This window comes from Ursus maritimus, unplaced genomic scaffold (assembly GCF_017311325.1).
Source record: "Ursus maritimus isolate PB19 unplaced genomic scaffold, ASM1731132v1 scaffold_4, whole genome shotgun sequence".
NCBI classification, from domain to species: Eukaryota; Metazoa; Chordata; class Mammalia; order Carnivora; family Ursidae; genus Ursus; species Ursus maritimus.
In genome coordinates, this window is record NW_024426552.1 from 55,745,004 (window position 1) to 55,884,195 (window position 139,192).

Genomic DNA, 139,192 nt, shown 5'->3' on the forward strand with positions numbered 1-139,192 from the left:
TTAAACCCTTCAACTCTGTGCTGTTAACAGAGTAAATATTTAAAGTGCAGCGTTTGGACTCACTGTTTAATTTTTGACTTCTGCTTAGTCACGTGTGCTCTGGCTTGCTTTCTGGATTGCCGTCTTTGCACATTGTGGGAATTCTTCTAAGTCAGCTCTGTTTCCCATTTTGTATACATTATCTTAAAACCAAAGTCTCCCCACTGACTGACTTTAATTCTCTTCTCGTCTATTCTAGTATCTCATGGATTTCCTTTTGCAGTCTTGTCTAAAATATCCTAAACGGTTGGAAGATTGCTTTCCAATTTAAACCACTCTTAGGGTAGGCAAATGGCTTGGACCCTTGAGGATACCTCTTACATGGTGGTAGAGATGGGAAAGGGTTTCGATCACTATGAGAGAGAAGTGGCTATTAAATACAGTTCATCCCAGAAGAGTTACATGCTAGACTTCTTTCAGAAAGGACCGTTATATAGAAAATAGCCATTTCTTTTTCCCTACACAATTTTTGTTATTAATTCCATCAGAGACAGGACATTTGCTGCATGTGCCAGTAGTCTAACGTCTGTTGGGCTTGGGATTTTGTTTATACCCTTAAAATCACAGAATTTTAGGTATAGAAGTGGCCTTATGCTACCATTAGGTAGTAGTCATCATATTCCCTTTCCTTCAGTGGGACTTAACTGTATTGTCATTTCTTTTCCACCATGATTTCCACAGTCTCCCACTCTCACTGGGTTAGTCCCCTCCATGCCCCTTTACCAGTGTGTCAGTGAGTTCTCTGTTAAGGCACGTGTCACACTGTATGGGAATCATTTGTTCATATGAGTGTCTTTCCCTTTGGATTGTAAGCTGCGTAAAGGCAGGAAGTGGTATATGACCACATACTTCCCAGTGCCCAGCTGAAAGCCTAGTTTATAGTTGAGAACTTAAGGAAGATTAACACCTTCTCAGCAGCAAACAACTCCCAAATCTCCGTGGCTTAAGACAGTCTTGGGTTGGCAAGCGTCCTGTTTCACGGTGTCCTCGTTGAGGGGTATAGACTAATAAAGTCTGCATAAACTTAGGTGCTTTCTAGTCATCTTGGCAGGGGGGCGGAAAGAGTGAATCATGCCCCAGCTCTTCATGTTTCAGCTTGGAAATGACATGTCACTTTCTCTCAAAATTCCTTGATCAAAGCCAGAGACATAGCCATACCCAATGTCACAGGGGTGTCGAAGAGCAACACCTCTTTGTTTCTGAGAGGAGGAGGACAGGAATGTTAGCGAGTGCCACTAATACATGAATCAGTATCTGATACACGGTGGGCAGCTAAGAACCATTTAATGGATAAAATACTTAGAACTTTCTGGCGGGACTTTAAATTTTTCCATACAATAAGAAGAACCACTTCAAATATGTATCCTGCTAACTACTTTTTTTAGAAGATGAAGATGCTAATAATATTGTACAATCTGTGTTCAGCAGGCTTCTGGGAATTTTTTTGTAACAGTTTTGTTCACTTTATTCTTTTTTTTTTTTTTTTAAGATTTTATTTATTTATTCGACAGAGATAGAGACAGCCAGCGAGAGAGGGAACACAAGCAGGGGGAGTGGGAGAGGAAGAAGCAGGCTCATAGCAGAGGAGCCTGATGTGGGGCTTGATCCCAGAACGCCGGGATCACGCCCTGAGCCGAAGGCAGACGCTTAACCGCTGTGCCACCCAAGCGCCCCTGTTCACTTTATTCTTATTAGGGAAGGCGTTGTGTTTGATTTTGTAGTTTTTCAGATGCTTAGGGTACGGCATGGGTGCATTTGTGCGATTAACATTTTGCCTGAGTCTTTAAGAAGAATTGGGAAAAATGTTGAAGTCATCAAATATTTACATATGAAGTTAGTCTGACCAAGAACCTTTTTTAGAAGAGTTAATATCTGGCTCAACAGTTGGACAAGTCCTTAGGAAAAATGAGAACCTAATTGACTTAAACATGAAGTATTTCTGAGAACACTTAAGTTCTACTTTCTTAGCAAATTTCAATTATATAATAGTGGTTTCAACTACAGTGTAGTTGCCAGGTTTTACATTAGATCCTCAGAAATCCATCTTGTACCTGAAAGTCTGTACCCTCTTACCAACTCATTTACAACTTGAGTGTTGTGTCTTTCTCTGTCTCTCTCTCTCTCTCTCTCTCTCACACACAGACACACACACACACACACACACACACGTGTTTCTGAGGTGGTATTTGTGTTAACTAACCAGATGGTGAGAATCCATTCACAACATGTATGTACATCAAATCACCACTGTGTCCATTGTAAATATCTTATGATTTTATCTGTCGATCATACCTCAATAAAGCTGAAATAAAATAAAATAAAATAAATGCAAATTTTTAAAAAGAGAAGTATGCTAGAGATTATACTCTAGTATTTTACACTGTTTTTCCCCCCTTAACTGTCAAAGCAACTCAGAGTGCATAAAATGTGGAAAGTACAAACTAGTATGAGAGGTGAATTAAAAATCACCAGTAATACCTCCACCCAGATAAAACCACGACTGACTTTTTTGGCATGATTTCTTCCACTCCGTTGTTTTTATTCTTGGTACAGAATAGGCATATAGACAAAGCAGGAGAAGATATTGGCTCATAATGGGGGGAGGGGCAGTGGAAATGGCAAGCAATGATCAGAACAAGACTATGTTTTAGGGACAATATTGGTAAGATTTATTGATGGATAAAATGAGCAAGGAGATGATAGACGAGGGATGGGATTGATAGAGGAGACATTGGTTGGAGATATCAGTGATGACTTCCAGGATTTTGGCCTGAGTGTCTGTGTGTAATCCATGTGTTTGGTGGGTGTACATATAAGAAAACTACACTCATTTATATATGGCTTTTGAAATTTACTGAACATTATATGAATGCACTTTTTATGCTATAAATTATACCTCAAAATAATTATTTTAAATGAGTGTGTAATATTCACCCATATGAAATATTGTAGCTTATTTAACTTTTTCCCTATTGTTAGGCACTTGGGTTATTTACCCCCCATAATAAATAACATTGTAATGTCCTCAGAGCCCATTTATTTCCTTGTTTCTTCACTTCGAAAATATTTAGCTTGAGGGAATTGGCCAAGGTTTGCTGGAATTTCAGCATGGCCGACCAAGCGGAGATGAAGGTAGTTGAGAACAGAGGGGAACATGACTGGAGGTCATCTTGGTTTCAGTCCTCCAAGGGGGCAGAGGGAGGTATGTCTCAAACCAGGCTCCTGTTGCTTTCAAGGTCATAGCTGGTGGTCATAGATAGTTGCTGAAAGGGGCATTTGGCTTGGGGCAGAGATGGCACTGTCCCTGAAGACTGAAGAGCTGACAAAAGCCAGACGGCAGGACCAGATTCCAGCTGGGAGGCAGTTCTAAAGGAGAATCTCTCTCTCTCTCTCTCTCTCTTTTTTTTTTTTTTAGGTCTACTCCAAAAGATAATCATGCTTTTAATCCACCAGAGCAGGGATTTGGGTTGGAGGATAGGGGACCCAAGGCAGAGCTTACTGGGGGAAGCTGAGCTTTACAAGATGATGGGTACTTAGCCCATCACTAGGGTTTAGGCACCCAGACTATTTCTTGGCCCCAGCCTGGATAGGAAGCAGTTCCCTGCTATACTGTCTGAATCTGCCCAGAAGTCTGCAAAGCTGAGCAACAAGACGAAGTTCCCGATCCCTGGCTAGGACACAGTGGGGGAAGGCTGTAACAGAAATTAAGAGCCAGCGTTCTCTGAGTGTCTCACCAGTGGGTCTGTGGGAGTCAGGAGAGGCTGGAGATGAGATGGAAATACTACATCTACCCCCTTTTCCTTGAACTTGTGGCCTAGTTATGGAAACAAGCACGTTATAAAATTGGTTACTCACTGTGAGCGACTCTGTTGATACAGAGACCAGGGATGTAATATCTAGTGTCTGAGGAGCCTGAGGTGTCGGACGGTCTCAGCAGTGCATCAGTCCAATGAGAATGTTTAGACTGTGTCTTTGCTTTGAGGATAATCTGCAAAGTATACATTTTTATCAGTTACAAATACAAGCCTTCTCATTTGCAGTGATAATTTGTATTTAAAGTATGTTTTCATAACCTAAAACTTTAGTTTCTCAAGTTAATGTAATTCAGACTAGAGTCCAAAAATACTCTTCTGGGTGCATACATTTTTTAATAAATGGTAAGCATGGAAGATAGAGTCTGCATCTGAGCCAGGAAGGATGGGTGGGTTCAAATGGATACAAAGAAGGGAGAAGAGTGTTTCCACAAAAGGAGATCGTGTGAGATCAAGATGAGCATGAGTCTTTTAGGGTACCTGGAACTTGGAAGATACTCCAGTTTCAGGTTTTAAATACTGCCTCCTAACCCTGATATGGCAGTAGTTCGGGAGCTCTCTTTTCTCTGTTTCCTCTATTACCTGCTGTTTTCAGATGGGTGCAGGAGCTTTATGACATCTCTCTTGAGAGGGTAACTCTCATAGCCCTTTTTAAAGAGTCATCTTCTGACCCTAATGTTACTGATCAGTGTCTAATGTGAAGCTTTCTTTGTGTGCCAGAAGGTGAATTTTGTCTCTTCAGGACATCACTTCTGAGCCGCTAACGATTCTAGCAGAGACATCCAAAGGAGGGTGCATTGCATCACCACGTTGGGTGTTTGCCTGGTACTTGGGAAGCGGGTGGTCTACCAACCACCGGAACACTGACGGGAAATGGTCTTTTTATGGACCAGTCTCACCTGTATTTTGTTAGGGATTTGTTCTTCTCAAATATCACCCATGGTCTCTTGAGTTACTTTTCTTTTGTACAAAAAGCATCCCAGATCAGTGTTCTTTTTTCTTTTAAGATTTTATTTATTTATTTATTTGAGAGAGAGAGAGAGAGAGAGAACAAGCAGGAGGAGCAGCAGAGGGAGAGAGAGAGAAGCAGGCTCCCCACTGAGCAAGGAGCCCGACGCAGGGCTCGATCCAGGACCCTGGGATCCTGACCTGAGCTGAAGGCAGAGGCTTAACCGACTGAGCCACCTAGGCCCCCCCCCCCAGATAAACGTTCTTTATGGTTCTTCATTTTGCAGTAGTTTTGTGAGGTTTGTTACTAAAACAGAGTTTGTGTTTGTTAATTACATCCGGTTGGACTGCAAGACTCTTTGTTCAGATGTAGGCTGACGCGTACTTGGTCTTTTTCGATCTTCTTTGCTAAGTAAAACTTTATTTTTTGTATTTTTTTATTTTTGTCCTTTACAGATTCCAAGAAGATCATGGCGGAGCATAGCCACATGCAAAAGCAGCTCGATTTACAAAATGGTAGCTTAGAGGCGGGCTTTGTGGCAAATTCCCTCGAGGACAATTCCCCAAACGTGATGGAGAGCCTGAGCCCGAAGAAATATTCTTCCAGCCTGAGATTTAAAGCCAATGGAGACTATTCTGGCTCTTATTTAACCCTCTCACAACCTGTGGCTGCTAAGAGAAGCCCTTCCCCTCTGGGATCCACTGTCAGGAGCAGTCCCTCCCTGGCCAAAATCCAGGGAAGCAAGCAGTTCTCGTGCGATGGAACTGACAAGACTATTTCCATGAAACCGCCCACGCCTCTACTCAGCACCTCCCCCTCCCTCAGTGGGTACCCACTTGGGAGAGCAGACTTTGATCATTATACTGGCCGGGACAGTGAAAGGTCCTTGAGGCTCGCAGAGAAGCCTCCCTATTCCAAATATAGCTCAAGGAATAAATCCCACGACAATGTCTACTTTCTCGGGGGGCTGGAAGGCCGAAAGGCCTCCGGCTCGCTCCTGGCCATGTGGAATGGAAGTCCCCTGAGCGACAGGGGCCCCTCTCCCATCAGCAGATCGGGGGCGGCGAGCATGCCTTCAAGCCCAAAGCAAGCCAGGAAAATGAGCATCCAGGACAACCTGACCCTTCAGCCCAAGTTGAGCCGACACAAGGAGCCGGCGTCTGAAAACCTCGCTTTACGAACTAGGAAGTATTCGGGCAGCAGCCTGAGTCACATGGGCGCCTACAGCCGCTCTCTCCCCAGGCTGCACAGGGCCACCGACAACCAGCTGACGCCCCTCAGTTTGCCTCCCAGACACTCTCTGGGCAATGCCAAACGAACGAAACTGGGGGAAAAGGATCTACCTCATAGCATCATTGACAACGACAATTACCTGAATTTTTCTTCTTTGAGCTCAGGGGCCTTACCCTACAAACCCTCTGCGTCCGAGGGCCATTCTTACGTCAGTTCCGCCCTCAGCGTCCCGGCCAGTCCTCGAGTGGCTCGGAAGATGCTTCTGGCCTCCACCTCCTCCTGTACCTCGGATGACCTTGACAGGGTCCCCTACGCCGGGCCCGGCCCAGGTCACTCGTTTCCTCCCGGAGAGCCGGACAGAGTGTTCGCCGCCAGGAGGAACTTCTCCTGTGGGTCTGTCGAGTTCGATGATGCAGAACTGGACAGCCTCCGACAGGCCTCAGGAACTCCCCAGCCCGTCCTGCGGGAGAGGAAAAGCAGCATCAGCTCCATTTCGGGCCGCGACGACCTGATGGATTATCACCGGCGGCAGCGGGAGGAGAGACTCAGGGAGCAGGAGATGGAGCGACTGGTAATCTTCTTCATCTGACTTGACCTCACTCTTCCCTTGAGCGGCTTCTTGGAGACACACTCCAAGGATATGCATGGGCTGTAGGATCTCCAGGTGCCCAGCCACTGCTGTGCCTTTCCAGAATTCTGTCGTCCTTCCCTTTCTCAGTCCCTGTCATTGGTCACGTGTGGGTATTTGAAGTCCTGCCTGTACCTAGTGTTATATTAAGTTGCTTTGCAGAGTCAAGTGTAGATGCTTGATAAACCTGACCAAGTACTTGTGAACTTCACTGAATTTCTTATAAGTCTTAACAAACTTTGCTTTAAGACGGTGAGTAAACACTGATTTATAGTACAAATGCCATCAGATTGGCATGTGCATGGTCTGATAGGAATAATCGGTGAAATCGTGACTCATTAGGACGTCGGCAGTAAACTTTTCTGTAGAGCAAGTGGTCTGGAAGGTTGAAAGGTCAGCTAAATGTTGCTCAACCTTTTTCCTGTGCTAGACACATACACACCCCCCACACACACATACTCCCTTCAGCAATGTCTCCTACTACATAGTGACACCCAACTACACATTCAGAAAAGTTTTTTGAGTTGTCTTGTTCTATTGAAGAAGGACTTAACGCTTATTGTGGGAAATACTGAAAATAGTAAGAAGGAAGGAAACATCCCTTGAGAGTCCCATTAATGAATGAGGACAGACTACCGCATTCTTACTCTTTTTTCTTTTAAGCATAGACTCTTTTGTCTGTTTGGTTTTTTAGGACGAACAGGGTCAGAGATGATTTTAATTCATTAATGGTGAGTTGTTCCTTAATGAGGGATGCAGCAAGGTGATAAAGCTGATTTGCAGAAGTATAAGAGTAGCAAAAGTATTTTCATTGCTAAAAGAAGGTGTGCTGGAGTACGATTTCCGAATCACACAAGCTCACCGTGCCCTACAGGGTAATAACATTGTAACCTTTGGATTTGAATGGACAGGAACCGTTTGCGTCTGTCCAGGACAAAATTTGTTTGGAATTTTAGGAAAAGAATCATTTGCATCACTCGTAGTGTTTGATAAGTTAATATCTATCCTTACAGATAGCCAAATCAGTGATAGTGAATGAAAACGAATGTGCATACCCTTAGAGAATTCTGTATTCCTTGGGTGGGTCTGTTAGATGGTGCTCCAATATGACCGTTTCCCCTGTTATCGTAAATCATCTCCAGAGATTTTTCATGGTCACAAAAAGGCATTGTATTTGGGCTTGATTCAATGACATAAGTTCAGGAGAAGTTTTAATTAGCATATGAAAAAGCCTTCTTGTAAGTGGGACAGCAAATCTGGCTCTATAGTGTGCTGAGCAGCTCTTTTTTTTTTTTATTGTAGTATAACGGATGCACAGTGTTACATGAGGTATGTTAGTTTCAGGTGTACAGCATAGTGATTCTGCAAACCTATCCCTTAGGCTATGCTCACTGCAAGTGTGGCTGCCATCTGTCACCATACAACTAACGCTATGCCACTGACTGTATCCCCTATGCTATACCGTTCGTCCCTGAACAACTATTATTAATAAAGCCAGAAAGTTAACTTCCATTGGATAATTTATTAAGGAATCTCGGAGAGCATTTCAATGGCTTCCCTCACTTCCGCGATCTTCCTGAGATGCTACTATTTCCTCTTCTGCTCCAAGGGCAGGAAACCAACCTCGAAAATCACCTCCAGGTTTCATCTTTAGCACTTTTAAGTGTTGGTGAATTTCTCGTTCCTCCAGTTTCCCCAAATCTGCTAAAGTTCCTGGCAATCCAGGAATGACCTTCCTTACTGCCTGTGAAGTCAGTGCCTCGTAAATCACAAAACAGGTCTCCGCTCAACTTCTTGGGAGAACTTTATGGGTATTGGCTCCGAATATGAAGTTAGAACCCTTTTTTGCTTCATAATGGGCTTTATGATATTCGATGAAATGAGGCTTATTTTTAAATATGACGCTCTGGTTTGGGCCTCTGTTGCTTAATCCATTTGTCTAATGACGCCGCAGTAAAAGGGAAGATAGATTCTTATTGGGCCTATGCAAGTAATGTTATTGCTTTTAAAAAATAGTGACTTAGAAAAAATATTTGTTTCTGAATTCTGAGGGACCAAGGAGAACAAACTACCCTTGCAGTAATGTTTCCTGTAGTTCCCAAAATCAGAGTCGACTAAATTGAGGGTTAGAGATAGATGGAGATGAATGCTAAAGGTGTTCCCCGTTTAGACAGTAGAACATTGCACATGATGCCAATGATTTTGCATGATACATACGGAAATTAGATTTCCAGTATCAGTTCGATGAGTTCTATATGATTCTTATTCCTTTGCATTTTGGGTCATTAATTTGATTTCATGAAGTCATCTATTTGTGGACTAAAAGAAGTCCTGAGAATGTGACTTAGCCAACCTCCTACTGTCTTGTGCTTGCCTATGTCATGTCAGCTCAGAAGCCTCTACTCACAAGTCTGTTCTCTGAAATCTCAAGATTGAAGAAGAAAGAGTATCTGGTAAAGTTCTGCCCACCAGGCTCCGAGACTCTTTCTTTGTTTAAGGCACATTCTAGTCTATAACTGACAGCAGAGTGTGTAAGCAAACATGAGAGGAAAGGAGAGACCACTTGGTGAGGATAAGAGTAAGTGGCTTGGTTAATCTGTGGTTAAGTTCACAAACAGTAATCAGCCAGAAGGAGAGTTAAAATCCTCTATCAGGGCCTAGGACATTGGTCTTATTTAATCAGTGTTTCCCCGGAAGGTAAGAACGTATCACGGAGAGTGAGGATATTGACATACACCCAGGACCTTTCTGTAAAGTACGCCATCTCCGGACTTTAGTTATATTATAATATTTTACCCATACAAAATTAGCCTAGGGAAGGCTGAGCTTCTCATTTGATTGGACAGATCTTCCTATGCAATTTTTGGTGGTGTTGAGCTACTCATAAATAAGGGGCAGAGCAAACCTAATTATTTCTGACATTCTTCTTTTCATAAGGGTAAGGAACAAATCTTGTGCTTGCCCAGGGGTCCTCTGGGAAAACTTAAGGATAGTTCAGGTATAAAAGATATCTTGAAAACTTTTTTTTTTTTTCTGAATTTAAGGTCTGATTTTGGGAAGGCAAAATCAAATATTAATTAGAGGAGATTTCATTACATGATTAATATAGGATTGTGGATGCATGAGAACAATGAATATTTGCAGTTTGCCTACTGAATAAAGCAACAATAGATTATTTTATAATAAACAAGAAATCTTAAATCATTAGGAAATGAGGAACTTTTTTGTCATTTTGAATATTCAGGGATATGTCTGAGTTAGCTCAAAGCACAAAAAAGTTACCCTTGTGAGATACTGAATCTCTCTGCTCTCTGGGCAGATTATGTAGAAAAATAACCTTTTATTACCCTTCATAAGCATAGGCTGATTTCTCCAAGATCAATCTATTATTTCAATATAGGTAACCGCATTTTAGTTTTATGTTAATAGGGTATTTGTCATGCATTACATTTTTTAAAATTACTTTATGAATAAACCCATCAAAGTTGTGCAAACTTTGCCATAATTTTAACATTTTATTACATTTTTATAGACTTACTATTGTGAGTATTATAAACCAAGTCAAATAAAGCTTCCTTTGTGCAGACCTTTAAATTTTCACCAACTTTTGTTCTTCAGGGTCTTCTGTCAATTCTGGAACGACTGGATACTTTAAGACAAAAAGTATGTAACTTAAAGGTATTGGAAGTTATGCTTAAACTGACACATCACAGAACATAATTACTATTGATATAAAAAGGTGTGTCACAATTATAATTCAGTTTAGTTAAGCACAACTTTTAGATTTTTCTTAAATTAAAACATTATACGGAAGTGATCTTAGCTTACATTTTTAGCAAACTAATATTATGACATTTAAAAAATTCAGATAAACTAATCCCTTTGTGATAAAATAAATCCAAACATTTTTTAAGTATGAAATTACAGGAGCACCTGGGTGGCTCAGTCGGTTGAGCATCTGACTCTTGGTTTCAGCTCAGGTCATGATCTCACGGTCCTGGGATTGAGTCACGCATTGGGCTCTGCACTCAGCATGGAATATGCTTGGGATTCTCTCTCTCTTCCTCTTCCCCTCCCCCACTCATGCTCTCTCTTTCTCTTAAATGAATAACTCTCTAAAAAAATAGGAAATTGCACATGTATTATACTGTACACTGATAAAACAAGGAAAAAACATATAGTTGTTTTTTAAACCAGGTTGTCATATCAGTCTAACTTGTGTGAGAGTTTGCTTTGATCACATAAACTTGTTTTCTAAGGAAAAACAATACTTCTGAAATCAGCATTTTTTGATGAGAAAGTTCTTTTTCTTAAAATGTGAACGTATTTTAATTATTAGATTTTCATTTTATTTTCTTAATTTTGGAAATGTTAGATTTATCTAAATGCCTATTAGTCTCTAAAGCAATCAGAACAGAGGTTCTTTATTTTAATATATTACTATCCTTGGGAAGTAGGAAAACACTTCACGCATACACAGCGGTTTTTTCCCCTCAGGTACAGAGACTCAGACAAAGAACTTAAAGCTTAGTTCTGTAGCTTCAGCTACAGATCAGAAGCAGACACGGGAACATAAAATTTCCCTGTCCCCTATCTCAAGAGAATGCTCACTTTTCCCCGGGCACAAAATATTGTCCTGAGTTGAACTCACAGATAGAAAAATTACCAACAATTTAAAACAACAGCAAACACAAATGTTCAGTCATCTCTCACCTGAGCAAGGTTAAATTTCAGTTCCACCTGAGATCACACGTGGCCAGACCATAAAACCAGATCCCCCCTCATTGCTGCCACCAGTGGAGATAACTGTTGGTTTGTGTGCAAACCAAAACCCTGGTCAAACTTGGCCAAGAATCAAACAGAAACAAAGCATAGCCAGGAAAGCAAAAATTTCAGAAAACAGCAAGTCAGGGAAGGTAAAGTTCCCCTGCCATTTGGGATTTACTCCAGCAGGCAAGAGAAGCTGCACCTGGGTTTCCAGCCCATGAGATCTATTTTGTGAAAAATGCCATTTAATTGACTCCACAAGACGAGTGTACTTGGACTTTTCACAGGCACCTCCAAAATGTCAAAGCATAATTTTCAAAAAAGAAACAGAACTCTTACACGAGTATAAAATGAATAGATGCCAAAGAGTTATTTAACTCATTAGTGAGGAAGCCAAGCAGAGTAAGGCTGGTTCACTAAACATAATTTCTGTAGCACTTTTTAGCCAAGCTGTGATTATACCAGTGTTTCATCTGGATTTTTTTTTTTTTTTTACTTGTTAAATCTTTATTTGAAAACTCAAGGTAATTATATTGAGTCTTAAAGGTTGAACCCTAATTATGAACCTCCAAGGACCTATTTATGAGGCATAATAATCCACTTTGAGTCTACATTAAATGGCCTCCAACTGCTGTGCTATTCGAGATGTTTGGTTTTTTTTTTATCATTTTTATTCCCTCTTTCTTGCCCTCAGCCGCCAATTCTTGCCTTTGTCATTATGCCAGCCGTTTCTTTCATTTTTATGATGTTAGAAACCAGATATCAAGCCTTGTTTAAAATATTCCAAACCAAGAGTTACTGGGTCCAAGTGAGGTCTTGAGGGGGCTCTGTGTGCCTGAAATGTGTGCACTGCTCTTCGTAGACCTCGTGACCTCCTTCTGGGCTGGTCTGTGGTTGTGTAAAGTCTTCACTTCCGAGCTGCTTTCCAAGTAGAGGACATGAATGGATAAGCTATCTCCAGAAGGCTAGAGTGCTGATTCATTGACAAACTAGATGTTCTAGAGGCTAGGGAAATAATTGTACTGCAGACAGGCTATGCTGTTATTGCTCTCATTTGCCTCCCTCCCAGTAAGATAGAGGTGGGGATGGCATCTAGTGCCTCTTAAGGTCCAGGGGAAAGACATTTTAAAAAGACTGGAAGCGGGACGGGGCGGGGGGCGGGGGGGAGGAGGGGGAGATAAAAAACTCTAGCAGACCCGGCTGCTGTTAAGAGTATTCATTTGGTTACAATGCCAAAAGCATCTGTGTGCTATTGTGAGGAACCAGTGGATCCCCACAAATTGCACTGTAGCAATCCAATATTTTCTTTCGGGCTGATGGCAGTCTTCTGCGGTGCCTTGATAAACAGCGTTGTCGCCGTATGGAACTACGTAGAGCCGCACTTGCCATTCATTTCTCAAACGTGTCGTAATGTGACGCCAGTCTCACAAGGCACCACAGAAGAGGTTTCTAATTTTCTACATGCTCTACCATCCTGAAGATAAGGTTGGCTTTCTTTCAAGGAAGATGTTAATATTCCCGCGGTATTATTATTGGAATCGATGAAATGTCTGGGTCAGCAATTCGGTACTGTTTGGAAGATACTTTGTTCCAATAACTTCTCTGAAAGCTCTTGACCACTGAAGAGTTTTAGATTGCACGAGGCTGGGATTGTGTCAATCTTGTTCACTGCTGTATAACCACCTCCTAGCGGATGATAAGAGTATGGGAGGCATTGTATACCTGTTTTTGAAAAGAGTCAATGAATGTTTTTGATACCCATGCATGACATTCATTCTGGCTTTCCTTATTCTATGGCTGGAGGTTCTGCCCTCCTTCTCAGACATCCGAAACTTAAGTTGATGCACTTGGTTCCAGGTAACCACGAAGCCCTTTGAAAAAGAATGCAAATATCTCAGCACAAATGCATTCTTTATGCTTCCAGAAATGGGGCAATTCCCTTTCAATATGCACTTAAAAATGAAAAGATGAAAATTAGTTGCTTTCCTTTATTTTGAAAATTTCATAGCATTCTTTGTAAGAACTGGTGCTCTCCAGGGTCCTATGAGAGCCAAGGCGGCAAGACCCAGAGTCTTGCTTGTGTACCATTGAGCAGCCCAGAGACCTATACTTGTAAAAGTAAATATCAGCATAATGGAGCATATTTAAGGAATTACAGCATTTTATAAAATAAATGTATATGATCACTAATCTTCAGATGGTAAGGTGCAGATACCATTTTAGAAATGAGAGGGTAACCAGGTTGGTGCTCTTCAATTTTGTAATTAGGAAAAAGCATCTGGGAACCCAGGAAGTGCGAGCCTTGTCAGGTGAAGGTCACTCTAACCACAGGTGTGCATTGCTTTCTCTCCCTGATTCTTGCTGCCTGCACTCCCTTGTGATTCCTGACCCCAAAGACAGTTCGGGCCTTGGACTTCCTTTGCATATTCTGAGTTTGACAGCCATTTCTTGGTTGGAGGCAGAATGGACAATGTTAAGAGAATGCCTAATGCAACCTAGCCATAGTATTAATCTTTTTCTTTTTTTTCTTCAGAAGAATGTGTTTGAAATGTGAGGGTAAACTTAAGTATTGAAAACTATTTTGTTCTCCAGTCTCACGGACTTGGAAGGCATCTCTTCCTGGTGTGGCCCTTCCTCTTGCTACATCCTGAGTAGAGTTTTAGTTTTTAAAAAATGGTTGCACCAGTGGGAAGCGAGCCAGTTAAACTGCAAATGGGTAAGAGGTTGGTTTACTGACCAAATTAACTTGGTGGCTCAGACTTTTTAAAGGGATATTTGCAAATTAGGACTCACTCTCTAGATGCTGACTCAGAATATCTATTGTTACCTTAATGTATTCAATCTTCAGAGTTAGCATAAGCCTTTAACTGACTTGTTTCTGTGAAGCCTTGCTTTTCATAGCCCTAATGTTTCAAACAGTCTGTCAGTTCTCTGCCATTCTGTACCTTCTTCCCCTTTGATGCCTTTACCTGGATGGTCAATGGGGTCTACCTCAGAAATATAATGGGAGCTGTAAGTGTGAGCCATATATGCGATTTAAAATTTCCTTATGTTCAGAAAACTTTTTGAGGGGCGCCTGGGTGGCTCAGTCAGCTAAGCATCTGCCTTCAGCTCAGGTCATGATCCTGGAGTCCTGGGATCCAGCCCTGCATCGGGCTCCCTGCTCAGTGGAGAGCCTGATTCTCCCTCTGCCCCTCCCCCACACTCATGCATGTGCTCTCTCTTGCTCTTTCTCCATCTCTAATAAATAAATAAAATCTTTAAAAAAAAAAAAGAAAACTTCTTAAAATGGTGAAATTAATTATGCTGTATTAGCACAAGCTTAGAATGGTGATGCTATCTGCTGCCTAAAAAACTGTCCATTCTGTACGCAGACTTCTTTCATTTCTAATAAAATAAGAGTAAATCTGTAAGTAGTGAGTACTATGAAGAAGACTACTGTCTATGGTTAGATCCCTTTGGGTCATCAGAAAATAAACTACAGACGTTCTCCTTGTGTATTTTAAGTGGCAGATTGTTGACATATATGTAGTTGTCCAGTAAATAGGGAAGGAATTAATCATTAGCAGATTAAGAGTGCCCACCGTCCTCAGTTAACTCAGAATAAAACTATTATCACATCTTTTTCTTCTCCTTCAACTGGGTCACTAGGCTCGTGAGAGAGTAATGGGAAGGGAAAAAATAGCATTAGCAATAAGCTAGTGACTCCACATTGGAGGAACACTGAGCCAAAGTCTCCGTATTATTCTTTGTGACAACAGTCTGTGACTGTCGCTATTAAAAGCAGGTTTGTCTACACTGGAGAGCCACCCCCAGGTTCCTGTTACAGTGGCAGTACAAGCAAGTGCCTCTTGATGGTGCCACACATTTAAAGATTCCTGCTCAGAATTGACGGATGTGTCCTGTGAATCTTCACACAGTGTAGCGTTCTGGGCTAAACCCCAAAATACAGGAAGCACCTTAGACTAAGAGGGGGCTGCCATGTCCGCTATGGAGAGAGTCTCATTCTTTGCTTAAGGTGATAAATCCATGTGGGAAGGCTCATGACGAAATAAGAAATAAAGCTCAGAAGTGCAATTCACAGAAAAATGTACAAACAAGATGAAAATTGAAAATATAGCATTTCAATACAGACAGGGTAATGTGGGATGAGTAGCGATTCTTCATAGAAAAATGATCCCCATATTGGTTGTTAAATTATCTAAATTAAAAGCCATTTATTTATCGACCTTTAAAAAAATTTTCATCCACTAATGATGGTCTAGTGACTGTGCTGGCTCATTGTAATGCAAATTTTTCTTGCCTGGTTCTAAAAAAGCTTATGGGAATATCTGCTCTGGGGAATACTTCGAAAGTTTATGATTAGTTTTTCAAAAAAAAAAAATATAGAACACGTATTACAATAGAAACACATCACTTTTTCATTGGAAGGATTTTGTTAGCCATTTCAATGTGCAGATTAAGATCTACTAGAAGTCACTTGAAGGAAAGTTAATCTCTTCATTTTGAGGTAATTGTAAATTTACATGCAATTATAAGAAATAATCCAGAGAGATCCTTTGTACCCATTACCAATTTCCTCCAGTGCTAACATCTTGTAAAACGATAGTTGTAATATCACAACCAGTATATTGACATTGATACAGTCAAGATACAGAGTAGGGAGATCACCCCAGGGGTCCCTCCTGCAGGCCTTTGATAGCGCCTCCCACTTTCCTCCTCCTCCCAGCAAATCCTTAACCCCTGGCATCCGCTCTTCTGTTCTCCAGAACTATAATTTTATTATTATAGGAATGTTACATACATGTGATCATTTAGTTTGAGTTTGGCTCCTCTCCCCATAATTCTTTGGAGATTGAGCCAGGTAGTTGCATGTTGTTGCCTTTTCTCCAGCTCCAAATCTGGGATATATGAGGTACGGGAAATCTCAGGAACTCATTTCTGGGTCCCTACGTGCCCAGTTGATCTGCTGTCTTTTCCCCATCTTTTGGTCTTCTTATGTTTGTTTTATATATAATGTGTCCAGGGTTCTTAGTTATACTCAGTGGGGGGAATAGAGAAAAATACCTCTACTCCACCTTCCCAGAAGCAGAAGTCAGGGAGATTAGTTTTTTAAAGTTCAGAACAGCCAAGAACTTTGCTCTGGTGAAGTCTAATTGACCTCAAGGGGGAAATCTGTATGTGGGGGCATGTTCTGTTGAAGAATTTTGGTTTGGAAAAATTGATGTTTTTCATTCAAAATTGCTAAGACCATATCCCAGTTCTGGGATTGTAATTTGGATTTTGAGAAAAGGCAATTTTAATAAAATGCTAAAGTAGAAAAAAGGAATAAGTTTCTCAGACATGTATTATTCTTTCATTTTGATTATAGAATAAGAGAGCCAGAATATTGAAAGTCTGTCTTTCCCATTAGATCATGAAGACCAAGGCCTAAATCATGGTAGGCAAAGATTACAATTTTAAAAGTTGTTCTGGGAGAAAGGAAAATGTAGTTACTTTCTTGACATCTCAAATAGGGAAAGAAGACTTGTCACTGTTTATTTTGCATTTTTTAAAAAGATTTTATTTATTCGAGAGAGAACAAGAGAATACAAGCCAGGAAGAGAGGCAGAGGGAGAAGTGAGAAGCAGGCTCCCTGCTTAGCAAGGAGCCCGATGCAGGGCTCGATCCCAGGACCCTGGGATCATGACCTGAGCTGAAGGCAGATGCTTAACCGACTGAGCCACCCAGGAGCCCCATTATTTTGCATTTCTCTATATAAAACTGTAGCATGCTTTTTAAAATTTTAGCACTCAGGATTTTCCATGTGATATGTCTCTCATAAATAGTTGCAGTTACAGAACTTGCAGTTGATGTGTGATAGTCCACCCGTTTTGGGTTTTGGGGGTTTTTTTTACATGTTAGACTTTCCTACTTTTTTGCTCTACCAACTTTTTTGCGCATAAAGAGAGTTCTTTATTTTTTTTAGGATAGATTTTTCCAATGTGGAGATTTAGTTGTGGATTGAACAAAATAAAATATTATATAAAATTCTAAAAGTATTTCAGTGGATTGCATTTTACAAACCATGATATACTTCAGGAGAAAGAAACAAAGAGATCCCCTGGAACTTGGCTAAGCCAAGGTGCAAATGCAAATGAACGAGAGTATATTGGACTTTTGTTGTGTTCTCTTTAATGGTGTGGAGCAATAGCACTAATTTTTTTAACAGAAGGGGCCTAGGCACCTTGTAGATTTTCTTCTGACAACACTGTCCACGTAAAAGGAAAAATAATTGGCATACTTCTTCAGACACTATATGGAAATTATGATTACACTGATTACATAAATTTCTTTATAGCCAGTGCTTTTCAGTCTGTAGGGAGAAGTGCATGACCTTCCCCCTTCAGTTATCTGAGCCGAGGCAACAATGCTATGGGGTCATTCATAATCAGCATTTTCTTTGAAGCGATACCTATTAATATTTTAAGAATAGTTCGCCTCAACCTTAATATATTATGAAAGTAAAGCTTTTCATCACTCGTGTGTCTTGCCAGTTGGTTTTAAATGGCAAAATGATGTAAAAAGGCATCAGGAAAAGGACTAAAATACAGCAGATCTGAGTTAGATAGTCATTGCAGTGAGAGATTGACTCAGTCTGCCTTACAAAGGCAAGAAATAAGTGGAGGTGAGAAAAGCGAGTTGAAGAAAACATTCCTGGTCTAAAAAGTAATAAAAATAAACGTTACCTCAGTATATGTATGTATTATATATAATTTATATAATTATATTACGTATTTCATATTACTGAATTATGAGATATGTTCATAATCAAATCTATTTGGTAAACGTATTTATAACTTAAAATAGTATATACTAATTTTCTACATATATTGATTTCTTAATGACAAGCTCCTAAAATAGGAACACAAATAGCAATAGGGGCAAGTAGCTTTAAGGGAGATGTTGACACACTAGTGAGTAATAGTAATTTAAAAAAAATAATAATCTGGAGTGTGAGGGGTTGGTTTATGAAATGAAATTAAAAGAACTGAGTTTCTTTGTCTCAGTCTGAGCAAAGACAGGATATGATGAGTTCCTCAGGTATTTGAATGATGCGTGTACTCATAGGGCAGGAACACTGATGATCTCGGGAGTGTAAGGTGGAGCCAGCCACAGGCATTGTGAAACAGAAATCTGGGTTTTATGTCAAGGATGAAGTGTGTGCATTGGAGAGGAGCATGGATTTTTTGGAGGGTAGTTCTTTCTAGAAGTTACTCCACTGGACTTAATGTGCTATGGGGAATGTATGTTGCTCTGTAATCGCAGAGCTAGAGGGACCAAAGGGCAGTGAGAGACTGATAAGAGTTCCTTCTCCCTGGGTTACTATGGCAACTGGGCAGTGCTGTGTTGCCAGAAGCTCAGGCATGTGATTCACCCCGGGGAGGGAATTTTGGGCAGTGGAGGCCTTTTCTCTCTTTCCAGACGGGCCAAAGAACCCCATAGTTCTGTGAAGTTTTCAGGGAGACATTTGGCTGCATACCGTATTTGTCCTATATTGCCTTTCCCTGAGAACAATTGGGTTTGGCTCTTAGGTTTGCTTGTTAACTAGTACAGTAGTCCCCCCTTATCTGCACTTTGCTTTCCCTGGTTTCAGTTACTCACCATCAACCTCGGTCTAGAAGCAGGTGATCCTTCTTCTGACCTACCATGAGGAGGTCAAGAGTGGCCTAACGCTAGGTCACAGTGCCTCTGTCATTCACCTCACTTCCATCTCATCATGTAAGCATTTTATCGTCTCACTTCCTCATAAGTAAGGTGGGTACAGTACAATAAGGTACTTTGAGAGAGAGAGAGAGACCACATCCATTCTCTGATCGCAGTATATTGTTATACTGTTCTATTTTTTGGTTATTGTTGTTAACCTCTTACTGTGCCTACTTTATGCATTAAACTTTATCATAGGTATGTACGCAGAGAAAAAAACCCATAGTGTATATAGGATTTAGTACTCTCTATAGTCTCAGGTACGCGCCGAGGGTCTTGGAACATATCCCCCTCGTGTAAGCGGGGACTCCTGTAGTAATGATGGCTCTCCAGGCCCCACAAGACAGCTATCAATTTCACTTCCAGCTTTTTATGGAAACCATGTCTCATCATTGGTAACAAACACTGAGCACCTGCCTTGTGACCGCCACCAACTTAGACCTTATAGTAAAACGTTCTCACACACACTCCTTTATTGATTCCTCCCAAGAACCCTAGGGCAGGCACCGATCTTATCGTCTCTTTTACAGACCAGGTCATAGAAACTCAAAAGGCTGAACCTGATAAGAACTTCTATGTTATAGGTCTGGTACGTGCCAGAACTTCAAATCCAAATCTTTGTTCTTTCCACTTAATCAAACTTAGACACAGATTCTGCTCTGAAAGCCCAGTGGTTCTGTGGGAGAGAGAAGTCAATTTACCCACACATCCTTACAATACGCGGTTACAGAGAGAAGCGCCGAGCTTTCTTTACAGAGTCCTGATATCTTTATATCAAGGGCTTCTCCCTTCTGCTCACTTCACTTGTAATTTTCCTGGAGAAGTGGGAGGTGGCCCTTCTCTTACAAAGTGTCTAGTCTGCACAAAGGTAGGATACCCTGTTCTAGATTGCAAAGGGCTGGGAATGATGGGAAGTGAAATGTTGAGCTTTGGCGACTTCTTTGAGATTGGGAATGTGTGGAGGTGTGAAGGGAAGGAAGGAAGGAAGTGGAACAGTAAATCTACTGAGTCATCTGATGAGGCTCATTTATTGTTTGGGGCGGGGGAGAAGGAGGGGACTCGAGTACATTTGCAGACAGAAGCGAAGGATTCAAGAGAGGGAGTAAGTGTGTAGGGGAGGGAAAATCGGTGAAACAAAACCATAAGGACAATGGGAGGGAATATGGATGCAGTGAGGCAGGCAGAGGGCTTCAGCTCGGGAAGACCGAGGGACTCTCCTTAGACACCTGTGCTAACACGTATATTGTTTCCTGTGTCCGAGAAGCGTGTGTGTGTGTGTGTGTGTGTGTGTGTGTGTGTTTGCATTTTAAATCCTCACGACACCCTATGAGATAGATGTTCTAGTAATTCTTTGCTTTATGCATGAGGACCTAAGACTCACAGAAGCTAATTGACTTGCCCAGGGCCTCACAAGTGGCTCCGGAAACAGCATTCAGACTGAAGCAGTCAGGCTCCAGAGTTCCTGCTCTTATAGCCACTATCGTACCCTGAAGAAAGGAGGACCAGATATATAAAAAGAGGTAGAGGAGGGAAGTTTAGGGCATTGAGCATCATGGCCTTGATCTCCCTAGGCAGTGTGCTTGTGTATTAGGGTGTATTGACTGTATTTGAGAAACGGGTACTGAAGAATCACTGAGCGGTGAGCAGTGTCCTAGGTGTCTGCATATGCCTCGCGCTCCCTTGGCATCGGGTTATCCGTGATCATGGAGCCCGAAAAGCTGTAGATGATACAAAATCCTAATAGTAATCTGCACATAGTCAATGCTTGTTGATCAGTTCGTAGCTGTCTCATTGTTCAGTCACTCCTCAGATGACGTGTGCTTGCCTCCAGGACAGATACATCACACAAAGCCATTGCTCTTTCATTTGTCAAATGGGCCTCTTTCCGGAGCAATCCTCTGATGGGGCACACGTGCACATGCTTTTTAAACAACGGCAGAATAAAGCACTTCCCTGACCACAAGTCTGAAGGTAAACTTCCCAGGTAGACTATGAGATAAAATGTTCTTAGCTAGACATTAAACTGACATTTATGAAAATAATTTGTGAAACCAAAAAAAATACAAAGTCCTTCCTTGTATATACAGTTTCTTAGATCAGTTGTCTTAAACTGATGAAAATAATCCTAGGGCAATGTTTGGATAAACGTGAAGGCCAGTTACAAGGTTAAAGGGCACGGTCTCCACATAAGACCATCATCTCTTCTGCCATCAAGCACAAGTTCAGAGAATTCCCGGGAACCACCCACAGGTTCACGAATTCACTAGAAAGATTTACAGAACCCACTGAAAGCCGTTATAGTCAGGATCATTGTTTATTACAGGAAAGGCTAACATCAAGCTCAGCCAAGAGAAGAGAAGCAGAGGGCAGAGTCCGGAGGTCCCACATGCGAAGCCCCCACTGTCCTCTCCCTGTGGGGCCAGGGTGCGATATGCTACCTCCGTTGGTGTGTGACAGTACCCATGGAGTGCTGGCAGCCAGGGAACACCTCCTGAGCGTCAGTGTCCAGGGTTTTCACCGGGACGTCATCATGTAGGTATGATGGATTGTCCGCTTGGTTGATCTCATCTCCAGGTTGACTGACATCACATGACTCCCAGGCCGCCACACAAAAATCACATGGTTGTATTTCTGGAGTGGCCAGCCCTCACCCTGAGATTGATTATCAGGAGTGTCCCACTTTGTCCTAAACAAAGACAATCCTACCAGATATGACAGAGATTACCTTCCAGAAGCCAACAGTCCCACAGTGAAGGCCAGACCTCCCTTTGGACAAAGCCGAATTCTTTATTACACAGTAAATAAAAGAGCTGCCTTTAGTAGGATCTTTGAGGCTCTTGTCTTCAACTTTTGGGCCTATTACCTGCTTGAAATTAAGCAAGGCTTATCAATCATATTGGGCTTCTGTGGAGAAAACAAAAGAAAAAAATTATCTCAGGCTTAAAACAGCATCGGTGTCTTTCTCCTTCACTCTCCATGGCCAGCATGGGTTGAATAAGGCCTCTGCTCCATATTTCCTTGCTCAGGGTCAAGACTCAGGGAGCCAGCACCATCTGGAGTGTCAGTCTGCAATGGCAAAGCAAGACACGCGATGGATCATGTGTCAGCCGTCCAGGCAGAAGGGACATACATTTCTTCTCACACTTCATTGGCCAGTGCAAGTTTGACAGTCATATCTAGTTTAGGGGTAGGAAATTGAAAAACTGGTTTACCCTGTCTCCAGAAAGACATGAACTGATCATCATAGCCCTAGTTACTACCCCAAGGGATTTATCTCTAAAAGCAAATAGACTCACATGAAAGACTTTTAACCATTGCTTCTGTTTGTCCTCCTCATTGTCTTACCTCAATGAGACACCGGGATTTGCTCATGGAATCCTGGAAATTCTGCTTAACGTGCTGTCAACTGCATCTCATTCTGCCATCCACTTTTACACCAGCGTCTCTGACTCTTGCTGATTTTTTATTTAGGGTTATTGGGATCTCTGAAGTCCTGGTATACAGAGAGAGAAAGTTGACCCGCTCCTCTGCATGTACCTCGCCCCTCTTCCTCCAAAGAACCCCATCTTCCTAGCCACACAGCAGTTGCTGATACCCCAAGCATACTCTATGCCTTTGCTTACATAGTTCCTTTATAGACATGCGCAGCCCACCCCACTGGCCAACAGGCCACACAGACTCCTCTTTATCCCAGGATCTCAACTCGAATGTGTCTATCTGTAATTTTGTCAACTACTTCCTTATATGTGAACCCATTGATTTTCTGGAAATCTGTCAGCACCCTTTTCTTTGATTGATTGACTCTTTGTGCCTTCCGCTAAAGATGTGAGGGTAGAAATGCTGTCTTTTTCCGTTTCTGTGTCTCCAGCACAGTAATGGCCTGAGAGTAACGTAACCGATCTTTGATGAACTGGCGATTATGGAGATATTGAATCTCTAGGGTTGGCAGGAGAGAGAAGTAAGGTCATACTTAGCAGTTACAGCAGGTCCTCTTGCGAAAATATATCTTCTCTCAACTACATTATTTCTAGCATTAAAAGTTGGCCCTTTCTTTTATATAATGAGTGACCCCACAGAGTTAATTATAAGCCAAGGAGTTTAACAAAGATTTCAATTGCGCTTGGGTATTGGCAACTGGTTTTCTATGTAATTCCTTTCTGCGCTACTTCCAGTCCTGTGGCCTAGATTGGCTGCTGTTGGTCACCAGGGGATGGATGGGGCTGGGAGATGGCTGAGGTCCCTGACCGAGAGCTGCAGAGAGGCACTGCCAGACACATTCCTCGGAAGAAGAAGGAAAGCTCTGAGGTCAAAACACACTCAGTCTGCAGTTTTTTGTTTTTTTGTTTTTTTTAGTTGCTGAGGGAAAGAACTGCACACCATTTTCTTCAGGTATATATTTTCAGATCCTGTGTCCCCTTCAAAGCTTTCTTTGATATATGTGGTATATGGAGAGGAGGAAAGGGAAAATAGATAGGGAGATTTTAAAAAGTATTTAAAATAGTTTAATTCAAATGACCTACTTTTCAAGCCCATAGCATCAATGTTTCATGCCATTTAGATGCATAGGCCGTGCACTGGTGGCCTTTTCAAAAGAATGCACTGCGGAACACAGGGAGAGGTGGGCAGGAATTGGAGATCTTCAGGAGGGTGGCCCGCCCAACTTGGCAGGTCACCAGGTGACGTGCCAGATGAAATTGGGTTTTCGGTGGGGGGCCGTTCATCTCAGTTTGCCAGTCCCAGTTGGTGCTTGACGTGCCAGCATAATTATTCATAGTGCCCTGTTGGGTTCTCAAAGGTGTGGAATGGGCCCCAGAGTGGAGAATACTGGAGTGATGGATGGGAAGGGACAAGACTCCACAGTGAAGAGGCTCAGGGAAGAATTATTTTATGAGAGTACGTTCTGTACAGGGTTTTCCTTAAAAGGCTGCATATAGTACTTTCTGAAATGCCTTGCAGACTTTCCTCTGACGCACTTCTCGACATCAGTTTATTTTTCTTTGGTGCAGCTTTTATGGGGCCAGCGTGTCTCAGCACAGCCTGGATTTCTTTGAGACTCACGGGCGGCAGTGCTGCATGCGTGTGTGTGTGTGTGTGAGATTCAAGCCTGGACAGATTGGCTGTGAATGGGGTGATAAGAATAGAGAGCAGCACATACCAGTAGACCACACTTCCTGTGCACAAGCCTTTGAATACTGCGTTTCACTGTCTGAAATAGCATTCATCTTCAGGCTGGGATCATTTATTCCCCGTGGAATTAAGCAAGAGCCTGGCAGCAGAAGAAACTATTTTGGGAAAGAGATGTGGGAGGAATTTTGCTATGTATTACAGGCAAGGCAGAAGTGCCTTCCGTGGTTCTGAGGACCACACAGTTCCCTGAAGCCCTGGTAAGTGGGAATTGACAACTTTCAGATAATCCCACATGTAATTCATGTCCAGGCTAATGTATACATACTGCAATCTGTAACGGTCAGTAAAGACCGAGTTTAGATGCTTCAACGTAAGTCCCCTAAATGGCAGAAAGAGAACTTCCCTTGGAGGTTAGCATTAGCTCTCGTGCAGATGCTGTCGAGAAGGGTAAAATATAGTGTCTTGTTCCTGTCCCCCTCCTTAAATATGCCCTTGCAGGTGGTTTTTGCATATTCCCATGTAAACTTTCCTCCATCATTGGAGAAGCTTAAAATAAAGCAGTGAATGCTGTGCCCCCCCCCACTCCCTCCCCGTAAAGCCGAGGTGGGTCGGGCTTGGCAGCTGGCCGCAGCGGCAGAAATAAATAAGCCCCGGGGCTCCTGGATGGACAGGGTGCAGAGCGCGTGGGATGAGGTTGTGCAGCTCTGAGTGCCTGCCGTGGGACGGGGCCATGAGGACGGAGCTGCAGCTGGAGGCCAGACGTTCAGGCAGTGAACGGGAGGTGGGGGCTTGCAGGAGCCAGCCTGATAGAGCTTCTGATCAAGCGATTGCATTTGCAGGGGCGAAGGGGGCCTTCTTTAGAGGACAGAGAAGAGTCAGATACAACTTCAATGGCTTCTATCTGGTTATTTAATTAGTGTATTTAATGGAAACTAGGGCATTATGTTGGTCTGTTTCTATTTAACTTTGCTGTTGGATAGTCAGTCCTTCAACTAGTAAAGAGCTGACTGCCTTCAGAGTTTTGTCTTTACAAATTAGCCGCAATTAGAAATTGAAAACAGCAGCCCAGTGCTACTTAAAAATGTTCTACTTTGTGACTGATAACCAGTTTGGACAATGTTTTTCTATGGAAGACTTTTGAATTTTTTTTCATTGTGGTAGATGTAATCACAACAGATTTTTTTTGTTGTTAATTTATTATTTTTCTTTTCACTTTGGCCTTGGAATTAATGTGAGAGGCAGAGATGTTAAGGTTCCTCACCCCAAACAGTGCTGTCGAGGCTTATGATAAACATTTCAGAAATTATATACTATTGTTCACAAATATATAGTGAATTTACTTAAAGTCAAAACCATAAATATACACTTGTTTTGTATGGGGAGCTTGGCGAAGTGTCAGTGAGTAATACCATTATAGACCTCAATGGCCTATATATTGTTTTTTTTTTTTTTAAGCAAATGAACTATCATTTTTGTTTTCCAGTTAAATGAGTCAAAATGATCTCAGAATCTGAAATACATTGCTGTCTTTCTATCTGGACATGACATGAAAAGTTTTTCATTTTTATGCTACATTTCTACTTCTTTATAACTTTAATTACTCATGAGAGATTGATGGAAAAGACCTTTATCCTGTGACAAGACATAAGAAAATATTGAAAATTTTGAGGCATGTCAAAAAATATTGAAAAAATTCAAGAAAAAGTTTCTTTTACATTAGAAGATTCTTTACATAGTATTTTTCTCTTTTGTGCATCTATTTCTCTAGGATGCTAGAGAATCAACTTTAAGCGCAAGTGTTAAGTCAATAGTGATGAAAGAGCTAGATGTGTTGGAGGCAGAGAGGTAGAGAAGGAAGGGGGAGTAAAGATTTTTTAAAAAGAAGATTGGGGAAAAAAACTTTGAAGTGTTCAGAGAACTAATAAATCAAGACAAGGCTTACATGGCAGGATCAGCACTGGGACATCCAAGGAGAGGGTACAGCCTGGAATTGAGTTTGGGAAGAAAATCAGGCACTTTTCACGTGGGTTTCCTCTGGATCCTTAAATGCATCCATCCAGAATGATGGAAACTCATCATCAGTCCACTGTCTGCGGGTTTACCTGTGGGATGAAATTGCAAGCGGTCCCAGCCTCTTCAGTCTTTTTCTTTGTGATTGTCTGCATTCTCACAAACTCTCTGACCTTCCCCTCTTCTGTGCTGTAGGAGAGACAGCGCCTGGAGACCATCCTCAGTCTCTGTGCCGAGTACACAAAGCCCGACAGCCGCTTGTCCACGGGCACCACCGTGGCCGACGTGCAGAAGATCAATAAGGAGCTCGAGAAGCTGCAGCTGTCCGACGAGGAGTCTGTGTTTGAAGAAGCCGTGGTGAGCCCTGACTCCAGGTACAGGTGCCACCCGAAAGGCTCTCTCCAGGATGTGGACTCGGCGGGCTTCGGGAGCGGCGGGCAGAGCAGTGCCGGCTTCCTTTCCCCCAGGAGCATCAGGAACGACGACCTGCTCAGGGACCTCACGTCTGCCTTTCTGAAAACTCCCAGCGAGTCTGCTTATCTTAGTATCCTTCCCAAGGTAAAGGCGACAGAGCAAAAAGACCAGGATTTAGGGCCTGGGGCTCTGCATCTGCATTGCCCAGAGACTAGAGGTCTTATCGTACTTGTGTTCCAGAATGTGTTCGATGAAGCTTCAGAGGTAATTAGCTAAACGAGGTGCAGCAAATTAGGGAGTTTCCTATAAAGTAACAAATTTGCACCATAAAAAATGTAGCAGTATAGAAAACCTCCAAAGAAGGAAGTTTCTCTTTTCTTTGCCCCCTCCCAGTGATACCCCTGAGAAATAAACACGAAGTGTCTTACTTGCCTTCTTCACACACCTGTGCATATATGGCCACGTGTTATAGGCATAGACGCGCAGATGCAAGCATACGGTGTTCTGCTCTTTTTCTTTTCCTCACTGAATGTCTTGCACATCTTTCCACTTAGTATGTACAGCACTGCTTCATTCTTTTTAACAGCTGACTAGTATTCTATTGTTCGGTAATGCTATTTAAATTGTTTCTAGTTTTTTTACTAATGAAATCTATATGCAGCGAATATTGCGCAAATGTATCTGCAAGATCCCTTACTAAAGTGGGAATTGCTGGATCAAAGAGTTCGTATATTATTCATTTTAACCAATATTTCCAAATTATACTCTCGAAAGACTGCGTATTTCCAGGTGACCCTTCCACCAACAGTTGATGAGCATGCCTTGTTCTCCATACACTTGCCAAGGCTGTGCATTTTCAAAATTTTTCAATATGCTAAGTTAATTGGTGTCTAATTCGCTTGTCTTTAATTGTGCATAAAGTTGGACATCTTTTCATATTTTTAGTTGTGAATTTGTGTTTTGACCCCTTTGTTCATGTTCCTTACCCATTTTTAAAAAATTTTCTTATCTTGTTTTTACTAAATAGTAAGAACTATTTGTAAGGAAATTAGTCTTTTACGTGGCTGTATATTGATTTCAAAATGGCTTCCAAATTTTAGGATTTCTTAAAGGGAATTAGAGGAAAATCTTTTGGTGTTAGTTTTTTTCACACAGGTTAAGAATCTTTCTCTTTTTTTGAGAGAGAGAGAGAGAGCGCGCATGTGCAAACTCGCAAGTGTTTATGACGAGAGAGCAGAGGGAGAGAGAGCAAGAGAATCTTAAGCAGGCTCCATGCCCAGCACAAAGCCCAACCCAGGGCTCTATCCCACGACGCTGAGATCATGACCTGAGCCAAAATCAAGAGTCAGACGCTTAACTGACTAGCTACCCAAGTGCCCCAAGAATCTTTTTTCTATGAAATGAAAATAAATTCTCCTACCTCTTTTCTAGAAAGGATTTAAGAGAGCCACAAGAAGATATAAGTTTTATTGGAATAAAATTAACACAACAAATATAGTAATTAAGAGGAAAAAAGAGATGCCATAATCACAAGAATTTATTTATTTAAATAAACAGGATTAATTAAGTAAGTACCTTTGACCATTAAGTTCAATTCCGAGATTCTTGGCAATTATGGCCAAAGAATCGAAAACAAAAAAAATATATCAGCTAAATGTTTTGTAAGAGAGGGACACAAACTGATTAAGAGAAAGACCTTATCTGTGCTACATTCTGGAGGGAGTTGACCACCTGGAGTACTATTCGGGAGGGGTTTGTGTGTTTGACTTTTTTACTCAGTGTTCCTCGTCAGGAGTCCGTGTCTACCTTCTGTTCTCCCATCATCAGCATCAGGACTCGGAAATGTTCAGGGCTTCTTTCTCCTAATGACCACAGTGACCTTACTCATTCTCGGTGGAGAGGACGTCTGAATAGGACATCTGTCTCTATTGCCAGAAAGTTGCAACTATTAGAAACTAGGGCGGGGGGTGGAATCAGATGTTGGTTGTGTTCAGGCAAAGTAAATGACCCACCGTTTGAAAATTGAGCTGTGTTCCTCAGCCCTTAGGCTTCCTTTGAAGTCCTTGACTTCCCTTTCATTTAAAATCCTTTCCCATTTCTTCCATCATGGACAGCTGCCAGAGTTTTGTTAGAACAGTGAGCTGTGTGTCTGTCTCTCACACCATCTTTTGGGAGACAGGTTTCCTCCTGAAGAGGGCTGGGACAAGAGAGCTGCTGGTGTGTAAATGGGCAGCTCGTGGCAGATGTTTTTAATTGCCCAAATATGCCTTTTGTGGAAAGGGAGGCCTCTGAAGCCGAAAGCAGCCTCCGTTGTGGCAAGACATAGAAGACTGCATCCTTTAGAGACAGGAAATATCAAAGGCGCCTCTGGTTACCACGCAGCAGCCTAGGCAGAGAGCGAGAGAGGGGATGAATTCCAAGGACGGAGGTTTGCATTTATGACTTTCTGGAGACAGATATATGTTACCCCAGGACGGCAGATAGAAGAATGTTTTATTAAGTCCTGACCATTTGTTTTCGATGGTTTGCTTCTTAGTAATCTGATCACTAAATTATTGACTTAGCAAAGGACAGTGTGTGTTATTAATCGATCTAAGCATCAATGGAGAAGAGAGGAGTGTGACCAACACTCTAAGCTGATTTAAGGAAACAAAGATTTTAATGATATTTAGGAAACCTGAGATTTACCGTTCTCTAACTTGTTTTAGCTAACACTTAAAGATACAGATGACCTTAGAAATATGCTAATTTTATTTTATATTTTAAGGATTTACTTATTTGAGAGAGAGAGAGTGAGAACACAGAGGGAGGGGCAGAGGGAGAGGGAGAGAGAGAATCTCAAGCGGACTCCCTGCCGAGCGCGGAGCCTGGCGCGGGGCTCCATCTCACAACCTGGAGATCACAACCTGAGCCAAAACCGAGTCAGACGCTTAACCGATTGAGCCATCCAGGCGCCCCAGAATATGCTCACTTAAATTGGCTTTTGGGAACCTGTCTTCTGCCACCTGAGGTGAAAGCTGAGAGTAGCTCGCTCTTCTTTCTTTCTTCCTGTAGTGTTAGGATTTAAGTGACACACACTGTGTGTGTTTTGTGTACAGCCTTGTGAAACTGACTTACAAATATTGTGAAATGATTGCCATGCTTAGTTTAGCTAACATCTATCACCTCATATTTTTATTTGGGGGAAACAAATGTTCTTTTCCTTGAGAACTTTTTCCCTCTTCTTGAGTAATCATTCTGTCTACGGTGGACAGCTCTCACACTTGCAACTTCCTCTGGTTGCAAGGAGTTTCTAAGAAGAGATTTGGGGGTGGGGAAGCAGGTACGAAGTATTTCATTCCTCCCCCCCTTTCTCTGTGGAGATCAGGTTACTTCAAAGATGGCATATTTGGGGATGCTCGTACGTGTATAAACAATACTCTCGTGCCATTCCATCACAAACCATTCCGAGTTTCAGGATGCCTTTTGAAGGTTTTGCTCCTTATAAATAACCAAAAAGAACAACATTTCCTAGATAGCATTGATTGTTATAAACAGCCTCTCATATGGTCTGTTATCCAGATGCCTATTGTGGTCAATGGTTTAGAAACTCTGAGTTAGACATTAATCATAGTCACTGTCACCTTTCTTCACCCTCCCTTTGCTTAGAAAGTTTATGGTTTTGCAGATTGTGTAGCTTTTGTTTGCTCTTAATGCTTGACTTCCACCAGTGAGAGAGATATTTTTAAACCATGTTGGCAGTTGAAACCTAATATGAAATATTGACCCAACAGGATACTGGCCTTCTTGGGCCTTTCCTGCTAGGATTACACGTCAGGGATTCGGGAATGCCATTCCCTGTTACAGGCCTTCCTCACGCCCTAAAACAGGCACCTGAATATTAGACAATGAGATTCATTGTGATAAAAAGGTCAGCAGTTGTTTTATTCATTGGCAAGATACTGCATTTAAGATGGCAATTAAAAGTCTAAATGTCAAAGCTCGGAAGGCCTGTGTAGCTTTGCTAATCACCCTGGGATACTGTGACATCTCAGTTGTTTAATCTCCTTCGGGGCAGTGGAGTAGGGTAAAGAACAAAGAATATGAATAAAGACTGCCACATGCTAGCTCTCTTCTTGAACTTATTTTCAAGATCATTGAATAAATTAAATGAACTTCATGTGGCATACTAAATGTTAATGATTTCTTTGGTTAATATGAATATTCTTGGCACTGACTGATGAATAAGCTTCAATAATTTACTTTTCGAGGCTGCTGTGTTCAATGTCCAATTGTGGAATTGTTTCATGGCTGACTTACTAACGCAAGGAAATTACTTCTTTTTCAAAGAGAGATAAAAATTGATTAATAATGTACCAATACCCCAGCCTCCCTTAACTTACAGAAAGGCCGATCTCTACGAGGCAATATTAGGATAACTAACCTGAAATTGCAGAAAGAAGAGGTGATTTTCAATTCACTATACTGTCTTCTTAAAACATGGTCCCATTTCGGGTGTGTATATGATCTCGAATATTCCTTTCTTCCCTGGGCACCTGTCATCGCTCTGTTCAGGGGTGTAAGTATGCCAAGGAACTCAAGTTTTTTTCTGTGAAATGATTTTATGAATGATGACCAGTGTCCTGTTTTGTGTCACAAATGCCCATTGGCCCAGTTAGTGTCTTAAACATTATACAGGAAGAAGGTGCCGTAGGATAAAGACAGTTAGTAATGTGCGAACAAAAGAAGTGAAACATGTATTAACTTCATATTAAGACATTTTGGGAGTCACCACAGTAATAACGCCTGTATTGTCCTGATTATTCGCTTTCTGGAACATTGCGGTGAGAGGGGCCACGCGTATCGTGCCCTCGCTTTTCCACCGTGTGTTGGAAAGGAGACAAAGAAGCATGAATGCCCATTCGCGCAGATAACCCTAGTGGTGGGACCCAGGAGTACGGGTAGAGATTCGGTAAACCATTGTAGGAGCTGTGTTCACTCGGAGAAGGGAGAGAATATGGAGTTTGGAGTGAAGGTAGCATCATGCCCGAGAGATCCCTGAGGAAGATGTCGAAAGTCCTGTCTAGCTTCTCGTCCTTTGCTGTGCCTTTCTCTATGACCTTAGAGAAGTCACTACAATCTCTATGGACCACAACTTCCTTATCTGTACAAACTTAGTTATTTCAGCTTTAAAAGAATATGAATGGGTGAATTTAAGTTGGTTTGTATGAGCTGGCTTAAGAACCTAGCTGCTGAGGATTTGTGGGAAAATGCAGAGTTGCAACAGACCAATCACTAGGGTGCTTTCGGAATGCAAAGAGGCACTGAGACTGTGGAACATGAGACTTCCTACTGGTTTATAAATTGGGAGATCCTGGAATTGAAGTGTGAATAGCCCTTTTCTGTGTTGCTTAATTGCAGACCCCAGAGGGTATAAACGAGGAACAAAGGATTCAGGAGCTGGCAGCAATGGAAGAGACCCGGATAGCAATTCTAAATAACCTCGAGGAACTTGAACAAAAAATCAAAGATATCAATGACCAGATGGATGAATCTTCCAGAGAGGTATAAACCAGCAGTTGACTTTTTACCCTTCTTTTTTCTCGCCTTCCTTTAGCTGAAAAATATTACTACCTATTAAGGCATAGGCTTTGAGCAGAATACATAGAAATCAACATGAGTTAATATTTTTTTTTCCAGTGGGTCCATGTATAGGGTAAAAATACCTTTAAAAAAAAAAAAGTTCTTTTTTCCCCTGTCTTTTTTTTTCTTAAGTGAGATGAGACAAACATGAAGCCATTTTTGGTGTACTCTGGGTATAACGAATTTTGTCTTAACTAGTGTCCGCTCTCTGACTTGCGACGGATCTGTCAGCTGAGGTCCCGTATATTTAGGTGTCCAAGTTGAAATCCAACAGACATTTCCTGAGTGTGCTTACTATGAGTTGGACATCATGTTGCACTATAGGGGGGACTTATATATGAAGCAAACATAGACCTAGCTTTCTAGAGATTTGCAAACCAGAGAGGAGACAGACACATAGTCTATTACTATTATAGGGGAAAGCGGCTATTTTCATACTGTCTCCACGGAGCGAGAAGGAGCAAATGATTCCGCCTAGCATGTGTATACTCACAGATGATGCAGATAGCTATAAGTGGAAGGGGACTGCTCACCTGTCATCTTATGCACGGACCCTGGACGTCCCTCCTGCTGGCATTGCAAAGACTACATCACTTGCCTGCTGGGCCGGGTGTAAATTTCACTTCCCAAGCTCTGTGGACAAACAAAGACAGACACAGCTGCTCCCAAGATGGTTTGAGCTTGAGCCTGAATCTGAGCAAATAGGCAAAATAGTACTGAGAAGTTAGCAGAAAAGGAGTTGAAGTAGAAACATTAAATGATAGGTAGATTTCTTAGTGAATATATCGTGGGCTGTCCAGCTTCCTTATATAGGAATTCTGAGTCTCACCTGGACTCTCTGGAGTGTTCGCTAGACCCCACAGTCTGGCTGATACCCTAGTACTTTTTGAAATTTGCGGCTCTTAAGAATGCACGTCTAGCGTGGGCAGTTGAGACTCTCTCCGAAGGTGAAGCGCCTCTGAGCTTTGTTTTGTGTCCTCAGTTGGATATGGAGTGTGCTCTTTTGGACGGAGAACAGAAGTCGGAAACAACTGAACTTATGAAAGAGAAGGAAATCTTGGATCATCTAAATCGAAAAATAGCAGAACTGGAAAAGAACATTGTTGGTGAAAAGACCAAGGTAAAAGAAAAGTATATTTGAATGCAATTTTTATAAACAATATGGTAGCTCCATTTGGTCGAATTTAAATGTTGTATGCATTCCCATGGTTTGGGATTTGTGTGTCATGTTCCTGGAGACAGTGGTACTAGAGGAGAGTCTTAGGTTGAGGTAAGTTCTTCACAAAGAACTGTCAGGGACTGAGCCTTGCATGCTAAGGGAGTAGAGCCCATAGAACTTTTGAGCTGATATTCATGGCAGCTTAACCTACTTGAGCTGAGTAAATTGCTTTTTTCCCAACAGGCTTTCTGCCCTTCTGATTGTTCTGTGTTTTTTAAAGATTGATTTTAGCATAAGAAGTTTATTCTTAACCACTGGCATCCTGCACGGATGACTTAAGCATATTCAAATATGGTTGCCTTTTTTCTTTTTCATTTTTCTGTTTATTAAAAATTTGAATGGGAACCATTCATCTCACCTGTCCTGCCTTGCCATTGTCTTCAATGCAAGGGCACTGCTCTTTGACAAATGTATTGGAGTTGTCAGGGAATCCTCACACACCGCCAAGTGGAATATATCCATGAAACACAGTTGACACTTACCTTGGAAAAGGTCTCACTCATACGTTTCAGGCCACAACCTGAATGTTAGCTGTTATCTACTAGGGAAAGTGGGAAAAATTACGTGCAGTTTTTAGAATTCAGGATAGCAGTTGAGTTTTTTGTTTATCTGTTTATTTGTTTATTTCCCCTGGGAAATATTTCCCTTACTCTTCTCCCACATTCTGAGTTCGTTACAGCTAAACTAAGCCTAAAATTTAACAAATGAGATTCCAGTTTCGGAAGGAAAAAGCGAGCACACTTGAACACATTATCCTAGCTCACCATCTTCTCCACTAAACTGAGAAAAAGAAAAAAATCAGTTTAAGTTCTAGTGGGTAATATGTGGAAAGGATTTCTGCTGAATGTGGCTTCCTTTTTAGGCTCTTCTTTGTTTGAGACCTATAAATAAGGGCATTTGATCTTGGTGCCAGGGAATGAGCTCAAAGTGATATTGTCAGAAATTGATGTCAGACTAACAGCTACACATCAATTTCTTGGTTGCCTGCTTGTCAAGATTAACTACCCAGCTTTTTCACATTAAGTTTAATGTATGTTCCTTCAAGCTCCAGACTTTGAAATAGTAAAGAATCCATTTGGGTAGTTGGTATATTTTTCTTTAAAAGCTCAAAGCCAAGTCAAAGGATCGATTGTCTAGATCTGCAGTAGAGGACGATTCTGGTTTTCCAAGATTCTGCACTGATACAGCAAGAAAACGTGGGAAGCATTAGATGTCTTTGTCTGAGGTACTTATTAGTATTTATTTTTATGTCCTACTGGAAAACTTGTGGGACAGAGGAATGGGTATCATGTTCTTTACGAGCCTTTCTGCTTTCCTCATCCATGGAGTTATTTATCTTTGTGTAGCCCACACACGGCATGGCCTGCAAATTCTATTTGTCTCCGTCGTTAGCATGAAACACAAAAGCGAAGCAAGTCATGTCAATGCTAATCCCACCTCCCAGGGAAAGTCGTGTTATATTCTGTGGACCTAAAGGAGAGGTGGAACTCCAGGTACATGGGCAGAAACAAGAAAGGAGGCCACCTCCATCCTTCCTATTATTGTTTTGGTAAGCTTGACAGAGGCCCTGCATAGGAGAGGGGACAGTGGGGGCTTGACATATAGGACTGGCTCATGCAGCTGTTAGGGGATTCATTGGTCTTAGAAAGTGGGATTATTGTCTGTCATCACATGGTGTGAAAAATGGCAGAAACTGGCTTTGGGTGAGAGATTCCAGAGAAGGACGAGGGAAGTGGAAACAGACTGGGCTAGATGATGTTATACAGATTTTTGATGACCAATCTCAAATAGAGACTCAGTACTGCTTGGTGGCATTACTGTGTTTTTCAGATAAACTTATACCGTTTCATGACATGGTTGTTTCACACTTTTACTCTCTTCAAACCTCTGGTCCATTTTCCTCCCACTGAGATGACCTCATCACCTACTTCCCTTAGAAATCAGATGTATCCCATCCCTTCACCACTAAGGAGGGTTCTCCCCACCCCCATCCTGTAAAGATAAGTATCATCCCATCCCACAGTCTCCAGGTCAGCTCTTCTGTACCCCACTCGCCCAGCCTTCTCCCTCTTTACTGGACTTTGACTGCCAACATGCCAACACTATGTTTACGTGTTATTATTATTTAAAAACAAACTACCTTCCAGCTATTGTCTTATCTCGTTTCTCTTCATCATAGCCATGCTTTTCAAACAGTGTTCTTCCTACACTATGAGCCCTCTTCCTCACTTCCTAGTTACCACCCACCCAACAACTCCAGTAGACTTAGGCCCCCACTTCTCCATCAGATTCGTCCCTGGTAAGACTACAAAAGACCCACTGCTGGTTTTTAGTCCTGTTGTGATCAGACTTCCTGAGCAACATTCAAGACAGGGGACAAACCTTTTTCTTCATACTTGACCCCCCACCCTGCCCCTTGGCCTCTGGGTGCCTCCTCTTCTGGTTTTCCTTCTCTTTCTCTTACTCATTCTCTCTGACTTGTCCAACTGAGTTCCCTTTGCTTGGTTCTCTGCCTCTGTAAAACCAGTTGTTAGAGTATTTGTCTCTGATCTGAACCCTCTCCTCTTGTATCCTCACATTCTCTTATAGCCATGGCTCCCCATGACCTGTAAACGCTGGTGACAGTCGAGTGTATGTCTTTAGCCTACAACACTTTCCCGAACTTCTGACTCATATCCTGTAGCCTACCTGACGTCTGTACTCAGACATTTCACAGCTACTGCCTACTCAACTCTCCTAATGAATCCTTGAGCTTCTCCTTCCCCTTGTCTTCCATACGCCTCCCCCCCGTCAATCCTGTTCTTCCTCCAGTTTTCCCAGGGCAGGAGATGGCATCTCCAGCCACCTCTATGTGCAACTGGCAACCCGGAAATCGATCTTGACACTTCTTCCTCCATCCCCCTCGCATGAAGAGTTCTCAAGTACTTCAGCTTCTCTGCATCTCCACTAACAGCATTCTCCTCTAAACCATCAGAATCTCTTCTTTACTTCCATTTCCATTTGCTTCCCTTTATTTCATTCTCTTCACAGCAGCCAGAGCAATTTTTAAAAATATATAAATTAGATCCTATCACTCTGATTTGTGTCCCACCCTATTTTATATAAATTTTATATATTTATATCGTGGCCCTTCATCACTCCTCCCTCCTTCACCCGATGTGCATGGGGACCTTCTTTCTATTTGTTTAAAGAACCATCCTCCCCCCACCTCCTGCCAGATCTGTTTCCTTGCAGATCTGTTTCCCACGCCTGGAATTCCCTTCCCATATTCCATATCTTGTTGGTTCTATCTTTCAGGGCTTAGGTTCATTGTTAGCTTTTCCGAAAAGCCCTTTCAGACCCTTCCAGTTCAGATTATGTTCTCCCTGTTGTTCTCTGCGTCCTTGTACAAATCACATTTCGTACTTCACATTTGTTTGGGGCTTATTAGATGCGGATTTCCCTCTCTAGCGTGTGAAATAGAGGAAGGCACTGCTATCCACCGTTTATCCGGCTCATAGCACAGGCTAGAGTACCACCCAGTATGCTTCGGGAATACTGTCCTTGGATCTCCTGCTAGCAGCGAGCCCGGGCGGGGCCTTAGCAGAAACTCTGAGCCAGACACCTGCTTAAGAGCTACGTGCTGCCAAGTTCAGGCCATCTGGGCTGGTGTGCTTCAGTGCACATGCCAGGGGGCTCGTCGCACGCTGCCAGCCCAGCCAGAGTGTAAGACAGAAGGAGGAAGTGGCCTTTGCCCTTTTGGATCTCGCTTCCTTTTCCACGCACCTGTTGCTGCTGTCAGATAGAAACTGTGGAATGAGAAAAACAAAACCTGGAAAGATATCCCTGCCGGGCAAGCGCCACTGCAGATGTCGGCAGCACATCCTGTAAGCCCGGCCCTACTTTTTTGGAGACAAGGCTTGGAGCCACAGGAGGAAGGCTTACTAACACCTCAAATTTCAAATACTGGTGTGAAATTATTGACATTGTTTCCTTGGCACTCGAGGCCAGTCTTCGGTACTATTTCTCGTATGTGATTTGGAAACTATCGTTCTATTTTACCTAGTTGGTATCAATTAATTTACAGGTCTCACTCCCTTTTCGAAAGTTCACGGTAGGGCACTTCACATTTACGAAAGACCTCCATTAGCACCTGTTCTCGCTAACTGCAAGAAATCCGAAGAGGATTTCCGCTCTTATGCAAAAAGGCCTCGAGAAGCGAACCCAGGCACTGCGTGTGTAGAGCTCTCAGCCTTTGTGCCTCCCCGCGCGCGCGCTCGCAGCCCCAGCCGCCGGAGTGGCGCCACCCAGCCCCTTCCCTGGGAACTACAGCAGCCTCTCAGCAGCCCCCAGCCACGCTCCTTCCACTGTGTCCGAGAGCATCTGCTGTATCTCCATTTACTTGGTGCATCGGTTAGATGAGCAAGATGTGTCCTAAGGTATCAGAAAAGCCTAAGAGGGGCGCCTGGGTGGTGCAGCGGTTAAGCGTCTGCCTTCAGCTCAGGGCGTGATCCTGGCGTTCTGGGATCGAGCCCCACATCAGGCTCCTCCGCTATGAGCCTGCTTCTTCCTCTCCCACTCCCCCTGCTTGTGTTCCCTCTCTCGCTGGCTGTCTCTATCTCTGTCGAATAAATAAATAAAATCTTTAAAAAAAAAAAAAAAGAAAAGCCTAAGAGAGGTGATTCTGGGGGTCTGAGAAGGCTTAACAATTTTTCCATATAAATTAATGGTAATTGCTTCTTCACTTTACACCATTTCGGCTTCGGCCAGGTTTCATAGGAGCGCTCTACCTTCAGACACAGGAGGGAACCTGTATGATAGAGATGACTACTACTTATTATATGTTACCATCTAAAATATAAACAGCATAAAACGTAGACAACATATAAAATATAGACAATATAAAATATAGACAATGCATTCAATTATATATTTATTGATCGTTTTTGCAACGGCTCCCTGAGCTGATTTTCTCTGCCCTTATGGGTTCCACAGTCAAAAGCATCAAGAAGCCCATTTCCATGTGGCTCTGAGCTAAATGCTTAGACAGTAGCCACATCACAAATAGAGTCTCTGCGAACATGGGTAAACCCTGAACAAATGTAAGGATCTTGACTCGAACCTAAGTCCAGGGAGGATATTTATTTGATGAGGCAGTAAGCAAAGAGGCCATAGCGTTTTCCTGGGGTGAGTGGAAGGAGAGAGAATTCTTAACCTCCGCCCTAGTGATTCAGTTTAATGAGCTTGGCGACAGAGCAACGAAGCCACCAGAACCATGAAGCTCGGGGCTGGCAAAGGCCTGGTTGTGGACTTGGCTTCCCTTCTTGCCGCTCCCCTACCCCACGGTGAAGCCCAGCTGAAGCCGCTGCTGAGCAGGTGCGCACACCTGCCTTTGTTTATCTAGCTTTCCCTTCTGTCTTTGCCTTGTTCTGACCACAGTAAGAATTCCAAACTAAAAATAGTTTCACAATTTCCTCTACTTTATTATAGAGGAATTTCAATTTCCTCTATGATGATGATCTTTGTCTCATCTCTGCTTCTTTGGCATACAAAAGTCAATAGTCCTGAAATAGTACTGAAATTCAGTAAAATGGTTAAGGAAGGGCTCCACGTCCCTAGTCTTGTCGCAGTCTTTCCGTTACCCAGATGCTCATCATAAAGCCCAACCGTGCTTTATTTTAGGATCTGTCCTCACACAGATAGATTATGGTATTTTGTTGCCATCCTGGCCTGTACTTGTTTATAACTAAACAGGCTTAAAGGTGTGAACCGAAGCTTAAATTACACTCTACGCCATATAACTTGTGCCACAGTGAAACCGTACGTTATTTGACTAATTTTCCTACACGAAGCATGTATCATTGTATCTAAAATGGTTAAATTTTATTCCCCGTTATTATCTTGCCAAAGTACCTGTTACTTCCTCTCCATCCTTCCTTCGGAGCCGGGGGAAGACAGAGAGCCTGGCCCAGAATTCCTCAGCCAAGTGTTAATGCTTCTGGAGTGTGGAGCGTTTGCCAAGTCACAGTCAGTGTTCAGAAGGGACCCAGCCCTTCCCGTGCCTCTTTCTTACATTTCAAAGTTAGTTAGAGGAAGTGGAAGAATGGCGTGGGATTTGGGGATAGAGTCACCCAGGATTCCAGATTAGGGTTCTTTTTTCTGGTGGTTGATTATAGAAATCCCAAGTGTTCTGATTGTCCAGTTTTTTTCTACACTAAACATCCATCAATTGTGTAATTAAAATGTCAAAGCTAAAGGGAAAAAAAATCCTAAGAAAGAAGCATAAGGATGAGCCTCCGTAGAGGCAGGCAGAGAATGCGTTCTCAGCTTGCTGGCCTTTGTTCACACAGGTCCGTAATCTTTTCTCTGCAATTCTAAAATCTGAAGGTTTTTTTGGTGGGGGAGGTGGGGGAACCGTTTGTAAGATTAGCACCAAAACCTCGTTGGTTTTGGTTTGCAGCTGATATTCACACTTGTGTAAATATTCATAAGTAGCTGCAGAAATAGAAACATGTTTGATTGTAGGTACTGGCCCAGACCTTACTGGAAATGCCTTTTAATAGATGCTATATGAACTGCGACACCTCTATAAAATTCAGAATATTCTGAGATCTGGAACACATCTGGCCTTAAGAATTTCAGATAAGTGATTTTGGACCTAAAACAATTGCCTCCTCTGTGAACCCATAAGGTTGCCTGCCTCCCAAGCCATAGGGTTTAGGAACTGGAAGGAAAGGTATTCTCAGGGTCTATGGAAAGGACATTGGATCGACTTCCCTTAGAAATGATGGCCTAGATACTATGAATTTAAACACATCACTGCATCAACTCCAAACCTGACCCAGTCCCAGTGTTTCATGAAACACACCCGAATACTTAGTATGTGCTGGATTCTGTGCTGAACAGGTTGGAAATTATAAAGATGGGCCTTAAGTTTTAAGAGAATCTTTATTAAGCTAATAGAGTTGCCAGATTCAGTAAATAAATAAATAAATAAATAAATAAATAAATAATTAAATAAGAACGTAAATAAATCCTCCATACATCCCATCCTAAATGTCCCACACGTATTTACCTATATAAGGTGCTCAGATGCATCTGAATTTCAGATAAACAGAGAATAAATTTTGGTATAATTATACCCTAGGCATTATTTGGGACATACTTACAGTAAAAGATCATTTGTCATTCATCTGAAATTCAAATTTAACTGAGCGTCCTCTATTTTATCTGGCAGCCCCACAAACTAATAGAGTAAGCACCTTTTCAGAGTGACCTTGAATCATCTGCTTACCAAACATTACTTAGATGTGGTAAAATTATGTCTTCATAATTCAGGAATTTTCTGTGTCATATTGAAATTCAAATTGGGCCAGCAGGTTAAATTTCAGTTCCTTCCTTCAAGAATGTAACTCAAAAGAGAGAAACTTATGTTATTGTCTTCTAACCACATTTCCAGCGAGATAAGTGGTCCCATGATGAGCTTTAGATTATTAAGTTCATTACGATTATTGGTAATTCTTGTGTACGGGTTCAAGTTATTTAGGGTAAACTCATCCACACTCCTGATCATTTGTGTGACTAGAAGAGAGTCATTTTGAACTTGAAATGCATCATTGCTCTCTGAACGTGCACTGGATATTGGAATCTCAGTACATTTTTTGTTTGGTTTACTTGAGGCATTTAATCTGAATGTAAAATATTGTACAATTGGGGTGTCACTTGTAAAAGGACCTTTTATACCATGAAGTGAAGGCACTAAGCCAAATGTTTGAGGAACATCTTTGGTGCCTTGCGTATTAATGTCCCGTGTCTTCATTTAAAAAATCAAATTGTTGGTAATTGCCTTTGCGTCCGCACCATCCCGGGTGGCTCATTCAGGGGTTCCCAACCTGGCCGCGTATGAGAAAACATGGAGGGATTTTTTAAATGTTCATACCCTAGCCTTTTGCTTCTGAATGTCTGACTGTGTGGAAACTTGGAAAATAATGTATTTAAAAGCTCACCCAGCTTTTTCTAACATGCAGTCAGGGCTAAGAACCACAGAGCTAACTGGACTGTACTTCATGAGGACAGTGATCAGTCTCCCTCTTTTCTTTCTTTCTTTTTAAGATTTTATTTATTTATTAGAGAGAGAGTGTGTGTGTGCACAGCAGAGGGAGAGGGAGAAGCAGGCTCTCCACTAAGCAGGGAGCCTGATGCAGGGGTTCGATCCCAGGACCCGGGATCATGACCTGAGCCGAAGGCAGACACTTAACCGACTGAGCCACCCAGGCCTTCCAGACTCCCTCTTTTCTCTACTTATAGTCCCTTTATACATATTTACTGAGTGAATGAATAAATAACTCACCATGCAAGTGAATAGATGCCCAATTTTATATACTGATTTCTGCTTTAATTTGCTGTCAATAATGTGCCTTTGTCATGTATACTCTGTAGGAACATCAATCTTAAACATAAAAAAAGGCAGATCTGGCAATGCATTTGTGACCCAGTCGGCTTTTGCCAGTACGTAACAACAAAGCAATGCAAGAGCGCTGCTAACAGGAACAGCTGTGTCCCTAGTGAAGTCATTCTGTGCTGGGTTTTAGAAATGGCCCCTGGTGCATCTGGATTTTCCTGGAGTGTTCCAATTCCTCGTCATCTTATTTTTTCAATAAACTGAAATCTGTTCAATTTATTGCAAATTTATTAAATTTACTCGTTAAAATTTAATAAATGCATTGAAAATTTAATTTAAATTTTATTTAATTTAAAATTCATTACAATTCACTTAAATGCACTCGTTTCTTGAAAATTGATTTATGAGTCCTTAAAAAAAAAGTTATGCTCTCTGCCAATTTGGTGTTTAGAAAATATTGCCATGCCTACAGTAATTAGAAGAGGTGAGTTTACCAGTTTAAATCCGGGGGAGGGAAATAACAGCCAGGTGTCATATTTTGCGTGTCAAAAGCAAGAATCCCTGAACCCTGAAATGCCATCTAATTTGTCCATATACTTGTCTTTGCTGAAGAAGGTGATATTTTCAGCCATACTTCACTAGTTGCCTAGAGCTAATTTTCCTTTGAAAACTTTCTGGGCAATAAATAGAAAGTAGGAATATTAATTTCTTTCTGGCTTGAGATGGCCAACTTTTGGCTGGCACAGGAGTGACATCACCTCTCTAGTCCTCCGTGATGGATGGCCAGGCCCACCTGCCACTAGTCCTTTCATCCTTGCCCTTTACTTCCTTTGCCCTCACTTTGGCCCCACTAAGCTTTTGCTCCGAGTCTCAAGTCGTGCTCACAGCATTACCGGTAAACCAGAGAAGCGGCAGAAGGTGCCGACGGTGCCCTCTGGCATAGTTCTTCGCGCTGCCCCCTTGTATGGAAGTGCAAAACCTTTTGAGCACCTTAGAAGGAAGGCACTATGTAAACATGAGGTACTTTTAATTAGTTATTAGTTATCTGTGCTTATTAGTAGTAATACAAAATGGGGAGCATCAGAGGAATAGTTTGGTTATTTCTTCAGATTTGAGACCTGTGTTTCAGGCCAGTGCCTTTCCATATAATCATATATTGTATCAATGTTTTCTGTCAAATGTAACTTTAAATTTTACAGTTTTGCACATTGGTATTTAAGGGAATTGGATAGTCCTCTTTTCTTTTCTTTCTTTTTTTTTTTTTTTTTTTTTACTTTCTTCTTGGAACTAGAATTGCTGCAAAATCCAGTGATACAGTATCTAGAAATAGAACTCTTCTTGAATAAAATTCTTTTGCTGTGTAAATAGGGCAATCTTTGATTCACGCACAGAAGAAATAACACCTTTTCTTATCCAAAGGACGACTGGGGTTCTGTGTTGCTGGCTGTCTTAAAGGGAAAAAAGGATTCTTTCTGAAACTAAAGCCTGAATCTGGCTGGTCCTTGTATATTCAGCTTTTCTGTGAATGAACACGTGATGACCCTTCCCTCTGTGGACCAGGCCATTGCCCCTCTCCACCTCCTGCGTGTGGGTCTGCCCAGGCGCACACTTGCCAGAAAAGGCGGAGGACACTTTCTGGATAGTCTGCAAAAGTTTCAGTTGCAGAAACATTTTTGTTTTTAGTTTTATTTTTTTTTAATATTTTATTTATTCATTTGAGAGAGACAGAGAGAGAGCACAAGCAGAGGGGAGAGGCAGAAGGGAGGAGCAGAGGGGAGAGGCAGAGGGAGAAGCAAGCAGACTGAGCAGGCAGCCCGAGGACTCAGGGGCTCGGGACTCGATCCCAGGTCCTGGAGATCATGACCCAAGCTGAAGGCTTAACCATCTGAGGCACCCCTGCAGAAACATTTTTAGATCAATATATGAAGTAGGATTCCCAGTTTATGGCTTCCGGATTTAATCATTTTGAGAGGGAAAACATGCACATCTAAACCTAAATACATCTTTCTAAAATGCCCTTGACATTTGAAAATTTTCTGCCAAAAATGGGCACCTAAGTGAACTGGTATTTATGTCCTATAGTTTTCAATTTAAACCATAGCCTCTTTTATACAGAATCTAAACATATGCTTACATGGGAAATCATGGCCGTTTGGTTGAAGAAATTGTAGTAAGTATAATTTTATAGGACTGTTTGAGAGCTACATCCTTTTAAAAAAACCCTTCTCTGTTCAAGCTTAGAAGCCAGTTTTATTGCTACCTGCACGTAGAGTGAATGAGGTAAGGAGAGTGAGGTCGTGGTCATTGTGCTTACTCAGGGTCAAATGGTGGCAGTGCTTCATGAAGCGCTTCTTTTTCCTTTTTTTTTAAGATTTTATTTATTCATTTGAGAGAGCGCAAGAGAGAGAATGAGCAGGGAGAGTGGCAGAGGGAGAGGGAGAAGCAGGCTCCCCGTTGAGCAGTGAGCCCGACCCCAGGACCCTGGGATCATGGCCTGAGCTGAAGGCAGCCGCTTGACCTGCTGAGCCTCCCAGGCGCCCCTCCGGGGCTGACAGAGTTACGCCAGGGGAGAATCGGGTCTCAAATTTACTTCAAGGCTTCAGAGCACCATAAAGGGCACACAGGTTGGGAAGACAAGCACTAAACAGGTTGAAATATTGTTTCTCCATTTAAAAGGTGACACGTAAGGCCGGGTAATCACTGTATTATGGGATTTGCCTGGTAGACCCCGGAGATGTCCAGGGTCCCTTTGGAGTGTGTGACTGGGGAAGGATTTAGTGTTATCTCCTCCTTTCTCTTCTATTTTCTGAGACCTGGGTGTTCTCCTTTCCTTTTTTCCACAGTCCATGTTTCATGTATTTTTTATGTCAGTCAACGTAGAGAAGTCTTCATCTCCACAGTAAATGTCACCTGTCGGTGTATCCAAACTGCGTGATATGCCTCCCCTCACTGCTTTGTCGGGCTTGCCTTCTTCCCTGCTCTCTCAGCCTTGGAATCAGATTTTCTAATTGCTTAAGCTTTGAAGTTTGCCAAACAGCTAGACCTATTTCAGGTGACCAGGGTGTTGACTAGTGTACCTGGCATGCTTCTGGTCTGAGAACAAAATTACAATAATTTCCAAAGCTTGCTGAACAAATGCCTTGAGCAAATTGGACCAAGACTGTATTTGAGGTAAATGCCGGCTTTCCCTCTACCTGGTTCTCCACCAAGGGACTCATTGCAAGGCTGTCTCATAAATTTGGTTGACATTTCTTTTGTCCTTTGTTGACCATTGACCAGCTTCTTCTGCTTTATAACATGGTGGCAGGAGGGAAGGAAGGAAGGAAGGAAGGAAGGAAGGAAGGAAGGAAGGAAGGAAGGAGGGAAGGAAGGAAAGAAGGAAGAAAGGGAGGAAGGGAGGAAGGGAGGAAGGGAGGAAGGAGGGTTGGGGGTCATTGCCAGTACTTAGGGAAGTGGCCCGTGCTTTGAGAATGCGGAAATGGAGCCCCCTTGTTTTTACTTCCACTTACACTCCCTTATCTTAGTCACTAACAAGGTATGTTTCTACATGCATAGGATATCGTGTGTGTGTGTGTGTGTGTGTGTGTGTGTGTGTGTGTGTTATCCTTGGGAAATGTTCACTAACGCCTGCTTCGGGTGTGAAGGTAATTTCTATTCTTCTATTTTCTGATTTCTGAACTTCAGGAGAAGGTAAAGCTTGATGCTGAAAGGGAAAAACTAGAGAGGCTTCAGGAGATTTACTCCGAGCAGAAGACCCAGCTGGACAATTGTCCTGAGTCCATGAGGGAACAATTACAACAACAACTGAAGAGGGTCAGTAGCAAACAGGAATGCACCAGTTGTTTTTTGTTTTTCGGTGTTTTTTCAATGAAGTTCCACTTACCTATGACTTCCTCCTTCACACAGCATAAATTTGCATAAGTTCTGGTCATTAGATACTTTTTAAATAGAAGTATGCATGCTGACAGTATATATTATTTCATGCTAATCAGTTAAACAATTCCTTGTTAGAATCCTTCACTAATTTATAATGTGAAAAACCAGTTCTGGAGTCATTCTTTGTAACAAAAGAGAGGCGTTCTTTGTGACACACAACTGACACCAAGATTGTAGCATTTAAATCAACTGACATCTTTCCCTGCATTCTCTGCTGTATCATGAGTACTGTTTGCCCTTGGATTTTTTTTTTCTCTCAGCCTGATTTTATACTTGGGCCCAAAAAATTATCCTATTCTCTGATTTGCTTCCCAGCATCCCTCACTGTGTTTCTTTTTCTTTCTGCCTTTTGGTCACACTGAACTCATTAGCACAGCTAGAGCAAACACCAAGACCCAAGGTGCAGGGCAATGCCTTCCACAGCTTCTCAGACGAGCTTCATCATTTGTTAAAGCTTAGTGCCGCGTGGACTTTGTGATGTGTTTTATCGGGTTATTCTCTGATCGTTGAAGTTGGCTGTGCTTAACACGGCCATGCTGGTCATCTGCTGAAATGAGGCTTCGAGGTGGAGAGTTTCACAAACAACTGGCAAGACCACTTAATATTTCAGAGCCTCTTAACGACTGGGTTGTTTGCTCTGAACAGCAACCCAAATAAACCGTGACCCTGGGGAACAGTCTTGGATCTCTAAAAGAGTCATGTCATAGTAATTTGTGCTAAGTGACTAACAACTCATGATTTCATGTGACTAGAAAAGAAGGTTCGCTTCATTCATGTGATTCTGTCAGGACCTTCTTGGGAGTAGGCAAGTCGAAACACCAGCTAAGGTAGCCCCACCCTTGGAAATGTTTAAGATGGCCTTTAATACAAAACATGTGATACCTTAGAGTAGCGTTAGGTTATGAAAAATTACATTTAAAACTTTTCAGTGTATTACAGAGGTTGAAAGCATCTTAATAAATAGGACCAAAGGCAGACAGGTTAACTGGCAGCATAACGATTTTAATATTTTAACAAATAGTAACTTTCTTACTATGTCCCAACAATGTTTCTTCCTCTTTACTCCTTTTATTGTATACAGCTGAATTTGCTGTAAGAAGAGAAAACTTCCTGTCCCTCAGTGTCATAATTCTCTGGAAATCTTGTGATGAAAATAATTGGGAAAACAATGGTATTTGTAAAATTATTTTCATTTGTAATTTGTGTTTTTGCCAGTTCACCAAAGAGATTGGGAGACTGCCTTTTATATCTGTTCGCTGGTTTTCAACTTCTCCTCATTACTAAAGATTTTACACAGTGCTCATAGTACTTTACCTAGAGTCAGCAGCAACTTATGTATTTTGTTCTTCTCTGCCTCTACTTACCCAGTTGTTGCTTGGACTCTTTATAAACACTGCTGCAAATAAAAATTGGTAGATTCTATTGATAACCGAGACTCAGATTGATATAAACAATGATTGCTTAATCCAGCCTCGATAGGATAACTCTAAGTCTATGTCGGTTGTAAGGATGTCCAAAAGGAGGACAGGAAGTGATGCAGACAGCCTCTTCCACTATTTCAAGGCAAAGACCCTTTTCCTCTTCCTCTCCAAGCAGAGTGTAAAATTCTTATCGTAAATCCCTTTCCTTGGAAGAGATAACTGGCTTGTAGTAGCTTCTGTTCACCTGTATTAAGAGGTCTCCTAATTTTACAGGGATGACAACCAGAGTAACTCTCCACCAAACCCACGGCTTAATCAGTAAGAAGTTCGCTTATTTCATGAGAAGTCCATTCATACTAGGAACTTTTGTGTTACCACAGCTCATTTCCCTTCAGACTTCAAACATTTCAGGATACCACTTCATTACAAAGCTTTCCCAAAGGCATTTAAACTAGATGCAATAAAGGTGATTTTATTACCACAAACTTCATTAGGTGACAAGTCATACAAAATAAAAAATAAATGAACAGGAAGAACATCATTTTCTTGAACTGTGTGTTATCCCAAGTACTGAAGCTGAAGTTATGGGATGTTTTTTTGCGCACAACACTATGCATTTATGACCGGGCTTCTTACTTCTAATTCCCTGCTTTGGAGTCAGAATACAGCTTTCATCTGAGTAGTTGTTTGTAGTTGACGTGGGCTCACCAGTCGAATTGTTCCCTGGGATGCAAGTATTGTGGAAAATAAAACAGAAGCTAAGTGAGTCTTTCGTTTGCCAGGAGAAGTTCCACTAGTAAATGGAGGAGACACCTGGCTAGGACAGTTTTCTTGTGCTTTTGGTAATTTACTCACTGAATGGTCGATTTTAGTCTCTTGATTTAATATATATATAGTACATACTATATATATAATAACACATATTCGGCGATATCAACAATTAGGAGAACTTTTTTCTCACTAGTTGTGCAGTTTATCCTTTCATTTTGGATAAGTCCTGCAACCTCTGTGGGTCTCAGTGTCTTCATATATGAAATGAGATATATGAGATATGTACTAATGATTTCCATCGCCTTTTTCCAAATTCCAAAACTGTGCAGTTAAAGTGTTAGACTATAGGACATAAGATGGAGAAACGCGAACAAACCCTGAGCCCCCCTTAAATTTGTGTTCAAAGTTGGCCTTGAGCTGTCATGAGACGATTCCTGTCATCTCTCCTGCTACACCACATCTATTCTCTTCTTCTGTCCCTCTGCTAAGCAAAAAACCCATAGGGGACTGCATGTAAACTTCTACCGTATAAATTCTCAAACAGTTACTGGAAAAAAAGAAGGAATTGCATTGAATTTTCTTGAGCACAGCTGTTTTACGTCCTTTGACGCCTGGCCTTTGAGCTTGCCAACCAGGAGAGATTTGCAATGTTCCTTTTGGCGAGTGAAGCTTAGTTAAGATTTTCATTCAACTAGTCATGCCCTTGACTTTGAGCTTCCTGTATATATTACTGTGTGCTCAATTAAATGACTCCTGCCCCCAGATTCCATCCCCTGAATTCTTACTCTTATCTAAAATCTTTGCAAAGCTTTTTTCGCCTCCCCGGTTGTTTTTTTCTCACAGTGTAAGTTTATATACACACATTCTAATTGTTTGGACAACTTGATCAGATGATTATACCAGCAGAAATGAGTGCCAAGCTTAGCTTTAATTTTCAACTTTCCTACCCAGCGTGTTATTATTTTCATGCCACAGTTTAAATATTTACGACAAACAAATTAGCGGCTCTGTAACCTTCATGCGGTTAAGATAACACATGCTGCCTCTTAACCAGTTGTAGAGTAAGTGACTGACTAGCATAGTGGACATATTGTGCGAAATATACCCACTTTCAGTAAAGATGACTTATAAAGTGAAAAAAAAGGTTTATGAAATTATTTCTCTCGATAATCTTTAGCCATAAACTGAGCTTAATTGAAAGACCTTAAAAACTTGAGTGTGGGGGCGCCTGGGTAGCGCAGTCGTTAAAGCGTCTGCCTTCGGCTCAGGGCGTGATCCTGGCGTACCGGGATCGAGTCCCACATCAGGCTCCTCCGCTAGGAGCCTGCTTCTTCCTCTCCCACTCCCCCTGCTGTGTTCCCTCTCTCACTGGCTGTCTCTCTGTCACATAAATAAATAAAATCTTTTAAAAAAAAAAAAAAAAAAAAAAACTTGAGTGTGAATGACCACGTGAGTAAATAGATCCACGCTGTATTATTTCAAGACTGCAGGTATTTTGTTTCAAAACACAGTACTCGAGTTATCTCTTAATTACTTCAGTAGTGACTAGATTTGGGCCAAATTCATTCATTCCTTTAGAAGTTATAAGCATAAAATATCCGATAAACTTGAAATGTCCACCAATAACTTGAAACCAAGACCACTTTCTCTTTGGCCCATTAAACTGTACAAAAAAAAAAAAAAGTGTGAAGACGTGCTGACTATGTTTTTCAAATTGTTTTTCTTGCTCTTAAGCTTTCAGAATCTGCTGTGTTGACACAATAATCTTGTTGCTGTAGTGCTGCTGGTAATTACATGGTCACTAATCGTCCTTCTGTGAATCATCCCCAGAATAAAATTCATTCCAGAAGACGGGAATGTATTATTCCCTTTGACTAAAAGGCCTCATTTATCACTCACATAAAAACCAAAAGAGGGGGTGGTATGTTTAAAAACTGATATAAATCTAATTTATCCTATTTATTTATCCAACTCGTTCTGATGTTTTGAGTGAGAAAAAAAAAAACAAAAAACATGTTCTGGCTATTTTGCCTATGTAGGGTTATAAACCATATAGCCCAGCTGCTGTTTCATTTTGGCCATATTCGTAAATAATCATTTACCAATTATATATGGTTTTTAAATCTTCTATACCTACCGCATTTATGGTTTTGTCAAAGGCTCCAAAATTAAGGAAGTGGTTTTTTTTAAATGTAAATTAAAGAATCATTTATACAACGTGCGCTAGTCTCTGCACAGATATAAATTCACTTCTGTTTCAGACATTTCCTAGGTTAGGAAATGCCTAGACCATCTGATTTTTATGATTTCTGATCTTTCTTAAATGGCATTATTCCTAGAGGAGTAGTGCTTAACCATCGGAGACCCTCTTCGTGCCTGATAAACGCTGTGCTTCCACCCTTCCAGTAAAAATCTTTGTAAACAGTGTGAAGGGATTCACCGAAGCCTAGTTTAAGAATACCAACCGCCAAATGTTCTCCATGACTTCTCCTTTCGATAAAAGTATTGGAGCGTGCATGCCTATATATACCATATAGGTCTAATCTGTATGTGTGCCAAATTGTGAGTCTTTTTTTATAGTCCGTAACTTTGGAATCTTGAATTTGGTCTCTATACTAAAATCTCATTTCACCTGAAAATTTTGGAAAATGGGCGTTTCCTCAAAAGACCCTGTCACACCGTGGTCAGCAGATAATGTTTAGTTATTGACTGAATTCTTTTTATACTTCAGGGTCCATTTTAAAATCACCTAGTAGATTTAAAGCAAGAATTCCTACATCCCCAGAACAGTCTCAGACTGGTGGTCCAACCGATGCTTCTCTCTCCACCCCACCCCCAGCTCTTTTCAGTTCCATTCTAATGGTCCCTGCTCCGGGATTTAACTCCAGAGAGAGGATTACCGTGTTCCAACCCTGCTCAGCTTAGTAATTAGAAAGATAGTTTGGACTGTTTGCTTTTAGTATTTTTTTTCTGCATGTTAAGAAGGCTGCAGCCATTCTGGTATGTCTTGTTTTCATTCCCTTTTCTCCAAAGGATGCCGACCTGTTGGATGTGGAGAGCAAACACTTTGAAGACCTGGAATTCCAGCAGCTTGAGCGTGAGAGCCGTCTGGATGAGGAAAAGGAGAACCTGACCCAACAGCTCCTTCGTGAAGTAGCGGAATATCAACGGAACATTGTGACTCGAAAGGTACTTTTGCCAGGTGTCGTTCCGTGGAAAAAATCCACGTTCGCCCCTCGCTCTGTGACAGGAATAATCATTCATGTGGCTCTCTGTCTACCCGTCTTTATATCTGAAAATCTCTGTGTTTCAGCGCATGTCAGTTTGACAGATTATGGAGACTGCCATCTACATACCAAACAGTGCTCCAAGCTGGGTACACTGAGATGTGTTACAGTTGTCGATACATAATGCCGTAGATGCCGTTGGTGAATAATATCTGATTTTTTTCATTTATGTGAAAACCAAGAAACCAAGGGACAGAAAAATCAGACATTCAGATATTTGTTTTAAATTACTTGCTTTTGCAATCATAGTAAATAGAGAATAATTCTGTGAACAAAGTCTACTTTGGCAATTTTGGTTTCCACTGCTCATAGTTCTTGAAGTTGGCTGATAGCTTATTACCATTAGAAATAGCCCCACCATATACCATGCACGTTGCTGGCTCCGCCCACCTCCTGCACCTAGATGTCCTGCTCCAGAATTCAGCTCGTGTTCCAGTTAGAATCACATCCCAGTGCTCTATAGTAACCCAATAAAATTGAGGGGAAGGGAGATGAAGAAGGTGACTTCTTAAGCTCTCAGCTTAAGTAAGAACTTCCATTGTTATTTTTCCCATGAGGCGTCTCCCGAGATGATTCATTTACAGTCTAAAACAAGATTTCCTGTTGACTTCTGCATTCTTCGAATAGATTTTAAAGCACGTGGACTGTATTGGCCTTAGGTAAAGAAAAGCCTTCAGCTTGGCAGGTCAAAGAGACTACCTCACAGTCTCTAGATAATAACCACTGCCTACCACCAATGAAAATGTGGCCACTGCTGATCCAGTTGTAAAGACTTTTCCCTTTTCCAGGACATACTGGCAAATCATTGACTGTCTAACATGTGTCTGTATGTGATCATCTTTTTTCCTCCAGGAAAAAATTTCTGCACTGAAAAAGCAAGCCAATCACATTGTCCAGCAGGCTCAGAGAGAACAAGATCATTTTGTGAAAGAAAAGAATAATTTAATAATGATGCTGCAAAGAGTAAGTATTCCTTTTGAGCACTGGTTGCAATAAAACTCAGGTTCCAGCTTGGAAAGGTTGCTTCTTTCAAAGCAAGTGCCTTTTAATAATGAATAGTGCATTATAATTTAAAGAAGGCTTTTTAAAATACATTTTAATTAATCCTCCACATTAATAAGCTGATGCTCTGTGAACAATTGACTCTAGTTCAGAAAATCAGCAAGGACATTTTCCTCAAGCTTTTTCCATGCAATGAAAATTCAAACTACGAAAAACATGTACGTTTTCTGATTTTCTTCTTTTGAAAGAACAGATTTTTCGTCAAATAGGTAGAACGTATTCTGCTTTTTTCGCTATCCTACATTTTGGCTCAGCTGCTGTGGTGTCGAACTCCAATTATTTGCCTGCGGGTCCTCCTGGCAATTGCCACATTGGGTTAGTTTGGCTTCATTGGCCAAAGGGACTTCCTCACCAAAGGGACTGTGGTCCTATCTGCCCAGCGCCTAATGTGGCAGCACATAAAGGGTTTCTTTTGCCCAACCTGCAGCCTGATTTTCTGATATAGTCTAAGATCTAAGACACCAGGAGTTAAAGTTGATGGGGCTAGTTTTAGCACGGAGCCTTGTATACAGGCCACTGCCTAGGATGTGACATTAGGGATCCTGAAAATGTGAGATGGACCCAGAATGGGGTACAGGATAAAGAATGAGGGACTAAAGGATGAAGCTAGACCATGCTCCACGCCCCCCCCCCCCCCCCCCCCCGCAGAAGACATGTAGACAGAATATTCTCAGCTTAGCCACTTAGCTATTTTTAGGTCGAGAAGGGGAGAAAATTGGTCCTTCGCATAGAATTATGAGTCCACTCAAGGTGCGCCTATGTAGCCTACACAGATCCCTGATAGCTCCCTGCCTCCGGCTTCTTTGGCACCTAGAAATCTCAGAATGGATTTATATTTTTCATCCCTGTCTCCTGCTCTGGGGATGCACTCTGGTTCCATTACCCTCCGCACCACCCTTTGCACATGATATTCAAAGGCACAGCTTGAATCAGATAGTGTAATATGTAGGATTTAAGTAATTTCTGGAGTTTCAGCAAAAAAGGGGGAGAATCTCTTAGTGATAGATTTTTTAGAATGGGTAATCACCATCATACAAATACCACTTCCTCATTAGAATATATAAAATATAATTCTATTCCAAACATTGTGGTCTATAAGTATAAAGATTTGTATTTTCCCAGATTGATCTCTAGATATATATCTTAGTCTCAGTAAAAATCCCAACAGACTTTTTTGTAGAAATTGACAAGTTGATGCTAAAATTTATAGTTGATCTGCATTGTTCATGGAGTCTGTATTTGTGAATTTGCCTGCTCACTAAAATTTACCTGCAGCCCGCAGATCAATACTTGTCATACAGTTCACCGATGGACGTGGGCAGAGCAGTAAAAATTTTGAGTCCCTCAACATACACATTCCTGGGTGAGGTTGAACAAAGCAGCGCTCTACCAGCCTATTTCAACTCTCATAGAGTAAATAAGTGTCCCTTTTGTGGGCTATTGAGTGTTATGTTTTCACATTGTTTGTGGGTTTTTTTGGTGATTTTGCTGATTAAAATGCCTCCCCTGCATATTGCTAACATACTGTCTAATGTTCCTAAGGGCAGGAAGGTTGCAATGTGCCTCATGGAGAAAATGCATGTGTTAAATAAGTTTCATCCAGACATAAATTGCAGTGCTTTTAGTTGTGAGTTCAGTGTTTATGAATCAACGATATATATCAAATAAGATGTCTTTAAACAGAAGCACACATAAAGCAAAGTTATGTATTGATCAGTTGATGGAATTTTTTTGACCAGAAGCCCACAGTAACCCACCCCTGTATTTCCTGTGGGAACAGTGATTCAGTATTTAACTAACTCAGTGTTCACGGCAATGCTACAGGATGTAAGAATTACAAGTAATGAGAATCAATTCTGTATGAAAATGCCAAGGGCATAGAATAGCCAAAATAACTTTGAACAAGAACCAAGTTGGAGGATTTATACTATTTGATTTCAAGGTTGCTTCTAAAGCTGTAGTATTTAAAATGGTATGGTGCTGACATACAGCAAAACGTATAGATCAATGGAACCGAACAGAAAGTCCCGAAATAGACCCACACAGGTACCGTCTCTTGATTTTTTTTGACAAAGGGCTCCAAGATAATCCGGTAGGAAAAAGAAAGTCTTTCCAACAAATGGTGCTGCATCAATTGGGTAAACATGGAAACAAATGAATTCTAATGCATCTGTCCTCACACCATGCATATAAATTAATTCAAGGCAGATTGCAAACTGCAACATAGAAGTTAAAGTGATAAAGTTTCTCAAACTGAGGGCTACAGAGGGGAGGGGGGGTTGGGGAATGGGATAGGCCGGTGATGGGTAGTAAGGAGGGCACATATTGCATGGTGCACTGGGTGTTATACACAACTAATGAATCATCGAGCCTTACATCGAAAACCGGGGATGTACTGTATGGTGACTAACATAATATAATAAAAAATCATTATAAAAAAAAAATAAAATAAAGTGATAAAGTTTCTAAAAGAAAATGTAGGACTGCGAGGGCACCTCCCTGGCCTTGGGGTGAACAAAGGTTTCTTAAAGAGGAGATAACAAAGGACTTCTATGCAGAATATATTAAAAACTCCGACAGTTCAATAATGATCAATAAACACTCAATAAATATTAAAAAAAAAAACAGTCCAAAGAACTGAATGTAAACACTTCACAAAAGACAATATATGAAGAGTCAATAAGTCACATGATAAAATACTCAACATCATTAGTCATTAGGGAAATCCAAAATTGACCAGGCTTAATAGATTTTGTGTTCCTTCAGGAAAAGGAAAATCTTTGTAATTTGGAAAAGAAATACTCCAGCCTCTCTGGGGGGAAAGGGTTTCCTGTCAACCCCAGTACTCTAAAAGAGGTAAGCTATGATTTTCTATGTCCACTTATATCACCTTAGAAATCAAGAGATGTGCCTCCGTTTTATATGGTTAACTAAATAGGAAAACATTAACTTGAGTGACTTAGAAAGCATTCCGTGCTTTGATGGTTTTCCTGCCTTTTATTTATGCTTTGAGGATTTCACGAATTATCTTTGCATTTAATGAAGATGCACTGTGTGTGTGTGCGTGTGCGTGTGTGTGTGTGTGTGTGTGTGCAGACTATGCTTGACCGTGACATTGTGGGTTAACTTGGGGTTTCAAACAAATTAGGATCCAAGCCAAGATTAGTCTTGAATTCTCTTCCTCTCTGCAATTTCCTTTTTCAGTTCCTCCTCTTTTTTTTTTTTTTAAAGATTTTATTTATTGGACAGAGATAGAGACAGCCAGCGAGAGAGGGAACACAAGCAGGGGGAGTGGGAGAGGAAGAAGCAGGCTCCCAGCGGAGAAGCCTGATTTGGGGCTCGATCCGAGAACGCCGGGATCATGCCCTGAGCCTAAGGCAGACGCTTAAAGACTGCGCCACCCAGGCGCCCCAGTTCCTCCTCTTTCTTACTTTACTTCTCTTTCTCCTAAGTCTGATAGCAAATGAAAATGCTTCTGCACATTTGACAAGATAGTCTGGTTCCTTTCTTTTCTCTGTCTCTTCCCCCCCCCCCCAGTGTTGTTTCTGCCGTTTCTCTCCCTGAATTAGAAAGTCCCATTTCCATTAAGCTCTACACACTCTTTATTCCAAACATCCTTCTTTCTGAAACTACCTTGTCATGGAGCTACCCTGCTACAATGGAAGAATATTTTAACTCCAATTTGGAAAGTCATAACCCTGACTGAGAAAGGGTTTTTGTGTATAGTTGACACACAATGTTACGTTAGTTCCCAGTGTACAATGTAGTGATTCAGCAAGTTTATATGTTATGCTGCGTTTACCACAAGTGTAGGTATCATCTGTCCCAATTGAAAATCGTTTTCTTTATATTTGTTTTTTTTCCAAAAAACTGAAGACAAAGTTTGCTTCTGCATAAAAATGTGTGTAATAACAAAAAAAACCCTTTATTTATAAATATCTTTTTAAACAATAGCGGCGTTAAGACTTCCTACGTAGGAAATATTGTGTGTGTAGGTATTTGAAGTAAATGTTCATCACACAATAAGTATGAATAACGTGTATCTTGGAAGCATTTTGTGAGATATTTCTACAAGAGCTTTATTAGATCATTCAGTTTCATAGTTTCTCTCCGTTATTCAGAACGAGTGAGAGGCTTTAAGCAGGGAGGTGATATTATTCGACGTCCATTTGTTCAGCATCCGTCCGGGCTGCTGGCGGGGTTGTGAGGAGCAGGAGGAAAAGCAGGGGCGCCGGCTGAGGACGTGATTGCGGTAGCGGAGGCGGGCCGTGCTGGCGTCTCGCCTTCGCGCAATGGCGGAGAGACGGCGAGAAATGGCGGATGCGAATATATTCTGGAGGCAGAGCTGACAGTTCTGCTGATAGACTGGATGTGCATGAAGTAAATTAAGGGAGGTATTAGGAATGATGTCATCGTTCCAGTTTGAATAATGAGCTGGACGGTGAGGACCTTTTCCTGAGGTGGCGAAGCCTGGGGATAGCGCTGGTTCAGGAGGGAAGGTCCGCGGTTTGACTCCGGCCATACTGAGTGTGAAGGACTGTGGCCTCCAAATGAATTAGAGAGGCTCTGGGGTCTTTGTACCTCTTGGTACAAGAATAAAATCTTTCCTTTTCTGTTCATGAGTTGTTCTTTTTCTCTGCAGACTTCCCAGTGCCAAAAGCCCATTTGGCTTTTGACTCTTTGTACGTCTCCAACTCCTGTGTTTCTGGAGTAGCTGTGTTCTCTTTCACGGACTAAGCCGACTTGGCTCACAAGATGTTTTCAATTTCTTCCTTTCTTCCTTTCTCTCTCCCTCTGTCTCACTGTCTCCTGCTGTCACTCCTCTCTGTCTTCCTTTAAGGAGTGATTAATTTATATCTAACTCTTTTAAACAAGTGCCACTTTTGACAAATGGCATACATGTTTGAAGCAATAAGTCAGGTTATGTGGTTATGACGTATAAAGAATCAAATCTTGGTGGCGAAGCACCACACCGTCTGCTTAGCAAAAGAATAACTGAAAGTCATTGCCCTTCATTCCCACTCGTTCTCCAAGACAAAATGAAATTTAACAACCCAGTTGTCAACTTCCTTTCTCCGATGTAATCTTCTGAAACTTTACATGCTATCTATTGGCATGAAGTCCGAGACTGTATTCAGCAGCATTTTGAAACCTACAATTTATAGTCAACTCTAGCTTTCTCCACTTTGTCATAATGACAAATCATCAGTAAAAATCTTGCTTTCCAGCCTGAAATTTTTTCTTCACCAGCATGATGATATCTTGCCTACCCTGGAGCCAATTTTTGAAAGGATTGATGGGCTAATAGAAGATCCCAAGTGCTAAATTTAACTCAATTTTACTTTTAAAAGAGAAATATGATTATATACTCTTTCTTCTACTTTTCCCACTGTTTTGTTGATGCGGTGAAAATTCTAATTGGTCTGTACAAATACTTTCCATGAAAATTTACAAGTGCCTTTTCCTCAAATATAAATTGAGGAGTTTTGAACCTTGCAGGTTTTGATTCATGGGTATTTTCTCAAAGCTGAAGCCAAAATTGGATCATTGTCACAGGCAGTTCTCTTTTTCGGGGGTAGAGCTGAGATTTGGGGAAGCTGCCTTGATTGAAATAGCCTCAGGCTGCAACTCTACCTTAAGGGTGTGTGTGTGTGTGTGTGTGTGTGTGTGTGTGTGTGAGTGTATGTGCATTTGTCTTGCTAGGGAAAGTTCATGAGGGGACGAGTGTCCCTTTTATTCTCATTTAGTTGAGATACCTAAAAGCTAGATTGCATTACAAATAAATTACTATTTACAAAATTTCTTAGTACAAAAACCTGAAGCCCTCAGCCCCCTTTTACTCACACTCTAACTTGTCGAAAACAGAAGAAAAAAGGAAAATCTAAAGATAAAGATTTGTGGAAAAGGCTCTTGAATTATGGAGTGAGCAATTGCGTAAATTTTATATCTCAGATTTTTGTGCGTGTGGTTATTTTAAATGTTGTATAATGACGCCCTCGTTCAATCAACAGAATGAATGCTGATACCTCTAGATAATCTAAAATTGAAGGTTTCGGGTTGTTTAAAATGTAGTCATCTTGAATTCACCACCCCCCCCAAAATTATGTGTAATGTTCGGAATATCATTTTTCAAGATTAAGCATCATAAATCCATTTTAATTGCTGACGATTCCCTTAATGAAACATTTGGTAATTCCACAGATATTTGGCTGTGCCGCTCAAAGCTAACTCCATTGTACTGGGAGCATTAATACTCTTGCATGCCTCAGCTTGTGCTTTCTTTGTGTTTAACTTCTGAATTCCTCCTTTTAGGGCTATATCAGTGTAAATGAAATTAATGAGCCATGTGTCAGTTCCACGAATCTATCCCCTTCCACTCAGTTTCCCGCTGACGCTGATGCTGTTGCCACTGGGCCTACCACAGCTGTGCTGGTGAGCCAGCCACAAAATAAAGAGGTGTGTTGGCATGACATTTCATTCATTCACTGCTTTTCTCATGTCAAAGATTAACCCATGGTTCCCTGAAAATGAAGGTGTGTGTGACCATATACCTCTAGTTGACCAGCTGGGCAGAGTGATGCTGAGTTGGAAAAACATACCCATCTGGGGCACTGTTCTATGAATCGTCACACTGGGAATCGTGAAATATATGGTGCAGAGTGGAGCACCAGGAGAATTAAGCTCAAGACAATAAATTCTAGATCTTAGCTCTCTGACCTGACCTTGTTTTCATAGAAACCAAAAAGCATTTCTCAGATTGTTAGTTTGAATTATTTTTCCAGTTTGATTTTGTTTTCTCTTGTGTTTGCGGGATGGATTTTGCTTTAATGTTATGCCTTTTTAAAACATCTGGGGAGGGACAAAGAATAGTAAATTAGAATAGCTTCTAACTGATCCAAGTTGTTCCCAGAGTGGAATTTTAACAAGAGGCTAAATTTGTGACTTCTTGATTAAAATATAAGAAAACAGAATAACGAGATTATCAATTTCATTTCTTTGTCTTATTCTTTCATTTCATATGGACACATACATACTTTTTCTTTCTCCTATAAAGCAAAGATCACCTGTCTGTTCTGGATTTATGTTTCCTTCCACCCTTTCTCCTCATCCTATCACTCAACCTCCATCAGCCCCTTGGCCCGAAGTCCCGGCTCCGTCTGTCGATTCTTTCCCTTTAAATGACACACCTCCTCCTCTACCAGCTAAGAAACACAGAAGGCAGCGGCAGCAGCAGGAGCAACAGGTAACTAGGCACTGGTGTTCCGAGTCTGAGACTTTGACCTTGACAACAGTCACTGATGTGGAATCTTTCCTTCCACTTTTCCAAAGGTATTTTTTAAAGAGACAAGTACATAGTCCTTTGCTGGGTTTTCTTTTATTTGGTTGGTTTTTGTTCTTATGTTTTTTAAGGACCTTTAGTATTTTTTAAGGGTGTTGGGGTTGTTCTAAACTTTGACACCTTGACTGTCCTCTCTTGACTTTTGATACGTTGGAGCCAGATATGTTGCATATTCTCAAGCTTCAGTTCCCATTCAACCAAAGTAGTGTCACTTGTCTCAGGTAGTTTTCAAAATGATAATAATTATTTCCATTAAATCCATGCTATAAAAAGTTGCTGTGGCAACCCAAAATATTTTTCTTACGCACTACTGAAATCATAATAAGGGACATCATGCCCTTGCTATGGGTCCAAATTTGCTAAACGTTTTACAAATAAATATCTCATTTCTTCCTTCTAACAGTCCTGTGAAATAAGAATTAATCTCCTTGTTGACATTTAGGGAACTGAGGCTTACTTAGCAGAGGTGAATATCTTGTCCAAGGTCATACCACAAATTATGCATTTGGCTCATAGAAGTTTTTATTGATTATATATATATATTTTTTAAGATTTTATTTATTTGACAGAGACAGCCAGCGAGAGAGGGAACACAAGCAGGGGGAGTGGGAGAGGAAGAAGCAGGCTCCTAGCAGAAGAGCCTGATGTGGTGCTCGATCCCAGAACGCCGGGATCACGCCCTGAGCCGAAGGCAGACACTTAATGGCTGTGCCACCCAGGCGCCCCTATCGATTATATTTTTTTAAAAAAACAATTCAGTGTTATGAATGTCTCCCTTCTTTTAGTACATCTAGTGCATAATCATGCGTGGGTAGTCAAAAAGCCTCTTTTGAGGGTTCCTTTCAACTATAATCAGATTTCTATATGAATTTGGCCCCAGAAGATACCAAGGAGTCGTAGTCTCTAGATACCCAAATTAGATGAGCCCAGGCATTACATTTCTTGAAGTTATCTTTGCTGTGTTTTACCTGTTGTTAAAGGACTATATCTCCTCCCTACTTTTAGGTTAATAAACATTAATTAGTATAAATAGATAACTATACAGTTAAAATGCAGATATATTTCATGATTGGCATGTTTAAAGATTGATCATGAACTCGGTAACTCAAATCTGCATTAATTTTTATGTATTTCAACAACCTGAGCTCAGTATAAAAATGATCAAACCCTAAGAACTTTTCATTAGGAAATAACTTTACTACTCAAGACATTTTGGGGGGAGGCTAAGAAAAATTTGGATAGATTTCAAGTTGGCAAAAATTTTGCCTTAGGAATCTGAAAAAAAAAAGAAAGAAATGGTCAACAGGAGGATTTTTAAATATGAGGGATTAGTGTAGGGGTTTCGTGGCTAAGATTTTTTAAATAAAAGAATAACCGAGAAGGATGCCTAATATGGAAACGTTATATGGATTGGAAGTGTTTATATGTAATTAAAATATTATTCCAACTTTAAAACAACTTCCCTGTTTACTCGCTCTTTCTCTCCATCTCCTCCCTGCTCCCTTCCTTGTTCTCCTCACACTGGGATCTGTGCCATCACACAGAACTGTCCAGACAGACAAGGGGAGAAACTTGCTTTGTCCACTGGCTGTCCCGCCATCCACATGGCGACCATCATAATAATTTGTAAGTTGTCCTGAGGCCCCAAGGCTACAGGCACTAACTATGAAAGTGAAAGGTGGATTTTTTTTTTTAAGTTTCTCAGTTCAGTAATAAATTCTTCCAGTGTCTATGTATCTTACCAAATGCTAGCCCTCATCTGTTAGCGAACACAAATATAAGTTGAACTTTTTAAAAAATTCTGTGTTAAAATTCCAAAATTCTTTGTAAATGCATACTTCTTCATTTCTTCAGTGACCTGTTTCAATTAGTCAAGTTTTGCTATTCTGCTTTACATTTGCATTTAAAGCATTTTAGAAGTCTGGAAGAAAGGAAAAAACAGCATAAAGAAGGCCTCTATCTGAGTGACACTTTGCCTCGAAAGAAAACCACACCTTCCATATCCCCACATTTCAGCAGTGCTACTATGGGGAGAAGCACCGCCCCAAAGGTAGGACGTGGGGTGAACCATGGGCTTCGCGTTCAGTGAGTCTTCTTGTCCTACTGTTGGCCAGTGTGCAAAGGCTCGTAAAGAAAATGCTGAATAATAAACCATTAAGTTTGCTTGTTGGGCAGACATAGAACTATATTGCATTTTCTATCCTATTCAGAGGACGTTCGGAATTGTACGCTCTGGGACCAAAGAACCTGGTCCTGGGTATTTTCTACCACCTCCCAAGTGGCGGATAGCTTTCCCTTATATGACAGAGTCCCATGCCTGCCTCCCAGAGCTGGAAATTGAAGGATATAAACTGGATTCCAGGAATAATAGCAACAAATATTTACTGAGAGTCATTTCTGTGAGGCTGACCCTGGACTAAGCCCTTTTATCTGGATTGTCTCATTTTAAAATCTGGCAACACTACTTGGCAAAGGTTCTCTGTATTATCCGCGTTGTACGTAGGGACAAACTGAGGTGTGAAGAGGCTAAGCGGCCAGCCCAAGCGCCCTCAGCTGGTCAGCGGTGGAGCTGGACGATGACCCACGTGGTGTGACACTTGGGCCCTCACTCATGTTTTGCTGACATGTCCAGGGGGGTCGCTGCAGAAGGAGGGGGAGAGGCAGACGAGAAGGAGGTTCTGAGTGGGACAGGCGTTGGGGCCCTTCCCTTGTCCTCAATCAGAGTTATTTTGTTTTCACCTATTTTATAAACTGGTGTTCCAAGTATATTTTACACTAAGGGTTTTCTGTTTTTAAAGCGCGCTAACCGCCCGGGGGGTAGTGAGTAGGTGTCTGCAGTGTTCGGGGGGAGATGGACCAGTCTGGTACGCCTCTAGCCAGCAGAGCTCTTCTCTTCCTGTGCGCGATGTGCATGCATTCTCGTGCCTGCATCTGCCCTCGGCTTCTTATGCATGAAGAACTTTGAGTTGTTCTCTAAGGTGGTTTTGGACAGCGTTTCCCCATCTGTCTTCATTTTTGGAACTGCTGCCACTGGAGAGATGGCTGTGATGTTGAGCCTGCCATGGGGGCTCCTTGGAAGGGTCCGTGACAGGCCTTTGCCATGTAGCGTGAATTACGGGGATGCCTTCATTCCTCCTTCATACCTTCCCTGCCCTCTGGGCTTGTCCTGGAGCGATGCAACAGGGATGTGGCCCTGTGCTGAAGGATGGTTCACCTGCAGTTTGCCTGAAGTATTTCCTCCCGTTCTCACAGGCTCACCTGCCCCTGGGACAGAGTAACAGCTGCGGCAGTGTCCTCCCACACTCACTGGCAACCATGACCAAAGACTCAGAGTCTCGGAGGATGCTCAGAGGTAGGTACCTTTTAAATTCCACATATGTCTGCGGTTAATCATTAGCAGTGCTGCGGGAGAGGGAGCAAGAACAGGGGTGGGGATCATTAGAGAGGGAACAACCAAAATCCTCAGTTTTAATGAGTCTTCTTCGGGGAAGGATCTCTATCTCCTTATTGTTGTACTTAAGGTAACTTTTTCTATTATATATACGGCTGGCACCTGTTAAACATACCCGCTGTACTTCCTAAATTCAATAGCGTTCCCAAACCAGGAAGGCCCCTCGAGAATGACTAACCTTCCCATTGGTAGAAAGAAAAGAGAGACCACGGAGATCCGGAGAGATCACCAGGGCGCTTAGGGAAGCCACTTACCTGGTATGCGGCTGAGCCCTACTCTATTGGAATACATGCTGAAGGGTCATTGAGCTGACACAGTCAATAGAACAGCAGGGCCCTGGACCGAATTCCCTTCGGGCTTTTCATGTGGTCTGCGCTTTTTCTTCTATGTGGTTGTTAGGTTTCAGGTAGTCTTGGATTCTCGGCATCTTTTATTTCTTTGTAATAATACATTGCATTTATAAAGGGGTTGTCGAAGAGTCTTTGTGGCACTAGGAGAAATTACTATAATGCAGTTCCAGAGGTGAGCTTCTCATCGAGAGGATTAGGGTTGTGTCAACACACTCATTGAAGTCGATAGTTTTTATGGGCTCTAACTTCTGAGCAGACATGGTGCTAGAGACCAAGAATGCAAATGAATGACATGTGCTTATACTCCAGTGAGGAAGAAAGACACCGAATAGACGATTTAAATGAAATGTGATACGTGCCATGATGGGGGAATGCCCAGGATAGAAAGAGGGATGCTGATGGAGTGGTGGGTGGGCATTTGGGCTCTAAATGCGTTCAGGCATCAGTGGGGTTGAAACCCTTCCCTCCAAGCGGGCTGGGGTTCGGTTCTGACTGCTCAGCCCTTCTGCCAGCGGTACCAGCGGATAAACACTGGTTTCCCGCCAAAAGGAAAAAAAAAAAGAAAGTAAAAACATGTATATATGAATTTTGGTATATATAAAATGTGATTATGTATGTAAGATACATACATATAGATTTCACTTGTTCACTGAGGCCGTAGCATTCATCAGAGAGGTTTCTAATGCAGGAGAGGTTTACAGTGTTAGCACGTGAATCAAATACAGTTGATTGAACTTTGCTTTTCTTTACTATAATTTCCTAAGCTAAAATATCTTTTAGGATTTATTAACAAGTTCAAATATCTCTCATGATTTATAAATAATAAACATAAACGAGTCTTCATATTTTGGCTCTCACTTATCATTGTTCACATGTGGGTCAAGTCTATTTTCTGTTAAAGCATTTTTCTATGATATTGATAGAGTTTTTAAATGGGCTTTTCCCACTGGCTGAAGACATCAGAGCTTGGATTGGCCATAACACCACATTTTATGTCAAAAGTATTTTTCTTAAAGAGTAAGAAAAACCAGACCTTTATACTAACTGGAGAGATTTATGAATTCGGGGAGCTATTAACATTATCATGTAAGAGGGTTCTACGAGAATTCTGGTGAAACCGAAGGATGTTTGATCTTTACTTTTCTAATCTCGGTTTGCCCAACAAAGAATGGGGCTCCCCGTGCTAGGTTCACAGGAAATGTGAGCCAATTCCGTTAGGTCCCATTAGGTATGTACTCTGCAAAATCCCTTGACTTGGAGTTCTTTCTGCTCTGGTCCTTCACCCATGTACTTTACTTTTGTGTATCTGGGAAATACGTGGCTGTATTCGTTCCTGCCGCAGCTCTAGAGCGGGGTTCTTCTTAAAGAGTTTCATGTGGGCTGATGAGGCAGCTTCAGAGGAAATCGAGAACCATCCTGTGTGTTGGTCCAAGCAGAGGTGATGTGTCTTGTGAAGCCAGATGAGGAGGGGCGGGGAGTGCCGTTCCCAGAGCCACAATAGACCGGAAAATTGGCAGGATTTTCTACTAAGCCCATCCAGGTGGCCCACAAAGACCAGGAGGGTTGAATCACTATTGCATTTAGAATTGTTTCACTAACATGGTATTGGCTTCACTAAAATGGCAAAAGCAGGTAAAACTCCATGGTTTTGAAAAAATTGGACCCAACACATTTTCATTAACTCAAATGTAATAGACCTGATCATTTTGGGGGGAGTTACACAATTAACTTAAATGAACTGTTTTTTTTTGCTGCTTGTTCATAATGGATCAAGGACAATGGTGTAAGTATACGCCTTCCTTCCATCAGCACTGTTTTCATATAACTGACAACGTGAATCATGCCAACAAAGATCTTTGAGAGCAGACTTTAAAGCGGAGAGCCAGGAACTCAGCTCTTAATGTTGTAATGGTTATTGGCTTTGGTACAACTTGTGAACTGTTCCTTTGTAAGCTCTAGAATGAATGAAATCTTTGTCCTTTTGTCTTCTGTTAAATGCAGGAAAGTCCAAGAAAGGTATGGCAACCTCCTTGCGTGGTGTTTTTTGTTTTCAGCAAATAGTGAAAGGTCATTGTTAAGTCATCTTAAGAAATGATCGGATTTGAAACTGTAAAGTAGTGGATTTTTAGCCTAAGAATCTGTTCCTTTTACACAATAGAGAAAAATTGTTGCATGTTAGTTCACTGGTAACACAATCCTGAGCCCAGCTGCTGTGCTTTCACAGGCAGCTGCAGGAGCCCCTTTGTTTTGTTTTTTTGTGTTACAAGGTCAGACCCTGCAGGAAACAAGAGTGTGGGGTGGGGGGAGCATTGTTTTGCAAGACTCAGAAGCTAGATAAAGATAAGAGTGGGCACTGCCATGCATATAGGCTAAGTGTAAAACAGGAGGTTTCTCCTTTGAAAGGCCAGGTATCAGTAAGTCTGGCTAGCGGAGGAGGGAAGGATTTAGGACGCTCCTCCTCATTTATTCCATGTGAGCCTATTTTAGAGGACAGACCTCGGGCAGAATGAAGACCAGTTTGCATGACTGGCTTGAATAAATAAGACGCTTGTTACTGGGGCCAGGCGGCAGAGACATGGGGTGTCAGAGGGCGCACTGGTTATATGAAGTTTGATGGATGGTGCTTCAAATAATTGAATGGCATTTTATAAACCTGAGCTCTTAAAAACCATTTGTTCCTGTCTGCTTGGGGAAAAGAGCTGTTTTATTGCTATGATCTCGTTTTTATTCTCCCTGTTTTCTGGCTGGTGAATATGTGTGAAAGATGTTTGTTTCCAAATGTTGTTGACTAACTGTATGCATGTATCATAAGCTTATTATTACTTTTTAACTTCTCCAGTTCCTCATTGTGAACTCAAATATAATCTAGAGATGTGAACATCCATCTCGTCTTGTTAATCTGGTGTTGTCACTAACACTGTCAACGATAGCATGTTGGAAATGTGTATTTTTCTGGTCCCCTGTCATCCTTTTTGATCTTGTCTCTTTCTCCCTTTCTCCATCTTTCCCCTCCTTCATCCATGACTCGTCCTCTACCTTCGTCTCCGGGCTGTGGACTATGGTTAGGAAGAATGAATTTCTCAGCAGGTGAGCTCTGATAGGCTAACTTGTCGGAAAGACTGATTAATTTTATCCTCTTAAACCCAGATTATAGTTTTAAGTTTTAATCTCATTTTCTATATTAAGCCCAGATAACCATTTAAAGTATACAACACGGGGCTCCTGGGTGGCTCAGTTGGTTAAGCGTCTGACTCTTGATGTTGGCTCAGGTCATGATCCCGGGGTTGTGGGATCAAGCCCCGTGTTGGGCTTGCCCTGGACTTGGAGTCTGCTTAGATTCTCTCTATCCCTCTGCCCTGCCCCTCTCCCTGTCTTAAAAAAAAAAAAAAAAAGGAAGGAAACAACACACATTTGGAAGATATTGGCAAAACTATATATCCTACAAATGCACAGTAGTTAAATCACAAAGGAGTTTTCAGGTGTAATTAGCCAGAATTCATAGATAGGCATGAAGAAGAAGGAGGAGAAGGAGAAGGGGGTAGGGGGAGGAGAAGAAGGAAGAGAAGAAATGGGCCTCGCATGTCCGCTGTACTGGCTCTCTTGGACAGTGACAAGAGTTGAGTGGGTTCGGGTTCCTTGCCTGTGCTCTGCTGAGTGACGATCCTTCGATATTGTCAGCTCTCACTTTACAAATCTTGTAACTTCCCCTCCATTGGCTATTTCTGCCTGGATAGAAAGGATTTAGAGCATTTACAAGGCCCTCTTTGCTTTCTAGTTGCTGTCCCACTGCTGAATGTTATTCCTACTACATAATTTAAAAACAAAAACAAAAACAAACCAGTCGTCTCAGGGACTGGGAAAGTCTCGTTTTTCCTGGTGCACGCACTTTGCCCCACCCCAGACCACAGATGCATTCCACTCCCTTATTTAGCCGCCGCTGAAACTGGAATTTATCGATGAGAAAATGAATTGATCCAGTGGCTCTTTAGTTCATGACATCCCCATACTAAATAAATGGGGATCCCGTGGTGATGAGAACACATGTGTCCCCCTGCCCGGGATAGCTTGCACCTGTTCTGGGGTTACCTAGCCTCAGGAGCAGTTCTTCTTGAACCTCCTCCCGGGGTACCCTTGTTTGGTCCTGCTGCTGTCCTGGGGTGTTTCCTCCATCAGAAGTTTCCATACCTTTGGAGGCAGGCCAGAGCCTAAGTCCCAAAACCAGCTCTTTGGAATCGCACGGATGCAATTCCAGGATCACAGCGAAGTGGTCCAGGCCTTTATTTGTGATTGCAGAGGTAACTTTAATTTTTTGAAGTCGTTAGGAGGGCAGAGGCTAAGCCAGGTGGCTGTTGAATTCACTGTGATTAGTAAAGGGTTGCCAGTTGGGAGGAACGAGCCTCTCCAGGAGGTAGAACATTTTCACTCGCCCTGGAGCCACAGGAAACCAAAAGCCTGCGCCAGAAATACCTGCTCATTAGCGGCAGCCTCTTTCACGTAAATTGCCCTGAAAATCTAAGGTACTCACTCATCCTACTGCCAGAATGGTGGAAGGTTCTTTCAGCCACAGAGCTAACTTTGACGAATAATGGGGTGATCTGGGGGTTTATGTTCGCAGTCCTTAGCACCATACACAGTTTCATGCTGCTGGCCAATGTGCCCACGTCTGAAATTTTCAAGTCATTTTTAGTGTCCTGTCTACTTCACCTGAAGGGTGTAAGTTCGTTTTCTTATTCTGCGATACTTTCAAAAAGCAAAAAATCGTGGAAGATCTGAACCCACCGTCTCCTCTGCTTTTCCAAGAAGGCGTTAGTGGCATTATAGGGACTCGCCTTTCTTCATGTCAGTGCCGAGGCGATAATTCTCGGATGTTTTAAATTACGCGGCTGTCTGTTAGGGATTTGGTTTCATACTAACACTAGGAAATGTCTCCCACATTGTCGGTGCCGGTGTCGAAGTTTTCTTTGCCAATAAGGCTTTTTTGAAAGCATAAAGAAAGGTACATGTGGGACTTTTTCAAATAACTTCTGGTGTTGTTTTGTTTTGTTTTTGTCCCCCTCCTTTTCATAATAACTGGAAACAATTTAAAAGGAGCAATTAGTAATTCCAAAAGTTCAAGTATCAAAGGTAAATATCTGAGTAATGATTTTTTTTTTAAAGGCACGAGCGCCACGCTTATGAATGTACTGGCATCACTTAATGCTTTCTGCGTTAATCGCTACAATTAATGGCCTTCTATCGAAAGTGTCGTGGTGTGCTTTTTTGTGCTGCATCTTCCCTTAGCTAGGTGATATGTGGCTCTTATGTGTGTATTTATAATTTATAATTACAGCTTATATTAAGGAAAGTTATTTCCCCAGAAATTCTATCCTCCGAACTAACCTATTTGCACTGTGATATTTAAAACACCTCCAAAGAGTTTGGCGTGCAAACTCCCCACGGTCCTAAAATCATTTTACAGAAACTTTTGGTGTCCGATGCTTTGTTAAAGTCTCATGGATGTGGCTTTGCTTTTGAATGGGAATGCTCAGCTGACAGCTGAGGAAGCTGTTTGGAATCGCTACCCTCCTCCCACCCTCTGGCTGCTTTTTTGACCATTTCATTACCAATTAAAAGCCTCATCGAAGGTAGGGAGAGCAAGGAGAGAGGCAAAATTCGAACGGTCCAATCACAAATTCTTAATGGATCTGTAGTAAATTTGATGAGGGAGAAAGGGATTGCAAACCACTGCTGGCCGGAGTGAGTTGAGGAATTGGTTTATCAGTACAATCACTGCTTCCTGAGTGTATGGTAAATAGAGAATGGAAAGGAAGAATAATTCGATTTGCATTTCCCCAAATCAGCCAGCAGCTAGCAAGCCATAGCAATGACACAAAGTAAAGCTAATGACCTATCAGGCCAGCTGACCAAGTCCCAGGGTATGGAAAAAGCCTCTTATTGGTGGTACTTTTGCTGCTAGTGATGTGAGATCTACATTTTCGTACGGTTGGCTACCATCAACTAGCTGAGGGCTGACAGCTAAGGTGGAAGAGGAGAGCTCTGTATACAGTAATTAGGAGGACTGCGCCTGGGGAGGATTGTTGACTGTGAATAATTGGAGGGCAAGGAAAATTGGAAAAAAACGAAGGATGAGAAAAGACGTGCAGTTTGGATTTTTACCGGATTGAAAGTGTTAGTGATAATATGAGTGAGATACAAGATTCTTAAATCCTGCACCTGGATGGTCTACCCCTGTTTTGTGACCAGATCGAGTATTCCTTAAATTTGAATACTGTTGGAGAAGTGACTGCGCTAAGACCCAGCTGTTGCTTGTCACCACGAGTCATCTTGCTTCACTTGAACCCAGCCATTTTTAGAAGATACAGGGCCTTTAATTGTGTTTCTGTTTTGTTTTGGTTTTGCCTGTTTTGTTTTTGTGTGTGCTGATGTATTCTCAGTTGCGCTGATTTGTGGGAATGGCAAAGGAAAATGTGAGATGATCCACGACTGAAAAGATCACTCCTAAGACCACCTCTTTGAAACTCTTGCTTGCACTGGGCATGATGCTGTGTCTTTGGTCTTCTTGGCTTCAAAACAAATTAGGCCAAGGTCCAAGTTTCATAGGCAGATGTTTTGGGTTGCTGGTTTGAGTCTCAGAAGATCTAAGACTAGAAAATGCGGCATACTAACACATTTATGGCTCTTTCCTTAGGGTATAATCACCAACAGATGAGTGAAGGACAAAGGCAGAAATCTTCTGAATTTTACAACCGCACAGCATCTGAATCAAATGTCTACCTGAACAGTTTCCACTACCCCGATCACAGCTACAAGGACCAGGCCTTTGATACTTTGAGCCTAGACAGCTCCGATAGCATGGAGACCAGCATCTCGGCCTGCTCACCTGACAATATCTCCAGGTAAGATGTGCTCACGGTTAAGGTTTCCAGTGTAGAAAAGCACCTGCTGGCTTCCAAAAGTACAGTCATCAGTTTGGAGCAGTGAATATATACAAGCCCAGATTTCTGAAGCATAACCAGCCTACGGTGTGGAAGAGGGTTGAGTGTCATGGCAGCCTTTGAAAATAATTTCTCTGTGTCGTGTGTGACTTAGCCAGTCAGATACCGTATAATCCGCTTTTCTCCTGTACTCTATTTCTTTACATTGGAGTTTTTGTGGATACTGTGCTTCAAAATTCATTTGCCTCTGTTGGCTGACTCCAAGTCTCATTAGGACTCCTTTTGATTGAATGAAGAAATCATTTCCAACAGTATAGTAAGAACTTTGAAGGATTTCTTACACTTCCGTTTCATTAAAAAGAAGGCTTTAGCTGTTTCACATATTAAAATTTTTGTAAGGATTTAGCCATCTACATGTGTGTTCCTACTTTGAGGCAAGCAAAGATGGTCTTATGGAATTACGGCTAAAGGCACACCTAAAATATAGATCTCGTCCTGGGACTCTGCCCCTTCAAAAGCTTTGATGACGCCCTACTCCCCTTTGAGTAAAGTCATGCCTTAGAGCCTGCATTCTGGATCCTTCCCAACTTCCCATTCACTTTCTCCTCCTGATACGCCTCACAGGGCTTCTTATTAATTGAGAGCGTGATGAATACTCAAACCTCTGTGCCTTTGACCATATTGGCCCCAGGCCTGGAATCAAATAGCTTCTTCACTCATTTATTTATAGGCTCCTTCATTCCACAAATACTCTTAGAGTGCTCTGGAGGCAACAGTGGGCTGGCGTTGGCTCATACTAGCTGGCAAGTGCCAATGCACATATTTCCACCTAAGTGGGATCAGTGATGTCACGTTGGTAGTTTGAAATTGGCCATGGTGGGAGTATATACTCCGCAGAAATGAACATTTGCTGTATATCAGGGTTTTTATTTCCCTCCAGAGAGCTGATTTACCAGCACCACACTGTCTACGGTCAATATATCCTTCCGTTTGTGTAGTCACTCAATCTATACTTACTGAGCACCGGTAGTGCCTGGCATTGTAAATAGCTTTACCGTTTCCATCCCCTACTCCCGTCTGAGCCTGGAGAAACTTTCCTCGTCCTTCAGGCTTCAACTTAAGTTGGAAACTCATGAAAATTTCTCCTTTAGGGCCTTTTTCTTCTGTGTTTCCATTGCACTTGATTCTTTTTTCTATTATATCACTGATCACATGGCAGTATAAAATTTTTTCTTCAGTAATTAACTGGTGAATTCATCAATGTCAAGGAGAATGGCTAATTATCTTTTGGTTTCTACAGCCAGCAGAGATCTGAGCAGATAGTAGGTATTTAGCAATTGTTGGCTGAATAAATACCTCAGGATACAGTAAAATGGCCATATTTTCAATTTTGTCATATTTTTAATTTTGTTTGATTAATTGGCTGAGAACCATTATGATTTCAACCTTAGAAACATCCAATATTCCATAAATGTTAATTGAGCACTTGTGTGTCCCAAATGCAAATGTCTAGTTGGATGATTGCCATCCACAAACTTCCCTCTATTGGACTAAAGCCCCAGACTGGAAGCAGGAATGGGCTACAATCGTGCTCCTTGAAGCAGATCACAGAATGCTCTTGGTCCTGATCTGCTTGCTAGTCTGTGCAATGGACGGGTTGTTTCTTGAATATAAGGCAAGGATGAATTTTAAAACATTTTGATGGAAAATTACCATCATGTAAATATAATTTATTTCTTTTCAAAGATTTGAGTAATTTGCTCTCCCCTCACCTACAATAAGAGAATGACAGAGAGAGAGGGAAAGTAATATCAGCAAGGTGTACTTAGCTTTGGGTTATTTAATGTTTCGTAAATGAAAAGAATATGAAACTCAACTGTAACCAAACATTATAGCCAGAAAATTTTAAGGGTGGGGGAAAAGGAGAAGACAGATGTTACATTCTGTGGTACATAAAGTATACAGTGTATTTTCATTTGGCATTAATGGGTGAAATATTAAAATTATTGGATATATTCTATAAGAGAAGCAATGGAGTCTCTGGGGGAAAATAATAAAGCAACAATAAGAATTGTATTGCTGCTTGGGGCGCCTGGATGGCGCAGTCGTTAAGCATCTGCCTTCGGCTCAGGGCGTGATCCCCGCATTATGGGATCGAGCCCCACATCAGGCTCCCCTGCTGGTAGCCTGCTTCTTCCTCTCCCACTCCCCCTGCTTGTGTTCCCTCTCTCGCTGGCTGTCTCTATCACTGTCGAATAAATAAATAAAATCTTAAAAAAAAAAAAAGAATTGTATTGCTGCTTGTCACATGGGAATGACCTAAATTAAATGAGGACGTTATGGGGGTGCCTGGGTGGGTCAGTTGGTAAGCGTCTGCCTTCAGCTCAGGGTGTGATCGCAGGGTCCTGGGATCGAGCCCCACATCAGGCTACCTGCTCTGCTATGAGCCTGCTTCTTCCTCTCCCACTCCCCTTGCTTGTGTTCCCTCTCTCACTGGCTCTTTGTCAAATAAATAAATAAAATCTTAAAAAAAAAAAAAAGAGGACATTATGTAATGATAAAAATGGCTTTTGGGGGCTCCTGGGGGGCTCAGTCAGTTGAGTGTCTGACTCTTGGTTTTGGCTCAAGTCATGATCTCCAGGTCATGAGATCGAGCCCTGCATCAGCTCCACACTCAGCGGCGGAGTCTGCCTGAGATTCTCTCTCTCCCACGGCACCTCCCCACCTAAAAATAAATAAATAAATTTTTTTTTTTTTTAAAAGAATAAAGCTTTTTTGGGGCCTGCCATTATTATTTCAGGTTAGAAGGATTTGCGTTTCACGTTATTCAACATTAAAAGGTGCAATAGCTCACTTTTTAAAAAGTTTCACACGACTGTGTGGCAAGGAGACACTTGAGCGCGTGGAAGGGCCGGGCAGCAAACTGTCTGGCACTGAAGGTGCTCTGAGACGCCTGCTGCCCTGAGCTTGTCCGAGCCGGGCCAGCAGGTGCCGGAGTGGACGTGCTCAGGACAGATAGCCTAGAATGTTGAGCAGTTGTTCGTAAATGACCGTAAACTGACCCATCAAATGTGGTGCTTCTGAATAACAAGGCACAAACAAAAGTCGGCCACCCAACAACTATGATAGCAGGGTGACAGGAGGAATAAAGATGGGCATGAAGACTGAGAACACAAATTCCCAGGGTCAGCGGGACGCCCATGCTTCTGTGGCACTTGGTACTTAGTCGTTATTTTGAAAACAGCAGACTATTCTCCCCTCTTCTCAAGTAATTGTGAACATTTTATACCAATATGTCTTTGGTGAACTCTTGATAGCCTGACCTTTTATTTATCTATTTGTTTTAAGATTTTTATTTATTTATTTGAATGAGAGAACAGGGAGGGGCAGAGGGGGAGGGAGAAAGAATCTCAAGCAGACTCCACACTGAGCACCAAGCCCAACGTAGGGCTCAGTCCCACGACTGGGAGATCATGACCTGAGCCAAAACCGAGAGTCAGACACTTAACCAACTGAGCCACCCAGGCGCCCCTGTGTATCTATTTCTGAGCCATTGTTAGTAAAGAAATACACTCTAAGCATTTTCCTGTCTTGGCATTTTTCTACTCCCTGCCTCTTTCTTCCCTCCAAAAATTGAAAGTAAATACTCATCCCTTCAAATGATCACTCCCCGTCTCTCATATTTAGTGACGGTGAAAGCAGCAGTGCAGCAATGGGTAGAGGATATTACCCAGGAAGGATCCACTTTGATTATAATTACCAAGCATTACAAGTTCAGATCTGGACACTTAAGCACCGTGACAGAGCAAGAACGGAATTACTTTTATTTGCTTGCCTGGTTGCTTTTTCTTAACATGGTTTCCGGAGGTAGAGAATGAGACTGATTCCACTACATGTGCCAAATGGAGAGGACAGCATCACTGTGGAGCGTTCCTGGCGGGTAGTTATACATGACCACGATTATTTTGTGTCCTTAGTTCACACACACCTGACCCAGTGGCACTAGCAATCACAGATAACCAGTCACCGTGGTCAGAAATTACCAGTAGTATTTATTTCATTGTACCGTCCGATCCTCTGAATGTCAAAAAAATTGAAGGCTAAGTAGAAGATACCTGTAAAAGGTTTGGTATAAAAGGAAGAGAGAGAGAGAGAAACAAACATGTTGCTTCTGTATCCCATCTACTTTAAAAAATTCATGCTACCCTAAGATAAGCTTGTATCCACTATTATGATGGAAAATAATATGATAAACATGAGGCAAATGGGTAATAAGAAACTAAGGTTTGGGATGTATACTACGACAACACGTCCTAAATGAGAACTTTTTGAAATCAGGTAGAAGAAGAAAGAAAGGACTAAAACATTCTCACGATGTGAGACTTTTTTTAAGCTACGTATTAAAATACCCTGAAATGATATGTATATTAAAGTGGTAACTCCATGCTGAAATTCTAGTGACAGAAACTTAGTCTTCTGGTTTATTATGTCACAAGGAGCCATTTGTAGAATTAGAATTACTCAGAGCTGTGGGTACATTGGCCCTTCGCTCTTTGTTGAGACGTCATTTTTGTGTCTACCAGGTTACTTGAGTCGGACGATGTGTTTGCTTTTTCAGCATCATTACTTACACCACAAACAAACAAAAAGCTAAGAAAACAGGTCTTGGGTCATAGAAAATGGCAGTTGAGAGTCAATTCTGCATAAAACCTCTATTCTGCTGAAATTACTGACTTGGCTTAGACCGTGTCATGTTCTGCATACTGCCTACAATGATATGTTATTATCACAATTGCTATTACTAATTTACCAAGCCCTGGCCTTGTGCTCATACTTGGAGAAAATGTTGGGGGAACTTGATCCTTCATTATAGCTTAAATGCCCGCAGTGTGCATGTGGGGCGGGAACAAGACTGGCTATGGAGTGGAGAGCAGTCCGTGGCTGAACTTGGGTCTAAGGGATGCTTTCATCTGAATTTCAGATGCTTCACATTTCTTCATTTTAGGCAAAAGTTCGTATTCTGCTTTTTACCTTAGATAGTCAACACTCAGTGTCTGCATTTTATTCGAGGGAGTTCTTTCAGAAGAGATAGAGAAAAGCCAAAGTGATGGGGGGTGGGGGCAGCCAACTGTCAAAGGGACTGGATGTATCATACCATGTGAGAAATGGTTAGGAAGGGTCCAGGGGCTTGTCGTGTTCCTATAATATTCTAGGAGCTACTGAACAGAGAAAGGCTAGACATTTTATGAGGAGTAACAATTTGCTAAAGCTGAAAAAATAATTGAAAAGATTAATTGAAAATAAATATTCTGGGATACTGGCTCTTCATTTTTTTTTTTAAGATTTTATTTATTTATTTGAGTGAGAGAAAGAGAGAGAAGGAGCAGAGACAGGGACAGAGGGAGAAGCAGACTCCCCACTAAACAGGCATCCCGATATGGGGCTCGATGCCAGGACGCTAGGGTCATGACCCAGGCTAAAGGCAGACGCTTAACCAATTTGAGCCACCCAGGTGCCCCCTGGCTCCATTTGATGGCAATTCTGGTGCACTGATGGCAGTCTTGGAAAAGCTTTATGTGTCTTTATGGAGAATTTTGTTTTGCTCCAGTTAGTTTTATTATGTTTTGCTTTGCTTACTTATTTCTTGTATGCCATTGTTCTTTGCTTTTCTTTTTTAATTTTTTTTCTGTTTTTGCCTTTGCCTATAAAATATTCTAAAAGGCCCTAAAAACCTAAAATCTGCTAAAATCCTTTACCCTTGACAGAAGGAAGTTTTGTTTTTCTTTATGAATATGGTTTTTACCAAAGTTGGTCAGATACCCAAAGAACTCTTCAGTTGACAAATAGCAGAACACAACTGAGTAGGAAAAGTCTCCAAAACTAGTCATCTTTATATTGTTAATGACCCGATGACTCAGTATCACCAGCATCCTTACAGCAATCACATGCAAGATCAGAAATGTGTGCCTGCCTTTTGAAGAAGGTCAGAAGTTGGAGCAATGGAAAGAAACATGACTCCTCTTGTAATTTGGATGCACTTGAGAAAGCAAAGATGAGTGTTGTGCTCTAAGTAATGCATTATCAGGCTTATCTTCAGGGACTTCGGACTCTCCTTTTGCATGGCAGGTGCTCAGCATTTCACTTGCTGACATTGGCGTCTGCCATGGATGCCATGATATGACAAGCCTAGACTTTTCCCTACATTCCCATTGCAGCAGCCTTTGCTTTTCAGTGTAGGTGCAACTCTGATGGGACAAAAAAGTAAAAATGGCGGTGACAGTCTCACAGAGCAGCAGGAGTTTTGCTAAATAAAAGTGGTTTACATGTCAAGGAAATATTAAAATCAAAAATAGCAAAAGGCGGGCTCCGTGGATACAAATTATTTTTTATACAAAATAACCAAAGTAGATTTAGAAGTATATAAAATGTAGCTTGAAAAAGTAGCTGACTTTAGGTGCCTACGGGTTATGAAGACGGGAGGTGGTAAACATTAACATGTATTTTCTATCAAATATTTTCAGAAGATTGAGTTCCTTTGGAGCAAAAGTTAAGACATTTATGGAAATATTGCCAAATTGAATATAATTGGCAGGAAATTAATTATAAATATTATAAAATAAATGGAAAACCCTCTGAAAAATTCTAAAAACTTAACAGAAATATTTAAAGACAGATAACTATTTGAAAACTTGCCCCCAGGATGTGCCCAAATTACAGATATATGAAAAATCATGAACTGAAAATATTTGTTTCTAACGAAGTTATTTCCAACCAATTCATCCGGATAGGTTTCATGGAGCTCAAGGTCATACTTAGGCCAGTGAATGGAAGCTGTAGGAAGGTAGATTTTGATTCAGCTTAAGTATCAACATTCTAACAATGTTGTCCAAACAAGGAAGGAATGGATACAGTAAGTTTTCTATAGCTGACAATGTTCCGGCACAAACTAGATGAAAAATGAGTATGTTCTAGAAAGAACTAAAGGACAGATGGGGGTTAGACTCTTGGTGAGTGCTTTTTTTTTTTTAATTGGTGAGTTTTTAAGACCTGAGACCTAGTGAAATCAAATTATTTATTTCCAAATCAATAGGAGACATAAGACATATACCTGATGTCACAGACAACACTATCGAATATAAACACGATACTGCGCGATTGCAGGGCCTAATGTTTGTCTTTGGCTTTCTTAGTTGAGCTGATGAAGTGTGCCACTTAATCTCTATGACCTTGGCTGTTCTCAATAAAGAGGAATACACCTTCCTGCACAAAAATTAAAGATTTTTTTCTTTAATTCTTACTGGTTGAAGAGAACAGAACCTACCCTTTTGTATACCCCCCCCCAACAGTTCATAGAAATGAACTGTTCTCTATCAGGAGAACACACCTGGCTAAAAATTGGCCCCATGTAACCCTGCAAAGTACAGAGATTAGTTAAGCTTCTAGGGAGACAACAGTCCTAAGACTGTCCCTTTCCTGGATGGATGCATTTTGTAATGGGGCTGGAAGTACTGATTTTTTTTTCTAAAAGACATTTTTTTAGAGCTGTCTTAGGTTCACAGCAAAATTGAAAAGAAGATACAGAGAGTTTCCATATCCCCCTGTCCCCACACACGCACAGCCTCCCGCATTGTTAACATCCCCCACCAGAGTGCTGCACTTGTTACAATTGATGAACCTATATTGACACATTATTATCACCCAAAGTCCAGAGTTTACAACTGGGTTCACTTTTGATGTTGTGCATTCTATGGGTTTGGACAAATGTACAATGTCAAGTATCCGTCATTATAGGTCATACGGAGGGTTTTCATTGCCCTGAAAATCCTCTGTGCTCTGCATAGTCATTCTTTCCTCCCTTCCACTCCCCACTTCAAACCACTGGCCACCACTAATCTTTTTACTGTGTGTGTGGTTTTGCCTTTTCCAGAGTGTCATATTGTTGGAATCATACAGAATGTAGCCTTCTCAGATTGGCTTCTTTCACTGAATAATATGCGTTTAAGGTTTCTTCGTGTCCCCTCATGGCTTGGTAGCTCATTTCTTTTTAGTGCTAAATAATATTCCATTGTCTGGAAGCACTATGGTTTATTCATTTACCTACTGAAGGGGATCTTGGTTGCTTCCAAATTCTGGCAATTAGGAATAAAGCTGCTGTAACACTGCTGCTACTGATTTTAAGATAAACCATGTGGCCTGGTTACTGTGGCCATTTATCTCGGTAAGGGAATTTAGCCCTATGTTTGAAACATTGTAGGCTTGAGTTGATCAACAATATAATTTGGGGAGACTATACTAAGAATTACCCATTTTGTTTTCGTATGAATTCATTTTTATATAAATGCATCAGACTTGAGTCCCTACTGTGTGCCAGGCTATGGAAGATGCAGGAACAAAAGCCTTTCTGACCCCAAGAGAGTCTAGAAAAGAAGCGTATATTAAATGGCTATATAAGTGTATATGCGTAGGAAATAACATTGGTTCTCTATGCTGGAACATCAGAGTAAAGAAGTTTTGACCTAGGTCATGCCCTTTTTTCCAGAACACTCAAATGAAATGTAAGAGAAAAATAACATTTCTGGTTAGTGTTAAACATTGCCATGTTATTTGCTTTCTCTTTTAGTTACTTACCCTAACTGTTCTTGCAGCTTTTATTTCTTTTGTGTTTTTCCTTCATTTATGTGCATGATGTCTTTCTCAAGATGCATTTCTTTTGAGGCTCTTGATTCCCTTCATGAAGGTTCCTCATCAGTATGGTGGATGAGTGTTATGGACAAAACTAGCCACCACACTTCTGTTGCACTTTTAAGAGAAGGTGTTTTTTTTTTTTAATTGGCATCATCACATAAGAAATAAAATGTCCACGTGTGTGTGTGGGTGTGTGTGTGTGTGTGTGTATTTTTTTTTTAGTAATCTCTATATACAATGTGGGGCTCAAACCCATGACCCAGAGATCAAGTGTCACATAATATTCTAACTGAGCCAGCCAGGCACCCCCTAAAATGTCCACATGTTTAAAGGCACAGCAAAAAAGCAGCTGGGGACCCATTTCCAAACCAAATAAAGTGACTTCAAATCACAGGTGTCATCTACACTGAACTTTGGGGATGGTCTTATTGGCCCGGTATCTCTGAACAATTAAAGTAACGGGAAAGCCTCCCACGGTCCATAATTTTTAGACTCTGGAAAAAGCATTTTGAGAACACACTTTGTAAGATTTAGTTTGGGTTTATTTATTTATGAGTAAAGCACTCCGCTTTGGTATTATCTTCCTTGCCTATATTTTGTCTTCTAAACTGAGGTGAGTCAATGTCACCTACATTTTCAGAGCTGAACTCACTGGCCTGTTCAGGCCAATGACTCTCCTAAGTAACATCCTTTAAATGACATTGGATTGTGTCGTGCACCTTTCTGGAAGCTGTGTGCGTGCGTGCCCATGTATGCGTATGTATTTCAAGAGACATCAATCTCAAGCAATATTCTTGAGAGGCCTTTGTGTTCTCTTCAGTGCCAGCACTTCAAATATTGCCAGAATAGAAGAAATGGAGAGACTTTTGAAGCAGGCTCATGCAGAGAAGACCCGGCTGCTTGAATCCAGGGTAGGCATGTTGTCTTTATGCGGGAGGTCAGTGAGGCAATGGTTCATCCTGCCTGCACGTGACAGGAAACTGTCCTGGGGCCTGAGAAGCAATATAATCTTGGGAGTAGTCACTCAACCCTTTTGGCCTCTTTTTTTTTTTTTTTTTTTATCTGAAAAGTAAGGGTGGCAGAGAGGATTTCTAAGCCTCCTGACTGCACTACAATTTTTTGTAATTTGTAATATGTATAGTGTCAACGTCGTTGACTGAAATGAGTGCTTTGTGTTGTCTTTTCCCTTTGATGGCCACTTTGTTTGCCTGCCAAGGAACAAGGAGGAATGTCATATCTTTATGGACTCTCCCTTCCTTGCCAGCTGGTGTGAACTGTGCTATTGTAATATTTAAAATCCCACGTTACTGTGACTGTATTTCAAGCGAGAATCTGAACTTCCTTAGGAATCCCCCTGAATGCCTTTGCATCCTGCCTTAAAGGGCCCCTCCTTTCCTCTGCCGACTTCTCTGTGAGATTCCTCTGTGACCGAGCTTCGGCCAGGAAGCCGCAGACAACAAAGGAACCGGAAGGACCAAGATTGATGGCCTTCAGTTAGAAGATGGCCACGGAAAGGAGGGCTAACTGCCATGACTAGTGTTGGGTGACAATTTGTGATCCTTTTTTATGAAAAGTGGGAGAGTGGTGGTCATCCATATGAAATGACTAAATACCACAAGCCGGATTTTCACTAAATATTCAATTGTTAATTAAATGTGGTGGTTGCATTTCTATGTGGGATGATTTTGAAGACTACGTGAGAGGTGATTTTAGTCTAGGTGGTCTATTGCAAGAACCCAGGCTATAAAACCAGCAATTGTCTACTGAGAAGTTTCTTTTTCCATTAGTTAGAATCATTCAAGTGTAACCAGCATGTCCTAAAATTTGTTCTGCATAATAACATTTAGGAACGGGAAATGGAAGCCAAGAAACGAGCTCTGGAAGAAGAAAAACGACGCCGAGAACTCCTGGAAAAACGACTGCAGGAAGAAACTAGCCAGCGGCAGAAGTTAATTGAAAAGGAAGTAAAAATAAGGGAGAAACAGAGGGCACAGGTTGGTGGGACAATGTGGATGGATTGCAATAGGTCGCCCCCTGGTGGTCATTCTTTAGAAGACAGTCGTGCTTGTCAAGACACCTTGCTGGGCACCTCAGTCAGCAGCCCTAACATGTGACTGCTAAGACACAGATGGGGGTTCAGAGACCAAAAAATGTATGTTTATCTCAAAACTTTTGGGGACCTACTAACCAAATGACGCTTTTCTCTAGTCACGCATGGAACATTTTAATGGGTGAGGCATTTTTTCTTCTACCCATTTTTTTTTTTTGCGGTGTATTTAAAAGGAGCATGTTTTTCTGAGCAGCTTTGAAAAATGCAGCTGAACTTGCTCCTGAAAACAAATACAACACCCAGACTAAAACCTTTGGTTGAGGAAGAGAAGAGGTTCTATTAAGCCATTTTTGGAAGCAGACACTCCAGGACAAAATATTTTACCAACCCAATTTCTTGGTAGTGTTAGTGGGTTTTCTGTTTTGGTTTGGTTGTCTAACCACTGTATTGTCACACATGTCCCCTTTGCTACAGCCGTCCCCACACGCGTGCGCAAGGTTACTGAACTCAAGCAAAACTCAGGAAAACCACCCATTTCCTTTAACTTCCCCTCTTGCTTATTGTAGAGTTTGAATCTCTGTCACTAAAGCTGCCTACATAATGTATGTTTGCTGAGAAACAAAAATAAATTTCATGCAGGCCTCTTAATGTAAAGTTCAAACCCATTTTACCAAGGTTTACTAGACTTCATAAAAGGTGCTATTTCCCTTATTCTTTATAGTGGCTGGGAGTTGAATAGCACAGCAGTGAGAGACTATCTTTTTTTTTTTTTAAGATTTTATTTATTTATTTATTTACTTGACAGAGATAGAGACAGCCAGCGAGAGAGGGAACACAAGCAGGGGGAGTGGGAGAGGAAGAAGCAGGCTCTTAGCAGAGGAGCCTGATGTGGGGCTCGATCCCAGAACGCCGGGATCACGCCCCGAGCCGAAGGCAGACGCTTAACCGCTGTGCCACCCAGGCGCCCCAGTGAGAGACTATCTTGAGGACTCTGTGTGTTTTGAGGTATCTGTAAGGCTGTGACATCTGTCTGAAGTCAAATACCACAGAATCAAAGGCACAATATTGAAGAAAAGTACAAAGGAAAACACGTTCATTTTATTTCATTATGTCCACCATCGGCCAAATTATGATTCACAGGGAAGGTCATCCATACCTGTTCGGTATTTGAAGCCAAACCAGAAAGCATAATTCTACTTTTATCCCAATTATAAGATTTGACTCCAAGTATATATTTAGGTCATTTTCCCCAGGGCAAAGGGGTAGGGTTATTTAACAGAATAAACTGGAACGCCATTTTAGAAATATGACCCATGGCGATAACGTGCTTCCTAGATTAGATGAACCTTTCTTCCAGCCATAGTAAAATAAAAGACATCTTTGTACATCTCGTCCGTATCTGCTCATTGGGCAGCCCATCCGGTACAGCTTTGATCCTACTGCTTACGTTACTTTAGCTTCGCTTTTCAAAACCTACATCTCTGCCTTTGATTTCTATCAGAAAGTGTGTGTCAGCCCACGTGTATAGCTTTGGGTGGGCGGTGGTGCACTTACTAAATAATGTTCACCACTCAGGTCATGTCTGAGATTATTTAAGGACATGTTAGGTTGTATCGGCAGAAGTCCAGGGAACTTCACAGAGGAGGAGTCCCCATCTGTAGGAGGCAGCCCAGGGAACTTCATGCCTGTTGTGACTCCCTATTTTTAAGTGCTAAGTACCTCTTAGAAAGCTAAGGTTGGGGCGCCTGGGTGGCACAGTCGTTAAGCGTCTGCCTTCGGCTCGGGGTGTGATCCCGGCGTTCTGGGATCAAGCCCCACATCAGGCTCCTCCGCTATGAGCCTGTTTCTTCCTCTCCCACTCCCCCTGCTTGTGTTCCCTCTCTCTCTGGCTGTCTCTCTCTGTCAAATAAATAAATAAAATCTTTTTTAAAAAAAAAGAAAGAAAGAAAGCTAAGGTTAATGGCATTTCCCGATGTTCTCATCTGTCCATTTCAAGGAGTAGAATCTATTCTCCTGAGTTTATCCACACACACCCCCCCCCGCATATTGTAGCCTCCTTCTTAAAATACTGTACACTTTTTTAAACTCCAAAGGATAATGTTCATCTTAAGTTCTCAGAATCACATGGACATTGTAATGCTTAGGCTTTTCAGTGCACGTCTGTTCCTAAACATCTGTGACCTGAAATGAAACGAATCATTAGCTGTATATGACATGGGTCTGTGCTTTTCCAGGCTCGACCTCTGACACGCTATCTGCCTGTCCGGAAGGAGGACTTTGATTTGCGAAGCCATGTGGAGACTGCTGGCCACAATATCGATACCTGTTATCACGTGTCGATCACAGAAAAGACCTGCCGAGGATTCCTTATCAAAATGGGTGGAAAAATTAAAACTTGGAAAAAACGATGGTTTGTTTTTGACCGGAACAAGCGCACGTTCTCTTATTACGCAGGTGAGTGAGAAGAAAACCCCTCAGCGATACATTCAAATCAGGAATTCTCTGTTAAAGAGCAAAGGTAATAAACATCAGGACGAATGAGTTGGTAAGTAATAGAATTAATGGCAATCTTAGCTTTGTGGGTATGTATTATTTTATATTCAGGTTATATAGTCCCCCTGATATGCATTTCCTCTCTAATAATAAAATAATAAAAATATAATAATAAAAACTCTATGTTATTTAAATAACAGAGAAATAATAAAAACTCTATGTTATTTAAATAACATAGAGAAATAATAAAAACTCTATGTTATTTAAAAAATGTGAATTCATGGGGCACCTGGGTGGCTCAGTCGGTTAAGCGTCTGCCTTCAGCTCAGGTCATGGTCCCGGGGTCCTGGGATTGACCCCTGCATCGTGCTCCCTGCTCAGTGAGAAGCCTGCTTCTCCCTCTCCCTCTGCCTGATGCTCTCCCTGCTTGTGCTGTCTCTCTGTCAAATAAATAAATAAAATCTTTTTAAAAAGTGTGAATTCGTCGCTTCTAGTTCTGAAATAAGCTGAAGTCCAAATAAGTAGTAAATGGGATTTTTCTTTTTAGACCAAAATATTGACTTTTAAACCACGAGGCCAGGAAAAAGGTTTCTGTTTATTTATTTATGGTCATCTGCCCTATTTAAGTCACACACAATTAGGCAGCCTTGGCTGACAGTCCCTCAGCTTGAGTTTATAAACTAGCACGGTTATTGAAGCAGAGGGTAAAGCTCATCCATGAACAAGGGAACAAGTAAGTATTTATTAAGTGACTGAAATCTTTTTGGATTCTTAAATGGTGGATTATGAGAAACGTACCCTACTGAGTCTTTGAAAAATACAGGACTATGGCTGTAACTGCTGTACTTAGAAGTCTCCCGGGTCCCCTAGGAAACACGTCCGTCGTCAGTGCAGGTAGAGTCTGCTCTCTTCAACAACTGAAGAAAAGTACTATCATGTCAGCGCTTGTGAAGAGACCGTCTCTGTGGTGACGGTACCAGCATGTATGAGACTGTTAGAAATGGTTACATCGATGTCATAAGTAAGAAATAACCGTCCCGTCCCTTCATCTATAGTGTGAGTCAGGATATGTTTATGAAGAGAAGTGTGAGGGACCAAGAAGCACGTGAAAGAGGGGAAACACTGGCTGTGGGGCCCCAGAACTGGGGTGAGGAGGGGCAGGGGTGTGTGGGGGGCTTCAGTTCATGCAGCGGCCAGCGGCCTGAAGCAAATGGCCTGACCCTCAGGGGTTCCCCGCTTGCCTCTCTCGGGCTTTCTGAGCTCATGTTTAATGAGAATCCAGAGATGTTCTCTTCAGTTAGTACCACAGAAAAGATGCTAGTTTAATGAGAAATGCCAGTTCAGTGTCTGCAAAATCCATAAACAAAACTTTGTGCTGTGCTAGTCTCCACAATCTCACCCAGAATTTTCAAAAATAAAATTTGAATGATCAGCTTCAGACAAAGGAGCTTCACTCTTCCTCTCTGCTTCTCTTCTCTGAGGGCCTTACTTCCTTCTTTCCCTTGTAGGTTGCTCAGTTCCCCTTCCTTCCTCTGACCCATGTCAGAACCTGTGCTCCTGACCGTGTAAATGCATTTTTCCAATTTCAAACTTCTTGGTGATCGGTTTTCGATTTTTTGGACCAAAACCGTTTTGGTATATGAATGATTACGCAGAACTGTAATACATAACACAGGCAAAAATTATATTTCATTCGGGTTTTTATTTTTATTTTTTTTAAGATTTTGTTTATTTGAGAGAGAGAGAGAGAGAAAGCGAGAGACAGAGCACAAGCAAGGGGGTGGGTCAGGGAGAAGGAGAAGCAGACTCCCTGCTGAGCAGAGAGCCCTACACAGGGCTCGATCCCAGGACCCCTGAGCCGAAGGCAGACCCTTAACCGACTGAGCCACCCAGGCACCCCTCATTCAGGTTTTGAATATTTACATATTATAGAACTGGCCAGTGAGTCCTAGTTTGACAAATGCTGTTCATTTGGCTCTGTTTACAACCATCATTAGCTTGTCCGCCCCTCACTCCCACCCCCACTCTCCCCAAACATCACCAAGTGCAGGACTAGATCAGTCCACAGGAAGCCATACAGATCGCAGTGCAGGCTGGACTAGACCCCCAGACGCCACCTCCCTTCAGCTGGTGCTCGGGTAGATGGGCGCCATGTTTGTGAAGGAGCTGACCCATGAACGCTGAGAGTGTCATGAGCCTGTGCTAATCATCCTCCCGGCCTCCATAGTAACTGGCTACCCTTAGAAGAGTCGCTAAAGAAAACCGAGACCCAGAAAATATATCTGTAAATTGATGGGATCATGCTGTGGAAACTGAATGAGTAGCTGTATCGTGTCCCTTTACAATAGCATTCTTGATTCTCTTAGGTCACTATGTCCTTGTGAGGCCAGTATTTTTTGGAACTCTTTCTCATAGAAGAAGTGCCCTACAAACACAAGTTTCATTCCCCAGTTTTCTGCCTCCTGGAAACACTGATAAGATTTACTTTTATCTCCAGATTTTATTTTACATCTGTTTTCAGAAAATAAAGTATTGCTGTATTCCCATTAACATCGCAGAATCCTTCCCAGGGAATATTTGAGAGATACGCTGACCTCTTTCACAGAAACTGACGGATACCCACTGAACGTGGTATGGATTAAAGCAGTGTTTCCCCAGGAAGAGCAGAACAAACAAACAAGCAAACAAACACAAATACTGCGGCCCATGGTCAAGCACGCTCAAATAAGTTAGGAAGAAATGCTGAGTTAAATGTAATTTAACAGCTTTATATTTTCCACTGAACTTCTCAGGGTGGTTGTTTTTCAGACTAGCTTTTAGTTGTTGAAAAAAAGGGACATTCATGAATAAAATTCTTAAAAATAGAACAGAAGTCTATATAAAAGGACGTCTTTTCACGTCACGAAAGTTCTGACCTTTTCCCACTGTTAAGTCCATAATATCTTCTCAGATTTTCTCTATTCATGTTATTTATATCTTTCAGTATATATATGTATTCTTTCTTCTTTAATACAGTTGGGACCAAATTATTCAGTCTGTTCATAACGTTGTTCACGTAACAGTATTTCAAGATTTTTTTCTGCTAAGCACACGCAGATCTAGTCTTGAATTTCCGTGGCTGTGTGGATTCCACTGCATGGCGGGTCTCTGGTTGAATCAGTCCCCTGTTAAATCAAGCAGGTGTTTTGCAGCCTTCTGCTGTAACGAACACAAATCCATGCGTGCGCATGAGTAGCTCTGGTGCCGTAAAGTTTGAGGAGTGGAATTGCTGAGTGAGGATTGTTCGCATTTTTAATTGGCTTGTTTTTCCCAACTGCCTTTCCAAAACTTTCTTCTTTGCGCTCCCACGAGCAGGGTACGATAGAGTTTCTTTGCAGTCTCATCCACGCTTTTAAGATTCTTCAGTATGTTCGCGTGCTTTTATATAATCTTCGCTGAGTGTAAATTACAAAATATTTCAAGAACTTATTAGATCACAGAGGAATGCTGTTTGGTTGGTTGATCGTTTTTGTTTTGTTCGAGATTTCGTTTGGTTTTTATGGCAAATTTGATGAAAGCTTAGAAACCGTTTGGAAAATGCTGCATTGAAAGGACATCAGATTATTGACATGAAGCTCTTTTCTCCTGGGAACAGGAGAAAAAGCATGCTGGACAAGAAATTCATAGGAGAGGAATATAAGTAGAATAGTATTTTAAATTATGTCCAAAAAACACCCTTCTAACAAATTTCGTTACAACAGCTCTACACATGAATGTTTCCGTGGCAACCACTGTTCTGGAGAATGTGAGGAGATAATTTGTATCAGCGTCAGTGGTGTTTATACTTTGTGTGCTAACTTGACTGTCAGTAGCTCTGAATTGTCTTTTGTTGCAGATTTGCTGGAGAGCCTTGGGCAAAGTCAATTAGTCCCTGAGGTTTGGGCTGATGATTCCTTTTTTTGTTGTTTTTTCAGTATAGAACTGGGCTATACTTCACCTAAATTACCCAAATTAGTCTTAGGTAATTTGAAAACTAGATAAATATTGTAATAATTATACTGCAATGCTAATGTTTCCAGTCCATCAGTGGTGATATTTTAACACTACCTGTTATTGCAGACAAGCATGAAGCTAAATTAAAAGGAGTAATATACTTCCAAGCCATTGAAGAAGTGTATTATGATCACCTCAAGAACGCCAATAAGGTAAACACTGATTTTCAGATTTCTGTCATTTGCATGCATACTGAAGTTGGGGAAAATATGTTTTTTGAACTCCAAGCAATTTAGATTTGTTGTTCTGACATAACTGATTGATATAATCCTACGGTTCTAGAAAAGTGAGCATAGAAGTAATTAATACAGCTGATCTTTTGTGGGGGAAAAAAGTCACGGTGAAGTGAGAAAATCTTATGGTCCTATTAGTTTAGAAGACGCTGGTAAGTGACTTTGCATGAGGTTCTAAGAAGGAGCTACAACATGGTTATGAGGTTATCAGGAAGACTCTCATTCGGGCTAAGAGTACGAGCTGTCATTGGTCGAGCACCCACTATGAGCTAGGTACCCGCTAGGGCTCTACCGACAAAGTAGCTGCTAAGAGGATTGATCGGTGAGCTCTCTGTGTGCGATTTCTTGTGCAGAAAGTCTGGAGAGATGGTCGATCTTGGGAAGGGGGTTGGAGGTGGGGCTACAGGTTATCCTAGAGCAGCAGGAACACCAACTTAGGTTTCTACACATTAGAACTTATGAAGAGGAAGAAGCCCTCACATATGTCTGTGGTATTTAATGTAATTTCAGGATGTTTGTTTTACGTTCTTTTCCTTTCTCAATTTTTAGAGTCCTAATCCATTACTCACCTTTAGCGTCAAGACTCACGACAGAATCTACTATATGGTTGCGCCCTCGCCAGAAGCCATGCGGATCTGGATGGATGTTATAGTTACGGGGGCAGAAGGTTACACCCACTTCTTACTGTAGTGAACTGGCCCAACAGTCGACTTCAGGGCAGACTGCAATAATCTCTTACAAGAATGAAGCCATATTCGATCCCAGATGGAAAGACCCAACAGACCCATCCGTCTAACTGCGTATACTCAGAACTCCTTTTATATTAACAGGAAGTCATTTATAAAAGCGAAAAGGGGTTTAAATTCAAAGTTTGATGATAAATAACAAAAGGACTGAAACACCTATGAGAAAAAAACCCACTATTTTGGTAAATAGCATCACTTATAGGAACACTTCTTATAAACTATTTTTTATCGATTGTTTACTTTGGTGAAATAAACTGAACGGTTTACAGAATGTATGTACTTGGAAATATGAAATTATTTTAGCACCCCAGTTATTGGCATTGACATTATTGGTTATCAACCAGTTTTTTAAAAAGCATTTTTCTGAAGGTTATTTTATAAATAGAAGGAAATAAGGGTTTGGAGGGGAATGTATTTTAGGAGGAGTTTTGCCCTAATTATTAAGTACTGCACCTAAACCAAAGACTTGATATGACTTCTGTTTAATAGTGGTAGTTTCAGGTGACGAACCACGTACAGTGTTACTCTACATTTTAAAATGGTACTTTGATGCCATCAACTGTCTAGGAAATAGACTCTGAAGAGTTACCACTGGTATAAGCTGCTGTACGTGTAGAGCAAATCGCTTTTTGTAAAAGAAGAGAAAAGAAAAAGTTGTGTGTTTTAGACAGAAGCAGTCTTATTAGACAGACATTCTGTCACTTTGAGCAATTTAAAATAAGGAGAATATTTCTTGTTTTGCTTAAGATTTCTCCATTCCCAGGGCTGAGCATAAAGGCAGCCAGCAGCCGATGTCCTTTAGATTGTCTGTTTCCTCCTTTTTGTGGAACACACGTGTAAATTGCAGCCTCATGTGACATAACGATGAAATCAGAGCTCTGTTTTCACCAAAGAACAGACCAATTAAAATACTTATTTACAGAAGTAGTGTAGTTCTATAAAAATGAAAATGAACTTCGACTTAATGTTCTTTGTAATGTACTATTTTATTATGTATTTCTTTACAATTAGCCTTTGTTTTTTAGAGTTAAATTAATTTTTGTTGAATGAAATGACTTCGGGCAAGTCTCTTTTTATAACAGTTTTTCAAATGACATCTATCCTGGTTTGTCATGTTGTGTGTATTTGCAAGTATGAACGTACTCTTTCCTAAAAGTTGGCAAATGGATAGAAGTAGAAAATAATGGCTTTGCTTACCAGTACAAGGTGAGATGATTAGATTGGAAGTGTCCATAAAATCTTTGGCAGGCCTGACGGGGTACAATTTTTAAAACTTTGCAGTGTGGTTTGTATACATGTATACATGTTGCCAATAATAAGATTTTGCAACTGGATGACACATGATTTTACTTGAACAGTGGAGGACAAAGTCACGATTGCAAAAGACATTTTTATAATATGTTTTTTCAGAGATCACCCCAAATCCTGTAATGATCTAAAAGAGTGAAATGCAATTGCTAAAATTTTGTTGGTTAATGTAAAGATATAACTTGTCTGTACTGTACTTGATAGGATTATAAAGATATTCTAATCAGCATTATATCTTGCATGATGTAGTAAACCTTTTAAAATGTGTGTTAAAATATGTTGAATATGGATTAAAATGTTGACCAGATTTCACATTTGAAAATAAACTCATCTCTCGTTAGGAGGTTACCTCTTGGTGACATGACAGGGGATAGATTAATTAGCAAAAATCAATTGTGAATCTCCACAAAAGTTGTTGTGTGCTAACATTATGATTTGTAGTTTTATAAACTGAAGTAATTATAAGTATCTCTGGTCACATTCCTGTTGCTAACAAGGTGAGATAACCCCTGACAAATCTGACATCTTACTGTCTTTTTGCAAAGACGCAATTATTACTGGGAATTGCAAGGACTGTGCTTACTTCTCTGGTAGGGAAAAAGTCATGCAGGTGTGAATTAAGGGCTATACCTGATAGCAACCTCATATTTCTCCCTGGGCTTAGGCAGCAGATTTCAGAGAGAGAAATGGCCCTGAACAATATGTCTTATGATAAACTCCTGTTAATGAAGGCAACATTGACAGTGGGTATGAAAACAGATTGGCTTACTTCAAGCCCATCACTGTGGATGAAAGCATCTTCACTTGACACTAGCCACAATTTTTCCTGATTTGTTATACTGATAAGGGTGGGTAGAGAAAACAGTCCATGGTTTTTTGTACAGTGCTTTTCCCGTTATGGCAACAAGTCAGATTTTTTTTTCATCTTGCTGCTCATAAAATGCAAGAAGATCTGTAAAAATAAAGGGAGAGACTGACTAAGGATAGGAATGATTGAGAATATTTGCAATTATCCAAAAACCACAGTGAGAAATGTTTATTATTAAGATATAAGGGATAGTGAAACGGCATGAATCGTGTATCAATCACCTTACCGATTTAGTTCCTTTGAAGTCTATAATGGGCCTAATGGAGAACTGGAAAAACAGCTCAACAGATTTTGGAGTGCGACCTGCAATCAAGCAGCCCTCCTTGCTACCTATTTCTGGCACTACAACACTTGAGAACGATCTATTTAATTTTTATTTATCCAACTTTTTCAGTATGTTCCAATAAGACAGGTTCTCAGAACTCCAAAGACAGGCTGGATTCACTGTATCCAAACTTTGCCTTTATTCTAGCACCAATCATTGCTCCAAAATTTATGACGAACATAGTAGTGTCTTTACGTAAGTATTATACCAGCCATAGTAACCTGAAGTAGAAAAAAAGGAGATCTTTCTTGTTGATGCTTGATGCCCCAGGATTAATTTGAAAGGTGCCAGAGCTAGAATTCAGAAACCCTTGTACAATGTATTCAACCATTTTTCTATTACTGACTATTCCATTTTTTTCTTCTGCTTCCTTCTAAAAATGGTGCTGTAGCAGATAATATGCCTCCTTATGAACCAGTGTTGTTTTCTACAGGAGAGTCACAAACTGGGGCCCCTGGGGCAAGGACATTGAAAATGATGCATATTCTAAATCGTAATAGGTGTGGTGAGATCACTTGATAGGACAGTTTAGCAATTAACCCTCCCCACCCCTCCAACCCTCCAGGAGTGCCAGTTTCCCAGCATCCTTGTCAATAGTTGCTCTTCTTAATTTTTACGAATCTGATGCATGAGAAAAATGTTATTTTTTAAATTCTCATTTTTAAATTAGTGAAGCTGAACATCTTTACATATGAACTGCCTATTCATAGCCATTGGCCAAGTCTACGGAAATTACAGATTTTCCCCCCTTTCTTCTAGGAGCAGGCTGAATAGAAGTATTAATATTCTGTTATCTGTGCTGTAAAATCAGTTTTTCTGGACTCTCTTTTGACTTTTGCCATTCAAAAGGTTGAAATTCATATACAAACATTTTTATTTTTTATGATTTGGTTTCATATCTGGTTTAAGAAAGTCTGCCATCCCCAAACTATAAAATATTCTCAGTATTTAAAACCTCTCAATTTTATTCTTCCGTTGAGATCGTTTATCTACTGGGATTTATTTTTGCACATAACATGAGACGGGAATAATTGAAAAATTCAACTGTCAAGCATACAAAGCTAGAGCAAGAACGAATTGGACAGGCGCGAAGTAGCGGTGAACAAGTCCACTCCGGGTATTTCTGCAAGCAGGATTAGGGTCAGATCTTGAAGCATTTCCGATAAGGCTTAAAACTGTCGGGGTTTTTGTAATGCAAGCAGCCACTTCCGCTCCCTATAGTGTCCTCGGGATGGTGAGATGGTTTCCTATCTAGGAACGTTGGATACGGATTCTCTCCGCGCCTCCAGCCATGAAATATCTAGCTCACCATTGAAAAAGTCGCCTACTGAGGACATTCAAAACATTCCGAGCCATCAGAGGCAAAAACTGCCTGAGAGAATCAACTGTCCAATAGCGAGAGGACGGCAAGCGCGACGACGCTCTGCGCAGGCGCGCTCTCGCTGACGCGCTCTCAGCTGACACTCTCCCGGGGGTCCTCCTCAGTACGTCCGGGCTTCCGGCCCGCGGCGCGTGCGCAGCCTCGGTTGCTGTGCGCTAAACGATTCTGTAGGTCAGCTCGGTGCTCAGGGGCCGCTGGGAAGATGGCCGGAGTGGGCATGGCGGCTCTGTGCGCTTGGGTACCTTGTCGGAGGTGGAGCAAAGCGGCCGTCTTCGGCTTACACCGTGGCCTCACCGCATTACTCGCAAGGAAGGCCGAGGGGACGCCACGATGGCTCCCAGGTCAGTGACCGAAAGGCGGGAGAAGTACGCGTTCTGTCGAACGTCGGGTTCAGTCCGTTCCTGCTCAGTGCGTTTTTGGCGCCCTATTTAAAAATGGCCTTCCCCCATTCTCAGTACCCCAGTTTTAGGCGCTTTCAACAATTCTGGTGGGGGCAGTAAGAAGACCTCTGCCGGGCCCCGGGTATCCGGCACAACTTGGGCCCTTTCTGGCGTTTTCCGCTCTGCAGTTCAAGGATTCTACTCTCTGCCTGCCTCCCCGCGTTAAGCGCCAGCACTAGGAAATACAAAGATGTGCGTTTATTAATTGCTTTTTCTCTCTTTTCTCTTCGGGTCTGAGGGGTTTGCAAATCTTGACTCTGTATAGATGCTTAGACCTGCCTTTGCTTCACTTGAGGGAATTTACGATGTGAACTTCCGTGTTGTAAAAGTATAGACGCCATCATCAAGCTCGATTTCTGATTTTGCCTTCTCGATGATGCTCCCGCTCAGTGAAAACCATAATCATTACTCAACAAAGAAAACTAGAATTCGGACCAAAAATGAGAGCATCTGAATATTTTCTTTATCTTGTGTTTGATTCTTCCCCGTACCACCCTACCCTCAGTATATATAGTCTGTTTTTCTGAATTGTGTCTTTTTAGTCTTCCGTTTTGTTGTGCTGACACCTTTGCCATACAAGCTGTCAGGTGTACTGTGCTTGGAATAGAAACGTCATTGCTGATACCCTTTGTTTTAGTTAAAAATTTTAAATGTATATAATCAGTTTAACTTATATTTAATTGTATACAATCTAAAGGCTTGTTATATTTAAGTTCCTCTAGCAAAGTATGATTATGTCAGTTCATAACTAGATTGTAATACTGTTTCATCTATTTAGCACATCATTGAGGACTTATGCATCAGGCTTTGAACTAATCCTTGTAATAATAATAAGATCATTTATGGGTGTAATATTAAGAACCTGTCCATTTACAACTCACCAAAATGAAGTAAATTGTAATTGTCTTCGGGAGAAATTCCTGTTTTGGGAAGTAAAATCAAGAAGAGGATAGGGGCGCCTGGGTAGCGCAGTCGTTAAGCGTCTGCCTTCGACTCAGGGCGTGATCCCGGCGTTCTGGGATCGAGTCCCACATCGGGCTTCTCCGCTGGGAGCCTGCTTCTTCCTCTCCCACTCCCCTAGGGGCGCCTGGGTGGCACAGCGGTTAAGCGTCTGCCTTCGGCTCAGGGCGTGATCCCGGCGTTCTGGGATCGAGCCCCACATCAGGCTCCTCCGCTGGGAGCCTGCCTCTCCCACTCCCCTGCAGTGTTCCCTCTCTCGCTGGCTGTCTCTCTGTCACATAAATAAATAAAATCTTTTAAAAAAAACAAAAAAACAAAAAAAAAAGAAGAGGATAGGAGGGATTTTTTGAGTGCTGAGCTAAGGAAATGGGAAGTTGACATTTTTGCAAATACAGTCTGTCAACCAACATAACTTGGCCCCTACTAGCCCTGGTTTTCGCTAAAAGTTTTAAATTTGGCATATTTTACTATACACTGAAACTTTGAAACACACGTACATGTAATAGGGATAAGGCCTTCTATTCAGTTTTTAAAAATTCAGCTTCTTGGTCTGCCTGGGTGGCTCAGTTGATAAGAGTATAGGACTCTTGCTCTCAGGTTCATGAGTTCGAGGCCCACCTGGGGCATAGAGCCTACTTAAAAAAAAAAAAAAATCAACTTCTCAAATCCAAAATGAAGGAAGCTTTTATCAACTCACGTGAGGAGGCCAAGATGTTTCCATTGGCCACAATAAAGGAGAGGAAAGTTTCATTTAATATAAGAGATTTTGTTGGTCCAGAAAAAGACTGTAAGGAAATACACAAACCTGTTTTTTTTTTTTTTTAGATTTATTTATTTATCGAGAGAGAAAGCAGGAATGTGTTGGGGTGGAGGGGAGGGGAGAGGGGGAGAGAGAGAGAATCGCAAGCAAGTTCCACGCTCATCTCGGAGCTGGATGGAGGGCTCCATCTCACACCCAAGATCATCACCTGGGCCGAAATCAAGAGTTGGACGCTTAACCGACTGAGCCACCCAGGCGCCCCACAAACCCAATTTCTTCGGAAAGAGGAGGTGGGATTATAAGTGTCCTAATGTTCTTTAAGTATCTTTTTACTTTTTTTTTTTTAGAGCAAGTATAGATTTTGTGGTAGGACAAAACTTCAAAAACAATGAAACAATGAGTAACCTTGTAAAATTTGCCAGTTGTATTGTAGTTAAATTGCAGGAAGATCTGTGTAGCATTCACAGAAAGCCAAACCAACAAATAAAACACATAGTGATTGCAGAGCCCTATGAGAAATCTTTTTCCAAAAGTGGTACTATTATAAATTATTCAAGGTTACCTGTAAAGAAACTGCTCATTGAACCCACCTCTGCTGATAAAGAATCACGATTGGCTATTACCATGGCCCACAATTTTGTGGGTGGTGAGGGAGCCAGTAGTTAAAGTGGCAGACCAACACCCCCACCTTTGGAACAATTTCTCAAGGGCAGACCAGACTTGTTTCTCCCCCTCCTTGCCAAAAAGTAGAGGATGTGAAACTGCTCAAGCATTGAAAAAATTAAAAAGAAAAATCTCACGAGAGAAGGCTAAAACTAGTGTAGATAAATCTGAACAGTGATTGATGCTTTTTAGGACAGATGATACAGCAGCAACAGGAAAACATTTTTTACAAGTCTTTATCTTTTATTGCCTTGAAATTTCTTCCTCATCGCATATTTTGGAAGAATCCAGATTGGACCTTGCTCAAAGGCACTGATTTTGATACGAGTTCAGAAAATACCATGCTTAGACTTGCAATTTTAGTACTTCGAGTCTTTTGTTTTTCCCCTTAAATGGAAGTACTTTTGACATCAATTTGACAAGTTAAGAAAGTTAAGATTGAAAATATACAATTGACCGTTAAACAACATGGGTTTGATGGCAAAGGTCCACTTATACATTGGTTTTTTTTTTTTTTCAGTAAATACAGTACACTACTGTAAATATATTTTCTATATGATTTTCTTAACATTCTTTTCTCTAGCCTACTTTGTTGTAAGAATACAATATATAATATATATGACATACAAAATACGTGTTAATGAACAGTTTATGTTATCGGTAAGGCCTCCAATCAACAGTAGGCTATTAGTGGTTAAGTTTTTGGGAAGTCAAAAGTTACACGTGGATTTTCGACTATGGGGGGTTAGCACCCCAACCTTCATGTTGTTCACGGGTCAAATGTATATGATTTTCCAAAAACAGTATTTGTGAACTGTAGTTTATGTTTTGTGTACTTTGTTTAGCTTGCAGACAAAAGACATCAGTCTCTTTCCTTAGTCGACCAGACCTTCCAAACCTGGCTTATAAGAAGCTAAAAGGCAAAAGTCCAGGAGTTATCTTCATCCCTGGCTATATTTCTAATATGAATGGTACAAAAGCATTGGCGATTGAAGAGTTTTGCAAATCTCTAGGTCACGCCTATATAAGGTAGGAACAATGCATTTCAGAGAAAATACTACTACCATTTAGCATGGCAACAGAGAATTATTTCTGCTCTAACCAGTTAAACCAACTGCCAGTGTTTTTATGGATTAACTTATTTTAATGGTCTGTACACTCTCACCTTGTGATTTAGGGTTATCGTACATACAACTTTTGAAAGACCTTTTCTAATGGTCTTTGTGCCACACTGACAATGCTGGCAGGAAAGGAAACTGGTGGTAACTAAACTCTAAATATAATAATCTAACATGACAGCAAACTGATCATAGTAGTTGGCTTTCTTGTAATGTCTTGTAATTATATTGTGGTTTTCCATTGGGGACTCATAGGCTTTTATTTGGCCACTCTTTATAACTCTACTTTTAAAATATGTATTTAAAAATAATATATGTATTTAAGAATATTGTATTCTCAAATTTTTCATGTCTCTTACCTGGGATCTTTTTAAGTTCTCATTTCCCATCCTCTTCATATTGAGCCCATTCTTTCCCTTGGTTTTAAGTATAGTCTATAACTCCTAAATTTATTTCTCTGGCTTAGTATTTTCATTGGAGTTCCATGCCCCTATTTAAAAAAAAATAAACACATGAAAGTATTTTAAAATTAGTATTGTATAATTCACGTTTCCACTGAGTTTTCTCTTTCCCCTCGCTCCTGTAGTCTGAATATGTAGAAGCATAAATAGAGAGGATATATGTTGTTTATCCAAAGTTTGATTTCACAGTTCCTATTATTTCATACTGATAATTATTTTAGTCAAATAATGTGCTTACATTGTTGTTATTGGGTTTGTTTACCTGTAACAATCGTTTATATAGTGCCTAATTTGCCAGAAGATAGTATGGCTTAGTAGAAAGAACACTTGCCTGGGATTCAAGAAGTATAGGTACTAGGGCACCTGGGTGGCTCAGTCGTTAAGTGTCTGCCTTAGGCTCAGGTCATGATCCCAGGGGCCTGGGATCCAGCCCCGAATCGGGCTCCCTGCTCAGCAGGAGGCCTGCTTCTCCCTCTCCCACTCCCCCTGCTTGTGTTCCTTCTCTCACTGTCTCTCTCTCTGTCAAATAAATAAATAAAATCTTAAAAAAAAAAAAAAAGGAGAAGTAGTAGTATAGGTACTAGAATCAGTTCCAGCGATAACTCTAACAAGATGAGTCAGTTGATAAACACTGAACCTGTCTTCTTCATCATAAAAAAGGGGCAGGTTGAACTAAAGATAATTTCTGAATCCTTTCTAGCACTAGCAGCCTAAAAATGTATTCATCAAAATTGTTAGTAGTTACACTAACATTCACTCAGTGGATCTAGAAAATACATCTCTCAGAAATAAAATAGTAAATAAATTTTAAAAATAAAAAAACTTTTAGATTTTATTCAGTATATTAGCTGAGATTATGTCAATTATATGGATTTAGTGTTACTCCTTTTTTTTTTTTTTTTAAAGATTTTATTTATTTATTTGACAGAGACAGCCAGCGGGAGAGGGAACACAGCAGGGGAGTGGGAGAGGAAGGAGCAGGCTTCCAGCGGAGGAGCCTGATGTGAGGCTCGATCCCATAACGCCGGGATCACGCCCTGAGCCTAACGCAGACGCTTAACGACTGCGCTACCCAGGCGCCCCTAGTGTTACTCCTTTTATCATATTAACTGAGTGGTTTTATTTTCATGCTCAGAACTTTTAAAAATCTGTTCTGTTATTCTGAAGACTGGACTGTCTTTTCCAAGCAGACTTTCTAGCACTGTTGCTGGGTGCTGTAAAATACACAGCGAATTCTTTTTTTTTTTTTTAATATTTTATTTATTTATTTGTCAGAGAGAGAGATGGCGAGAGAGGGAACATAAGCAGGGGGAGTGGGAGAGGGAGAAGCAGGCTTCCTGCTGAGCAGGGAGCCCAATTCAGGGTTCGATCCCAGGCCCCTGGGATCATGACCTGAGCTAAAGGCAGACGCTTAACGACTGAGTCACCCAGGCGCCCCTACTCAGGGAATTCTAAAACATGGCTATTGTTCTTAAAGATAGGTTGGGGAAACACAAGATAAAATACATATGAGAAATTAGGCAAAAGTACTCATCAGAATGTGATTGTGTCAAAAGAACAGTCTACTTAATTGCACAAAGTGAGAGGAAACTGGGGATCGAAGTGGATAAAAAATAGTTCATAAAAGCCCACGAAGAGTAATTCTGATTTGGGTAAGAAAGAAGAGCTATACAGGAAGGAGGACTACCTGGATCAAAACATGATAATATCTGAAAAACTGCCATCATTCTTTTTATCCCAAAGAATTTGAATCAAGAAATCACCATTTACTGGTTCTTGAATTTAAATTGAGACTATGAGCACTGTAACCAGTTCCTATCTGTATCAGACATGACATCTGTGGGTTTTCTGCATTTTGGATACATACATTGGAAATGGTAAATAAGTATGATTGAATTATAATGTGTACAGCCCATTAAGTGGTACTGGGTTAAAACATAGCCTAAATATATCTTTATAAACCTTATAAAAGTATAGCCCTTCACTACAAAGTTTTAATTTGACCAAGTTCCTTTTTATTTGCTTTTATCAAACTTCACTGCAATCTGATCACTATTAACTATTGATTGCATTTTAGCTTGTTATAGGAGATTTCATCTTTTATTTATACTCCAGTTTCTCAGTTCATTTTTGTTGTGTTTTTGGCTCTAAGATCTTAGATCTTGAAGGAGGAAATAGTTTTGTATATTATACAAGAAATAGTACATTTGGCTATAGGAAAATGATTTCTTCATGTCCTGTCACCATGCCTAACATAAGATTGAGTCAGAGCTCAGGAATGTAACACATGGCATTAGGGTTGGTATTCTCTCACTTATTTGTCACAGAATATTTAATTGTAGATTCGGGGATATGTCCCAGAGTATTGAGGCTGCTAGAACGGTGCCGTGTTGCCGTGTTTTAAAGTCCTAATCAGCTGAGTATGTTTGAGTTGACTCCGTCCCTTGATTACGGTTCAACAAGAAGGAACTATGTTTTTTACTTGTACCTTTTAGTATCCCTGAGTGTTTACCTTTCCCTCTTTGGAGGGACTCTGCATGTCTTCTGCATCCGCATCATGTATTTGGAAGGCAGCTGTAGAGATGCAGCAAGTAGAGATGCCCGATTACCCACCAGAGCAGGGAAAAGGAGGGGATTGGCTGGTGTCTTCCCTCTTCTCCTGGGTCCGTCTACCACGTCCCCTTGGACTGAGAGAAGTGATAACTCTGATGGAGACTTCAGCAGCAGCCTTGTTACGTATTCCCGTGGGTCCCAAATCATTTCACTTTATACCTAAAGACAATTTTTATTTCTTCTTTCTCCGGGACTTATAAATCCCTAAGAAATTGTTACATGCTATATATCACATATGTATTCTTACATATACACTAAAAACACTAGGATTTATTAGTTTTCACCAGATTTTAAGAGTAAAAAAAAAAAACCATGAAAATTTGGATAAGGTGATTCGTGTTACTTCTGTCTCCCACTTTTATTTGTTTAGTATGTGTTGTGATACTCCGCGTACGAGGCTTACACGCCTCGCCTCTGTGAGGAGTGCAGAGACAAACCAAGAGTGGTGCTCCCCGCGACGATCTGACAGTGTCAGAGCGATGAGGAGACGCACCACGCGCAGCTGTCTCAGGGCGCAGGTTAGAGGATTGATGGTGCTGCTGAGAATGAATTCTGTGTACGCTTCATGAGGTAGAGATTTTTTTCTTCAGCTTGTCTGGGAAGTTTTTTCTGCAAAAAATGATTCATTTGGACTAACTTCTGAGAGTGTATGAGCTGTGAAGGTGAGAGGAGAAGGTGTTGCAGGTGAAGGGAACGGTATGAGGCACGAAACAGGACAGAACGCAAGAGCCAGTTGAGTAACCGCAAGTTGATCAGTTCGCCAAGGCAGTGGTTGCCTCTGACGAAATGATCAAAAGCCAGTCCGAGATGACCAGAAGCTGATGGTCTGGAAAGACAGGCTGACTCGCTCGGTGTTTGTGTTGTGTGTCACAGGGAACCAGAGAAGTGTGTGCCATGTCCATATAATGTTGCAGATGAACCCGACAGGTATAAAGTGGATGCATTTGGAGAGAGACTAGTCGGAGAGACAGGAGGCCCCTGTGATGGGCCAGGTTTGCAGTGTGATCCCAGGCTTACCAAATTGCAGAGAAAGAGATGAATGAGGAGAAATGAGTGAGTGAGCAAGGACGGTACGGGGCAAGCAGCGTTCCGTACCCTGGAAAAAACAGATTTGAATAAAACAGTCTGCTCCGGAAGAGCTGACGTTGTAGTCAGACAAACACTTGAAACTTGATTACAACATAATGTGAAAAGTGTTGAGTGAGTACATACAAAAGAAAGTGACTGATGGTAGTAAGCGGGGCATGTATGTCGGAGTGCCTCAAAGGCAGTGCTTGACTTAAACGATGAGTAGGGTTTGGGTGCGGAGGGAAGGCTTTCCAGGACCTTCCAGCAGGACCGCATGCGAAGGCTCAGCGTTCCGAAAGGGCTTACGCAGGGCTGAAGTACTTCGGTATGACGGGTTTAAGGCAGTCTGCAGGCGCGGTATGCTACCGCATGGTCTGTCGAACTGAGGTCTTGAAGGAGAGGTGAAGTGCGCAGATCACACAGCCTTTCCGAGCCTGGACAACTAGAAAGTTGGAAGGAGAAGCAAATTACGGGATGAGCTGGTGTTCGTAAATTTGATTTGCCTCTTTCCCTTTCGTTGATTTGGTAAATACCAAGCATGTACCGTGTGCAAGGTACTGACGTAGGCACCGGGAAAGCAGTGTGGTAAACAAAATAGTCTGGGCCCAGATGGGGCCTCCGTTCCAGTGTGGGGGACCACAAACAGTCACATTTCCTATCTGTCAGGGAGCAGTGTTTGCCCTGAAGAAAATAAAGCAGGGCAAGGAATTTGAGAATGATGAAAGAAGCGCTATTTTAGACTGAGTTGGTCACAGAAGGCATCGCTGGGGATGTAACATTGGAGCCAGAGGCCTGAACGAAGTGAGGGAGCAAGCAAAGCGGATATCTGGAGGTATAGAGAGAGAAGCTGATGTAAACTCCCGAGGCACAAACATGGGTGGTGTGTTCCATTAGCTTCCAGAAGGCCAGTGAAGATAAAGTCGGGAGGGAGGAAACAGGAAGAAAGGAGACCAGAGAGGTAGTCAGAGGCCACGTTATGGTAAGGACTTTATATTTTATTTAAAGATTCTAGAAAGCTTTTGGAGGGTTTGTGCAAGACGTGATTTTTGTTTTAAAAGGATCACTGACTACTGCATGGGGAAGAGACTACAAGGGTAGGAAAGGGAGGCAGGGAGACATAGGCGGAGACTGTCGCACTGGTCCAGTCAGAGGAGATAGTGACTTGGAGCAGCCGCGGGTGGCGGGGAAGGTGAGAGAGTTAGCTGGTGGAGGCGATGTTTGAAGGTTATGCCAGTAGGAGCTGCTGAAATATATACTGACCTCAGTGTTTTATTTTAATATATTTTAAGCATTGTAATAACGATAAATGTGCTATCTTCTTTAAAAATCAGAGAAACAGATATATAGATAGGTATCTAGATATAGATTTGTTTTCCCTTTTTCTAGGTTTGATTACTCAGGAATTGGAAATTCGGCTGGCAACTTAGAAGAATGCACAGTGGGAAGATGGAGAAAAGATGTTCTTTCTATAATTGATGACTTAGCTGAAGGACCACAGGTGACTGTTTTTGTTAAATATGATTATTGACTAATGTCATTCTTTTTGAGCTGTTTGTTTAGCTATGAGAATTTAATAGTTTAAATGTTTAACCATCAATCTTGGTATTTAATTTAAAATTATTCTGTCATTTTCACTTTCTCATAAAATGTAAGTAAGCATTTTACTTTTCACTGCAATCATAATTTTAATTCTACTTTGTGCCAAATATTAAAAGTCTGGGAGCTAATGGATGTAAAAGAAAAATGTGCATATGTAAATTACTCAGTCCACTTACAGAAAAGAAAATTCCTCTTTAAAACTGTAATTGTTTATTTTTAGATACTGGTTGGATCTAGCCTCGGTGGATGGCTTATGTTTCATGCTGCGATCGCAAGGCCACAAAAGGTTGTTGCCCTTATTGGTATAGCGACAGCTGTAGATGGCCTAGTGACACAGTTCAATCAGCTTCCCATTGAGGTAAGTCACGAGCAATCTCAGCGTGTACTTCCTGTCCTCCTCCTCCTCCCTCTGTCTTTGAATATTTGTCCGTGTGTCATCTGTACTGACTTCCTATGCTGGCTCATCTTTTGCCTTAGCTGCCTTTTTGTGTAATCTTTGCCTTCTTTGACTAATTGGTCTCTTGTTCAAGGTTTCCTTCTTTTGACAGACCCTTCAAATCATTCTGCCAAATGTTTGAGCCACGTTCATGAAATCACTTTAAATTTCTTTTTTAGCAATATTTTCTTTATTAATCACGTTGACTTAACTTGTATCATACATTGTGATCTCTTTTTGTACCTCTTATTCTTATTTTGTGGCATATGGGAAATAGTACCTATTCTTATGATCATGTTAGATTTGGCTCATCAATTATGAAACTTTTTTTTTTTTTTTAAGCCTGAAAGCAGCCTCAGAGCCTTTCTCAGCGGAGCTCTCCACGTACACACTATCAGTTGATCAGAATTAGCACACGGGAGATGAGATTTGCCATTCCTGGCTTAGACACTTGGTTGGCGTTCTTTTCTACTACAAATTCTCACCTTTAAAAAAAATGTGCTTTTCATCATTAGCATGCCCTTCAGCAAATCATGGTTGAAATGAGGTTTCTGAAATGAATGAAGGTAATTTATTTGTTACACTTCATTATTGGACATATGTTTAAGCACTTCAGTTGTCTGCAGGGGTAAAGAAATAGTAGGTCATAGCTCTTTATTTTTGTGTGTTTTGTTAATTGTTTTGTACTCAGTTGTGTTCTCTTTGCATATGTCTTTTTCCTAAGGATCTAAATGTCACCTGTGGGACTATGATCCTGGCAGGACTAAGGCACAGAAAATTAAAGAAAAACAGTCAAGTAGTGGTTCAAAAAGTGTTGCCGCAAGGCCAGCAGTATCAGCATCACCTGAGAACTTGTTAGAAGTGCATGTTCCTGATCTTTCCCTGAGACCTACTGAATCACAAACTGGGAGTACGGCCCAGCGATCTGTTTTAACAAGCCCCTCCAGTGAAGTTTGGGAACCACCGCTCTAGAGAGTGGACGAGCACGTGGAGGAGGAAAGGAAATAAAGAGGAGGAAAAAAGCACATGCAGTGTTGAATAGTAGAATATTATTGACTTTGGCCTCAAGTTCCGCACTGCTACATACCAGTGGCATATATTATCTGTTCTGAGCTTATTTCTCAGTCCACATTCTTTTCAGCTTCTTAAGAAATGACATTGTCTGCATATGAAATGTCATTTGTCATTTGTCATTTCCTCTGAGGGCTAAGATTACAAAGCTGGTCTTCCTTGCACTTAACCTCCCATTTCTGTTTTTTTTTTTTTTGCTTTCTTAGTTATTTCTCATACATAGTTGCTCAATGTCCTCGTGCTGCTAAATTCTCCTACCGTTGCATCTGTCTGCATATAAACCTTGAACCCTTTACCCCATCCTCTCACTCAATTAAATAGTGCTTCTCCTGGTAGAAAGTTATTTCAAGAACATAGCAGATTGGGAAGAAGGTGATTAAATAATTTTGTTGTTGTTATGGTAAATGGCAGGATCTTCGTACATTTCTTTTTATGTGTGTGTATCCACTTTACTCGGGGAGGATATGGCACATATCCCCTAAGTGACTGAGAAGATCTATAGCCTGCAAATCGGGGCATGTCTTTGCTAATCCTAAATCAGACCAACAAATCGTTGTTAATAGAAGCATGTTAATTTAAAAGCATGTGTAAGGGAAGAGCAGGGACACTAGGACCACTGTCTCTTCTTTACAGAAGCAAGTAGCTCTAACAATGGCAAGGCAGCAAAAATGATTTTTACTATCATCTTTAACCCGGGCAGTGTTAACAGTCAGCATTGCTTATTGTGTAGGAACTGAATCTAATGATGTCTCCTGCTTTGAACGCTAGAGGTCATCAGACAGGATGCACAGCTGTTTGGAATACAAGCTTCTCAACTACATCGCCTTGATGTGGTTTCTTCTTGCCGTAGAACTTAATGTATACAGGACATTTTCTTGGGTTAGTGATGGTTTTGGCTATTTCTGAACTTTTGTTTTGGAGCGTTCAGTTACATATAACACTCTGTGAAGTTTGTTCTTCAGATGGACAGTATTCATTCAATTCAGTGGCAGATAACAGCTGGCTGGGGGCGGGAAGACTTAAAATGCAGCTGTTCTTAATTATGTCTCAGTAATTACCGTGGCTCCCACTTTATATAATAACCAATGAAACTAAGTTCTAATTACTGAAATTAGAAATTTAGGAATGATCCTGAGTACTTTGAGGATCACTGAATATCATTTTTGCTTTAAACATTCAGTTCCCATGTTTTAATGAAGAGAATGCCTTGATTTTAATATAGATTCGTACATTTTATAGTTTTTTAGAATTTCATTAATTTCAAGTCATTTGAAGACATGTTTAGGAGTACAGCTTTCAGATACACAGCTTTTTCACTGAATCAGTAAATCATTTTGGAATTTTACAGACCACATTAAAATGCCTAAATACATACAGATTATATCATACATATTTTACTGTTTAAATTCTTGTTTTCCTTTCATATTTGCAGTAAATTAACACATTTTAAACAGGAAATATTCATAATATCTTCAATGAAAATTTAAATACAAAAATTTTCAATATGTTATATTTGGTTTTCCTTTCCTTATATTTTTCCTTAATTTTGGTAAGATGTCCACCTGTTTTTCTAGTTAGAAATGCTCTTAATATGATATGGTTGCAAGAGCCTTAAAAATATTTACATCTTAATATATTAAAGTCTTGATAATCTTTCCAAATAATTTATTATATACAGATAAATCTTTGTGCTCAAAGATGTTCATGGAAGTACCCAGCTGTGTGGAAATGGTCAGTCAGCTTAGACCCAGTATAACGGACTACTCTGTAACCTTTGAAAACGTCACAGTATTTTTTTAAAACCCAGAAATTATGTATGAAATAAATAAAGCGATGTAGAAAACTCTGAATAGATATCCATTTTACATATTACATGTATAAAACCAAATACATGGAGAAAAATAATGGAAGGAAATGAGCCAGAATATTAATGGTTGTTGTATTCAAGAGGTGGGATTATATTTTTTTAATTTCTATATTTCCCATGTTTTCTATGAGTGTACATTACTTTAATTAGAAAAACTGTTTAAGGGGCACCTGGGTGGCTTAGTAGGTTAAGTGTCTGCCTTCTGCTCAGGTCATGATCCCAGGGTCCTGGGTTTGAGCCCCAAGTAGGGCTCCCTGCTCAGTGGGGAGTCTGCTTCTCCCTCTCCCCCCACCCCCGGCTTGTGCTCTATTTTACTGTGTCTCTCTCTCAAATAAATAAATAAAATCTTTAAAGAAGAATATAGTTTAAGACAAATTATAATCAAAAAAGTAAAAATTTTTCAAGAATCCAAAGATACCCAGTATTTCATCTTAAGGGAATAAGTGTGGAAATGATTTCCTTGTTCACTTTTCAGGAAGTATTTGGAAGACTTCATTGTCTTCCAAAACAACACATTTTTTTCTCATTTCCTGGGACTCTGGAAGGCAAAAACAGTACTTTTTTTTTTTTTTTTTTTGGTAACATTTAGCCTGAAATTTTATGTTTGATTGTGCCAGAGTAACTGTTGTCTTATTTTTCATTTTTAGTTCTGGGCTTGATTCTTTTCTCCCTTTATCCCCTCCCCATTTTAGTAACTTCACATATAGGCACTTTGAATTTTGTGCTTTTGAGATCTAAACAATCCTAAGATTTGGTTTTATATGTTATGAATGATACCTGAACTGATTCCAAGAAATTACTTTTTTCTCCCCTTCATTTTCCCTTTCAGTTGGGGTGAAGCAGCACGTGATTTAAGATGTTGCCTGATAAAGCTAAATCTAAGTTTGAATCCTAGCCATGACAGCTGTTACCTTTCAGCTTTAAACGTGGCATTTAACTTCTCTAGCCTCTAATACCCTCTTTTGTAGAAATGCAATAATAATAATTTTTATCCGGATCTCATGAGATACTATGTGTAAAGTGCCCGTCACAGTACTTTGCACAGTCTTTAATTATGGATAATGATCATTCTTACGTTTTTATCTCTTTTTTCCTCTTCTTCCAGGACTGCTTTCCTTAGACTGTTTAAGACTATTACGTGTGTTAGTGCTGCATCCATTTATTTTCCTCATTTTTCCTAATAGGTCAAAAAGGAAGTAGAGATGAAAGGCGTGTGGGCCATGCCATCAAGGTACAGTGAAGAAGGAGTTTATCACATTCAGTACAGTTTCATTAAAGAAGCCGAACACCACTGCTTGCTGCATAGCCCCATCCCTGTGAAGTGCCCCGTACGGTTGCTCCACGGCATGAAGGATGACATCATACCTTGGCATACATCCATACAGGTTGCTGACCGAGTGCTCAGCACAGATGTAGATGTCATCCTCCGAAAACACAGTGATCACCGAATGAAGGAAAAAGCGGACATTCAACTCCTTGTTTACACTATTGATGACTTAATTGATAAGCTTTCAACTGTAGTTAACTAGAATCACATTTTGAGTTGGTATGTAAACTAATGGATCCAGAAGATTGGAAGAGAGATAACAAATCAAAGACCCCGATACTTAGGTTTTTCCTCTTGTCTCTATTTTGTAAATATCACACAAGTATTTATTTAATGATGTATGATACAAATGATACAAATGGTGAAGAAAGTACAAGCTGCTGTTTGGAAAATTTTCTGCTTCCTTCAATCCTTGATTTTTTTTAATTGAAGTATAGTTGACACACCAGTGTTCTGTAAGTTTCAGGTGTAGAGCGTAGTGATTGCACAACCCTGCATGTTACGCTGTGCTCACCACGAGCGTACCTACCGTCTACTATACGGCGCTCTTACGGTACGGTCGACTCTACTCCCTGTGCCGTAGCTTCCATCCCTCTGACTTACTCATTCCGTAGTGGAAGCCTCCAACTCCCACTGCCCTTCGCTTATTTTTGCTCAACCCCCCGCCCCCTCCCTCTGACAACCACCGGTCTGTTCTTGGTATATATGGGTGTTTCGGCTTTGTTTTGCTTTTTAGGTTCCACATGTAAGTGAAATCATAGCATATTTGTCTTTCTATGACTTATTTCTCTGAATCTAACGCCTTCTAGGTCTATCCATGTAGCATGGTGGTTTTTTTTTTTTAATTAAAATGTCTCCTTTTTCATTCAAGAGATGTTTACCTGCTAAACGCTTATGTTAACCGGGACAGCTCTTAATTGTGCTCTCTTCTACTTAGAATTGTTAATAAAGCTAGAATTTTTTTGTCTTTTGTTTAGTGTCGGTCATATACAGAGATTTGTAAAATTGCTTCAGATTTTAAAATGCAGTTCACAAAATATAGGACAATGTTTATTGAAATAAATCCGAAATGATCAGGAAAAAAGTCTGAAGCATAATAAAGTTCAAAAAGTAAGGGTATTACTTTATGTATTATATTCTGCCTGTTTTATTTGAAGTTAAGGTTATCCTTTTTTAAAGGCTCAAAACTTTACAGTAATATAAAGGAAATGTATCACTTCTTAATGTTGGCTTATATGTCATTTAAATGGGGGCACTTGATCTTAATGATATAGTATATTCGAAAGAGGTAATTAATCTTTATATATTAAGGCCTGCCTGCCTTCAGAAACATGTGCCCTAAGTACAAATAGCCAAGTGGAATGCCATCTATGTTAGAGGGCTTTCTGAAGTGCAGAGATAGTAAGAAAAATATGCAATTACTGCAAAGGTGTTTTTTAAGAACTGAAGTGGGCGTGTGCAGTAGTGAGCCTTAATATTACTGAGTTGGTGTCTTTTAGCTTTTAAATTTGGTTGGACTTTATTTAGCCTGCTGAAGTTACTTCTGTCGTCAAGGTAAACCAAATTGATGACACAGAGAGAAAATCGTTGGGATAACATTCCTGTGCCAACAAAAGCTGACAGCAGGCCTGACTGCACAGCTTCAGAGAGACCGGCTTACAAAGCCCTTGGCTGGTGCCTGGGAACCTGGATTTTAGGAGGTTTCCACCATCCTCACAACGGGTAAATGTAGCTCACTATGCCTAAACCGTCTATACTGTGTGAACAGTATGGTTTGTGCTGAACACCTTTCCCTCTGGGAGTCTGGAATCATGGTAGGTGCCTGGCAGAGGCTGATGGCCAGCTCCCAATACCTGGGCACTGAATTGCACAAGCTTGCCTGCTGAACATTTCACAGGTACTATCACAACTCATTACTGGGGGAATTTCAGCTCGTGGCAAGACCACTGGAAGGGAACTGGAAGCTTGTGCCTCTTTTACCCGGACGGCACCCCATGTGTCTTTTTCCTTTGCAGGTTTTGTTGTGTACCCTTTCACTAATAATAGTCCTAGCTGTGAGTAGAACTAGGTGCTGAGTCCTGTGAGTCCTAACAAGACATCGAACCTGCAGGTGGTCTTCAGGACCCCTGGCACCGATACTAAAAAGGTTAACGCTGTGTAGGACTACAACCTGTGCGTTCTCTTTTATACTGAGCAGAGGTCATTGACCAAATACACACGAGTCACGCGTGTGCTGCGGTGCCTAGGGCTAGTGTGAGTTGATAGCGGATGGCAGGGTGGCTCTTCCGGGCCTGATCCGGGCAGACACTGCTAGGCACGAGGATTCGAAAGATGAGGAGGAAGCGGTCCAGCCCGTGGGACTTTTCTGGAGTTAAACATCGTCATAAAATATAATAAGCATGATTAGAGATTCGTAGCCTACCTGTAGAGGCGATGTGCATAGTGGTTAGGGACAGACTGTGCAGGGTGGGTTTAAAATCCTGGCTCGCCATTTACAAACCCTGTAATTGCCAATTTACTTAACCTCTTTGAAGTTTGTCAGCTGTAAAATGACATAAAGTTAGATAATAAAGCGTAAGGATTCAATAAGTACAGTACGTTTAGAACAATGACACGTAGGAATCACTGTCTTCACTTAAGATACACTGAGCACAGTCTGGTGAGAAACTGGTGGACGTAATTCGTGGCAGTTAGGAAGGAAAAGAGGCAAGGAAGCGAGCAGGGCTTGTAAAGCACGTTCCTCTCCTTAACATGCTGAAGTGGAAGGTCAGTGGTGTGGTATCTTTTCAAACGTTCAACGGTTAGAAAAGGGGAGGAGGAGGAAACTTTGCTATCTGAAGATAGGAAAAGCCAGTTTTAAAATTTCAGTCTAGCTTTGCAGAGGGTAGCATCGCAAATTCCGAATGATTTTGTATCAGCGAGCTACGTATTCTAGTGCACTGTTAAGTACTGATGGGGTTTTTCTTCCCCCCAAAGCCCTCTTTCTTCTTTTCCTTCTTTCTTTTTTTTTTCTAAAACCACTCTGTGCCATGTGTCCAGTGACATGGAAAATGCTTGAACAGCCAGCAGCCCCTGAGTGCCTTACCTTCTGGAACTCCTGCATTATTTTAAAAGCAACGTGACCCTTCTCAACTGTCTCAGCACGTGCAATGGAGAGAGAGAAGGCAAAGGCCAATGGCAAGGAAAGCTAAGTGAGGCCACAGAATAAATTTGCTTTTGCTGCATCTGTTGAGCTTAGAGCCATCTCCAGACACAAATCTAAACAGTATGCTGTTCTCTGAGCAGCCAATAGAAAGTTCTGTGTGGAGGAGAGGAGGGAAAGAGCCTTGGGCAAGGCTGAGCTTTACAAAGCGTGGAGCTAGCAAGAACATGACCAGCCGCACAGCAGGGCAGCACCCAAAGGGAATATGCCAACTTTTCATTAAATTTGAAACTAAAAAAAAAAAACAAAACCCAAACAACTAAGAAACTCTTTTTTCTGAAGGAAAGAGGAAGATGGGTGGAGTTTAGATACACCTTTTAAAGATCCCCTTTAAATACACACCTCACTCCATCCACCTGATAAATACCCACTCATCTTTTGAGGCTTAAAGCCATCTCATTTATAAACCTGTTCCCCAATCCCTACCCTCTTCTAGGTATCATTGTACCTGAGTACCTTCTGCATATTTTTAGCATGACACCTGGCTGGTATTTATTGTTTACAAGTTTAACTTTGCTACTAGACCATGTTGCCATGCCTCATCCATTTTTGTCCTTTAAAAAAGTTGTCGAGAAAATTAATTCTAATACTAATACACTCAGTAAATGTAGAGTTGAGCCCATTTGCCCCAAAGATCAAACAACTTGTTTTCTCTAAAGGCTTCCTGTAGATTGCTGGACACTGCTAACCTCTTCCCTGCCGTGTCCCCCACTCTTCGCCACTGTATCCGCTCTAGAACAATGAGCTCAATCATTCACTTAGAGCACCCCAGCCATTTTGTCAAAACGGAAGGAAATCTTTGGGTACAAATGATCCACAAAGCACAGTGAAAGAGAAAGAAAGAAAAGAAAGGAAGGAAGGAAGAAGGAAGAAAGAGGGGGAGGGAGGGAGGAAGGAAGGAGGAAGAGGAAAGAAGGTAAAGGTACATCTTTTAGAATTGTTTGTAGTTTTGTAGACTAAACCAGCCTCTTCCTTAGAGCGATTCCAGCCCCAGAGAAAGTAACAGGCCTTCTGTTTGGGCCTCTGTTTCTTTAGTCGCAAGTTAGAATTACCCCTACTATTGCCACCCAAGATGCAACACGGTGACTTCCAAAATCCTGCTGACAATGTCCCTGCTCTAAACTCTTCCCCTAAGCCCCAAGTCTCTAGACGGTTCTGTTGTCTTCAGAGCGTCTCCAACCGATGAGTCCACGCAGCATCAAGATCTGCATTAGTCAGTCCTTTCTGTGCCTTTCGCTAAACGCACTGCTCTCCTAAAAGTGGGTTCTCTTACAACCCTCTGTATCTCAGAGTTTCTCTCTCTACACCTTCAGCTACTGACCGCTAAATCCTTTCCCAGGCAAACCGTCCACGTGTCAACTAAGTGATTACATTTTCACTAGTCCAGGCCCCAGCCGGCAGGAGATTCTCTCAATACACGTGTTATCTAAGGAGTCCTTTCCTGCCTAGCTTCCAACAGTTTTGCACAGGGACAAAGATTACCTTTGCACGTACCAGAATTGCTTTATCTAATATGCCTGAGTCAACTGAGCAATCCATTCCAGGGGAAAGAATTATATTTGATTCTTCTCCAGTGCAGTACTTGCCATAATTAAGCACAAAAAATATGTGCCGAATGAACCAGAAGAACACATTTTGGGGAGTTGTTCTCATGAAAAGTACCCAGAGACTTACACAACACCAGTGAGACCTTACCCCCAAGTGGCTTACAGTCTAGGAAGGCAGATTGCCCAGCCCTTGGGCAGTTATAAAACTTTCAGGCCAACCCGGGTCTAAGTTGATTTGTCCTGAGGTCTTGTTTGACCAAGTACTCAGTTCCCACTGGTAGCATGTCAGTGGGGCCTGCCAGGCCCTTAACTAAAATAAACAAATGCAATGTTCACACTCTATCAAAACCTTTCGCTCCGTGAGTTTCTTAACACACTGACATTGAGTTCTGTTTAATTTGTAAAACATACTCCTAGTATCTCTCGATTCAAAATAGCACTAAAGAGGTGCATTCTTTGGATAAGTCAACTGAGGCACAACAGTTTCCCACCGGGATGGAAGTTTCTGGATGGAATCTGGCTGGCAGCTGAACAAGGGAATGGTTGCAGCTCTCAGCCCCTCCCTCCCGTCCAGCCAGACAACTGTTACCTCAGGGCAGAGGGAAAGTGGTTTGGCAACTCCCGACAGATGGACAGCTGACAGAATGGACCCTCCCCCAGGCCCCAGGCCCTGTGCAGCTGTGTCGCTGGCCTGGTAGACAATTGCCCCCTCCCCCCAGGAGGGGAAAGAATTGTACGCCAGAAAGAAGCTCTCAGCGGGAGGGAGGCGGGCGGGCCTGAGTGACACACGAGAGGGCCGGCTTTTTGGGCGGCTCTTAGCAACGGCCCGGGTTTGACCCTCCTCGGCCAGGAGAAAATCGAATCAGTGCACCATTCTCGCAGGCGCCACGCAGCATCAGCAACGGGACGTCAAGGCGGCCTGCCTTCCTGCCTGTTAATGACCGGCTCTCTGCCAGCCCAGGGTCCCCGCCTGTGCAAAGCGCTTCTAGAGAGGGGCAGCCGCGACCGCCACCCAGGCCCCTGGCTGCCGGGGGAGCTCGGCCTCGACTGGGAGTCCGTGCGCATCATCGCATCTCACCCCATCGATAGGCGGGACCGAGAGGGGCGTTGCGGCCCCCCTGGACCAGCGGGGGCTTTATTCTAGAGTCACCGGCGCGTGGCTGCGCTTTTCTTTCGCGTTGGTAGGTGAAACCCCGGTGGCTTCATTGGCTCCTTGATTTAAACCCCGCCCGGCTTTCTGCCTGCTTTGCTGCTGCTGGGCCAGGCGGCCCAGCCCCGCACGTCCCAGCGCCGCTCGCCGGGAGCCCGGGCCGCTGCTGCTATTGTGTGGATGCCGCGCGTGTCCTCTCTTCTCTTCCAGAGATGGCTAACAGGGGCCCGAGCTACGGCTTAAGCCGAGAGGTGCAGGAGAAGATCGAGCAGAAGTACGACGCGGACCTGGAGAACAAGCTGGTGGACTGGATCATCCTGCAGTGCGCCGAGGACATAGAGCACCCGCCCCCCGGCCGGGCCCATTTTCAGAAATGGTTAATGGACGGGACGGTAAGGCCGGAGCGGTCTGGGTTGCTGGGGCAGTGGGCTGGGGAGCCCTCCAGGGCTTTCTCTTCGACCGCGAGAACGCGAGGCTGCGGGAGGAGCTGCGGCTGCCAATCTCTGTGTCCCGCGGGCTGGGCACGGGCATGCCTTTATTTCTCCAGGGCGGCAGATCTGGGCTCCCCGCACAATCCCTCGCTGGCCTAGAGCATCCTCCACCCCACCGGAGACATGGCAGCTTCCTTTGGAGCTGTTGCAGAATTAGAAGCCTTTTTGCTTTTTCCAGGGGGAGTAGAGATAAGGATTCCCCTTAGATTTCTCCAGCCTTTTGGTCCCACAGCTCTTGGAGGGTTTTTCCTCCCCCCCCACCCCCCCGCAAGGAATGGGTTAGTTACAAAGTACAACAAAGGAAAGGGTCAGGCTGACTAACCCCCTTCCCATCCTTCCCTTCCCTCCCGGAGCCCTGCTGCCTGGGGCTGCTGGATGTTGAATGCATGGGTTCTCCAGAAACTGAAGGGAATCCTTATTTGAGAACTGCTTTACTGACCAGAGGCTCCTGTGTGTTTGGGGGTTGGGGACGGCTGATTCGCACAAGCCCATCTTTTCCCGCAGGCTGTGATTTACTGTTACGTAACAGCTATTCCCCGCTTCTGTTGGGTTGCCCAGGACTTGGGTTACGGGCATCTAGGAGGATGGTACCCGGTTCAGTCCTTTTATACATCGTGGGCACAGATAGGATGCGTTATTGAAGCCTGATTCTGATCTGCCTTTTGATAGAAGACATAATATTAGATTCTATCATTTGACCTTCCCTCCCTTCCTTAAAAGTCTGCAATCATAGCCTCATCACCACACATTGCTCCCTATTTGTAAACATTCTTTCCCTCCCCCAGAGAAAGGAAGGGAGAAGCAAGGAGGGAAGGGGATTCCTAGGCTAGATGGCAGGACCCACTGCAGTCAGGAGCGGCCCTGGAGTGAGGCCACCTGGGGCTTTGGGATTCGATGTGGGAACCTGGCCACCCAGCCCTGAGCTGGTGCCTTCCTGGGGCGCAAGACTGGCCCCTGCCCAAACCTGTGAGCTGTGCGCCCTGTAGGGCTTGGATTCACTTTGCATCTGTGACGGGTAAATACAAAGGGAAACATTGGTTTTTGTCTCCCCTTTCTCCCTTCAGGTCCTGTGCAAGCTGATAAACAGTTTATACCCACCAGGACAGGAGCCCATTCCCAAGATCTCCGAGTCAAAGATGGCTTTTAAGCAGATGGAGCAAATCTCCCAGTTCCTAAAAGCTGCAGAGACCTATGGCGTCAGGACCACTGATATTTTTCAGACGGTGGATCTGTGGGAAGGTAAACAGCCCTTGGGCCTTTGGGATTATTCACCCTCCCTCTCCACTTTGCCCATCTCTTTGTGAAAGCTGCTCACGCTGTTCTTCCCTGGGCCTGTGTGTGCCCGTCTGGGGGGAGCAGAAGGGTTTATCCGCTGTGACCCAGGGGCACTGTTAGCCTACCCCTTTGTGAGGTCCTATTGAAAGGGCCCCTTCCCCTGAGGAACGCACACCCTGAGGACATGGCAGGGACCTCAGCAAACTAGCGGGGAGGAAACAGAGGCCTCCACGGAGAACAAGCTAAAATGGTTACGTGCATGTTTTTTATTCCTGTTACCCCTCCCACAACGTACTCTTGCCGAACAAATGGTAGCTACTGGAAGAGAAGGGGGGTGGTAAGCGTGCTTCTGACTCACCAGCGGCAGGGCTTACAGACAAAGCCGCCTGGCGCAGTTGTGTCATTCAATCTGAGAACTCGAGAGCACCCTAACCTTTTCTTAAACTATTGTCAGAGGGCCTGGGGACTCTACCTTCCAGATATGTATTCTGCTCAGAAAGTGTGACACATGTTTTTTTCTTTCACATTTGTGAATTGACTTAGGACGTCTTATGAAGCATAAAAATCAAATCACATTTCTGGACGTATTTAACAATCCGCAGTTATTGGGGAAAATGCTGTGAATGGAGACACTACCCGACAATTTGGGACTCATGGTCATAGGGCCTAGCGTCCCTCTTGAGCCCAAATACATGTGCCCGTCCGTGCAACTGTTCCACGCGAAGCCGGCCGGGCCCTGGAGATACAGCACAGCTCACGCAGGCCGCCAGGCCGGCTCTGCTCCCCCGTGCTCGCTGGCCTGGCTGTTACCAGTGGTCCAACCAGTAGGACACCCAGGGCAGTGGTATTTCCTGTTTCCTTCACAGGCCAGTTAAAATCCTGAGATGACTGTCAGGTTACCGGTGTTTTGCCGTTACTGAGAAACTCAGATATCCAGTCCTTCGGGGCAGGCCGTGGGACTTCGGGGATACTCACCTCCGCATCCTCACGGATGTCAGAGTTGAGGCTTGGTTTCTGCTCTAAATCTAGATCACAACAAGGATGATTCTCCCAGCTAATAAGGACAGCCACCGCTTATGGATAGTTTCCCATACAGGAGGCGCGGTGCAAGGACTTTACTGTGTGATGCCGGTCAATTCTCCTACAATTCTATGAGGTGTTATTAATTTTCCCATTTCATAGCGGATGATGCTGAAGCTTGCCCATAATTACTTGTTACATCGGATGGCCAGTAACTAGCAGCAGAGCTGGGGTGCAAACCTGAACTCTCTGATGCCGGAGAATAGGGCCTCAACCAGCGTGCCACGCCACGCTTTGACCAGGAGGCTGTCTCCTCACCTACACCAGGAGGGCTGTTGAGTCCGAAGGGTGACCGAGGAGGATGAAAATGAGGAGGAGTCAGGGCTATATGAGACAGAAGGACGGAGCCGCTGCACTTGGGGGTTCTTGTGAATAGAAGGGTGAACCCCCCCCCAAGTACAGGAAGTATGTAGGAAGAGGAAGAAAGTGGGAGGTCTGTGGGAGATGGGGACCCCGAGTGTGTTTTCCTGTCTTTATGTGACTGAGGCTGTCTTACTTGCCTTTCCACGTTTATCAAAAGACCACGCAGGTAAACTTGATATCCAGGAGGTGCTGGCAGGGAAGAGGAGGGGTGGAGGGAGCAATGGTCCCCGACTCACAGAGCAGGGGGAGGTCTACGCCACCTGCCCCAGCCCCGTATGTTCATACTCCTTAAGGGAAAGGGAGGTCAGGAAGCAGGAGTGAGACTGACTGGGGTAGCCCAAGGTAGGGTAGTGGACAGGCCGGCTCCAGGCCAGGTTAATGCTCCTAGAAAGCAGGAAACGAGGCAGACACCAAGGAGCCTCATCCCCGGGGCAAAAAGTATGAAGCTTGAAAGGAAAAGAAGGGGACTCCCTCCAAGGGTGTTACGGCTGACCTGGTTTAGGGAGCCGGGGCTGACAATAGCAGAGCAGATGCTTAGGGTGTCTGAGTGCCTCCGGGTCCCCCTCCGTGGGAGACTGAGGACTGAGGTCCAGGAAGAGTCCTTCTGAGCGTGAGGGGAGGCTCAGGATCCCTGGCGGAGGCTCGGGCCGGAGCTGGTCACCGCACCGCGGGGCAGGAGGTGGGCAGGCGGGCGGCTTCGGGCAGGGAAGGGGGGGCAGAGCCGGCCTTGAGCAAGGCCTGGGTGATGCCCGTCGTGCAGCCTGGGCCGAGGAGCGAGGCTGGGGCCTTTCTGCAGGAGCCGGCTGTCGCTCCTGTTTGCGGAGGGGCAAGCGGGAATCAGGGACGCCACCAGGCAGGGCTGGCGTGGGTCTGCATGCCGGGGAGGGGGTACGTGTTTACATAGACAGCTATTGAATTAGCCATTTGCTTAGCTTCCTGCCGCATTCTCCCCGGTGTGCCGACTGCGGTTTTCAGTTTCCTTGCCCTTCACTCCCGATTCCTCGCGCGCAGTGGGTGTGGTGGCTGTGGCTGCCGTCGTCCAGCCCTCCCCGCCTGGGCACTTCTCTTCCTCCTCTGCAGGCATTTTAGGCTCAACAGCTCTCTGCCCCCTGCCCCCCATCTTCCCCGCTTGGCATCTGCCCAGTCGGGGTCTGTTGCCCGCGGCTGCCCAGTGACTCCCTGTGGCTCCGATGCTGGGGATGAACAAAGCTGCGGGAGCCCAGGCTTGCCAAGTGCCTTCCCTTTTAGGGTTCCATGTTTTAGAGAGGCAGAGGCCCCGGATGGACCCATTGTCCTGAGGCCCCTTTTAGATGCACAGTGAAATGTTTGAAATGGACTTGGGAGCTACCAGAATAGAAGGTTCAGGGCTTTGAAAAAGAACCCAGGGCTCAATGGCCCAGAAAACAACCCAACCACAGGGATATTAGAGACAAAGCTATTAAAGTTCCCCTGGAAGGCAGCTGGGGGTGTGCAATCCCTTTCAGGGCTGGGGAAGAAGCGAGGGCCGAGGGCTGCTTAGCGAGGACTGGAGAAGTCGTCTCTAGGATGGTGGAAAGTCAATGCCTGGCAGGTTCTGGATTTGCCATGGGCGCCCGGAAGGGGTGGGAGGGGGGCTGTCTCAGCTGTCCACGACTCGGGAGAGCATACTGGAGGTTCAACTTCAGTGTGTTTCCTGTGGAGGGAAAGTGGGAAGGAGAAGAGGGAGGAGCAGGAAAAGGAGGTGTGAGAGAGAGAGAGACAGAACACGTGAGAGCTAGGGAATGTGCAGGTCAGAAAGACGCGAAGAAAACTTACCCTGGAAGCTAGCAGAATGCAAATTTCTGAGTCAGAAAGAAGACTGCCTAGTTCACATCTCTATTCCACCGTGACTGGCCAATCGAGTTTTCCAAGCTTCGAATTCCTCAGCTGTAAAATGGGTACTAGTGTCTACTTCACAGCATGGGCAGGGTGGGCAGGGGGATGGAATGGATGATGCATAAGTGCTTAGCATAGGGGCTGGCAATCGCGGTGTCTAATATATGGCGGCAGTGTGAAAATTACTGTTGTCATTGGCCTGTCCTTTTCTAGGACAAATGGACAATGAGGGCGGGAGGAGCAAAGCTGGAAAGGCGCATATTCTGCTTAGAACAGATGGACTCCATGAATAGTTTCACACAGAAGCCGGTAGGGTTGCCTGGGTGGCATTTGGCCTCTGTCATTGGTGGTGTCTTCACTGCATCGGCCATGCTCCGACACGGAGGGACTGGCTTTGCACATCCCCTTTTTTGACTTTTTCCTATCCCGTGGTCATTACCCTCTTGACGTCTTACCCCGTAACATGTCGCTTTGCCACTTACAGACCCAGGAGGTCTTGGTACGGTGGAAAGAGCATGAGTTTGGAGTCAGGTGGTGGGTTGAAAGTCTTCAGCTACATGCCAGCTTCGTGAGCTTGTTTAAGCGCGTAGCTTCTGAGAGCCTCGGTTTCCTTCTCTGTGAATAGGTCTAGTGTCTTCCACAGAGGGTTTTTGTAAGGACTAAATGTGTACAGTGCCTAGCACAACGCCTGGCTAGTAGACACCTAATAAATGTTGGCTTCTTTCCCCTACTACGCGTCCACCCGCAACTAACCTTTTGGTTCCTTGGCACCAGCACATGGTGAGCAAGCGTTAGACGGTAGAATTCTAGAATGCCAGCACAGGCAAGACTCCAAGATCAATCCAGTAGTCCTACCGACAAGGATCCAGGACACGTGATCCTCCCTGTTCCCCTTCCGTGATGACTAGCAGTTGGGAGGAGTGTGGTTTACGTCGGGGGTGGACCTGGAAGGTCCAAATATGTTCTCCGGGTGGTGCTGCTGTGTGTGTCATTCCTTCACAGCAAGAGAAAGAAACATTTCACCCAGTTTGGGAGACATTTTGGGACCGTGTGAGGTATGTGTAGGGACTTGAGTCATCACTCATGCCCGCCGCGTGCAGCCTCCTTCTCCGTTGGGACAACCTCCAGCGCCGTTACCGCCAGCGCTGCTCATGATCGTGCTTGGCAGGTGTTTTCTTCAGCAGCCGTTCCCAACCCCTGTTGTACGTTAGAATCACCCGCAGGCTTAGGAAAACACGGCCCCAGAGTTTCTGAGGTATTCCACCTGGGGTAGGACCCAGGAATTTGCATTTCTTACCAATTCATGGGTGACACTGCTTCGGCTGGTCTGGGAACCCCACTTCGAGAACCATTGCCCGACAGAGTGTCTCCAGGAAGGCAAGCAACAAAAGTTCGTAAAACTCACAGAGCAAGCCCAATCTATTCTCTGGCATTTCTCCTTTGACCGTGGCAATAGTTCCTCTACCTTGAGTAGAGAATTGGGGCCATGCCTAAGTTATTACTCAGGGAAATAAGAAATGGTTCCAGAAAGATGAAAAAGGTCAGTATTCCAGGAATAACAAAGATGAGTCAAGACTGATAAAAAAATGAAAGTAGCTCTGAAGCAAAGAGTTTGGACTATAAAGTGACCTCTCTCTGACCTTTTTTATTTCTCTTTTATCCCTCCAATTATTTTTTTCCCCAAAGACATGCATAAGATATCATGAAAGTAATAAAAAAATTCAAGAGAACAAAATCCTTGTTTAAGTATCCTTATGGTAAGAGCACTCAAACTTTACGGGTATTAAGGATCCCCGGTGGTGGAAATGCGTGGGTAGCTCAGTTAAGCGTCCGACTCTTGATCTCAATTCAGGTCTTGTCTCGGCATCCTGAGTTCAAGGTCCTCATGGGGCTCCATGCTGGGCATGGAGCCTACCTACTTAAAAAGAAAAAAATCCGGGTTGGGGGTGGGGCAGGGACCTGACAACACAGCACCCTTGGCCCCACCCCCCAGAGGTTATCATTTCATAGTTTGGAGTGCAATATCCCACTTGGGGGAAACACTGCTCTGTGATAATGCAGGAAAGAGGGCACACTCAGATGCTGCGACTCTCTGAGAAAAGGTTTGCCAGGTGAGACGAGGGAGGCTTCCGTACTACACCTCTGTCTTGTTTTCCACAGCTGCATGTCTAATATTAGCCCCTCCCATAAGAAGAGCCTAGAAGAGTCCAGGTGCCTGATCGAAATGCTGAGCTGTTCAGGGACATTTGGCACCTCCTATTCCTTGTGTCACTTCCCATCTTAATGGCCAGTGGTCTCATTTTTAGGTCACCACCAAGGACTCAGCATCTAGAAAATTCCCAGCACTTCCCAGTAGTTGGTAATTCTTCTAGGACCATTCTTCTTCTTTTTTTTTTTTTCTTGGAAGAAAAGCCTTCAGCAGTGTTTTTCAAGTGGTCTTGAAAGGGGTATCTAAGGGTAGCTTTCAGGGAGCAAAGAGATCCCACGCTGCCAGGCCCTGAACTGACCCCCAGTTACAGAAGTCAGTCTCTGCAAACGGCCCCCTCCCTCCAGCAGCAAGTGATCTGGAATTCTGAGCTGGTAAGAGACAGGAGGCTGAGAAAAGGCCCTCGTGCCATTCCGTCAGTCCGGGAGTGCTGGAGCTCCTCATAAGGGACGTCTCTTAGAAAGCTTCCTGGACATGTCAGGAAAGCAAGCTGGACAAGTTAGAGAGACAGATTTCTGCTCATAGGGTTACTTAGAATCTCGGCAAAGATGAACTTGATCGGCACGCTGATGGGGGACTCTAGGCCCCAGCTCTTCCTCTTGCTTTAACCTCATTTGGGTTGAGACCTCGTATTCCAGACAAAAACGCTCAAAGACTTCACGGCCCTTGGGGTTGGTACCCTTGAACTAATGGAGACCAAGGACTGTGACTGTTTTTTCTCCCCAGTGCATTCCCACTAGCCTGGCACCAAAGCAGCCACTGCCACCCCTTCATGTCATCTCTGGTCACCAGGGAACGTGGCACCCCAACCAGCCTGCGATGGGGACCCACGGGAGATGGTGGCCCTGAGGACTGTTTACAGCCTTTGCACTCCGACACCTGAGCTAGAGTCAGTTCTGGTTTACTTGTTGAGTGACTGGGCACGTTCATTAACCTCCCTGATTAGTTTTCCCATCCCTACACTGGGCCAATCGTATCTATTCCACTGGGTTGATGTCGTGTAGAATGAAGTGTCTAGCCTCTAATTTATATCAAATCTCTTGCCTTGGGACCTTTCTTAAGAAAGACTTCTCCAATGTGTTCCTGTCAAATACAGCCTCCTTCCCTAGCTTCTTCTGCCCCCAGTCACGTCTCCCTTTTCCACTCTCCAGGATGAGGGTGAGTGCGGTGTTGGATATCCTAACCTTTGCTCCGGACATTTTACCCCCTTTCTGCCTGGGTCCATGCAGTATGCACACGAGCGGCTTGTGAAGGAGGCTGGGTCTGTGCTCGCTGCTGCACGCAGGGCTGCAGGGCTGACTTGCCGGGTGTCAGGCTGCACACTGGCCCAGCTCCTGGGCTTCCCGGACCCGCTCTTTGCAACCAGCGGGAACAGACCTCGTGTGTGCTCCTTGTGCAGCTGAGTGCTGCGCGCTAACCTTCCTGAACCTCCCTGTGCTTAATCGTTGTTCTAGGCTCTCTTTAATGGCTCACTACTTAAGAGCAGACCTCTCTCTATCTCTTTCCAAACTGATCCTTCAGAATATCATCACTACAGCTCTATTCAAAAAAAAGGGGGGGGGATCACATTACACAGTGACAATTATAGAAAAGCTTTTTATCTAGGGAGAGAAGTCATTCTCTGGGCTTGCTCTCTCGTCTCACTATTCCCTGTGCCCTCCTCCGCCCATCTGCTGCCCACACACTCTAACCTGCACCCCCCCGCTCCTTGCACCCGGGGACTCTCCTCTGACAACACTCGTCCCTGCAGCTGCCTGCCAACCGCACCGGCCTCAGGATCCCGGAAATTGCCCTGCGGTTAATGGGTGGAGGAGAATAGTGAGGGAAGGGGGATCTGCCGTCTCTCTCTCCTCGTTGAATAGATGGACATCCTGAACTGGACTTCCTCTGTGGGCCTTAATTGTTTATTTCGTTAGAGTTCTACTCCAGTCTTGCTTTCCATCTGCCTCTCTCCTGTAATTCTGTATTCCCCAGTGACCGAGCTGCAGCAGCCCGGCTGCAAAGACCACAGATGGTTCACTCCGTGCAAGGAGGGCCTTTTTTTTTTTTTTAAAGATTTATTTATTTATCTGAGATAGAGAGAGAGAGCGGGCGCGCGTGAATAGGGGGAGGAGCAGAGGGAGAGAATCTCAAGCAGACTCCCCGTTGAGCATGGAACCTGAGATCACGACCTGAGCCCAAACCAAGAGTCAGATGCTTCACCGACTGAGGGCCTTTTAGTATTTGCTGTTAACTTCTGTAGCTTTACCCCCACGCTGCCCGCCCGCGGAGCGCCGCTCTCCGTTCTAACCCTGCGCCTGGAGCTTTGCCCTCCACACTCGCGCCCTGCGTGGGTTCTGAGTCAGGGCTAACCGCCCAGCAGCATGTTTCCCAGTCCGGGGCCTGGCAGTCAGCTGGAAGGGGGGAAAGGAGGAAAGGTGGGAGGGAGGCTGACCTGTAGGGTCCCATGGCCTTCTCTGTGCGCTCAGGGTCACTGGGCTCCTCAGGTAACAGTGCCCCCCCTCCCACGGCGTCAAGGGGCACACCCCACATCTCTCACACACACGCAGACACACACAGCCCACAAGCCGGCTATTTAATATCTCCATTTAGCTCCTTCCAAGCTGCACAAAATACAGGGCCTCTCACTTGCGTCACATTGGGTGCTTTCTGTGGCGATTCGCCTTCCCTCCTGCGCCGGCCTCCAGCCCACAGCCACGTGAGCACTCAGCTGGGTGCATGTCGGTGATTTCAGACCCTTTTAACCCAGAGAAAGTGAAAGAGAGAAGCCCCCTGGGGTCTGGCACGTTGAATCCATCCAAAACAACTTCTTTCTAGTTTCCTCCCCACCCCCGGTCCTGAGGAAAATCCCCTTCGGTGGACCAGCCCGCAAGCCTATCCACAGGACTGCCCCCTGCCACAGCCTGTAGAACCCACTGAGGCGAGGGCCTCTGCCCAGGGCGGGCGCCTACCTGTATCTGAGCAGAGAGGTGTTTGGAATGGTTTATTCATACAGCAACTGTGAAAGGATGAGAAACTGGGCAAGTCACATAGAGAGCAGGCAGGTGATTTTTTCGTTCCTTTCTGGAAAGTTTTGTTACGGTTATCTTCAGGGCTTTGAGACGTATTTGCTCTCCTTCTCCCCGGGATGGGATCGCCGACAGCCTCCTATCAGAACTTCCTTCCCAGAGGGCCAGGCCCATCCTTCCAGATTCCTCGGCCCTGACACAGGCTGGGCTTTCATTTCTCTGTTGGCTTACAGGGAAGGACATGGCGGCCGTGCAGAGGACCCTGATGGCTCTCGGCAGTGTTGCGGTCACCAAGGATGACGGCTGTTACAGGGGAGAGCCATCCTGGTTTCACAGGTAAGTATCCCTTCCTGCCTCCCCCCCCCCCCCCCCAGCAAAGGATGATTTTTACAAGAGAGCGCATCCAAAGCCCCAGAGGCTCTTTCCACACAAAGCCTTTAGGAGCAAGCACCGGGGGCAAGCACTCTTGGCCCCACAGCTGATTCCCGAGAGCGAGGGAAGGCCCATGCTGCCATGAGGCCAGCAGCCCACCCAGGGCGGACTCAGTTGAGTGTTTCCTGGTAGATAACTGGACCCTCCAGCTCTGGCCATGCTCTTTCTCCAGAGGCTCAGCGGGACTGCTTGGCTTTTCTCAGAGGTGGCCTGAGGTCTGAACTTGGTTTTATTATGATCTAAGAAGTCCTAAGTCAACTCATTTATCCATTTATCCTTGCACTCAATGAAGGGAAAATATGTCCTGGTTCATGCCTGTTGTCCCAGTGAATTTATTGATAACAGTCACTTTCACTTTCAAAAGTGGCCTGGTCTGGATAATGTCTTACGTGGTCATGTCAGTAAAGGATTTATTTTGTTGTCGTTGTTGTTGTTGCTGCTGCTGTTTTCATGGGTGGGGGAAGCAAGGGCGCATACACTCAACCCAAGAGCTCAGTGGACAATGAAGACAAAAGAGCACTTTGTAGCAGATAATTGACCCTTCATTTCCCTAATCCCTCTTTCTTCCTCTAGACCATTATTAAAAGGTAGCAGTTTGTGTCATTTTAAATGAACCTGGTCTGAAAACCTCTTAGACGTTGGCCAGTTGAAACTCTGGTTTTAGTCCCAGCTTTGTTAATGACATACCATGGTTTGTATGACCCACAAAACCAACATTACTTTACTATCCAGCTCTTTACTGAAGCTTGCTGACCTCTGGTGAAGAGTCAGAAATGTATCCTCCTTGACTCCTAGGCCCTGTAGCTCTAAAACGGGAACATTAATACCCTTGGCCCTACACAGGGAAAGGTGGATCGGGATTGTAAGAAGAGCTGTTTGTACTTTTCACAAGGGCTTGAGGTAACTATGAGAGAGTGGGTGACAGGCAAGTTCTCTGAGAGTGAAGTCCTCAGAGAGGACCCACTGAGTCTTTCATGGAAATTCTGAAAAATCATCTGGGTTCTAAGGAGTAGAGAGTTCATGTATCATGGAACAGCCCACTTGGAGTAGGGCTGTAGCTCACGATAGGGCCGCAGCCCCAGGTGGGAGCGTAGCTCAGGGTCGGATCACAGTTTCCATCGCTACTGTAGCTCAGACAGGGCCTACTGTTCTATTTGGGGACCTTGTGTTCTATCTGCTGATCCCCAGGGGAGCCACTGTAACTGCGTATCTTGGGAAGGGTTTGAAAACTGTCAGAATGACGTTATTCCACCTCACTTCCTCTGCCCAGGAAAGCGCAGCAGAATCGGAGAGGATTTTCAGAGGAGCAGCTTCGCCAGGGACAGAACGTAATCGGCCTGCAGATGGGCAGCAACAAGGGGGCGTCGCAGGCGGGCATGACCGGGTACGGGATGCCCCGGCAGATCATGTAAGATGGCCGCCTGCCGCTTCCCGGTGAGAGGACGAACGTTCCACACACACCACGGTCTCTGTGATAAAGAAATAGTTAGTCACCTTCTGACCTTCTCCTCTTTCTCGAAGCCTCCCAGTTTCTGGTTTTTGCAAGTGCCGCACTTCTGCTGAGAACCCGCGTTGCCTACTGCTGCCACCTTGTGTTCATGTAGAACTATGCAAAGACTCCGCCGCCTCTTCCTGAGCGCCTCCTTTTGTCTGATTATTTATTTATTTATTTGCCAAAAAATGCCCCTCCTCAACTTATTAGAACACACCTAATAAACAAATTAGTCTTGTGGCCTCAAACGTAATCTTCGTTCTTCGTCACCGGGTCTTGGCAGGCAGGGCTGACTCTCGTTCGCTCCCGGGGCCAACAGGATGGAAATGAGCTGAAGCTGCAGGTGTAGAGACACAGGTGAGCTTTGAGGAAGCCCTGAGAAGGTTGTGTTGTTTATCTTGGCAATGGCAGTAAAAGCTTAGGAATAGCTTTGCCCACTCTGACAGCCCACAGCCATGAGTTCAAGAACAAGCTCTTTGATCCCCTGGGTCAAAGTTCCTACCTTGTGCTATTGATGCTAGACTTGGGGGGGGGGGATGAGCAAACCCAAACCCCAGTTCTTAAGGGGCTCTCATATAGATGCCCAGGAATTATTTGCTGGGTGGGTGGTTTTATCAAATGGATGGGTGATGGTTGAAGGAAAAAGCAGTTGTCACTTCCGTACCAATAATCTTCCCCGTGCAGGCCAGACCCAGTTTCGTCAGAAGCCGGGAGTTAGAGGGAATGTCCTTTGCTCTCTTATACTCACTTAGTCTAAATCCCTAAATCTGTTGGTTATGCCTAAGACTGAGCTCTAGCTAAGAGATGGGATAAGTTCTAAAGATTCTGTCAGCCATATAAAAATTAAGAAGGCTAATAAATCAGCTAGTAATCTTATTCTTTGCTACCAGTAGAAACAAGAAAAAAAGGGCTGCATTTAGTAAGAAAAGAAATAAGGCATTGCATTCATATAATGAATTGTTAATTAACAAGAAAAGGTAAAAAATAAGTGAAACTGTAGATATTGCCACCCTCTAAATGTTTGGGTGGTGGCTTTTCAGGCTGTGTTCTCTGCAGTTCTAGGCTTCCATAGAGATTTCTACAGAATCCCCGCGGGGGTGGGCAGCACTGCTTATAAGAGGCAGAATCCTGGGTCCCCATTCCTTCTCCCAGGAGAGCATCACTGATCTTATCTATTTTATATATTAAGATTCAGCATAAGATTTCAAAAGACTTTTAATATTAAAAACAAAACAAAAAAACCAACCAAACAAGAAAAAAAGATACAGTAAAGGAAAAGAGCCTGAGTCAGCTAAAGGGCCTAATGTGTCCTGTAGGAGCCCTATGGACTCTGAAAGCCCCTGGTGAGTTGTCCATCCCTGGAAAGATGTCACATGAACTTGACAGCTGAACCCTTACCTTGGAGTTGCCACAAAAGCCAGAGAGGCAGGTTGATAGATCCCTAAAAACTGAAATAAAACTGGGAGGGAATTCCTGGAGAGAGATAGAAGGTGGTCAGGTCCCTGTCTGGGATAGGGAGTGGGGGCGTGGGACATAAGTCTCCATCATCGGTGGGACAGATTTGGGAGACAGCTGTCAGGCTCTGCCTGTTCTGTTCCCCACACCACCCTGGCTCCACCACTGCCATGCCAGAGATGCAAAGAGGCAGCTCAGAGCCAGAAGGAAGTAACCTACCAAATCCAGGGCGGTGCTTGAGCCCAGCCGAGGTGAGGAGCAGGTGAGAACACTGATGCACTTGCAGCACCTGGGCATTTCCTGCTCCCAGCGCAAGTGCCCCCACCCGCTCTGGCTCCCACCTCTGAATTGCTTTGCATGATGACAGCCTGGAGATGAGGCTGTTAAAAAAAAAAATTGAGGCCCTGGGGGTAGGAGGTAGATGGGAGTGGTAGGAGTTAACACAGCAGGAATGAGAGCTTAGTCTGTAATTCCAAAGACTGCCTGCCTCAACACAGTATTTCCAGCTCCCAAGAGTCCCCAGAAGCAATCCAAACTGGGGCCTGAGGTTTTTTCCCCCCTTTCCCCACTTTGTATTTGCAACCAAGGTAGCAGATAACCTCAGGGCAATGTGAGCTCATCTGGAAGACTCCTGAGGAACAAAAGTATCGTCATCAAAGACACACCAGATCACCCTTACCCCATGAAGCAGAATTCATGCTTCATTCACCAGACCGAAGAATCATTTAAAAGTAGTCTAGTAAATATACTAAAAATGATAAGGGAAAATATTGGAAACATGAAGCAATAATCCATTATGGGGATATGGAACATAAAAAAATAAATTAAATAATAGGGCACCTGGGTAGCTCAGTCGGTTAAGTGGCTGCCTTTGGGGGCACCTGGGTGGCTCAATCGTTAAGCGTCTGCCTTCGGCTCAGGGCGTGATGGGATGGAGCCCCACATTGGGCTCCTCCTCTGGGAGCCTGCTTCTTCCTCTCCCACTCCCCCTGCTTGTGTTCCCTCTCTCGCTGGCTGTCTCTCTCTCTGTCAAATAAATAAATAAAATCTTAAAAAAAAAAAAGTGGCTGGCTTTGGCTCAGGTCATTATCTCCAGGTCCTGGGATCCGGCCTGAGTCATATCAGGCTCCCTGTTCAGTGGGGAGTCTGCTTCTCCCTCTCGGCCCCACTCATGTGCTTGCTCTTTCTCTCTGTCAAATAAAGAAATAAAATCTTAAAAAAATAAATGAAATAAAGATTGAGAGTAGAATGGATAAAATGAACAAGCTAATAAGTTGAAATATCAAAACAAGGTACTCTGTAAAAAAGATAGGCACAAATAAATGGTAAATACAAAAAAAAATGTTATGTTATGGGCCAAAAATCATATCATTGGAATCTCAGAAGGAAAGGAAAAAGATCAATATAGGGGAGGAAAAATCTGAAGAAATGATTTTGAGAATGTCTCAGAAATTAAAAAAAAAAAAAGCTCCAAGGACTCAGTTTTAAAAGACTTACGAAGATGCCAAAAAATAAATGGTAAGAGTCCTCAGTGGGAAACATTATAGTGAAATGTATAACCACTAAGAATAAATACAAAACTCTCAAAGCTTTTAAAAAGTAAAAGCCCATTACATATAAGGGGGGAATATCATATTAACATTGAACTTCTCAACAGTAACCCTGGGGACATAAAGTGATATTTTTGAGGAGCTGAACGGAAAAAAGAAAACATTAAACATATAATTTTCTACATAGCAACTAATTTTTTAAGCTGAAATGTGGAGCAGAAATATTTAACGAAGACCCTCTGAAACCGTAATTGGATTAAATATTCCAATTAAAAAAATATCTTACCAGGACAATGCTATTTGATATGGGAAATGAGGAGAAGTAAACGAGAAAACTTTATTCTTGTTTAAGTAAACCACAACTAAATAATAGAGAGAGAAAAAGTTTATCTATAACAATCCAAGAAAAGAAAAAGAAAAAGAAAAGGAAAGTGTCTTGTTTGGAGGAAATATAGAGATATTGATAAATTGAAGAACTTGTTAGGAGAAGACAAACATATTGAGTCTAACTCACTTCATGAAGCTAATTTAACGCTGATTCCCAAACTCAACAAGAATAAGAAAATTACAGACTGATTTCACTTGGGAACAGAGATGTGAAAAATTCTAAATAAAATAATATCTAACCAACTCCAGCAGTGAATTTTAAAAATCTGTTAGAATGAACAGTTTTCTCTCTTTCTAAGAGAACTCCTTTTTTTTTTTTTTAACTGGATGGGCTCTTTGGGGACCTATCCCTGGCTAGCCCTGAGTGGAAACTTGAACCCATGTTCCATTCCTTGCCTTTTCCTCTTCTAAAATCATAGAGTGATCACCTATTTCAAGCCCTAAGTTTTATTTACAATAATACTAGAGACCAAAGGTGAAATGACTTCTCCTACATCATTTGGCTAATTAATCTTCAGAGCCTTCTTTAGAGGCTTGCAGAGAAGCCCTCATTCATTTTTATTACTCAGCCTTTCTGCTAATCCTAATTCTTCCTAAGGCTTTATTAAATCCAGTGCTAATGTAGCATTCTATTCTTTTCATTTATTTATGTATTCAAAAACTGCCCTGGAAAGCAGCAAAAGCCATCTATGTGCTAAAGGTATGGAAATGACTAGAAAACCATCCCTGCCATCAATCAACAAGAATTTCTTGAGTCCCTAATATATTTATGGAAATCTATTATAAACTAGGGAGACAATGAAATATGAACATGGCTTTTAATTGAATGAATTCGTAGTCTAGTTGAACAAACAGAATCTACTCTGCGACTCCTCGTATCAATTGCTTGTTTAAGGACCAAATGAGAGCCATGTTCATTTGGCCTCTCTGAAAAAAGAGTTTTCTGGGCTGGGCCGGCCAGGGAATGTTTGCCAGAGGAGACTGGACCCAGGAACTTCTGTTTTGTGCCATCCTGGGAATGTGTGGGCTGCCTTACCATCTGTCCCAACCTGCCTGCACCCAACAGAGTTAAAACAATGAGGAAGAGGCGTGGATTTCCAGACAAATCCTTGATGGATGGCCTTGAACAAGGGCCATGGTGACGTGGGAAGGACCTGTGGTACCCATGCCTGGGAGCCTCATTCGTCTTAGGCCTCCAGGAGACAGAGCTAAAGGTCGGGATCTTAAACGAAGGCATCAAAGTTGTTTGTTTTCAAGTTATTTTTTGAAAGGCTAATTTGGTCAGCTTTGTTAGAATTCACCTTGATATAGAATGTACAGAACTTTCCCTGGTGATGGTTGTAGGTCCACCACGGGATGAAGACATCAAGCTCTCGGCCTCACACATCTGCTTCAACCCAGGAGCCAAGATCAAGGCTCCTGATGATCCTGGAAACAAAAAGATTTGCTAATGGCTAGTGACATCTGTAGGCATGCCATCTATAGTGTTGTGCCTGGTTGCAGTGTGACCATTTCTGGTTGTCTAATATGTCAAAGACAGAAAGACGATTTAAGAAAACGTCTGACTCCAGGCAGACAGACTAGGCCAGCGTTTTCTGCGTGTCCTATCACCCCTCCAACCAACAACAACGACTGAAGCTGGTCTTCTGTCAACGGAAATGCAAAGCTCAATTTTCATAAAGCCTTGTTTTATTTCCAGGCACGCTGTCATTTAGTTATCATTTATAGAAAGCTTTACTGATATCACAGATTGCCGCACTGTTGTTGATAATAAATGTAATTGCCATCACCTCAAAACTGCTAATTTCACCAGTCATTAAAATTAAGATAATTCCGTTGACTATGAATCTTTCACTGCTATGATAACGTGAAGCACAAAGCAGCTTCCGGCGGCGTCATTGGCAGAAAGGAGCACATCGTTCTTGTGGGTTGTTTTGTATGCCTAGTTCGCTTGGACATTTTGAAAGCTAACTGTCCCCATACAGTCAGCTTCTTGAATGATGTAGATTCCGGGACATCTTGCGCGTGAGCTTGGTAATGCCCTCATGGAAGGCGGATGAAGAGTAAGCGAGGGTCACTCTCTCCCCTGAGTAAGGGTAAGTGCGGCCATTTCTGTACACTCTCACCAGCATTATCACTTACAAACTGTGTGTGTGAATGTTCTGAAAGACACCATCTGCATGGTAAGATGTTAGTGGAACTCGGTGTTCTTTCTGGACAGCTGCAAAGGAGTTTTATGATTGCTGGGTCCAGACCCCACATCCCAACATGTTTCGTCTCTGCCAAAGAGCACATTAAACCCACGAGCTGTTCATGCTTGTTACTAACGCTGACGTACACGGGGTTGGTAAGACAGAAGAGTCAGCTGGTTAAAAAACATAATAAAGAGGCAAAATAGGAGACCAGAACAGAAATGATTACTTCCAGAATTCAACTTCAATGTCTTAGGCCAAAGAACTAGAGCAAATTGTGGTTCATTTGACATTCAGCAAAATCAAAGATCTGATGTGGCCATAAGCCTATCATACACTCACAAAATAAATATGTCAACTTTCACGGCCCTAAGCAGAGAATGTAAAGCTATTTTGAAGGGCAAGGATAAATCTCACTATGGTTCAATTGGGTTTAGAGCGATCATTGCCCTACTGACCTTTATTCTAATGAAACAGATATTGAGTGGCCTTCTGTCGGATAAAATTAAAGATCCATGCTGGTTCCACATTCTTGGATCAATAATTCTTTGGGAGAACACTGCCGCAGTCTTATGATGGAATGAGTTTGGCTTGCAGAGATTGTAAAATGAGAAAGTCTGCCTGAGAAGAAATCCTGTTTCAAAACAACTGAAGGAAAAAATTAAATTTCACTTGAGAGATATTTATCAGGCACCTACTAAGTATCAAGCTCTCTCTGTAATCCGTGTCTTCTAATGCATATAACTATACTGCAAGGTGAGTATTGACATCATTTTCCAGATAAGAAAAGTGAGAATCAGAGAAGGCGGAGGACTGCCCAAGGTCTCACAGTTAGTTACAGGGAAACTAGAATTTGAACTCCGAATAGTATGATTCCAGAATTTTATGAATTCCATTATACTACACTGCCTTCCACAGCCGAGACCCGCTACTGGGCTCTGGAGGATACCCAGGTGAAGATGTGGTCCCCCCTGAACTCAAGCAGCACTTAATCTTTATTGCAGTAGGAACTCACAGTGAAGAGTTCACCTGTCTATAATTCAGGAAAGCACAAATATGTACGATTTTCTGGACCCAACTCACAGGACGTGTCTAATTCCTTCCTGAATTCAAAGTACACTGATGTATAGAGAAGTAGCCAATACTTAAGATAGCTTGTTTTACATGTGAATGTTGAACACATGATTCTTGATCAGAATTACTCCTGCAAAGCTCTATAAATGTTAAGTACATTTTTCCTTTTCTTTGGAATCGTTTAGTTAAGGCCAAGATTAGGCTAAGGCGAGTGGGGCTCTCTGCTGGGGCAGAACGTTAAATTTTGAGAAGCAAACTAGTCTGTAATACACCCACCCCTATGTGACAAAAAGAAATAATTCTAGAGAAATGAGGTCTTTGGCAATGTTGTATTCCTTAGTCCGTGGTAATTAGATGTTCTTAATTAATATTTAATCAGCACATTAGCCAAGATTTACTGAGCATTTGCTATATGTCAAGGTTCATGCTACCCTCAGGTTTTTTCTAAGAACAGAGACTCCCTTAGCTGACGGGAGTTTATCAGTAGGAAGGTCAGGCACTGGAGCCCCCGACCCACGCAGCCCTGCCCCACGGCTCTGGATTACTCCGCAGAGCAGTGACTAATCTTACAGCCTGATGCAGCCCAGGGGACGGAGTCCAGCCTTTGCTGGTTTGGTAAGACACAAATTTCATCAGTGAGGCTGAGGCGCCTGTGTGGAGAAAGGGGATTTGGAAGCTGCGAATAACTGGCAGTTGGCGCCGTCAAGGACTTCTGGTAACATTCACCTTGTGAAAGAAGTGCAAAAATACCATTTAAGATAAAGCTCTTTCTGGTCCATTGGAGCAAATTGATGCGCTGAATGTTCACTTAGCCGAGACATCCACACGTATGCCCTTTATGCTTGACGGGAAAGGGAGAGGAGGGCAGCAATTGCCCTCCAAAAGTCAGAAGCGCTTAGCCTGCTAGGGAAAGGCAATAAAACTCTACCGAAGCCTCTGGCGTCTTGATGCTAGGTCCAAGAATATTCCCAACCATGTTTTATTTTGTTTTTTAAATTGTTATTTATTTACTTGACAAAGAGAGAGCTGGAGTACAAGCTTGTGGAGCAGCAGAGGGAGAGGGAGAAGCAGGCTCCCGGCTAAGCAGGGTGCCGGAGGCAGGACTCGATCCCAGGACCCTGCGAACATGACCCGAGCTGAAGGCAGACGCCCAGCTAGCTGACTGAGCCACCCGGGCACCCAACCATGTTTTAGAACTCTCGAGATCAGTCACAGTGTGAGAGCCAGGAGACGCTGACAAATAAACACATACCTGTCTCCGGTTCCCCCAGGTTTTAGGTGAGCCTTAATCAGATAGAGGTACCAGTGGAAATGAGTAAAAAATAGTTTAGCACCTCCTGTGACAGAAACCACACACAGACGCGCTATGTATTGTCTGGAACGAAACCCAAACCTACAGCTGGTTAGTAGCTGCAAAAAGACAGGGAGAAACACCCGCTTCCACACTCTTTCCCTTCCCCCAATTAGGATAGGAAGTGCTGGAAAGCCAACTGTTTTTTAGGAGAAAAGCTCTAATTCCATTTGGAAGTCTCAGAAGAGCTATGAAAGTCGGGAGGCTGTCTTGTGCTAGGGTGTGGCCGAGGGTAGGACTTCTGTTGTGCCACATCACTGATGTGTTTATCTGGATATTAGCTGTGCTCCCAAGCAGCTGATCTGTGACAGAAATGACCCGAATATATGCCGAGGTATTTCTTGTTTGCCGTTTGTAAATGACATCAAGGCCACTGGGGCTTCTAATTGGGAATGATTTCGGATAATGAGCAAGTAGTTGAATGGGATTTATTTCATATTCCAGAACATGCACTTAGCCTCTGGGAAAGTCGGTACGACCAGGGACTGAACTCCAAAGCAGTTCAGAGCACTGCACAGCGTAACAAATGAAATTGGGGGGGAAATGGGGAAATGTTACTCTGTGGAACAGTGTAAGGCTCGACTCTGCTGAGAAGACAGATGTTCTCCCGGCCCAGTTACGCCAGGGGATACCTCTTTAAAATGATTTCACTGCTCTTGTCTTTTTGTTTTCTTCTCCTCTTGTTTTTGTCCTTCCTTTTTGTCCATGCCTCCTTGTGCCAAGTTCATTTCGATTTCTCCATTTTAGTTCATCCTTTCTATCATATATTGTTCTCATTTTTCATCATTCTGTCATTTCCCCAATCCTAACCTTTCAGTCTGATTAATCTGATTTTTAAAGCTGGTTTCAAACAAAGTATTCTTTTACAATCTAGTGACCTTTGCATAATTTCCAAGGTCAATACTTTTTAGTTGGGCCAGATTCATTCCTTCATCAAGCATTGAGCTGATTCAGCACCAACAGGGAACCTGATGTCTGGCCAAGTCAAAACAGAGATAGCTTTCTGTGCAAATGCTTTTTACCAGCGTGGGTCAGTCTGGGCCCTCTCGGGTGCATCTGTCAGGGATGTATTGTGGAATCGCATCTGGACTAGTTTATTCGGTGCTCTGCAGCCCAACTATATGCTTTTCCTGAATTGAGCACTCTTTATACCAGGCACTTAAAAAGAGAAAAGAGGTCTTTTTAGTGTGGTTATTGAACCAAAAAGAGAAGAGGCATTAGCCATTCACCCCTTTATTCTCCCATTTCTGACCTAATGCAGGACAATTTTGTCTGAACATTTGCCCCTTGGTATTGATATGGCTGACCATGGGTGATGTATTAATGGTTCCTCCTGGACCGTGACTCAGTCATACTGAACCATCCTTCTTCCTTCTCACCACAGAGGAAAAGGGAGTTAGAGGAGTATGATGGAGTTTTAGGATAACGTCTAGATAGTCCGGTTAGAATACTACCGTAGCTGCCCCAGACTATGAGCAGGCTGTAGATTTTTCGAAATGCTGTCCATTAAAAGGAAGTTTACTCTGCTGAGAGTGACAATCCTCCAATAGTCTCTCCCACTTCCACAGACCTTGTGGGGTGTCATGGGCTTAACTGTGTCATCCCAAAAGACAAATTGAAGCCCTAACTCCCACCACCTCAGGATGTGACCTTATTTGGCAATAGGGTCATTGCAGATGTAATTGGTTAATATGAGGTCATACCAGAGTGGGGTGGGCCCTTAATCCAACATGGCTGGTGTTCCTGTAAAAAGAGACACAGAGACACATAAAGGGGAAATCCAATGCGACAATGGTGACAGGGACTGAAGTGCTGCAGCTGAAACCCAAGGTACCAAGGAGCACTGGCCACCATCAGAAGCTAGGAAGAGGCAAGGACGGATTTAACCTTACATATTTCAGAGGGAACATGGTTCTGCTGACACCCTGATTTTGGACTTCTAGCCTCCTGAACAGTGGGACAATGAATTTCTGTTTTTTAAGCCCCCCAATTTATGGTACTTTGTTATGGCGGCCTCAGAAAATTAATACACTTTGTATGTAAAAAATGCACTGTCCTGGTTGCTCTCTCTCTTGGCTCTTTCTGAGTGTGTTTTCAGGGAACAGCCTTGAAGGATGAGGTAATGCCTCCATCTTGGACAATGGACAGTCTTGTTTATCGCTTGCTATAAAAATGGCAGATTCCCCAAGCTTGGTGCTCCTCAGCTGTGAGGTTAGTCCACTGCACTCATCCAAATCACGTTGTGTCACCCCTGTGGGACTCTGGAAAAGAAGGGCCTGGTGCAAACATGTCACTCATGCCACTTGCTGAGCCATGAATTGTGTGTCTTCTGTCATCATCCATGAAACAGTAATGAGCTAACTTGTTAGCTAGTAAATAAGGCGAAGCCAATCCCAGACACGGCAGATTTCTGAAGGGGCTTTCGCCCAGTCCCCAAAGCTTTTATGTTATAGGGGCTCCTGTCTTCAAGGAGCTTGGAAATAGGATATGCACATGACAAGAGGAATAACCAACAAGACAACATGAGAGACGCTACAAGGTAGTGTGTGATGAGTTGTTATAACATTAGTCAAGTCTCAAGTACTCGTATCTACAATAAAGGTTTTCAGTTAGGGAGAGGAGAGTGCTGGGGGCTGGAGTGGGAAAGCTCATAGGTGAGCTGCAAGTGGAATGTTGAAAGTGGTTAGAATTTGAATCGTCATATGAACTGGGGACGTAAGATTCAGAGGAGAGGCCTGTGGCTATCAGCCCCTTCTATGATTCCACAGCATCTTGTTGGCACCTCTTTGATAGCACTTATTACAAAATATTGTGATGTACAGTTTGCATGTCTGCTCCCTCTATTGAAAGCTTTTTAAGGACAGTGAAATATTTTATTCATTTAAAATATTTGGCATCCATCACATATTATGCATGTAATAAATGCTGGGCAAATGATGATGGGTGAGTAAATGGCTGCAGTAAAGATTGAAAATGCATGATGTGACAGAGCAGATTTAGTGGGTGTGACAGGAGGACAGAGGAAGGTAGCCTGTTGCCACATTGAGGAAGACCTTGAATGTCAGCTTGGGAGCACTGAGCAAAAGGAGACTGGGCTGCCCTTGTAAGGGTGGAGGTGACATTAGAGATTTATTTTAGGAAGATTTATTTAGTAGTGATGTACACCTGCCCAGAGGCAGGAAACCAGTTAATGGGGTATTACAATAATCTAGATCTAGGGTCCTCTAAGATGTCCCACTATCACTTCATTTTTTAAAAAAGATTCATGTGGGGGCACCCGGGTGGCTCAGTCAGTTAAGCGTCTACCTTCAGCTTGGGTCATGATCCCAGGGTCCTGGGATCGAGCCCCGCATGGGGTTCCCTGCTCAGCCGGGACCCTGCTTCTCCCTCTCCTTCTGTCCCCCCTCCCACTTGTGCTCTCTCTCTCACTTACTCTCTCTCTCTCAAATAAATAAATAAATAAATAAATAAATAAATAAATAAAATCTTTACAAATAAATAAGTAAAAAGATTCATGTGATGTGACAAAGAGGATTAGGATTGTGGTACATGGGAAAGGGAGGCCAGGATCACTGTCACGTCATTTCGTTACAGCACATTAAGGGTGATAGTGTTAAGTGACGGGCTGGCTCCCCAGGCTCCTAGGTCACCTTGTGACGCCTCAGGCTTCACTCGCCTTCTGCAGAGAGCTTGGTGATGATCAGAGAGCAGCTTTGCCCGTGCCATTTATCATAATAGAGAGAAGTGGACCCTAAGTAGTGGAAACAAACCTTATCAGTCGTTGGGGCGCTGGCCTCTCCTCTGGTTAGGCAAGGATAGAGGTGGCACCTGCTAAGTGCCTTCTAGGCCAGGGGCTCAGAACCTTGCTCAGGTTAGATGGATGACTTGGCCCCACGTCCAGACCTTCAGATGCACCAGGCTTGCTGTTGCCATTCGATAGAAGGTTGAAACTTTAGAAATATTTTTGTGCATTGAATCGATGTGTTGGGTCAGTAGTGCCCTCCCAAGGACCACTGCTGAACCTAATGGAGAGGTATTTCTCCTTCAGTCCAGGTCACCGTATACTCTCTGCTTAGCCAGTCAGCCAGCACACAGCACAGGGACTTCTGTTTCTAGGAAGGGGATAGAAACCTCTTCACTGTCTTTCAGACTGCTTAGGGTAAGAAGCACTAACTTCTATCTGGCCATCATGATTTGATTATGTGTTCTGGAACTGAAGGAAACGGCTCCGTACCAGAACTTCCATGCCAGTAAAGGCAGCAGGGAGATGAGAGCATGCCCAGTCATCCAGACTTTGTCTTGCATCCCAGCTTCTTTGCCATTGTCTTTCAAAACCAATGGCTTGTCTAGAGTCTTTGACTCCCAGAAATGATAATTCCACAGCCCCCCCAACATTTTATCAAGAAAAATTTCAAACATGCAGTGGAAAAAATTCAGTAGTGTAACTGCATGTACACACAACTGGATTCTACCATTAACATTTGCTGCACTTGCTTTACCATGTATCTCTCCGTCTAGAGTGGGTCATTTGTTAACAATCCCTTCTCTTATACAATGAAAATCATTACAGTAATAATCACAAAATAACATGAATAATAATAACTGGAAAAACTAAAAATTTTTAATCACCTTTGTATGTATAATTATGTTAGTAAAAAATAAAGTTAACAAGATAAATGTTGCATACAAAATATTATATAAAAATTATTACACTTTGGGGCGCCTGGGTGGCTCAGCTTTTGGGCATCTGCCTTTGGCTCAGGTCATGATCCCAGAGTCCTGGGATCGAGCCCCGCATTGGGCTCCCTGCTCAACAAGCCTGCTTCTCCCTCTCCCTCTGCCTGCTGCTCCCCCTGCTGTGCTCTCTCTCTCTCTCTCTGTCAAATAGGTGGATGGAATCTTTAAAAAAAAAAATTATTACACTTTGCAGTTTATACCCCGTATGCCTGTTTTACTTTTTTTTTTTTTTTTAAGATTTTATTTCTTTATTTACCAGAGAGAGAGAGAGTACAAGCAGGGGAAGTGGCAGGGAGAGGGAGAGGAAGAAGTAGGCTCCTGATGAGCAGAGAGCCTGACGTGGGCCTCGATCCCGGGACCCGAGGATCGTGACCTGAACTGAAGGCAGACGCCCAACTGACTGAGCCACCCAGGCACCCCTGCATGCCTGTTCTAAATTTGCAATATAAATTAACTCTAAATGATCATATGAATTAAGAAAAATTAAATAATTAAAGTTTCATATCTTCATCTTTGTCAAGGTGCTATTGTTGCTTATGCTAAATCTTCTGTTTAAATGCAGGAATATGTAACCCCACAGGGTTTGTCAGAGACCCAGGATTCTGGCCAAATGAGTTCAAATGCTTCCAGACCACCAGAAACTTACTCCTGAAAGAAGCATGTGTGACAGAGTCCTCGTGCGTTCGAGACCAACTGTACGAATGGGAGTTCTCTCAATTAACTTCTACGCGACAATTCATTATTTATTAAAAGAGGAGAATAAAAATGTGCTCATTTGAAGCTTGTATATACATATTTTTAAAACTCAATTGTAATAACGGACAGCAATTGTTTCAAACTTATCCCAAAGCTTTTTTCGGCGAGGAGTATTTTATTATTTAGACATTATTTAGAATTGCTGGTTTATGGTAATAATATAAAGCAGACTTTAGTCGGCTTTCTGGTTGTTTTAAAATCCTGTGCATATAGTGTAGCCTTTTGTGATTGGCTACCCCTTCGCATTCATTATGACGTCAAAGAGAAATAGAGCTGGACCCCCAGCAGAAGGCTCTGAAGACGGATTTTATTCAGTACCATTGCAATAGGGGAAAGAGACTGCAGGATAGAACTCAGCCCAGCTCCAGATACAGCAAAGCCAGTGGTGATTTGTGGTCAGTGAGCAGAGTAAGGGGGCCAGTGGGTGGAAAATCACTAAGAAAAGACATCAAGGGTAGGGAGATTCTCACTAAAGGCAGGCCAAGGATTTATGCATCAAGGGTGGGGCGATGAGGACCTTGATCAGGTATGAAGGGTGATCAGATGTCAAGGCTGGGGGAGGGGGAGATTCTCACTAAGCTGACAGCA

At 42.6% G+C, this 139,192-nt stretch overlaps 3 protein-coding genes across 10 annotated transcripts; all 3 read left to right on the forward strand.

Moving 5' to 3' along the window:
* The first annotated feature begins 5,238 nt into the window (after positions 1-5,238).
* Positions 5,239-90,385, forward strand: PHLDB2 (pleckstrin homology like domain family B member 2). Of its 8 annotated transcripts, none has more exons than XM_040621218.1 (19): positions 5,255-6,604; positions 26,507-26,869; positions 32,126-32,269; positions 33,330-33,467; positions 45,631-45,759; positions 51,108-51,263; positions 52,214-52,324; positions 55,190-55,279; positions 58,736-58,879; positions 61,672-61,812; positions 63,015-63,114; positions 66,630-66,650; positions 68,652-68,687; positions 70,252-70,459; positions 80,004-80,094; positions 81,031-81,177; positions 83,468-83,687; positions 87,825-87,910; positions 88,541-90,385. In XM_040621218.1, the coding sequence occupies exons 1-19, from the start codon at positions 5,270-5,272 to the stop codon at positions 88,679-88,681; spliced, it is 3,801 nt and encodes a 1,266-aa protein (XP_040477152.1). In that variant the 5' UTR covers positions 5,255-5,269; the 3' UTR covers positions 88,682-90,385. The 8 variants fall into 8 exon arrangements, with proteins under 8 accessions (XP_008704822.2, XP_040477159.1, XP_040477152.1 ...); XM_040621220.1 differs by having other exon boundaries at positions 58,805-58,879; XM_040621219.1 differs by lacking the exon at positions 68,652-68,687.
* A 2,339-nt stretch (positions 90,386-92,724) lies between these two features.
* ABHD10 (abhydrolase domain containing 10, depalmitoylase) lies at positions 92,725-107,972 on the forward strand. Its single transcript, XM_008706599.2, has 5 exons — positions 92,725-92,960; positions 96,288-96,471; positions 102,089-102,200; positions 102,522-102,659; positions 106,860-107,972. Exons 1-5 carry the CDS (start codon positions 92,822-92,824, stop codon positions 107,202-107,204), a joined length of 918 nt encoding a protein of 305 aa, XP_008704821.1. The 5' UTR covers positions 92,725-92,821; the 3' UTR covers positions 107,205-107,972.
* Positions 107,973-112,945: 4,973 nt separating this feature from the next.
* TAGLN3 (transgelin 3) lies at positions 112,946-125,106 on the forward strand. The gene is made up of 4 exons (XM_008706598.2): positions 112,946-113,293; positions 114,457-114,631; positions 123,412-123,514; positions 124,881-125,106. The coding sequence occupies exons 1-4, from the start codon at positions 113,114-113,116 to the stop codon at positions 125,020-125,022; spliced, it is 600 nt and encodes a 199-aa protein (XP_008704820.2). The 5' UTR covers positions 112,946-113,113; the 3' UTR covers positions 125,023-125,106.
* The last annotated feature ends 14,086 nt before the right edge of the window (positions 125,107-139,192 follow it).

What these genes read in the sequence shown, in the direction of transcription:
- PHLDB2 (XM_040621218.1), top strand. Translation starts at nt 5,270, where the DNA reads ATGGCGGAGCATAGCCACATGCAAAAGCAGCTCGATTTACAAAATGGT. An exon ending in CACGTTCTCTTATTACGCAG is followed by an intron (nt 83,688 to 87,824) that starts GTGAGTGAGAAG and finishes CTGTTATTGCAG; the next exon opens with ACAAGCATGAAGCTAAATTA. An exon ending in ACCTCAAGAACGCCAATAAG is followed by an intron (nt 87,911 to 88,540) that starts GTAAACACTGAT and finishes CTCAATTTTTAG; the next exon opens with AGTCCTAATCCATTACTCAC.
- ABHD10 (XM_008706599.2), top strand. Translation starts at nt 92,822, where the DNA reads ATGGCCGGAGTGGGCATGGCGGCTCTGTGCGCTTGGGTACCTTGTCGG. An exon ending in GACGCCACGATGGCTCCCAG is followed by an intron (nt 92,961 to 96,287) that starts GTCAGTGACCGA and finishes TACTTTGTTTAG; the next exon opens with CTTGCAGACAAAAGACATCA. An exon ending in TCAATCAGCTTCCCATTGAG is followed by an intron (nt 102,660 to 106,859) that starts GTAAGTCACGAG and finishes TTTTCCTAATAG; the next exon opens with GTCAAAAAGGAAGTAGAGAT.
- TAGLN3 (XM_008706598.2), top strand. Translation starts at nt 113,114, where the DNA reads ATGGCTAACAGGGGCCCGAGCTACGGCTTAAGCCGAGAGGTGCAGGAG. An exon ending in AATGGTTAATGGACGGGACG is followed by an intron (nt 113,294 to 114,456) that starts GTAAGGCCGGAG and finishes TTCTCCCTTCAG; the next exon opens with GTCCTGTGCAAGCTGATAAA. An exon ending in GAGCCATCCTGGTTTCACAG is followed by an intron (nt 123,515 to 124,880) that starts GTAAGTATCCCT and finishes TCCTCTGCCCAG; the next exon opens with GAAAGCGCAGCAGAATCGGA.